Source organism: Cydia fagiglandana, chromosome 8 (genome assembly GCF_963556715.1).
Source record: "Cydia fagiglandana chromosome 8, ilCydFagi1.1, whole genome shotgun sequence".
NCBI classification, from domain to species: domain Eukaryota; kingdom Metazoa; phylum Arthropoda; class Insecta; order Lepidoptera; family Tortricidae; genus Cydia; species Cydia fagiglandana.
The window spans coordinates 19,325,904-19,470,082 of NC_085939.1; the positions used below are offsets into that span (position 1 = coordinate 19,325,904).

The 144,179-nt window shown below is 40.2% G+C and overlaps 3 protein-coding genes across 5 annotated transcripts in view; 1 reads left to right on the forward strand and 2 right to left on the reverse strand.

Moving 5' to 3' along the window:
- Positions 1-225: 225 nt before the first annotated feature.
- Positions 226-88,291, forward strand: LOC134666753 (neprilysin-4-like). 3 transcript variants are annotated; one of them, XM_063524025.1, is made up of 19 exons: positions 226-427; positions 29,409-29,461; positions 70,073-70,215; positions 74,455-74,584; positions 75,202-75,317; positions 76,275-76,477; positions 78,792-78,968; positions 79,774-79,881; positions 80,625-80,769; positions 81,907-82,121; positions 82,385-82,436; positions 82,596-82,720; positions 83,080-83,183; positions 83,768-83,826; positions 84,153-84,201; positions 84,314-84,381; positions 85,012-85,145; positions 85,907-86,077; positions 86,592-88,291. In XM_063524025.1, exons 1-19 carry the CDS (start codon positions 416-418, stop codon positions 86,766-86,768), a joined length of 2,241 nt encoding a protein of 746 aa, XP_063380095.1. In that variant the 5' UTR covers positions 226-415; the 3' UTR covers positions 86,769-88,291. The 3 variants fall into 3 exon arrangements, with proteins under 3 accessions (XP_063380095.1, XP_063380093.1, XP_063380096.1); XM_063524023.1 differs by lacking the exon at positions 82,596-82,720 and having other exon boundaries at positions 230-427; positions 82,385-82,561; XM_063524026.1 differs by lacking the exons at positions 226-427; positions 29,409-29,461; positions 70,073-70,215; positions 82,596-82,720 and adding an exon at positions 70,247-70,363 and having other exon boundaries at positions 82,385-82,561.
- Positions 88,292-89,239: 948 nt separating this feature from the next.
- On the reverse strand, positions 89,240-94,229 carry LOC134666816 (probable U3 small nucleolar RNA-associated protein 11). The gene is made up of 4 exons (XM_063524115.1): positions 93,921-94,229; positions 91,528-91,653; positions 89,948-90,139; positions 89,240-89,464 (listed from the first exon to the last, which is right to left on the reverse strand). The coding sequence occupies exons 1-4, from the start codon at positions 94,149-94,151 to the stop codon at positions 89,255-89,257; spliced, it is 759 nt and encodes a 252-aa protein (XP_063380185.1). The 5' UTR covers positions 94,152-94,229; the 3' UTR covers positions 89,240-89,254.
- Positions 94,230-99,081: 4,852 nt separating this feature from the next.
- Positions 99,082-144,179, reverse strand: part of LOC134666834 (fat-like cadherin-related tumor suppressor homolog) — a 69,864-nt gene continuing 24,766 nt past the window's right edge. Inside the window, exons 13-52 of the mRNA XM_063524152.1 lie at positions 144,006-144,179; positions 142,867-143,105; positions 141,562-141,754; positions 140,778-140,997; positions 140,141-140,461; positions 139,396-139,612; positions 138,781-139,088; positions 138,220-138,313; positions 137,600-137,781; positions 136,317-136,484; positions 132,879-133,083; positions 131,679-131,702; positions 128,640-128,794; positions 128,441-128,522; positions 127,989-128,235; positions 122,271-122,628; positions 121,760-121,906; positions 120,650-120,953; positions 120,082-120,323; positions 119,291-119,525; positions 118,744-118,967; positions 117,039-117,339; positions 116,312-116,490; positions 114,732-114,953; positions 113,649-113,874; positions 111,828-113,278; positions 111,379-111,632; positions 110,841-110,932; positions 109,386-109,564; positions 104,637-104,771; positions 104,184-104,306; positions 103,650-103,909; positions 103,222-103,450; positions 102,556-102,709; positions 102,025-102,363; positions 101,543-101,674; positions 100,998-101,155; positions 100,418-100,607; positions 99,654-99,797; positions 99,082-99,245 (exon numbers count right to left, since the gene is read on the reverse strand). The exon at positions 144,006-144,179 is cut by the window's right edge and continues 86 nt beyond it. Coding sequence (XP_063380222.1) covers positions 99,124-99,245; positions 99,654-99,797; positions 100,418-100,607; positions 100,998-101,155; positions 101,543-101,674; positions 102,025-102,363; positions 102,556-102,709; positions 103,222-103,450; positions 103,650-103,909; positions 104,184-104,306; positions 104,637-104,771; positions 109,386-109,564; positions 110,841-110,932; positions 111,379-111,632; positions 111,828-113,278; positions 113,649-113,874; positions 114,732-114,953; positions 116,312-116,490; positions 117,039-117,339; positions 118,744-118,967; positions 119,291-119,525; positions 120,082-120,323; positions 120,650-120,953; positions 121,760-121,906; positions 122,271-122,628; positions 127,989-128,235; positions 128,441-128,522; positions 128,640-128,794; positions 131,679-131,702; positions 132,879-133,083; positions 136,317-136,484; positions 137,600-137,781; positions 138,220-138,313; positions 138,781-139,088; positions 139,396-139,612; positions 140,141-140,461; positions 140,778-140,997; positions 141,562-141,754; positions 142,867-143,105; positions 144,006-144,179 — 9,229 coding nt within the window. The 3' untranslated portion in view covers positions 99,082-99,123. The remainder of the gene's footprint in view (positions 99,246-99,653; positions 99,798-100,417; positions 100,608-100,997; positions 101,156-101,542; positions 101,675-102,024; positions 102,364-102,555; positions 102,710-103,221; positions 103,451-103,649; positions 103,910-104,183; positions 104,307-104,636; positions 104,772-109,385; positions 109,565-110,840; positions 110,933-111,378; positions 111,633-111,827; positions 113,279-113,648; positions 113,875-114,731; positions 114,954-116,311; positions 116,491-117,038; positions 117,340-118,743; positions 118,968-119,290; positions 119,526-120,081; positions 120,324-120,649; positions 120,954-121,759; positions 121,907-122,270; positions 122,629-127,988; positions 128,236-128,440; positions 128,523-128,639; positions 128,795-131,678; positions 131,703-132,878; positions 133,084-136,316; positions 136,485-137,599; positions 137,782-138,219; positions 138,314-138,780; positions 139,089-139,395; positions 139,613-140,140; positions 140,462-140,777; positions 140,998-141,561; positions 141,755-142,866; positions 143,106-144,005) is intronic.

Consider the following 144,179-nt stretch of genomic DNA (forward strand, 5'->3'; position numbering starts at 1 on the left):
ACAAGTTTTATTTTAAAACCCGCATCGTAATCGTTTTGACAGTTCGAATAGAATAGTCAAATACCGTATGAAAGAGATTTTTTTTTAACGATGGACCCATGAGTGTTGGCGAAATCTACAACGCAGAACTTTCAAAACAACAACGGCTATTTCAGCAGCCGGCGAGTCATAGTTGATTTGTTTGGCCGAAGGTGAAGGTGCAGGCAGGTCGATGTACGCAGTTGGCGGGAAGCAAAACTCGCGAGCGCCGCTGTCAAACGCCATTGCACCCGCCGCCGCAGCCGTACGCATGCGCGGCAATTTCGCGCGCGATCTTCACTTACGATATTTTTTAAAAGTTTTTTTTGTTTTTTTTTTCTTTTAGTTTGCAAAGTGAATTAGAGTTTTGTGCGTGTGTAGAATATTGTTTTAAAAAATGAAATACAAGGTACGTGGGATTTATAGTTGGTCAAGCAAATCTTGTCAGTAAAAAAAGGCGCGAAATTCAAATATTCTATGGGACAATATCCTTTCGCGCCTACATTTTTTAAATTTGCCGCCTTTTTCTACTCACAAGATCTGCTTGATATATGAAATTAAAATTAATTAAGTTATTTAGTTTTATTATAAAAATTCTGGGCGCTAAGTTATAATTAATTAAATTCACGTGAAAATTCGACTGATTCGATTCGATTTTATTTCGACTTTTACATTATTTTTAATTGAAAAAAGAAACACCATTCAAGCTTTATTGCTACATACCTACCTATTTCAAATCCTAAAAAAATTACACAAGAAAAAAATTACAAAAATATGATGTGGTAATTGTTTTCCAATACAGATTGAGCCCTATAAAGGGTCGATTGACTAAACAATTAAGAAAATACTGAAAGACGGTAGTCTTTAAATTAGGTAAATCAATTGTAGCACTGAAAAAAAAATTTATAGATACCTTGAACTGTTTATTCTCTTTCTCCAAACATCGCCGATCATGCGATTTACAATATTGCCGCATTTGGTTGATCGATTCAATTCGTCGCTTAATTAGCCAGCAATAAACTAAAATCGGCATTTGTTGCAAGGTCTTAAGCCTTGTCGGAAGCATGATACGACAATGATTCTCATCAACCAACTGTGACCGCTGTTTTTACTAAATATTAAGACCTCTAGCCTCTTTAAACGAGGATGCAGCTACGAATTCCATTGTATTTTAATATCAGATATGTTGTTGCCTATGAACAACGAGTATATCGGCTCGTTTAGCCAGCTATAATTGGACCTCGAGATCTTTGATATACTCTGGCAAGCCAGCTTTGTCACACAGACAGACAGACATGACGAATCCATAAGGGTTCCGTTTTTTTGCTATTTGGCTACGGAACCCTAAAAATCATGCTTGCCAAAAAAAATACTGAACACCAAAAAAATAAGGCCTAAAAATACAAAAGTACCACTGTCTTAATTACGACTGCCCTTCAAATTGTATTCAAATACCAAATATATTGAATGATCACCAAAAATCATTAATGATCACCAAATCTTGAAGACCAAACTAATGCGATATTTTCACCTAAATAAACCACTACGATTACCAAAAAATGTATACATATTACCAAATAAAGTAAACTGATGCCAAAATTACTAGCCCCTCCCGGTCAACCCCCCCGTACCCCGCATCGCAAACCTACCAAACCTAACCTACTTTTCTAGTAGCATTTCGTTATGCTACTAGAAAAGTAAGTTAAACTGCTATCAGTTAAGTGGGTTAGGTTAGCACTGCGACCCATACAGAAATGAAATGGTACTATAAAAGTAGGTTAGGTTAGGTTTGAACTGCGACCTTTACAGAAACGAAATGCTACTATATAAGTGAGTTAGGTTAGATTAGAACTGCGATCGTCACAGAACCGAAGTGCTACTAGAAAAGTGGGTTAGGTTAGGTTTGAACAGCGACCCTTACAGAAAAGAAATGCTACTGGAAAAGTGGGTTAGGTTAGGTTTTAACTGCGACCCATACAGAAAATAAATGCTACTAGAAAAATAGGTGAGGTTAGGTTTGAACTGCGACCCTCACAGAAAAGAAATGCTATCATAAAAGTGGGTTAGGTGAGGTTTGAATTACGACCCTTACAGAAACCAAATGCTACTAGAAAAATGGGTTAGGTTAGGTTTGAACTGCGACCCTTACAGAAAAGAAATGCTACTGGAAAAGTGGGTTAGGTTAGGTTTGAACTGCGACCCTTACAGAAAAGAAATGCTACTAGAAAAGTGGGTTAGGTTAGGTTTGAACTCGACCCATATAGAAAATTAATGCTACTAGAAAAGTAAGTTAGGTTAGGTTTGAACTGCGACCCTTACAGAAAAGAAATCTGTTAGAAAAGTGGGTTAGGTTAGGTGTGAACTGCGACCCTTACAGAAAGAAATGCTACTAAAAAAAGTGGGTTAGGTTAGGTTTGAACTGCGACCCACACAGGAACGAAATGCTACTAGAAAAGTGGGTTAGGTTTGAACTGCGACCCTTGCTGAAAAGAAATGCTACTAGAAAAGTGGGTTATATTAGGTTTGAACTGCGACCCTTACAGAAACGAAATGCTACTAGAAAAGTGGGTTAGGTTAGATTAGAACTGCGACTGTTACTGAAATAAAATGCTACTAGAAAAAGGTGACGAAGTCGACTAATTAAATTAATAGTATTATATTAAATATTTGCACATTTTTAATAAAATTGTGGTTACAATTTTGGTGGTCAATTACTATTTTTGGGTTTACAATGGTTATTTTGGTTTGGAGTAATTTGCTTTAAAAATTTGGTTATAATTTTACATTAAAATGGAGTTCTAATTTTGGTGGTCATTTACTATTTTTGGGTTTACAATGATTATTTTTGTTCCATTTTTTTTAATAGGATAGCAAGATGTAAAAATTTGGTTATCATTTCACATTAAAATGGGGTTTGAAATTTGGTAATCATTTACTATTTTTGGGTTAATAATTATTACTTTGGTGTCATTTCCTTTAAAAGGATAGTAAAATGTAATACAATTGGTAATCATTATTTTAGGGTGGTAAAATATATATTTTTGGTACTTATTAAATTTTACTAAATCTGATGATCAGTTAAATAGCAGCCGTTAAATATCTACACGCCCGCAAACTTAGGTAGATTTATTTTTACTTTAGGTATATAATTCTAAAAGCTAAGTATTCCGATTTTATTTGCCTAAAAATATATAGGTAAACGCAAGTACCTACAAAAACAATATTTTTGACAGGAGACTGTTTATAATGCTACCAGTTTCAACAGGGCTGTAATGATAACAAGTCAAATTCAATCAAGCAGTTATTAAAGAAGGCCATTGTCACTGGCGGTTATTGTTATGTCATATCATAAATAACATATTGTACTCTCCGTTGATGGTTATGTCACTTGAACGAAACATGAAAAACGAATTCAGAATACCTACTACTTAGAGTCTATGCGGAAAGAGTAGATTCGTGGAATGTATGGGGCCCAATACCTGTGGCATACTCCGCGATTTCGTCGAGTCGCTACAAGTACATGCGGCCCACACCAATTTTGGTGTCAGTAGTAGTTACCGCGTATCGCTACGGAACGACGCCTGCTCGTGCTACCGCCACCTTGCGGTCATATCTGTCGTAATAGACGCGTTTTGTTAGAGAGTGAACCTTCTGTACCTAGTAGTAGGTATTGTTTATTCTGTAATACTAGAGGTACCTACCTACCCAATTGCCTTATAGGTCATCCGATAAAAGTTGTCATGATTATTCAGTCTTAAGAGTCGCATGAACCCGCTGAAAAAAAGCCGATGAATATAGGCGTGGGCGAAGTGGGCCCTCGCCCACGCCCTCGCACTTAAGGGGGCCTCGCGGAAGCCAACCCTTTTTATAAACTAGGGAATACAGCTAGGGCTCGCGGTCGGGTCCGGGTTTCGGGTACCCGTTGCCGGGGCCCCGTTCTCGTGCTACACGAAACCGGATTTGTGGCCCGTTCGGAACGGATAATTAGGATCCGTGTAATTAAGATCCGTGTACCCGTGTTACCCGTGTGTCCGGATCCACGGATATTAATTACACACGGGTCCGGCCCGTTCTCTACGTATAGTGACGATGACGATCGATCGCGTTCTTTATAAAAGCAAAGAATCTTATACCTTTAAACGAGCAATTCCATTATATTCAAATACTAAATGTACTATTTAACTTAACAGACTTGTAACCATTGTTACCAATAAACTTTCATTTTCATTTTATCATTTTCATTTTTTCAATTTCTATTTTTCGAGCATTTCGGAAATGGCTCTAACGGTTTCGATGAAATTTGCTGGGCGGGGGGAACAAAACGAAAAAAAAAACAGAACGGCAACAACTAGGTATGACCAAATGAAAACAGCTGAACTAAGATTAGAAACTTTGACCGACTGAGTGGCAAACTAAAATCTTAAAAAATCCATTACTGAAAAAAATCCAATTCTTGTTTGTAAAACAGCACGGCTACCTACTTCTTTAACTTTCCAAACAAAAGGTATGCCGGGTAAAATACCTGTGTCAAAATTGCCACGGCTATTTTATTGCATGTGCCGCCCGCAAACCATTATTATCTTAATCTACACGTGTACATTTCTATGAACTTCGCAGGAAATAAAAATTATCTAAGTAATAAGTGGGAACGTGAGAAAAAACTAGAGTTGGACAAAAAAAAGTCTTCATCGGATTTGATAGCCCACGCAGTCATTTATAGGTCATAATTTCATAGAAATTGTGATTGAAAAAAAATGTAGATTTAACCAAATCAATACGTTCATTTCATAAATTAACGCATTGATTTGGTTAAATCTACATTGCAGTAAGCCTATGATTACAGTTCTTATTTAGGTATTTATTATTTTAAGTGTTAGTTGAGTTTAAGATTATGTTTAGTCCAATTACCTACCTTCATATTAGTAACGTGCAACGTTACATTACAAAGTATAACGTTTAAAATAACTCTTCCACTGCGTGGGCTATCAAATCCGCTGCAGACTATTCTTGGTCTGACTCTAGTATCTTAATATTTATTATAAACCTACATGCTCATTATTTAATCATTTTTACAAGCAGTAACATTTAATATACAATTGGTGTCTCATTTAATATAATCCGACTAAATTACATTTCAGCAACACCTCCATATTTCACAAAATAAAATATCAAGACATTACCCACCAGTAGAATACCACCTCTTAAATATTGTTTATTCGAACCGGCCGGGGGAGTCGGTCCGCCGGCGCCGTGTATTCAATACCCGAACGAAGCCGAAGTCCGCGGCTCCGGAGCCGAGCGTAGATCCGGAGCCGAACGCACTACACGGGAACGGATCTTGACGGGTTCGTGTAATTCGGAGGCTTAGCACCGCCGGGGCTAAGAACACGGATACACGGATTGGCGTGTAGCACGGATATCGGGAGCCATAGAATACACATTGAAAGAAAGGCCTCGCAGATGTGACTTGGTCGCCCACGGCTAGATTAGTTCACACTACGCCACTACAAAAAAATGTTAGTCATCGTATTATGGATGACTTTATTCACGTGATAAAATAACTGTCACTTTTTAACTCCGCGGGAAAGAAAGTGACGAACACCGTTTTATCACGCTGTCACGTAGACAAAAACGACCATTCATATCCATACAGAGCGAGTAAGTAGAAGTTCAACATACAAAAATATTTACCCTAGGGGGCCTAGGGTATTACAATTTCTAGCGACGCGATCCGGGAAATGATTCACAGATTCACTAGATATGAAATAGTAAAGATATGTGACGATCCACGGCAAAAGGTACCATTGCCCCGGCTGAATATTGGAGCGGCGTTAATAATAGCGTAAGCACCAGCCGCCATAAGGTACCTTTTGCCGTGGAACGTCACATATCTTCACTATTTCATATCTAGTGAATCTCTAAATCATTTCCTGAATCGCGCCGTAGTTGATTTGAAATGAAAGTTCATGTCAAATTTCATAATATTATTTCAAATATTTCAGAATGTAATATACATAGTTATACCTCATTATATTACCACTTGTTAAATTTAAAATTTTATGCCAATTTTTAAACAACTCTGAATAAACGATCCTAGGTAATAGGTACTTCCGTGCATTTCGATTCGATTAAATATTTGACAGTTGAACAAAAGACATGTAGTCATGTCACGAGTTACCGCTAAACAAGTCGAACGCTCCAGTTCATCGAACTGACAATGAGGTTTTGGGTGCCAGCCACCGATCCTATCTCCTGATGTCTGATGTTGATCGATGGATATGCATTAATACAATTACATGGGATAAGGAAAAAGCTTGCAGTAAGTACCTAAAATACTTTTAAAGTACAGTCACCTGCCATAATATCTTACTCTTTGAAGACCGCAAAAATATCTGACACGATCTTATTTGTAGAGCGATAAAAGCGTGTCACATATTTCTGCGGCCTTCGAAGAGTGACATATTATTGCAGGTGACTGTACCTACTTATATAAGTACTTTGTTTTATCGAATAAAACAGAAAACACGCAATTGAAGAGCTGTGGGATAAGCACGATAATGCCTGTGTTTCCATAACGAAATTTAATAACGCGAGTAAAATGTTAACTGTAGAACATTACAACTAAAATCCGAATCTTCTTCTTCTTCCTCGCGTTATCCCGGCATTTCGCCACGGCTCATGAGAGCCTGGGGTCCCCTTGACAACTAATCCCATGATTTGACGTAGGCACTAATATTTACGAAAGCGACTGCCATCTGACCTTCCAACCCAACCCAGAGGGTAAACTAGGCCTTATTGGGATTAGTCCGGTTTCCTCACGATATTTTCCTTCACCGAAAAGCGACTAGTAAATATCAATTGATATTTCGTACATAAGTTCCGAAAAACTCATTGGTACGAGCCGGGGTTTGAACCCGCGACCTCCGGATTGCAAGTCGCACGCTCTTACCGCTAGGCCACCAGCGCTTCTCAATCCGACAACTAAAATCCGAATGAACGCTATTAAATATTTATAAGTCAAAATCAATTATCCCTATCTACCAGCCAACTAGGGAATGCAAATCGGTTATTTTCGGTTATTTTTTGTATGGAAATAATCGGTTATTAACCGAAACCGCGGTTATTTCCATACAAAAAATAACCGATTTGCATTCCCTACAGCCAACACGAAGATTTCAAAATTTACTTTGTCACTGTAACTGTAAGTAAGTACATCAAACTACTTTGACTGTACATAAAAAAAAACACTAAAGGGGCCCACTGATTACCAGTCCGCCTGCAGTCTCTGGCCTTATCGGGCGACCTGCCGTCCTAGACCAATAACGTCCACAAACATAACCGATTATTGCCGGCCGGCAATGGTCTGCTGCCACCTCTGCGACTACAGACGAGTCGTCATTTTCCCGCCGTACGGCCGCCTGCCGGCAATAGTCTGATATAATTTTGACAGATCCCTACAAATTGACAGTTCGCCGGACGATGTTAGCCTGTCAGTTAACCGCAGCAGGCCACACATTAACAGTTCTATTTCAGATTTTGGACTGACGGCTATTCGGACTACGGCTCGTCGATTCCGGTCAGCGTCGACAGATATCTGCCGGACAGTCCGTGGCCTGCAGGCCAATTTACACACACATTATCAGATAGCCGGCCGGCGGCCTGTTGGCCGTCATCTGTTGTCAGTCGAGAGCCTTCAGTTTCTTGTTTTTCAACTAGTTTAATTTTTTCCTCAAAATGGACTGTCGACGTCAAAGATAATGTTTACACTTTTGGACCTTATTCCTTTGTAATAAGGCAAAAAATGTAAACCTATATTTTACTACTACAGTGAAACCTGGTTAATTGGTTACTTGGATAAATGGAAAACCTCAATAGTTGCAACCAAAGCTCTGGTTCTGGTCCTTTGGAACCAAAGGTCCTCTATAATTGAAATTTTGAAACTTTTTTAGTTATTTTATTAGTTACATGAAATTTGATTTTGATGTTTTTCTTATGTTTGCCTCCGTCATTAAACAGATTACATAAAGTAGTTACCTACCTCTACCTACCTACCTACTCTATAATTGTAACAGTTCCATTGTTTGGTCCTATTTATTATTTCTACTAGTAAAATAGGATGTACTTTAAATATTTATTTATTTCATTATTTTATACTTTATTGCACAAAACAAGTTAAAGGTACAAAAGGTGGACTTAATGTTTTAAGTTATTCTTTACCAGTCAATTACTGGCCCAACCAGAAACTATTTTACAAGCTTTTATTACCTAACTGACTTTCAAATCTGAGAAGGACGAAGGTTATCAATAGGGAATATTACGCGAAATTCTGCGTAGGGGGCGCCAGACCGTTACAGAAACGAAATACTACCAGAAAAAGGTGACGAAGTGGATTACTATATCTGGTGATGTACGTAATTTTTTTGTTTGATTTCTTGTAAATTATAAAAATCTATTACAAGGTATCAAACAAAACAATCACTCGTAAACCGCCCAAGTGGACCTAATATTATGTAGAAAAGGTTTTAAAGAGTAGAATGAATAAAACAAAAACATAACAGTAAAGTATTTTCATTTCTTTCAATTTGGTATACAAAGATAGCACCTAAATAAGAGCCGGTGTAAGTAAAAGTAGGTTGAATCCACCGCTTGCAGCTACTAACTCCATATCCTTTTTTTGTAATAATAGTCACATAGTAGGAGAATTGCAGGTAGGTAATATCGCCGCGCCACGCTCTGTAACGCCGAACACAGTTTGCTCCAGATATTCTTTTAACTTAAAACGGAATGAATTAATTTTGTCATAATTCGGATCCAACTTGTAGCTGAAGAATTTCAGGCATAGATCTTATCTTTTGTCTAAGCAGGTACTTCGGTTAGGTTAGGTGAGGTATCTCCATACTTGCGCTAGAGTTCCTACCACGTGTCTTTATAGCGTACTTTATAAAATCAAATCGCATAATTTTTGCAGAATGTCAGTCATGAAAAAAATCAGAATTGTGATATTATGTTTTCGATTTTCTTATAAAGGTATTTTTCATAGCTAGTCTTTTCATTGCTAGCTGCCGTGAACGCCAACGATGGTATACCTCCCGGCGTTATCTTGAGAACTATTAAAATTTTAACCAGTGTTTTAGGTAATATTGGGAGGCTAATTTCCCTATTTGAATCTTTGAATGCTTGCTCCTTTTTTACTCGGTTACACTTCCAGCAATCAATAATCATGTCTGTATTGTCGAATATATAAGCCACGCAAATACAATATGTCACATTTAAAATTAATAGAGAAAAAAATAAGGTTTATGTTATAATTCTCTTTACGACATTTATTTTTGACTGACAGTAAACAACAGTTGCGAGGTAACAACATGATAAATAAAGAAAAGTCTTGACAAACTAGATACATGCAACCTTCGCATTGTTGTATTCAGGCCTTAAAATTGTATAAACTTTATACTGACATCTGGTGACGTAGTTTGCACATTCGGAATAATTTTATTTCAATTTGACAGAAGCCCTACCGTATTTAAGAGCCCTTATTCCTTAGAGCGTTCGCCGATTTTACGAAATAACACTCGATAGATGGCGCTGGCGCTTGATACGCGAGCGCCGGCAAAGCTATGCGCGTTTCAACGCAGACGAGAATAATATTGATACTTTTCAATTTAATTTGCAAGTAAATTTATTTTAACGTTATATTGGCACTCTTTTATAAGCATGATAGTAGTGAATAGAGTGTATGTGTTGAGAAAATATATAACCAACGACGAATAAATAATAATGATTGTTTACCTATGACATGGAATTATTGCGACAAGTTCATCCATGAAGTCAAGGAACTATTCAAGTCAGTTCACCAAGGAAGTTGAATAATTAAATGTTTGAAAGATAATATTATACTAAATTATAGTATATATACATACGGTGTTGCTTATTTCGTCGAAATTGAAATTTTCTATGTCTCAACCCCTTAAATTGTTCTCTTTCACTAAAAAACAAATGTGTATTTTTTTCAGAATTTTTAATTATGTTTTATGGGTCGCTACCGAATTTTGAAAATTTGCACCCTCCATACAAGATTTTTTTTTTAGTCTTTTTTCTTGTTTTTTTTTATATGAATCAACGGGTCAGGATCAGGGTGTATTAATGTGCAGTTTAACATAAAATAATACCACTATTTTTTTAAAGCTTATTATGCGTGTTTTAGGCGTTCTAAATATTCATTCAGCAGTGCGCACTCCTAAAATAGGAATAAAAATTAAAATATATTGACTATACCTAGTATTGAATTACATGTAAATAGCTTCCATATACTTTGACTCACTGTCTCACTAATTAAAAACTAAAAATTAAAAAAAAAACATAATGTATGAAGGATTCAAATTTTCTAAATTCGGTAGCGACCCCTAAAACGAAATAAAAAATTCTAATTGTTTTTTAGTGAAAGAGAACAATTTAAGGGGGTGAGACATAGAAAATTTTAATTTCGACGAAATAAGCAACACCCTAATATATACCTGTATGCATATACAGGGTACCCAAATATAAGGTCATTCCCGTTGCCAGGGAGCTTTAGTGATTATACTGAGCAACTTTTAGTATGGGACCTACACCGAAATCGCAAAAAAAAAATTACTGTTTCATAGATTTTGGCTAGTCCATTTTCTATGGGAGGGTACATTTTTTAGCAACCATTTTCTTGCTAGCAACGGAAAAGCACTTATTTTTTGGCCACCCTGTATAAAAACAATAAATTTGAGAGTACTAACAATGTAACAACTCTCTGCCACCCAGATTTTTGATGTAAATTTTTAGGGGGCGGAGGGGGGGGGGGGGGGGGGCGGGGCTCACAACTTGATCTTGATATCTGTATCATTTAAGCCACTAGGCCAAGTTTAGTATCATTTTCGTATAAATCGGGGGTGCCGAATTCATTGTCATTATCATCATCATCATCAGGTGTCACCATTCCGAAGTAAAAACACATAAAATATGAAGAAAAAAAATACTTTTTTAAATTCCTCTTCACACTTAAACTGCTGAACCAATTTAGTTAAACCCACATTATAGACGGGTCTAACGCGGGTATGTGAGTTAATATGTGTTCAAAACGCGAAAGTTTAAAATATTCAATTTAGTTCATATTTGGTAGGTACAGAGATAGTTTGAGTCCCAGGGAATAACATAGCAAACTTTTAATCTCAAAAATTATCCCTTAAGGATGTGAAAAGGGAGGAAGCAAATGAAGCTTTATTTGTAAGTATATAAAATAAAATAATATTAATAATCTACCAACCGCATCTAGATCGATAGTGCTCGTCAAGGCAAATCTATTGAGCCCAAATACGATGAAGTTATAATGAGTAGATTCGGAGTTCTGGTGACCAACTCCTGACTCCATCATGAGAACCTGGGCTTCATCTAGATCGATGGTGCTTGTCGGGGCAAATCTATTGATCCCAAACACGATGGAGTTATGATGAGTAGATTAGGACTTCTGGCGACCAACTCCTAACTCCATCTCATTAATGGAGTCAGGAGTTGGTCACCAGAAGGGGCTCGTGACTCTGGACATCATCTAGATAGATGGTGCTCGTCAGGGCAAATCTAATGAGCCCAAACACCATGGAGTTATAATGAGTAGATGAGGATTTCTGGTGACCAACTCCTGACTCCATCATGAGAACCTGGACTTCATCTAGATCAATGGTGCTCGTCGGGGCAAATCTATTGAGCCCAAACACGATGGACTTATGATGAGTAGATTAGGACTTCTGGTGACCATCTCATCATGGAGTCAGGAGTTGGTCACCAGAAGGGTCTCATGACCCTGGACCTCATCTAAACAGATGATGCTCGTCAGGGCAAATCTAATGAACCCAAACACGATGGAGTGATAATAAGTAGATTAGGAGTTCTGGTGACCAACTCCTGAGTCCATCATGAGAACCTGGACCTCATCTAGATCCGTGGTGTTCGTCAAGGCAAATCCATGGAGCCCAAACACGATGGAGTTAAGATGAGTAGATTAGGAGTTCGGTGGCCAATTCCTGACTCCATCAAGAGAACCTGGACATCATCCAGGTCGTCCGGGTATAATTAAAATGCAAACCCTAACCAGAATTCAAGTAACACTGAAAATCTATCACATAAGCGGGAGTCGGTTGTTAAAATTTAATATGGTGTGAAAAATGTACTCTCCCTTGGATCAAGATTTTCTAATCATAGTATACAACAGTTCTCGGAACTCGCTCAATGTTTACGAAGCAATGAGCGCCTGACGATCGAGCGCAGGTCCGTTCCCTAAGCGCGCTCGGCGGAGAATGAGCGCGCGGCGTCGCTGCAGCGTGATTTATAGGTCTTTTAAAAAAATATATATTTACGGCAAGGTAGGTCCTATAGTTATGATTTTTTTTTAATGAGTAAACATAAAGTTACAGTTTGTTAAAAGATTTTTTTTGTGGCAAAATATAAGTCCAATTAGCGATAAAAAATGTAATGTAACCCTGTTTTCACCAAAAAAATGAAGAAAACTCGGAAGGTATTTTATCATGTTTTTTAAATGAAAGTTCGATTTTCAAGCATGTAAGCCCCTCGTATAACATATGATGAGTTGAATTGTAATCATTCATATACCAAATGATTCTTGTTTACTGCAAAATTGAGAGCCGAAACGACCCTTCTCACAGCAAATTTTGAAAAAGACTTCTAAGAAAACTCATTTATTTTAGGTTCAAAAAGAGAAAATGAAAATTAGAACGTTTGCAGCCCCTAGTTTAAGAAATGATTATTTAAGTACGTTATCAGTTTTTGAATAAATACTAATAGTTACGTCGTAATCTTGAATGAAAAAGGAAGCATTTTGCAAAATACGCTCGTCTGTAGGAGTAAGGACTCTTAAGATTAATAAGGTCTACTGGCCGTAAATTGTGTATGAAATTACAAGCAAATATCAGCCTCAAAGAATTAAGTATTGGATCCGTGATGTTCGAAGACAAAAAGTCGTATGCTTATATTGCTTATTAGGGACTATGAACTCTTAAGTATTAGGAATAAAATAGAATTTACTAATTCTGTAACGTGTGTCGATCGCCGGCCGGCTACCTCATGATGTGTGTTTGACTGGACTCGAGGCCACGGACTGTCCGGCGGATATCTGTCGGCGCTGACTGGAATCGTCAGGCGGCCACACACGATCAGTTCGTGTAAGTCGTCAGGCCGAAAACTGACAGAAAACTGTTAGTGTGTGGCCTTTTGCGGTCAACTGACAGGCTGATATCGTCCGGCGGACTGGTAATCAGTGGGCCCCTTAATGTCCAGTCGAGTTCAGAAATATTTTTACAAGTAAACGTTGCAAAAATATATTGTCAGTGTCTTAGAGGCGTGTAAAATTGTAAATATATTTTTGGAACGTCGGCTTTTAAAGATGGTTTCATGAGCTCGCGACTGCACCCTTGTATGCGCGGCGAGTTTAAAGAGTTGCTTTGCTGAGCAAATTTTCATGGAACGTTCATGAAAATTTGACGTTTGTTTAATCATTACCACAATTTGACATGGCACTCCCTGCAGAGTTAGCTTGCCGCTTGGTTGCACGCTATAGGAATTAAAAAACAGTTCTGTACTGGGGGAAAAAATGAAGTTTTAGTAATAATTATATATGGACGTTTCACTATTTCTGTAAAGTTTATTTATTTCTACAAACAGCTAATAGAAATTGCAAGAACTAATAGAAATTGCAAAAGTAAATTTGTTCCTATTAGTTAACTCTCCTTGTCCCCGGATTAAGTTTATTTTTGTAATACTAAGTGTATTTTTATTGTACTTTTCTCTCAACGTAGGTTTGTTTCTTTTGTCCCAAGCCCTGTAACTGTCAGAGTCCGTTACATCCTTTGGTGTCCCGTTTTATAATACTTTTAATACTTATGCTCCGATTAAGGTCGAGCCGTTAAGACTGACGTGCTTTTCCGACAGTTGGGACATGAACCTATACTAAAATAAAATTCATTGTTCGGATGATACATTAAAACATTAAATCAACGATGTTGAATAACTAGAGAAGTGTGCGTGTGACTAGAGGTGGTAGAGTCTGTTCGGAAAGAGAAGAGTCGTGGAATATATTTCACGACTCTTCTCTCTCCGCACAGGCCGCGTAGCCAAGATGCCGCCAATCGCTCACGCTCCGTAGCGATCGAAACGCAACTGTCACTGTCGCACTAATATGGAAGAGTGATAGAGAGACATAAAGCTTTTCGTTGTCGAAGCGATAGCGATTGTAACCTTGGCTAGGCCGGCAGACTCTATTATGCTGATGTGCGCCAGCGAACCTAACTGCAATGCGCGCAGCTTGACAACGTTGCAAGATGTTAATTATTATGATTATTTTGGTCATTAATCACAACTTTTTTTTTTCATACCGGGAAATTGTGTATTGGGTAATATGTAATATTCAAAGTTGCGGCGGGGTATATTTATTCATGAAGTTTCTATGGCAAACACCACGTGATCACCGATCAAGCGTCATAAAAAATTACATGTAGGCCCGGCCCGGGCCCGGCCCGGTTTAGCGTGAGTCACCCTTTTAGGTCTTTCATCCCAAGTCTCAAATCCAAGGCATTTATGAAGAACTTGCGCGGTCGTTGCTCGAATACAATCAGTTTGGCGTGGGCAGATTAAAAAAAAACGACTAAGTGCGAGGAGGATTCGAGCACGAAGGGTTCCGTACCATTACTCAAAAACCGGCAAAAAAATCATGTTTGTTGTATGCGAGTCCCACTTAAATATTTATTATATTCTATTATTAGTATTTGTTGTTATAGCAGCAACAGAAATGACGGACAGACAAACGGACAGCGGAGTCTTTGCAATAGGTAATAATCGGGTCCCGTTTTTAACCGTTTGGTACCTACGGAACCCTAAAAAAGTAGAGCGATCATCTTATTCAAATATTTTCCGAGCTTATCGCGCCGACAATGACAACTGCAAGTCATGTCATGTGTGTCAAAAGAGACCGTAAGCGATTGTTGTCACCGCGTCTGGACAATTGAATATATATGAGATCGATGTAACTGTACGTTTGTCCATTGTTCATTGTCACGTGACACGATCTTGACGCCAATTCGAAGATTTGAACTTATAGAATTGGTGTCAAGTTGATCTTATTTTGATAACACTCGCTACCGTAATAGTAATAAAACCATTATAGTGTAGCCACAGAATAAGTACAGTCACCTGCAATAATATCTGTCATGATCTTATTCATAAAGTGCCTACAATAAAAGCGCGTCACATATTTTTGCGGCCTTCATTGTGCAACATGTTATTGCTGGTGACTATACCTGATAGTACTACCGTACAGAAAATAAACTTTCTACAAAACCGAAGTTTGACAGCGGTTCAGGGGCGAATAATGCTGTCCCTTTCTAATGTGTGGCATTATCCCTGTCGGCTAATTAGCGTTGTCAAACGTCAACACGACGTCAAGTTGTGCCAACCCTAATAATTGCTCGGATCAATGCTGGGCTATAACCGCCAAAATCGTAGTTCGTCAATTGCGGGCATTTGTCTCCGTCACTCTTATTACGTCTTAATGAGAGTAAAAGAGAAAGATCTCCGCAATTTTCGAATTTCGGTTTTCGCGCTAGACCCCCTGAGCCCAATGGAGCCGAGAATGCCCGAAAGGAACAGTTTCGCCCCCCTCCTGGTATTAGCTTTCCGCTCCGCCTGTGGACAGGCAGCCTAAATGGAGGTTATTGTCCAAAAATATGTATTTTTGCTTTCAACGTCACGTCAGGTGCATACTGACCATTGATTATTTTTTTACTAGTAGTAAAATTTGATAGCTCGCTAAAAAAATGGGAGGTCAAAATCTTCATATTGCCTAGTTTGACAAATAGGTTTGACCTCTGCAGCTAGATTACCAAGCTATAGCGAATTCAGGGGCAAATTATAACATCCGACGAGCTCTGATTAAAAATGTTTAAATTACAGTTAGTCATTATGCATCGGGAGGTACATTCACCTTTTGCAACCAGAATTTTGTAATACTACTACAAGTAATGCGGGTTATGGCGGCCTTTGGCTTAAACACAAAACTTCGAAGTGTAAGATATATTCAGTACAACTCCAACTAATGCAGTACAAACGTATACCGGGTGTGGCCTGTAACATGAGCAAATAATTAAAACATAGATTGTATTTATTATCAGTTACAATTATAAACATTTAAATCAAACAATTGTATGTTAGCCTCAACAATCTGCCCCTGATCTTTTTTCGTTTTTCTATTCCACATCTTTTTTACTTTATTTTTTTCCTAATTTTCAAGGTCCCGCCAATGGGCAACGACCCGCCAGTTTTCGAACCTATACAGCCAACGCTGATATTAAATGTGTTCTCATTGTCAAGTCGTTTAAATAATATTTAAATATTATAAATTGCATACCTATGCATGGAACTATAGAGTGAACATAAACGTGATAACAATTTTGAAACCTTACATAAGGTTCAGTAAATATCAAGGATAAATGGAAACTGGCCACTTCGGGCGAGATTCGAACTTAGCAATAATCGAACGAGCTTTAACGAAGGCACGAATTTCTGCTTTGGGTTTCAGGTAGCAATTCTCAACCGATTCTCGTGAAATATTCATTCGATTGTATAAATTATATTTATTGGATTCGATTAGATAGACTTTTCTGTCGTTTCGTTTTTTGGAAAATATTGAAAATGGTGAAAAGTTGGCAAAGGACATGCGCCGCATATAATAATGACTCAAGTATTTTTTATTTTTGCATTTTTAAGCTTATCGCGAGGTCTGCTGCTCACAATTAAGCCTATTGTGAGCAGCAGACCTCGCGATAAGCCACATTATTGGCGCCACAGTATGTTGCAGCGAGATAGACTACCCATGGACTATCCCTATTTTCCTATGTTAATAAAAGAGGGACTGGTCTATCTCGCCGCGAGATAGTCATATGCTAGCCCGGCTGAGCCACTAGTATGTATAATATTCTGTAGCTCGCCACCGTTGTTCGAAGAAATTTACTATGTTGTACTTATCTAAACGTAATTGAAAGCTTTGGCGGAAATAATATCGTGTAATGATAGCCTCAGGCCCTTAGGGCTCTAGTCTCTACCGCATTATCATATTATACAATACACACTGTAGCATGACTCGACAACTGTCGTTTTTAGGGTTCCGTACCTCAAGGTACTATCACAGAATAATAATAGTACTACCGTACAGAAAGGAAACTTCCAACAAAAACGAAGTTTGACAGCGGTTCAGGGTCGAATCATGCTGTCCCTTTCTAATATATGGCACTATCTCTTTCGGCTATTTAGGGTTGTCAAAAATCAAGTGCTTATCTTATCTGTGGTCGTGCACGCAAAAGGAAGTCAAGTGGTGCCAACCCTAATAATTGCTCGGAGCAATGCTGAGCCGAGCGGAGCCGAGTTCGACCGAAGTCAGGAGTTTCGCACCCCTGGTACAATTTAAATTGGTCGACAAACTAAACGAAAAGAAAAATGGTTTCGAAATGACAGATGACACGAAAAGTCACATGACTATTTCCATAAAGGTACGGTCGAAAGTTTTAATTTATGAAATTATGTCCCATTTTGTACCTTGTCGCAGTGACAATCAATATGGAATTCGCTAAAGACCTCATACTATTCTCACCCTGTATACAAAATGAGTCATAAATAAAAACTTTCGACTGTCCTATTTACGAGTATTTTTCGATTAGCGTTTTCTATTAATGATTGTCATCTTTGCTAAGCCCCCTGATACATCCTATGGTTGCCTCATTTATTAGGGTTGTCACTTTAAACCAAAAGTGGCATACCTAGCACTCCTAGCAGTAAAAGCAATGGGCTCGCCGGTAAAAGCTCGCGTCCTTGCATAACTGATGCGCTCGCACATCCTCCATGATTGCCACATTTCGTAGGGTTGCCGACTCGCCACATTCTTTTACACACTAAAAAGTGTTTTCAAACGTGTAGCCAGAAGCCACTATTTCCGAAGTGATTTTTGTAGTAGAAAAGTCCTCTGAAAGCCAAAGTTTACCAAATGTTTTCATCGTGTGCCAAATTTTCAATTTACTATGAGGTAATTAAGGTAGGTAAATTAATTTCGGGTTAGGTATATAGTCATTTTGTGTAAGAATATCCTATAATATCAGTAATTTATTTATACAATGGTGCCAGCCCTGGGACGCCCAGGATCGCTCAAAGTGGAGAAAGGCATGTGGGAAAGCGGACCCTGGCAAAGGCCGGGATAACGCTAGGTAGAAGAATAAGTGCCAACCCTGAAGGCGCGCCTTGACTCATCCTCGGTCGGTACTAACCCGCTGAGTTTATCGACACGATTATATTGGAATAGCTAAATGTCAACGATATTGAAAGGATATACATAATTCTAATATATATAATGTCTGATTAGACCAAGACAAGTCTGCAACGATTTTGATCGCACACGCAGTTTCAGTGTTATTTATGCGTCATAATTTTATAAAAGTTTGATATTTAAAATAACACTTACACTGCGCGCGCTATCAAAATCGATGCAGACTTGTCTTCGTCTAACTCTAATATTGCGACCAAATGCGAGGACGCGTGCCGAAACCTGAAAATGCATTTAAATTATCTGCTGTCTCATACATTTTGGAGAATCCGCGAATGGCGAATTCAGTATAACCGTAATTCACCCCTCAGAGTATGGTCAGACATAACATTAAACAAAATATAAACCACAGACTACAGTTTTTTGGGGTCCTGACAGTTGAAACCATTAATAATCTGCGGGCTCATAACCTCATTAGCCTTGCGCTCGCGCAGCTAATAGAATGCACAGATAATGGCATATTAGTTGCACAAGAGTTACGTCGGTGACACTCCGCTGCGCCGGAGACTATTGTTAGTTCGACTTCCTAGGAACTGGTGTCGAATTCAATGAACTTTTTTTAATCGGCAGTTTATTACAATGTGTGGGGTGAAAATAGTCTAGATTCTAATAGTTTTATTTTAGACTAATTCTTTTTTAGGGTTCCGTACCCAAAGGGTAAAACGGGACCCTATTACTAAGACTTCGCTGTCCGTCCGTCCGTCCGTCTGTCACCAGGCTGTATCTCACGAACCGTGATAGCTAGACAGTTGAAATTTTCACAGATGATGTATTTCTGTTGCCGCTATAACAACAAATACTAAAAACAGAATAAAATAAAGATTTAAATGGAGCTCCCATACAACAAACGTGATTTTTGACCAAAGTTAAGCAACGTCGGGAGTGGTCAGTACTTGGATGGGTTACCGTTTTTTTTTTCCTTTTTTTTGTCTTTTATTTTTTGCATTATGGTACGGAACCCTACGTGCGCGAGTCCGACTCGCACTTGCCCGGTTTTTTTATAATTCTAAGTTTAACCAAAACTCAAAAATTCAGAATATTTAGCTATTTTCTTTCTTTACCCGTGACCGTGACTGTATATTTGTTTGTGCATGCATAAATGTTACCATTTATGTTTAATAGTAGATCGACCGATTTAGTTTTAGTTTAACTAATATTTATCTTACGATTACGATACGATTCTTCTAATTAGGGTGTGATGTAATTAATGCTTGATTGGCGTAAAGGACAATGTCGCTTACGCTATAGTTATTATCAATATTAGTTTCTTCACCGTTTTTGTATATAATTTCATACGTAAGTGTATAATATTTCAACATACAAGCACTCTAATTTCCCAATGAAAAATACCATTCTTAATGTAGCAAGTTTTTTTTTGAGAACTGCGAAAGAGATGCTCAATTTTATTGTCTCGAACTAGGCCATCCTGCGGTAATCGAGTTCTATGGATGGTCTTGCTCCGCCACAGATAGACCTACGAGTATACCAAAGGTATAAGTAGGTTTCCGTTTCGTGAGCAATCGCAGTCACAATGTTATATTGTTCATAACATTCGTGCTAAAGGTGGGTAAATACTTATCTAAAGACCTAACCGCAAAAATACCGAGGAACTTTGTCGTGACGCAGCCAAGATTCCTAGCGAGATTATAGATTTGTTTACTATGGAAATAACCACGGAAGGGTTATAGGCATTATTTTTAAGATCATGACATGTAGATTTAGATTGTGCACTGTACTTTATAAAACATAATCTACAACTTGCTCATTCATTGCAGACGTCACGATAGACTAAATTATAGTTGTTAGATTTAATCAGATAGAGTATAATTATGTTCAGAGCCTTTAAACTAAGCCGCTGACAGACGGGTCGGCGGAAAAACAGGTGGGTGAATATCTTCCGGGAAAACCGGCGGTTTTTCTAATAGACATTATAAAGTCTTCATACAAATTTAATCTGGCAATAGATATCCTATATCGTGTAGGTAATATCGTCGGGTGACAAGCAAAAGTCACTAAGTACCATCAAAAAATTAAAGTAGCAATGCATTTTTTAACACTTGTAACACGGTTTATTGTCCAATAATTTCAATGGTGTTAGTTAGTGACTTTTGCTTGTCACCCGACGATATACTTAGTTAGTTTTTTATTTATTTGTTATTCTATTATTCTATCATCCTATGTTTTTTTTGTTATTGTATTGTGCCATTTCTGCCACTAACATATATTATTAAGATACTCTGTAACCTGTAACTTACAAACTGTGGATCAACTTGGTTTGAAATAAATGATTTATTTATTTAACGCTGGTTTTCCAAAAGAAATCTCAAATTCAAGTTGAGCGCTATATTGGTTAACCAACGAAAGCGAGCCCTTTAATATGTCGATAAGGATATAGGTAGTATGAAAATAAGGCTTTGTAGTCCGTTGGTTTCATTATGTCCACAGGAAAGTAGCATAACATTCACACTAAAAAAGTTTTTGACCCGGGTATATGTCATACCCGGATCCATAGTGGTTCCTAATTGACTACGAAATCAGTACTAAAAATGGGTTCCAACATATACTTTAAAAAAAAATTGTAAGCGTTTAAATCGTTTAATCGGTTCACTGCACCCGACCGACCGCAGGTGAAACGCCAGTTTTCCAAAAGAAATCTCAAGTTCAAGTTAAGCGCAATATTGGTTAACCAACGAAAGCGAGCCCTTTATGTTAATCCGAACGAAATATAATATTTTGTTATATAACATAATTATTAGATAGTTGCCAAATCAATAGGGAACAGGAGTTACGTCATTCGCTGTTTTTTTGTTAAAAAAGTTGCTTTTGTTATGCAAATATATAATCCAACATAAGTGGCTTTCTATGGGAATATTTTAACAATTGTATGATCAAGCGTAATTTGTAGGCTCGATTGGGACAGTGAATAGAAATCTAATGCATTTTGCAAGTAAGCTATAATATAATCATAAAATAGAGTAAATTCATTCGATTTTCTAGTTTTACTGGAGTTCACAGTCGGAGGCAGTAGAAAAATAAACTTTATGTATAATACGGCTAAAAATAGTTCTAACTGCTCGTACTTACTTATGTCTCCATGGAGATGAAACCATGTTGTTATCCACATAACGCCTTTACGGGAGGTCATAATATACTTAATTATAAATAAATAAATAAAATAAATAAATAAATAAATATTATAGGACATTTTTTCACACAAATTGACTAAGCCCCGCGGTAAGCTCAAGAAGGCTTGTGTTGTAGGTACTCAGACAACGATATATGTAATATATAAATACTTAAATACATAGAAAACAACCATGACTCAGGAACAAATATTTGTATCATCATACAAATAAATGCCCTTACCAGGATTCGAACCCGGGACCATCGGCTTCATAGGCAGGGTCACTACCCACTAGGCCAGACCGGTCGTCAAAATTATACACTACTTTTGCATCTTTAAGACAAAGTAGCTTCTTATGTTTATTGGCTTTTAAACTTAAATTTACTTACCTACCTAATCAGTTACAACGAAAATAAACACACATAATAAAACTCACTATTAACATACTTGAAAAAATATACTACTGAAAATATCGACCTTTGGCTCAAATGGCGCAAGGGACGTTTTTCTATGTCCCTTACGTCGTTTTACTTTTTAACGTAAATCGATATGTTTAGAGAAAAGCACGTGCGGGCAATCGTGTTTCTATTTCCCACGACCGCTTTAGTCTATTGTCTAATGATTCAATGAAGGTAGTTGAGTTTTTTAAGGTGGGTATTTACGCAGTTCGATGCTCACGCAACATACGTATCCTATATCTTGAATGTAGAAATAATTGGTTGTTAATTAAATTAAATTGTCCTTTACTTTAGGCGATGTTCACATAAAAATGCGAATGTTATAAAATAGGTACTTTTAAAAACAGAAGTCGCATTAACACACAGATAAAGTTTTTTTTTCACTGAAATTAAATCAGAAAAGGAATCTCCAAGTTAATTTATAAATTGAATAAAAAAAGCTCAACCTTCGATTTCGAATATCGACTTTTGATCTAAAATAATCTCCCCTACAGTACATAATTCTTTATAGTAGAGTCTGTATAAGCTATCTTTGCACCCATTTGAATTTGAACAGGATAATGTGAGTAAGGGAGTATCATTATGAACGTCAAATTTGAAATTTATTATGACATTTTATCATTGAAAATGCCATTCGAAGCTAGCTTGGTTAAAAATCACCTAATATGAACATTAAAACCTTAAAAGTGATCACTATTACAAACTCATTCACGCCTCATAAACATTCATTCGTCGCCCTGCATTTTCGTTCATGCGTCGTGCGTACATCTATAATTTATTAAATGATTTACAGAATTTATTCACCTATCTTCAACCTTCTATCAAAGCCATAAGATCTACAACAGTCAGATGTGTCGCTAGTCTATAATTTGTGTACATAATGCATCTGAAGACGTGTTATTTGAATCACAGTCATTAGCAAAGCGACACTTCCCAGGGAATGAAGACGTATCTTGAATAATACATTCGCCATGTTTTATGTAGCTCTTAATTGCTGTAATTACGGATGCATCTGCATTTCTGGTTCGTATTTATATCAACATAACTTAAATTGAAGGTACAGTTAAAGTATTTAATTTCCGTACCATATCGATATCGTACCTTATCACAGTGACAATCAATCAGTATGAAAGTCGCTAGACTAAAAGGTTCTGAATTTAAATTCTTCGAATGCACGTAGTGTTGCAGTGATTGTAAGGTTGAGAGTGACTCGAGGGGCCTGCATTTATCCCTCATGAGGAAAGGGGACGAAATCCCGTGACCGCTTCTCCATACAAACGTCCCTTTTACCTCTCTGGATATTAACAGTAATAGATTTTTTTTTTGCAATTTCATTTACAAATAAAACTTGTCGTTTAATTTCTTCAAGGGATTAGCAACGTTTGCAAGGTGGGTGTTTTATCAATCCCTAGCCAGATTTCGCGAGTTGAGTAATTGGGTATTTAATTTATATAGGTCATATTGAGCAACTATATTATGAAACCTCGGGGGTTGCAGGCGGGTGTAATAAAGTAAAGTATGAGTATAAAGATAAAAGAACCTAGTAGATCTAATTGCCGTCACGGATACTATCCGACATTTGCATTTCTGGTTCGTATCCATATTAAGGATGACTCACGTTAGATCGAGCCGTGTCCGGGCCGGAGCTTCCGGCGCATCGTTTTCTATGGCAAGCATCACGTGATTACCTGTCATGTCATGGAAAAGCAAGTGCCGGAAGCTCCGGCGCGGACACGGCCCGGTCTAATAGATGTGAGTCATCCTTTAGACGGTGTGGAGGAAACTGTTGGTGCAGGTTATGTTATCTTATCTTAACGTGGTGCTTGCGAAAGAACGACCACCTTTGTCGATGAAATATACGTGTAGGCATGGCAGCTACAAACAATGGCGCTTTAAATTACCAAAATCTCATATTAATACAAAGTGCATTCACATCTTCTTCTACATCATGACGTCATATTAAATATGTAATACAAAAAAAGAAGCTCCGAAAATAAACCTGAATCCGTGTAACAAAAAAAAAGTGTTTTAAACGGTGTAAGTACCTAATTGGTTTAAGGTGTTATTTACGCCTACTCATACTCAATCACATTTGTGTTTCATATTAAGATAATTGAATAAAAATGCACTAAAAACCACAAAGGCACTTTTGCGACATATCGTTATTGTAAAAGGCAAAAAGTCTGTTGTGCAAATTGGGGCATATTTAGGGTTGTCAATTACAAATTGTTTAATTAATGATTAGTTCTATAATGTTTTTTTAGCAAAAAATGGCGGTAACCGTGACGGAAGCTGTAAACAGTGAGTTGAGAAATGAGCGCACTACCAATTTTTATACCTACCTATAAAAAGTTGGCAGTGTCTCGTGAGCTCGATACACCTATGGATTTGCAGAGGTTCATAGGCTACGCTACGTTATACGTTTACCATAAGACAACAATTACCTATTTTATTTGCCAACGTCAACACCGTCATTGTATAAAGACACCAAGACTATCAAGCTTACATTCATAAATAACATGGTAATTATTAATCTACCTAATGCAGCGGTTCTCAAACTTTTTTGGTGACGGAACCCTTTTGGCAAGCGAAATATTTGACAGAGCCCCAAATTAAAAATTTTCGTCCATCACTGTGGACCAGATATAGTATATCTAATATATCTGATATACCTATAGAAGAAAACTGGTTTTTTTCTTATTATTACAAGTATTTTCGCGGAGCCCCAACAGAGGCTTTGCGGAACCCTAGGGTTCTGCGGAACACACTTTGAGAATGGCTGACCTAATGCATTTTGAGCAATTAGTTTAAGTTTTACTAGCAAGCCTATTTCTATCAAGCACACAGAAAACCAATGATCTTCCCCCGTCCCCGCGACATTACGCCAGTTATCTCCAGCGATCTTCTAATTGCAGATAAAAACTGTAAACAAGTTCATTCTCTCAATTAACGGACTATTATGACGATTCTCATTGTCTATTACTGGCTTGGATGGAGTAATTGTGTTTACCAAGACTTCGATTTGATTTTAGTTTTATGTTTTGTTAGTTCGAGCTATTTTTATTATAAGTACCTACCTACCTAATATATTATATGAAGAATAGTCCTCCACTTATTCAATATTTTCATATATTTGTTATAGTAAAGTTTAAATAAATAACAATACAATTCTAGAATCGTTATAACAATAAGTTTAAGATTTTGATGCCACGATAAGATCACCATTCAATTCAAATTCATTTATTATGAGTAGGTATAGTAAATAAATAAATAAACTAATAACTGTTAGTTGACAACCTTAGCGATAGGTAGCGCCGGTGTAAATGGAACGTTACATAATGGCGGCCGATAATACACGAATAATGCACATTTATTGTTCTCACCGCACAACGCAAACAAACGCACTCTCATCTTAGGCAAGCCTTGTCGATATCGATACAAGACATAAGGAGGCCCATTCTGATTGTAATAAGAGGTTATGAAATTGATCTGGATTTGTTATGATAGTGACGTATCTAGTTGAAGAAATGTCACTTCTGACACTGACAGATCATATCTATAACAAATTCAGATCAAAATCTCATAACCTGGTAATAAGTCGGAATACGCCGCAAGGTGTAACAAGAATAATTGTGATCCGTTTAATGACATAATCAGTATCGTATTTTGATAAATAGAAACAAAACTTGTTTCTGAGGCGGCGATATTGTCCTAATTGTACGAGCTAAGTTTTTTGTGTCACTTCTTTCTTTTGTACATTTGTCGTAATACTCGTAATGGACAAATTTGAATTGTTGATATTTTTATAAAATGTCTTGATATAGGTATGCATTTACATTTTTTATTTATATACCTACAGATAATTGCACTTCTTTAGATACGATCGAGACAAAGGGAATAGAAATTACAAATGTACTAATGTTTAGCTAGTTTATCCTCAGTCCTCACCTGCTGTTACGTGTGTAGTAAAGGCCATATTTTAAAGACAGGTCATACCATAATGATAATGACTATAATGAGGTAAGGGACACATAAATTACGAACTATTGAAATAGATGACAATGCATAACTTACAATAGTGAAATCATATAGAATACTATGTCACTATTTAAAGATAATACTGTTTAGAACCTTACTTACCTAAGGTTTGAAAAGAAATAACTTAAGAACGAAAATGAAATGATATAAGTGCATCAAACATTAATGATAATCATTCATTACTATTTTTATACAAAACTGTCACTAAGTATGGTGTTGTTTTTTCAATAAAATAGTGAAAAATAATGTTACCGTAATTTTTGATCTTATTGTTTATTGGTACGAAACTCATCGAGTCATAAAATCAGCCATTTATACGTACGTACGTACGTACGTATTTATAATTTTTTGTGTAGTGAAATTGAAATGAATTATGAGTCGGACCGAGCTAACTATGCATGGTATTTGCGATTATAAAGTGTGGCAATGACATCACAAATGTAAATTCTCTATGAAAATAAGTTTTTTATAATGGCACTTGCACTGTAGATAGTGCAGACGGACTCTAAACAAGTGCTGAAGAGATTTTCATCACTAATTACTTGGATTAGGCCACCGTGTTGCAAAACTTGCAAATCCGATCGGTGGCGCAAATAGTGTAGAGTAAAAATATTGCACACTTATTTCACTTTCAAATTACCTCTTTACTTGTTTTGTTTTTATGTTTTTACGTAAAGATTTCCTTGTTGTACAAATAGCAATACACCTAACGGTACTTCGGTGGGCCTTATTACAAAAAGCATAAGGTCCACCGATGTACAATTAACAGTGAGGGCGACGGTAGATTAAGACATACTACTTACCTGTAGGTTCATATTACATTGTTTATTTTTGTAAATGAGTTTAAGTAGATTAATAGGTTTTAATTTAGGTGACGACAAATTAATAAAGCCAAACAAAGTAAACAAACTATTGAAACTAATGTACCTACATTATTTAAAAAAATGTGAATCACGTTGTCGGAAAATATTTATAATATTAGGTATTTATTTTTAGTTAGTTATATTTTTTTTAATTTTTATCCATTGTGTAAAATATAAATGATGCGTATTTTTCACCATATGATGTCGCTGTAAATGTTGTATTGACTTGTAAAAGAGCCCTTAAGGCCCTTTGCATTTTTTTTTAATTTTGAGTTTCTTGAGGTCTTTTTAAATTGGTTTCAATACTTGTACTCGACTACTAAGTATATCGGGTGTAACAGAACGAGGGACATTTATGCAAACGGGGAATTTCTCGTTCGTTTCCCGGAACAATTGTTTAGGCTATGTAGTTTATTAATCACGTTAATATTTCTGAAGGGGCCCACTGATTAACAGTCCGCCGGACGGTATCGGCCTGTCAGTTAGAACAAAATTTTGACAGGTCCGAACAACAGGCCAATACCGTCCGGCGAACTTTTGATCAGTGGGCTCCTTAACCGTTTTTGAGATAGTTTTTTAAACATTAGTGCAAAAATCTGTGTTTCAACCTTAGCAAGAAGATCCTATTAATGACATGATATGTGTCAATAACTCTGTAGGGTTGTCACTGATATAAAAATATTTCATTTTTATGATTTTGTTTTACTTTTTAATCCAGATTTACAATTATAATAACTTGATTGTAGATCACTTTAGATAACACTAGATCAGTCCCTAGAAATGTTCCACTCTGTATAAATAATCTACCGTTTTATCTATGCCTCCTCTAACTAACATGGTAAGACGATACCTTATCTCAAGCAAGGATGAGCAAAGTTGATGTTAATTTGCTGTGGCATTAGCTAATTATGACGTCTTTACTTTGCAACTAAGTTGTAAAGGCGAGCAAATTGTTGTAAACACGGGTAAATACAAATAAACAATAAAGTATTAGTATCCGTCTTACAAAGTTGTTATTGTTGTAGTTGTTGTACATTATCTTCATAATATATCTGGGAAACCGAGCAAATTAAGAGGCAAATCTCTTAAATGGGTTCTAACGCAAAATCGTAGTTAAAATTTTCATATTAAAATTCTCAATCGTTAAAACAATTATATTTATATTTGCAAGGGCAAACTAATCCAACTATACTTCTACCTAGCGTTATCCCGGCCTTTGCCAAGCTCCGCTTTCCTACTTGCTTATCTCCACTAAAATAATTATATATTGCATTTTTCTTTTTTTTTATCTAACTATAAGTACCTCGGTATTTATATTACTTTTTTTTAAACGTATTATTCATAATTTTTTCAATCGTAACTTTCATTAACTTTAAACCGTTCTAATTTGTTTGTAATCTAGTATCACAATTAGCGGTCAGTCGGAACTAATGTAGCGCGACGACGCAGCGCAGGCGCCGGTCAAGGACGCCGGAGAGATTCAACTTCGGTTGCAACTTGCACAAAACATCTAAGTCGGCTTAAACTGACATTCTACAGCTTGGCAAAAAAGCGTATAAATTAAAAAGTGGCAACACTGTAGTGTCGTCCCGTTTTCTTTAAATAAATTGGTTTGAAAGTGATGACACTACAGTGTTGCCACTTTTTAATTTATACTCTTTTTTGCCAAGCTGTAATGGTAGCTGCATTACTGTTGCAACATTACTGCTGCAGCGGAAACTCGGGCGTTGTCACTGTTAATTTCCTTAAAAAACCGGACAAGTGCGAGTCGGACTCTCGCCCTCACCCACCGAGGGTTCCGTACTTTTTAGTATTTGTTGTTACAGCGGCTATAGAAATACATCATCTGTGAAAATCTCAACTGTGGCTATCATGGTTCATGAGTCTTAAGTACCAAGGTCCCAGAGTTTTTACCCTTTGGGTACCGAACCCTAAAAATTAGAGCAAGTATGAAATTTTGTATGTAAAAATATTTCTACTCAAAAATCTCAGAATCACGAGCTCTTCCGATCCTATAGTCCGTTTTTTTTAGCATTAGAAAGAACTTCGCAGAAGTAAGCTTGTGGTTCCAAATCCGGCACTTTTAGCGGTAATAATTTGAAGTAAATTATATGTATTGACCATGCTACATTAGATAATTCAATAATTATTAACAAATAACGAGCCTGATAAAAACTGCACGCTTACTTCTGTGGAGTTCTTTCTAATGCTAAAAAAAACGAACTATAATAGGAGAAAAAAGTGTCTCATAATTTCCATAAATTTTTCGTACCTTCCATTACGTTGCCGTCATTAAAAAACTATGAAATATATAATTATATAGTAACGGAAGGTAAATAAAAATCACTTCTTGTCTGCCTCTTGTCTCTTATTAGAATCAAAAGAGCTAGAACTAAATACAAATGAGCTAGTGATAGAAATAACATTTAAAAAATCCAGATTGCAAAAATAGTCTTTACACCTTAAATTAAAATGTCCCAAATCTAATTTAAGTGTTACTGTTTCAGATCAAAGATGTGGACGCGGAGGCTCCGGCGGCGGCCAAACTGGCTGAGAAACTGTAAGTTTACATACTTTTTAGTGGGCTTATGATGGTCGCTCTTATCGTATCTGGTGGGAGACTTCTGAGGATAGGGATACGCGGAGAAATAGGAAGGAGGCCTTAATATTAATTACCTATGTACACTGTAACCAAGGGTGTCAGTAACCAAAATATTTATTGCCACACATCAAAAAAATAGAGGGTAATCTAGGTAGGTAATAGGTTTTTTGAACAGCAGAGCTGATTTTCAGTCCGACCCCTTCCTGAACCACATTTATACAGGGTGGAAGGACACGAAGGTCGTTCCCGGAAGTATTAGGTCGTTTAAGTGATACAGAGCAGATTGGTAATGGTAAGAATCGTTAATTGAGTAAAAAATAAAAATACCAAATCTACTTTTTAACTGTGTATGTATACGGGATATTCTTTAACAGAAATAGATTAATTTTAGAATACCTATGAAACGAAAATTTACAAAGTTAATCTCTAGCATAAGTATTAATTACAGTTTGCAAGATTTTCATACAATTCACTAGTCGCAGCCAAAAAGAAAAAATGTATCAAAGGGTTAAAACAAGAATACTTTGATAACGAAAAGTGCATTAATAGTATTAATACCCTGGTAGGTACCTACCTATTACAGATACTTACTTATAACATTTTTTTTACATTATCTGCAAATCGTAGGTAATTCAAGACCAAAAAAAGTAAGAATATGTTGCCACTTTTTACTAGCGCGTCTTGTATTTATGTAAAAATAAGTAAATAAAAGTACTGTTTTAAATCGTACGAGTAAAATTACTAATAAATAAATTATCTTAGCGTGATTATTTATCAAAAGGAATTTACTATTTTACAAACAAATTATTGCAGTGGCAACATTGTTTTGGTCTTGAATTACGTTTTGCAGTTTAATTTACGTGAGCTATCACGATTATGGGCACCTGATGTTTATGACTTAAGTATGAGTACCTAGGTAGGTAATAAGATAAACGAAGTACAATAAAGATGAGTAGCTAGGTACAACAATAGACTCACAAATGTAACTCATTGGCACTTACCACGACTATGTTCCTAGCGATAAACCCAGATAAACCTAAACTTAGTTTAACACGTTTCTGTTAGGTTCCATTGTTAGAAAATATCTTTATTTACACACATAAATTATAAACTGTGTTCATAAACCGCAAATTACGGACAGCATATAGATAAGCTATTTTGTTAGAACTAATAATTTCTTCACCGTGAAAATGTTATTACTGCATAGAATCTGTGCGGAAAGAGAAAAGACCTGGAATGTATAGAGCTCTAAACATTCCACGACTCTTCACGACTAATTAATTTATTACATCATATGGGTTTGTGCACGCAAAAAACGGCAAAAAACACGTTTGTTAAAGATAAAGATAAAAAATTGTTTATTCAAGTAGGCATATTACAATGCGCTTATGAACGTCAGATAAACCTTTACCGGCTCCAACCGTACACCTCTGCCCCGAGAAGATTTAAATCCCCCCTCAATTGGAGGAGGGTATCCCAATATGGGACCGGCAACAAACTTGGCGGGACACATCTTTTCAAAACATTATAATTAACATGCATTACGAATATCAGTAATTATGTTGTATGGAATCCCCGCTTAAATATTTATTATATTCTGATTTTATTATTTGTTTTTATAGCGGCAACAGAAATACATCATCTGTGTGAATTTCAACTGTCTAGCTATCACGGTTCATGAGACACAGGTGACGGACAGACGGACATACGGACGGACAACGGAGTGTTAGTAATAGGGTCCCGTTTTAACCTTTGGGTACGGAACCCTAAAAAAGAACAACAAGCCAGATTTCACGGTCCCGGCGTTACGCAACAGTGCAAGTGAATCTGCAGAGCGGCCGTATAATGGCCGGGTTATGCTGGCTCCACACTGCGTGAGAATAAATCATTCAGTATATGACCGTTAAAGTCATCATTATCAATTTATCAATCAATCAATCATTATTGACAAATAGGTCTTAGTCAATTTGTGTAATGATGTCCCATAATATTTTTTCATGATAATTCATAATATAAATAAAAAATAATTATGAATATTCATAATAATTAACTTCTTGTCTGTAGACCACGGGTATACTCGTACAGGATGATCAATCCAAATGGGTCAGAAGGGAGAAGTCAGAAACTATGTGAGATAGCGATATCTGTTCTTAGGAACAATGGCTTCGATTTTAGATTTAATAATAATGATATTCAAACTTTTTTTTAACTCTCATGCATAACCGGGAATCGAACCTGGTCGAAGTCTCTGTAAACAATGTTAGGTATAAATTCTGCAAGTTTTTTCGTTGTTATTGTTGATGGTGCGAATCATAAGTCACAAGGAACACATTTTTAATGTTGTGCTTCATTTGTTATACGCATTTTACAAACATTAGTACACAGCACACAGCACATAACACAATAATAATGTGAAAGTTATCTTAATTGCATTGATCACCCTGTATATTATGATTTATTATTATTTATATTTAGATTTCTTTACTGCACGATAAAAACAACACTATACATTTGCAACAATGTCATAATTAAGTACGAGTACCTATATGCCACAGGACTTCTAAGAAGTCTAATAAATGAAATAAAACTATGTAAACTGATGGAACGGAGGGTTCAGTTGCGAAAGTTTTATTTTTTGAGAAACTTTTTGACAATACTAAGTAAAATTTTTTTAAACTAAAAGGACAGGCAATGTAACCCCAGTTTTATGAAGTGGGCCAAGGCGTATTTTGTGACGTGATCTCTGATTTTTATATTTTCTCATGGAGATGAATCAAGAGTAATAATAATAAAACATTTAATTACATTACATTTTGACAAGTTCATTACACATAAATGACTGCAATTTCTGTATGAATAAAAATATTTTATTGTTATACACGTGTATACCTATTTTAATGTCAATGCGTATCATTTAGTACCTATACAGGGTGACTTTCGTGTAACTGGCAGAAGGACACTGATAAGGATAACCAAAGAGGAAAGTGTTCATTTGAAATTCTTTAAACTTCTTCATAATCATTATGTTAGGATAACCATGTGAAGCCTAAAAAAATAGGCTACCTACATTATAACTTGAAAATAATAATTAATAGATTAATTTTATTAATATTACTTTATTAAATAAATAACTAATTCAGCCTATATACGTCCCACTGCTGGGCACAGTCCTCCTCTCATGCGCGAGAGGGCATTATTATTATTATTTAATTTTATTATTTTAAAGAATGTCACTTAATTAAGTGGCTTAGTTTAGAGAAAATGTGTGTAAAGCATTGATTTCGTATTAATTTGAAGTGACCGAACCGACCGACCATTCTAACCGAACTATCAATCGACAAAATACTTACAATATTACCTAATTAACGGGTACAGTTTGGTCCTTTTTTACTCATTTACGTCAAAGCAAAATCATGATTCCACTTACGAGTACGTTGCAAAACTCATAATCATAACCGCTTGAATAATTTTGATAAACCTTTGTCTTATGAAAACAACATTATATGACCTAATTATTGTAGGATCCGCAATGACCCATTATTACGTGTTATTTTTTAATAAGTCGTATACTTAAGTGCGTGTTTTCCGCCATTTAAAGTGATGCTGTTATGATTATATCCCATCAAAAACATAAATGTAAAAAAGGAGAGCCAAGTTCAATACAAAAATTATGCTTGGCTGTGGGGTTCGCCGCAAAAAGAATGGAGATTTAAATGAGTGCCAAGTTCTATGCAAAATCCAAATATGTATTTATAGGAACAAAATAACATTATAAACAAGTATTAAACTCTATTTCTTTGCTTTATTGGATACCTATAACAATTGCTGTTATTTAAAAAAATGCGAGATCTTAAAGCAGGTTAGATTTGACTTGGCCAGTTTTCATTACATCAGTCATTTTATAAAGTTATTCAACATATATATTTTGTAATTCTGATAAAAACTGGCCAAGCCAAATCTAACCTACTTTAAGATCTCACATTTTTTTTAAATAACAGCAATTGTTATAGGTATCCAATAAAGCAAAGAAATAGAGTTTAATACTTGTTTATAATGTTATTTTGCTCCTATAAATACATATTTGGATTTTGCATAGAACTTGGCACTCATTTAAATCTCCATTCTTTTTGCGGCGAACCCCACAGCCAAGCATAATTTTTGTATTGAACTTGGCTCTCCTTTTTTACATTTATGTTTTTGATGGGATATCAATACTTTTTGTAAAGAAAACTAGGCAGGTATTGAGATTAAATGTTTTTTCTTGTGTTTCCGCTGCATGTTTTTTACTTCTGTTCTTTGTATTAATTATGTGGTGCCGCGCGCCGCCAACGACACACCGTTGGCCGGTTGTTTAGCGCGTATTACAGGTTTTTTGTATGGGGACCCCCCCTATTTTTTAACTTTTTTTATTTTTAGATTTTTTCCTACGCTTACACACAATTACCGAGCTGGATTCCAAATTTCATCCTTCTAGGTCATCTGGAAGTAGGTTAGGTTTAGGTACTATATGTCAGTCACAATAAAAAATAAATTTGTATGGGAACCCCCCCTATTTATTAACTTTTTTTTGTTTTTGGATTTTTTCCTACGCTTACACACAATAACCGAGCTGGATTCCAAATTTCATCCTTCTAGGTCATCTGGAAGTAGGTTAGGTTTAGGTACTTATATGTCAGTCACAATAAAAAATGTTTTTTTTTGTATGGGGACCCCCCTATTTTATAACTTTTTTTAATTTTTAGATTTTTTCCTACGCTTTCACACAATAACTGAGCTGGATTCCAAATTTCATCCTTCTAGGTCATCTGGAAGTAGGTTAGGTTTAGGTACTTATATGTCAGTCACAATAAAAAATGTTTTTTTTGTATGGGGACCCCCCCTATTTTATAACTTTTTTTAATTTTTAGATTTTTTCCTACGCTTTCACACAATAACTGAGCTGGATTCCAAATTTCATCCTTCTAGGTCATCTGGAAGTAGGTTAGGTTTAGGTACTATAGGTATGTCAGTCAGTCTTAAAATTTACGACTTTTTGACCTTCATATCTTTATAACCGTTTGAGCTAGCTTCATGAAATTTGGGCTTCTAGATGTCCTTATGGATATAATTAAACACACGTAGTTTTATGTGTTTACGTTAAAGATGTTTTGAGTTATAGAAGGGTCAAAAGTGGCACCAAGTGGTTCGTGTAATATTACACTTGGCGCTGGTTAGCCAGTTCCTTTGCTTGAACTTGGCTTGACACGCTGCCGCGTGTCTAGATCTGTTTACACAACAAGGGCGCCATTCCGCGATGGTTTGTTCACCCATCTTGTGTGATACTTATTTACGGTATTGGCAAATGGCGATAAACGTAACAATCCCCCTTATTCATAAAACTTGGTAACCTCTAGCCGTTGTTTAATCGGCGGGCGATAAGATCAGGCAGATCGTGAAATTCCTAGGCATATCGTGAAAAGTGTAAATCTTTGTCTCGTTCCCTGAGTCGACTATTGAGTCGACTATATGTTTGTTCGCGATAAACTCAAAAACTACTGAACGGATTTTCATGTGGTTTTCACCTATCAATAGAGTGATTTTTGAAAAAGGTTTAGGTGTATAATTTGTTAACCCTTGCGAAGCCGGGGCGGGTCGCTATAGTTGTTTTATAAGGTAACACATATTATGATATTTATGATATCAGTGCTCACCGATTGTTGCAAGACAATGCCCATAAAAACAGTTCACACGACACATTTCCTATGCTGGGTTCCGTGAGAGAAGTGTGTAGGGACGTGCGTAGGTACTAGGGTTGAAGGAAAAACCATTACGGAACTAAAGCCTGTTTATTTTATTGATTAGAAATATTGGTGTTACTGGCTTCTTCCCGCGACTTCGTCTAAGAATTAAGGATGAGTCACGCTAGACCGGGCTAAGGCCGGGCCGGACCTTCCGGCAGTTCGTTTTCTATGGAAAACACTACGTGACCACCGATCACGTAATATTTAAGTAATTTGTAATTTTATTTAGCAGTTCCATTGATCATTTTCAAGATATAAACTACCCTATGTCTACCCGGGACTCAAACTATCTCCATGCCTTTCATTACACGGTATACTATGTGTGACGTGTGTCTGGCCATATTTTTCTGAGGGATGAATATATAGGTCATACTAAACACCTTTTACGTGTTAACCCCAAAAACGTACAAAAAATCTGCCGTGTCATACATTTCGGCGAATCAATTTCTATGGAACAGTCAGATTTTTTTCGCGATTTCAGAGTTGGCTCCATAGTAAATGTTGTTCAATATGACCTACACATTCACCCCTCAGAGTTTAAGCACGAAGTGGTAACAGACAGACAGATTGATCTTAATAAATATTGAGTACTTAGTTATACCTACTGTAGTGTATGCGGTTATGAGAGTGGCTTAAATAGCATACATACGCTGTCTCGTGTGTCCTTGTACTGGCGGGAAAGCCGTGAAAAGGACTTCACTTGTCTGTGGTACGATGGCTGCGGGCTATGCGTTTACTATCAAGGAAGTGGAGTTAATTATTGTGCGAGGGCATTGTCGAGCCAGTGTTGGTGATAGGAGTTATCTAATATCAGGATTAACATACACGACAAGTGGCGACGAGAAAAAAAGGTAAGCTTCATTGCTAAAATCTCAAGGAAATGGATGACCAGTTTCGGCAAAAGAAAACTTAGGTTATAAAGGCATTCCAAAATTAAAATAACATCGTTATATTGCCAAGCCTCATATACAATACACTATTTGTACAATAAATTTGATCGTTTCTACCATTAAATGCCATATATCATTATGTAAGTGGGCTTTTTAATGGAAAAGTTGGGTTTGTTTAACCCGGCTTGTATACAAACAAGTGAGGAACCTTAACAGCGTAAAATAGTAAAAAACAATGTTCATTTTGCATTCTCAATTGAGATTCGTACATTGTTATTAATTTCAATGTTAGCATTGCATTTAATATGTTTTTTTTTTTAGTTTACGTCATTCAACTTTAAAATAATATAGTTGTACTTATTCACTCTTAGGATGCACAGTCATGTGAAATATATACAAAATGGCTGCCGGGTTGTATAAATCCATATTATTTATTTAGTTATTGCAATCTATCATGAGAATATTACATTTGAACTGCTAGTTATATATATATAGCATTATTGCCAATGGTGTGTAGCAGGTGTAATAAAAATCAAAATTAAAATGTTTAGTTCTTATTTTCCAGCGGAGTTCATCTCAAATAATACGCATATTTATTCTACGTTATTTAATGAAGTACAAACTTATCATTAAATTGAATATGGTTGACAAACCTCCATTAAATTGGAAATAGTTTGGTAGTTCAAATGTATACCTCCATTCAATTGGAATTGGTCGGCATAGCCTCCATTAAATTGGGAAATGTCTGGTTGACTACCTCCATTAAATTGGAAATAGTCTGGTAGTTCAAATGTATACCTCCATTCAATTGGAATTGGTCGGCATGGCCTCCATTAAATTGGGAAATGTCTGGTTGACAACCTCCATTAAATTGGAAATAGTCTGGTAGTTCAAATGAATACCTCCATTCAATTGGAATTGGTCGGCATGGCCTCCATTAAATTGGGAAATGTCTGGTTGACAACCTCCATTAAATTGGAAATAGTCTGGTGGTTCAAAGGAACACCTCCATTAAATTGGAACTGGTTGACAACCTTCATTAAATTGAAAACAGTCAGGTGATTAACCTGTTGGTTACGAACTAATTTGGTATTTCAGGTTGCCGTAACTTACGCTACTATGACTCAACAACCATTGCTGACCCTGGAGGGGCTGGACTTGGATGGTGACCGAAGTTCCATCGGCAGCAAATGGGAGAGATGGAAGAGGTCATTATTTATATATATTGATGCCACAGATGTCACATCAGATGTGAAGAAACGAGCCACATTACTGCATTTCGGGGGAACAAGTCTGCAAGATATTTACTACAACTTACCTGGTGCAGAGGTTAAAGCTGCAGCGGGAGTAGATGTTTTCGACACAGCAATAAAAAAACTTGATGAATACTTCGTTCCCAAGACTAACCGGGTTTTTGAACGTCACATGTTCAGACTGATCAAACAAGAAGATAAAGAAAAGTTTGAAAGTTTTTTAGTCCGACTTCGGAAACAAGCTGAGAAATGCAGTTTCGATAAAAAAGATGACCACTTGATTGACCAGATCACTGAAAAATGTAATTCAGCTGAACTACGCAAGAAGATTCTCACAATAGGTGACAGCATTACCTTAGAAAAGATAGTGACTGAGGCGAATACATTAGAAGTAGTCAATGACCAATTAGAAATATATGATAAAAAACAAGGAAGCTCAGATAATAAGCAAGAAAACCAAGAAGTTAATGCCATTTATAATAGAAATAAGAAGGATGGTGCTTACAGAACTAAGAAAGAAGAAACACACGGAAAAAGTAATACAATACTTTGTGGACGTTGCGGGAAGAAGAACCATCAAACCGATTGCAAAGAGTGTCCTGCATTGGTTAAAACTTGTTTTGGTTGTGGCAAGAGGGGACATTTCCGTCAATATTGCAGAACAAGTGGCATGAAAAGGAAATTGGATAATCACTCAAGTAAAAACATAAAGGGAAACAAAAAAGCAAGAGTTGAAGTTGATTATGTTTTTAATATTGACAACGATGCCATAATTGAATGCACCTTGGGTGGAATCAAGACTGATTTGCTGGTTGATTCTGGTTGCAGGCCCAACCTTATTACAGGAGAAACTTGGGAAACCTTGAAAAGTTTAGGAGCTATAGCAACCAACCAAACATCCAACCCCACCAGATCTCTTATGGCATATGGCAGTCACACTCCACTCAATGTTAAAGGATCATTTGAAACTATAATAAAGGCAAATGGTCGCGAAGAAAATGCAACAGTTTATGTTATTGAGGGAGGCACGCAAGACTTGTTAGGCAGAGAAACGGCAACACGTCTGGGCGTCTTGAAAATTTGTGTAGATGTGAATAAAATTGATGAAGATGTCAATTCAAAACCGTTTCCCAAGCTCAAGGATGTACTGGTAGAAATCCCTATTGACCAAAGTGTACAACCAGTATCACAGCCATACCGGAGAATACCATTACCTATAGAACAAAAAGTTGAGAACAAGATCCAAGACTTACTTGCTCGAGACATCATTGAAGAAGTTAATGGACCTTCACGATGGGTGTCTCCAATGGTGCCCATTATGAAAGAAAATGGAGATTTGCGGCTGTGTGTGGATATGCGACGTGCCAATACCGCTATTTTAAGGGAAAATCATCCTTTGCCATGTATGGATAAACTATTACCGGAAATTGGAAAAGCTAAATATTTTAGTAAGCTTGATATCAAGGACGCTTTCCACCAGTTGGAATTACACCCGGATTGTAGACACATAACCACCTTTATAACAGCTAAAGGGCTCTACCAATATAAAAGGCTCATGTTTGGAATTTCTTGCGCTCCAGAGATATTTCAAAAAGTTTTGGAAAAGCTTTTAGTTAAATGTGACGGAGTGTTAAACTTCATAGATGACATATTAGTTTTTGGAGACAATGAAGAACAACATGACATGCGACTGGCAATGGTGTTGAAAGTGCTTAAGGAAAATGACATACTACTCAATGAACAGAAGTGCATATACAAGGTAAGGAAGGTCCATTTCTTGGGACACGAACTATCACCAAGTGGAGTGAAACCATTACCAAAGTATATGGAGAGCATTTCTAACTTCAGGCTTCCGGCAACAATAGAAGAACTACAGAGTTTTTTAGGACTTGTGAATTATGTAAACAAGTGGTTGCCTAATTTAGCCACCAGAACGGAACCTTTAAAAGAATTGTTAAGGAAAAAACTGGGAAAAAAGGCTGACATCAAACCATATTGGACTAGTGAACAAGACAGGGCATTTACAGAGCTGAAAGAGGCACTAAGCAAAATACAGTCGCTAGGATATTACGATATTAATGACAAAACCCAAGTTATTGCTGATGCGAGCCCTGTTGGCCTTGGAGCTATTCTAATACAAACTGATTCAAATGGCCCGCGAATAATCGCGTATGGAAACCGGACACTAACAGACTGCGAAAGAAAATACAGTCAAACGGAGAAAGAGGCTCTTGCACTAGTTTGGTCTGTTGAACATTTTAATATATTTCTATTCGGCAAGAAGTTTGATCTCATTACAGATCACAAGCCATTGGAAATATTGTTTGGACTAAAATCAAAGCCTTGTGCACGCATTGAACGTTGGGTGCTGAGACTCCAATCATATGATTATAACGTAATCTACAGGCCAGGAAAGGTGAATATCGCGGATCCGTTATCTCGCCTATGCAAATTGATAGATGCACAATCTAGAGGAGGAGACGAACATATACATCAAATTGTCGAGCAAGCAAGACCACATGCGATTTCAATGTCTGCCATTATTGAAGCTTCGGTGAATGATGAAGAAGTAAGAGGCGTTAAAAAGGGAGTATATGAAAAAGAATGGAATGAGTCTGTCAAAGGTTATAAAATATTTGAGAATGAGCTATGTTTCTACGGTGATATTTTACTTCGAGGAAACCGAATTGTGATACCTCAGAAATTGAGGAAAGGAGTACTGGACGCTGCGCACGAAGGCCACCCTGGGATTGTTGCAATGAAGGGTAGGCTCAGGTCAAAGGTGTGGTGGCCAAGAATCGACAAGGATGCAGAAAATTTGGTTAAATCCTGCAAGAGTTGCACCCTTGTAGGACTACCAAATCCTCCAACACCCCTGAAGAGACGCGAACTTCCTTTAGCTCCGTGGGTTGATGTCGCGATGGATCTTTTAGGACCATTACCTAACAATGACTACCTGCTAGTGGTAGTAGATTATTACAGCCGCTATAAAGAAGTTAAAATCAGCAAGATAGTAACCAGTTGTCAAATTATAAAGCTGCTCAAAGAAATTTTTAGCAGGCTAGGTTACCCTGTCTCAATAACTGTAGACAACGGCCGGCAGTTTGTGAGCGAAGAGTTTCGATCGTTTTGCGAAGAATGCAATATCATCGTTCACAACACAGTACCGTATTGGCCCCAGATGAACGGAGAGGTCGAAAGACAGAATCGTGACATAATGAAACGCCTCAAGATCAGTCATTTGGAGAAAAAGGACATTAAAGAAAGTTTGATGGAGTACTTATTAATGTATAACAGTACGCCCCATTCATCCACAGACAAGTCACCATCAGAATTGTTCTTTAGAAGGCAGAATAGAGATAAAATTCCATCTATTGATAGATTTGAAAACACTACTGTTGACCTGGGTGTACGAGAGCGTGATAAGATACAGAAAGAAAAAGGGAAAGAATATGCAGACAAAAGAAGAGGTGCTACTGAGTCTAGTCTAACTGAAGGAGATAAAGTATATGTCAAGAATATGGACAAAGGACATAAACTCAGCTCAAACTACAATCCAACACCTCATACGGTACAAAGTGCTACCAGAGGCGACATCTCAGTGAAAAATGATATAACTGGGCAAGTACTGAGGAGAAATGTAGTTCACCTGAAAAGAGTAGAAGGACAGTGGGAAGCTGTGCAGAGGAAAGACCAGGAAGAAGGAACTGGTGGGGAACAAGGTGATAGTAATAATGAGCTGTGATTTACTGTGCCGTTATTCGTTTATTATTATTACTTATTTGTTAGTTTGTGTTGTTAATTACATTCATACTTTATAAAAAATATAATACTTGTTTAAAGTCTTGTAAAAGTAAAATAATATGCAGTGTTAATGGTTAACCTGGAGACTGATTCTAGTATTGTAGAATATATTGATTGGTCACAATATGTTTGTTGTTATTTATCTAATTTAACTTCAAGGGAGGGATGTAGTGTATGCGGTTATGAGAGTGGCTTAAATAGCATACATACGCTGTCTCGTGTGTCCTTGTACTGGCGGGAAAGCCGTGAAAAGGACTTCACTTGTCTGTGGTACGATGGCTGCGGGCTATGCGTTTACTATCAAGGAAGTGGAGTTAATTATTGTGCGAGGGCATTGTCGAGCCAGTGTTGGTGATAGGAGTTATCTAATATCAGGATTAACATACACGACACCTACCTAATGTGTATTCTGAGCTCCTACAATGAAATGTAAATAAAAGTATTACAAAAGCCATGAACTATCCTTTGTTAAAGTTTACCGTAAAGTAAATAACGGATTTAGCACGGGCGAGACAATGTTTGTTACAATTCACTTACAAATACAACACGTCTGAAACTAGTTTGAACGTTTTATTAGATGCAGGTAACGGTTGGACTTGATGAGTAGTAGTTATTGTTTAAATACAGAGAAAGAGGTCGTGTATACCATTCCTAAAGAGATAATTTAGAGCTAAAAGAAAAACACCAAAATTCACGAAGGTCAATGCGAGGAAACATTTTTGGTTGGTAAGACCGTCAAATAACTTTCGTACATTTGTATACGTACTTTGCTCAGACACAGTCAGAAAGGATCGAAAAGCTTCGCTCTTCCTGCTCTACCGACCTATAAAGCCGACCACTGACTAACAGGCCGCCGGACGATATCGGCCTGTCAGTTAGAACAAAAATTTGACAGCTCCGAACAACTGACCGGCCGATATCGTCCGGCGGACTGTTAGTCAGTGGTCGGCTTAAGTCGAGTGTACAAACACAAGAGTTAGAAGTGTCGTAAGAGCTTGTAGACGGTCTAACCTAACAGACGGTTTTCTCCACATTGACCTTGCCGAACTATAGTCGAAAACCCCCCAACTATAGTCTAAAATCTCCCAACTATGGTCCAAAACTACTACTAATCTTCGTGTGAAGATTGTTTGAAAGTAGCACATTTAAAACAAAGTACCTATTTTCACAAAAGTAAATAAAACTCAGGCAACATTAAAAAGAAGTCAGGCACTTAATTAAGTACTAGGTACTCATACACATTCATAGCTGTCAACAAGGCGTAAAAAAGTATAAGTTACAAGTGCAAAAAAATCAATTTTATGCACGCCCAACTATGTTTTGTACCCATAACACATCATAAACACTTTTATTAGTGCAATTATGTCTGTTATGTGCAATTGTACATGCAACGTGATATAATAGTGAGCTAACATATTATACTTATTGCACTCTGAAAATAGAGTACGTAACTCAATCAGTTCCGGATCGTTAGACAGTTTAGCAACACGAGATAAAAACGATGAAACATCGGACGTACAATGCATATATGTACCTACATCGTGGTAAGTGGATCGTACTAGTTAAGTTTTTTTAGGCAAAGAAAGAAGTGTTAAAAACGAGACAGAGGTACTTACCTACTCGTATGTGTAATTCCGTACCACACGTGTGCGATACATTAGGTAATTCTAAACTCTATCACATTTATTCGATCTTTATTCAGCTTTTTGCTGTCATAATTAGGGTTACCATAAGTCAGGATTTCCCGTGACTTTTCAGGATTTTTGGTCCTTTATTTTATTTTACTTTATTAGGTACACTAAACAGACATCGTACAATATCATGGGTAATACATTTGCACATTATGGCTTAAATCTAGCACGAGATCCAAAACAAGTGTACACAGCATGTTTTACAATTGAGCGGAAATATTACAAACTAATTAACACCATATTATAGCTACAGTGAAAAATATCAGAGAAGAAATAACTATCTAAACATTACAATATAACGAATAACGAACTTTACATTAAATTATAAAGACTATTAAACATCACAAATGAAACAAACCTAGAGGATTAAGGCAGATGTCATCAGTTAAGTGGGAGAAGAGGAGAAGAGGACGCCAGCCAAGCACTTCCTAAACCTAGCGATGTGAGGGTCAAAAATATCAATATTTTTATGACAAAATATCAATATTTTTGACCCTCACATCGCTAGCTCACCTTTGTCGGGATCGTGGGGGACTAATTGGCGTCAGGGGTTTTAGAAACCTCAACTAACCACTATAATTATGCTATCTACAAGTTTGGAGTTGGGAAGAGAAAAGGAAAGGTCGTGCTCTAATAGATACAACAGCTAGGGTTACCAGATGACAAGAATTTTCCTGACATGTCAGGAATTTTGGCCTTTTGTCAGGACTGGGGACGGAACACGAAAATGTCAGAATTTTTTTGAATAGATAGACTTTTACGTTAGTACCTTTTTATTTACTTAAATTAATTCAAAAACATTGTAAAAAAATAATAAATGAGATCCACTCAACTTATCAATAATTTCATAATTATTAATGAACAAATCTTTACTTAAGCATACATACATAGATGTTTTAGAAATCGAAATCATGTCTAATATTTTCATTTGCAAAGATGTATTGTTAAGTATATTATATTAATCGGACTAAACGTAACTACTAACTCACCAAACTAATACAATTTGCACTTTTAGAGCCGCGTACCGATATGAATGTCAGGAAAAAATATTCGGAAATCAGAAATATTGTCAGGAAATTCTAAATTTGTATCTGGTAACCCTAGTTGACAACAGCATACATATGACGGCGATGGTAAGGGCGATTTTTTTTTGGCAAAAACGAGTGCTTAACAACGTCAAAAATTAAAATTTAGTGCTTTAAAAAATGGGTTTTCACGGTAACATACCGGGTGTAGTAACACAAGCAAAAAATTAAACTGTAGGCTGTACTCCTCAAATTGAACAACATTTGTTCAGCGACTTGTTACCAAAATTATTTTAGGGGGGGGGGGGGCTATACTAGAATTTTAAGGCGAGAAAGAAAATACAACCACTGTAATTACAACGTTTATTCTCTTATAACAAAAAGACAAGGAAAGTTATTACTAGGGCCTTAAGGGCCTTGCAAACACTGCAGTTATCTTAGACTAGCTCTTAATTTTATCTAATTTGAGACTACACTAGGGACGAGAGAGCGAATGTGGGTTAGCGGCTAAAATATTATGGTTGAACACTTTTACTCGAAAATTTACAATTTAACTAGAATATTGTTGGGCGCCGTAGAGGTAAATTAAAGATTGGAAGGAGCTGACCTGATCCGCAGGGTTTAGGGTACCAACAACACCGCCACGTCGTCACCCTCTCGGTACAGGCCAAGGCAGCACCCGCCGATCACCGGTCAACGCGGTTCACCGAGCACACACGTAGGTAGAACCCGCGCCAGGCGGATTTACAGGTAAAATTGTAGACCCTGGAAAGGTTTTCAAATAATAAGACAAGAGTACACAACGCTTAGTAACGCTGGAACCTAAATAACTTTGCAACAAAATGGAGTCCAGACATACATAATTTCGAATTTGGAACGGCACGCGTCAGGCCAAGGTTAACATTTGACCAGCGCGGCGGAAGGTTAACTCTTTAAAAAAAAACAACTTATAACTTACTCGCTGTGGAAAAATGGCCCGCAAAAGGTGCTTTGCACATATGTCGACACAAGCGAGGTCTATAAAACACGGCCACAAAGGCCCTTAAATTTGGGGCTGCATGTGCCCCACTTTTTCGCCTGGGCTGAAAATAAAAATCACCACACTATTAAACTGAATCTTACGCACAAAACTCGTCGCAAAAATCACTAAAATACTCACTCAAAAGGGAGATTTCTCCCGATTGGTTTAGAAATCGCCTGAAAGGCTTGTTATTTTCGGAACAACTCCAACGAAAAATGTCCGACCTTCATTTCTGGCAGGATATGACAGACCTAATGACAGAGTTGCCACAGCCCGAACTGGATTCGTGCGATCCTAGGTGATTTTGAAAAGAAAACATTACCTTTCTTCTTTACTTTATTTGGACTAATATTAAATAGAAAGAAAAAACAATATTTGAAGACAATTTTAATTTACAAACCCCTTTCGATTAAAAAAAAACCAAAGATGTAGGAAGACACCGAAATTATTTTTAATCTAGCAACCCGGACCATGTTGTTATCGACTGAGCTCGCTAGATCGCGGTAAGGGTATCAAACGAAGACGGGTCACAAACTAAACAGTATTGAAAAAATGCAGAGTTAAAATTTTATTGTTACAGTGCTCCCCTACCCGAAGAAAATTTTGACTACGGCAAAATTTTGAGCTGGCCCCCAGCTCGCAAAACCACCCTCTTATTTTCTAGACGAAGTCCCATAAAAAAAATCGACGCCAAAGGCATAAAGGAAAGCAACGACCACCCCATTCGAACCCACGCATTAAACTATAATAAAAAAATAAGCACAGCCGAGCTGTGCACAAGTTACCACCTACAAACTATAATATTACTGTACTGTAATATACACTATGATACCCTAACGAAACTAACGCTAATAAGCGAAGCTGCAAAGCTCCCTACCTACGCACTGCATCGCTGTATATCTTGGCGGCGCAGCGAGCGACCTGGGTCGCGGGCTGCACGTCCAAGTTATATGGCGGAATGTGCGTAAGGTAACAGATTATTCAATAATCTGTGGTAATGACTGAGTACAGTCAATTACCCAAGTGAGTCAAGGACAGTGTCCGATAGCTCGGCTAAAGAGCCACTGAGCTACCAGTCGACACTCTTCACAGGAACACTGGCCCTGCAGTGCGAAATCAGGGATTTCGCCCTGCACTGCCAACGCTCACTGTGGATAGACGGCTTATAGCCAATGAAATTGATCACGGATCAAACCTTTTAAGATTCCGGGCATGCCAGGACCCTAAATTCTTACCCGTATAAAAATCTTCCAACTCGTATACTAAATTCGAGAGTTTACGAACTATGCGGCACTTCACGTATTTAGGAGCAAGCTTAGCCATAAAGAATTTACTGGCGTCACTCAAAGGAAAAGTCTTTTTCATAACAACCTCGCCCTCACTAAACTCAACCGACTGTCGGCCCTTATTATAATAACGCGCCCCTCTATCATGAGCTTTTATTAATGATAACTTAACCCTATCGAAAACTTCCTTTAAGCCGCCTAAAGATTCCGCGTACCGATCTGGAGAGTCAATTGATAGGTCTAGTTTCGAAGTCTGACAATCTCCATAGACTTTACCGCAAGCAACAGCCTCCCTGCCATGAACCAGAAAGAATGGAGAATAACGAACCGTTTCGCTGGTGGTGGAATTCATGGCGAACTGTACCTTCGGCAAGGCTACGTCCCAAGCTCGATGATCGTTCTGGACCATGATAGAGACGGACGTCATCAGGGTCTTATGATAGCGTTCTACGGTGTTAACCTGAGGGCAATAACGCGGGGTATAATGAATTTGGGGAATGAAGTATTTCTGAAACAAAGCTTTAAGCTCACTACCAGTGAATTGCGTAGCATTATCCGCAATCACTGTGCGCGGCACGCCGTGCTTAAGAAACACCTCATCCTCTAGTCGCTGAGCGATAGTCTTCCCTACGGCTCGCCTAAGTGGGAAAAACAACACGTACTTAGAAAAGCAACATAATACTGACAGAATATAAGTATAACCTGCCCTGGAACGTGGTAGTGGGCCCACTAAATCGATACTGAGCGTGTCGAAAGGACGCGAACAGTTCTTAGGGTGTCCCATGATACCTATAGGGGGTTGCTGTGAATTTTTATACGCAGCGCAAACCTCACATCCACGAATAAAATTAGCTACATCCTGGTACATTGAAGGCCAGTAATAATGTAACGATAATCTTTTATAAGTTTTAAAAACTCCTAAATGGGAAAGCTCCTCGTTATGACAAGTTTTAATTAATTCCTGTCGTTGACTCGATGGTATCACGACCTTCCAATCAAATTCCCCTGAAAGCTTGAATTTACTTTTACAGTAACGCATAAGTTTATTATTTTGAATCGCGTAATTCGGACACGAGCCTGGGGATACCCGGCAACGTTCAAAAAGCTTATCATACCACTCACAAGTATGAATTTCCAACACGGGTACACTACGAGATAAAGCGTCCGGAACTACATGTTCTTTACCTTTACGATGTACGATTTCGAAGTCATAAGGGGATAACCTACAACCCCAACGTGCTAACCGGCCCGTCGGATTGGTTAAATTAAAAAACCACTTTAAACTGGAGTGATCGGTAATTACCTTAAATCGTGGGCCACCCTCTAAGTATGGCCGAAAATGCTCGATACTGAAAACAACGGCAAGTGCCTCGCGCTCGGTCGCGGAATAATTGCGTACGGCGCGGTTTAACGAGCGGCTCGCGTACGCTATCGGATGCTCCAGCCCGTCCTGCATTACTTGGGTCAAAGTTCCGGCCACGCCATACCCGGACGCATCACAATGTAGAAGGAACGGCTTCGAGAAATCTGGGCACGATAATATCGGTGCCGAAACTAAAGCCGACTTAAGTTTTTTAAAGGACTCCTGAGCTTCCCTCGACCACGCAAAAGGAGGAGCATTCTTCCGAGTACTAGTCAAAGCATTTAAGGGGGCTGCGAGGTCACTGAAATTTTTAATAAATCTACGGTAATAAGATGCAGTACTTACAAACATTTTAACTTCCTTACGGTTGGTAGGAACGGGGTAATCTACAATAGCTTGAATTTTGGAAGGATCGGTATGCAGACCACGCTCGTCTACTACATAACCAAGGTATTTAAGTTCCTTTCGAAAGAACTGTGACTTCGCAAAATTAATAGTTAAGTTAGCGGCCGACAAACGGTCTAATACCCTATTTAATAACGCAATATGTTCTTCAAACGTCTGACTAACTATTATTATATCATCTAAGTACACAAAAAGCCTGTCATTAAATTCGGGTCCAAACAACTTATCCATTAGACGCTGCTGGGTACCAGGTGCTCCGGTCAACCCGAAACACATGACCTTAAATTGAAACAAGCCACGTTTAGGCACCGTAAAGGCCGTTCGTTCGCGCGACGCCTCATCTAACGGAATCTGCCAAAACGCGCTTTTTAGGTCAATCGAGGACAGGAATTTCGCGTCCCTCAACTGGTCCAGAATACGTGATATATACGGTAACGGATATGCATCGCGTTTACTAACCGAATTCAATTTGCGACTATCCAAGCAAAAACGTAGCTCCCCATTAGACTTAGCTGTAAAAAGGGTAGGATTATTCCAGGCACTAGTACTAGGTTCAACTACGTCCTGCTCTAGCATCTCATCTAATTGACGGTTAAGCTCTACCAGACGGTGTGGCGAGATCGGATAATAACGTTGTTTAATCGGAGGACTATCACCGGTATCTATGGTATGGGTGAGCAAGTGCGTACGCCCCAAACCTTTCTTCTCAAACGAAATGTCCTTGAAATTACAAATAATCCCGTCCGCTATGGCACGTTGATCGGGTGTCAACTCTTGTAAGGAGCACAGGTGTTTTTCGGGCATGACCTCATTCACGGTAGTGTCCGGTTCCTGGTTCCCATACTGACTAAACAATTCCGGTGCGATATTGAACGCCTTAAAAAAATTAACACCGAAGATCATACGTGTACCCACGTCCGGTATTACATAAAATTTAATTTCGCGTGTTAAATTTTTAGCTTTAACAACCAAGTACATACACCCGATTATTCTCGAACGAGTTTTATTAGCCGCTATAATATGAGTATTATTCGTGGCAGAAACCAACTGAGCTCCCAATGACAAAAAGTCCCTATGCGAGTTCGAACCTATAATACTGATCCCTGCCCCAGTATCCAAAAGACCACGAAAAGAACGACCTAAAATTCCCACCGACATGTGAGGTCGCTCGTCTTTATTCAAAATGAACCGACTCCGAACCACCGAAACGGGAAGAGACATTAAAGTACTAACTATAAGTGGGTAATCAGGACAGTCTGGATTAACCCCAATGTCCCCCATAATATCTTCACCAAAATCGACCAAATTACATGAGTTCCCACGCTCCAAATCGTAGGGACTCGACATTCGGCGGTCCGGAATAATTAGTTTTTTGAAACACCAGGCACAGCACCTGCATCTGGCGAAGTAGAAGTAGAAGCTCTAGGAAAACAATTGGGACAATCTGGGTAAGACACTCCCGCCCTACCACATTTGAAACAAACTACCCGTTTAGACTTACACTCCCTCAGACTGTGCGTATCTACACGACAACGAACACAGAACGGCTTCTCCTGCGGATTGGCTGCCTCAACTTTAGGACGCGAAGAGGTTTTACAACTCAAGTCTGCGGCCAAGGTAGACGATGAAGGTCTGGGAGGCTCCACAAAAGCATTAGCCCGCTGCCAGCTGTCCTCAAGCACGCGACACACCCTCTTCAAATCCTTTAAGGTAGTAACCGACTGAATGGCCAAAGGTACCGTATACTCCGGGCGAACATTAATGGAAACTATGTCAAATTTCTCCTGATCCGACAATTCCGTATTCAAACGACTGAAATAATTCTGCATAATGCTAATGTATGTAGAAATGTTCTCATTAGAACCCTGAGTACGATTTCTAATTTCTTTCAATAAGCGCCTGTCATAATCGAATGGCAAAAATTCATCTATTAAGACAGCCTTCAATTGGTCCCAAGTGGACACCTCAGTGCGTATACCGCGATACCACATTAGCGCGTCCCCATCAAATAATTCTACGGCTGAAGCTAAAAGCCTGGCTTCCGTAATACGACGCGAAGCTGCCAACTCCTCAACCCGCTGTAAAAAGGCCTTAACACACGTCCGACCATTAAATTTAAGATTTAAAGAACTAACTGTTTGATATTTATTAAAGCACGAGGTAGCAGGAGCTGTCGATGAAGTTTCAGGTTGGGCAGGGCTCCCCGAACCTTCCATCGCATCATCGAACCCAGCATTGGAACGAGTCGACACAAACACCGATAGCATATTATCTAACTTTGAAAGGATTCGCATGAGTCGATCCGTTAACCCCGAGTGCAAGGTGACATCAGCGGACTCCTCCGGGTTAATCCGTGTTAAACGATGATACAAGTGATGCCCTAAAGCCTGTACCCGGTTAAGAGACTTTAAAGTTATTGGAGTCTTGGCGGCCGTGGTCAAGTTTTCCAATTCAGTTAATTTATTTTGAATTATAGCAAGCTCCGGCGAAATGTGCCCAACATACTCTTCGATATCATCTGATGGTAAGTCCCTCGCTAACTCCCTAATTTGCTCCCTCAATCCCTTTACATCATCTGCCGGAGTGGCATCTCGCACCTTCACTTCATACTCTAGTTCATCTTTATGCAGTAAATTAAAGTTAATGGGGCGGTCCTCCATTTTAAAAAATTTAAACTTATTGTACAATTACAATTAATTTAACACAAAAGATTTTTTTTTATGTTGACGCTAATAACCCTATGACAATACCCCTATTCGGGACACAGTAATGCATGCAAAAACAATGTAAATAAAGATTTGAAACAATAAAATTGACCTTGTGTGCTCGGCCCAATACACTTCTACTAAATAAAATTATTAACCTTACTATTGTACACAATAGTACCCAAAAAATAAACCTAAGAGGTAAGTTATTTATTTTTAATATATCTGGAATTTAAATACCAGCAAGAATGTATATTTAAAGTTTAGACTATTAATATTAACTCTTATCACTAACACTATTCAATTAGTATAATAAGTATTCAATTGACACATGTGCTGTTATCACTAAAGGTTATGACAGTAAGTAGAATTAATGCTACAACAAGTAGGTACACTAAGAAAAAAAATGTTCAACCATAAATTCCTTTAGCTAACTTCTATGTGACTAAAGGTAGCTCGCTAAGAACGCCCCACGTTGGGCGCCACTGTTACCAAAATTATTTTAGGGGGGGGGGCTATACTAGAATTTTAAGGCGAGAAAGAAAATACAACCACTGTAATTACAACGTTTATTCTCTTATAACAAAAAGACAAGGAAAGTTATTACTAGGGCCTTAAGGGCCTTGCAAACACTGCAGTTATCTTAGACTAGCTCTTAATTTTATCTAATTTGAGACTACACTAGGGACGAGAGAGCGAATGTGGGTTAGCGGCTAAAATATTATGGTTGAACACTTTTACTCGAAAATTTACAATTTAACTAGAATATTGTTGGGCGCCGTAGAGGTAAATTAAAGATTGGAAGGAGCTGACCTGATCCGCAGGGTTTAGGGTACCAACAACACCGCCACGTCGTCACCCTCTCGGTACAGGCCAAGGCAGCACCCGCCGATCACCGGTCAACGCGGTTCACCGAGCACACACGTAGGTAGAACCCGCGCCAGGCGGATTTACAGGTAAAATTGTAGACCCTGGAAAGGTTTTCAAATAATAAGACAAGAGTACACAACGCTTAGTAACGCTGGAACCTAAATAACTTTGCAACAAAATGGAGTCCAGACATACATAATTTCGAATTTGGAACGGCACGCGTCAGGTCAAGGTTAACATTTACCAGCGCGGCGGAAGGTTAACTCTTTAAAAAAAAACAACTTATAACTTACTCGCTGTGGAAAAATGGCCCGCAAAAGGTGCTTTGCACATATGTCGACACAAGCGAGGTCTATAAAACACGGCCACAAAGGCCCTTAAATTTGGGGCTGCATGTGCCCCACTTTTTCGCCTGGGCTGAAAATAAAAATCACCACACTATTAAACTGAATCTTACGCACAAAACTCGTCGCAAAAATCACTAAAATACTCACTCAAAAGGGAGATTTCTCCCGATTGGTTTAGAAATCGCCTGAAAGGCTTGTTATTTTCGGAACAACTCCAACGAAAAATGTCCGACCTTCATTTCTGGCAGGATATGACAGACCTAATGACAGAGTTGCCACAGCCCGAACTGGATTCGTGCGATCCTAGGTGATTTTGAAAAGAAAACATTACCTTTCTTCTTTACTTTATTTGGACTAATATTAAATAGAAAGAAAAAACAATATTTGAAGACAATTTTAATTTACAAACCCCTTTCGATTAAAAAAAAACCAAAGATGTAGGAAGACACCGAAATTATTTTTAATCTAGCAACCCGGACCATGTTGTTATCGACTGAGCTCGCTAGATCGCGGTAAGGGTATCAAACGAAGACGGGTCACAAACTAAACAGTATTGAAAAAATGCAGAGTTAAAATTTTATTGTTACAGACTTTAAAAAACTTGTGTTGTGCTTTTTAGGATTCGTATGTAGAATAAAGTTTAAAGTACACGAGTACTTACGCAATGTATTGCGAATTTTGTTATGTTTATCAATGACACTATGACAGCGTACATATTTAATTTGAATGAAAAGTGCGAAATATAAAGTCTTAATTTTTTTAAGTCGCTGAACAAATGTTGGTCAATTTGAAGAGTACATCTACAGTTTAATTTTTTGCTCGTGTTACAGGCCACACCCGGTATACATAATCAATGACTCACTGGATGGGTTTGAGGTCAATGAACTGCGCAATAAATGCATAAGTATTGAACAAAAAACTAGACGAAACTAGTAAACATATTCATTAATTTATATATAGACGACCGTTCTTAAGGAAGGTCAAGAAATGTTTGTTTAATACATTACAAAAAACTGTCATCGTTAACTTAAAAATAAAATATATTTTTGTTTTGCGAAACTATCTCGTTTTAGATGCTACACACGTCCGAGGCTTTGCTTGTTTTTTAGAAAAAAAGAAATACCTTAGGAAAACTTTGAATATTAAGTAAACCTGTCATTGTAGGTAGTACGTGTGTAAGGGTTCCGTAGATTTATTATTTAGGTATTTTTACATGATTTTTGATAGAGGTTTTTAAGGGTCGGCAATACGCTTTGTGAGAGTTGCAAGCGTTCGTTGGCTATGTTTTCATCTTACCATTAGGCGAACTGTGTGCTTTTTTGGCCACCGTCGAGGCATATAAAATACATATGTATGTTAGTCTGTAAGGTATTATTTGTAATATGGGCCTTGTTGCCTGAATTAAATATCTAAATAAAATAAATAAATAAAATAAATAAATATTCTGCTAGATAAGTATTCTAACGGTGAGTTAAAGTGGGAACTTGCAACAGTCGTCCCTCAAAGTACACTTCACTCTGTCAAAACAGTCACAATTTCAGGCACCAATAGTTTTTATGCTACAATGATTGACCATTATTTTAAAACAAAATAACTCTAGCATGCGAAAAGCGACATTCCAGTCAGATATAAATATCGTTATAAACTAAAAGTTGATTGAAGAATAGTTATTTATTACTGGCTTGATTTACCACCCGCCAGGCGAAAAGTTCAGCTTCCTGGACCGCGGGAGATACTTAGGCCGACTTGCACCATTCCACTAACCAGGGGTAAAGCGGTTAAACCTGGAGTTACCATGGTTACCAGTACAATTTGGCACTGGGTTAACAGTTTAACCGCTTAACCCTGGGTTAGTGGAATGGTGCAAGTCGGCCTTATAAAGAGTAGAGGGGAAATAGTGCGAATGCTCGAATCGTGCTACAGAACCCTAAACAACTTCAAACGGAGTATTTGGCGTGCCTTTTTTACGGCTCCATAACTTCGTGCAAGGGACGATGGGACTTCAAAAAGAAATTAACCGAGGTTGACCCGCGGCCGTTCAACCTGGTCACTGGTCAGTGAGTGACTCATGGCACGATGTGAACGTGTACACATATCTCTGTACTGCTTATATGAAAAAAATCGGGACTAAAATAAAACCTACAAATCAAAAAGGTCGTACAAAATGAGTAGAAGAGTTTCTTTAATACATTTAATTGTTTACCGAGTTTCGTCAAGGATGGATCATGCTAGACCGGATCGGGCCCGGGCCGAGGCGTCGGGTGTGGCTGTTCGGTGATCACGCGGTGTTTTCCAAAAAAAAAAGGAAGCGCCGGCTAGCGTGAGGTTTTTTGTGGTTGATACGAATTTTTGGCCAAACTGAAACAAAGACCTCCGCTAACGCTCGGTCAATTACATCGGTAGTAACAGTATAGTTACTTAGCACCACATTCACGATGAGTAAACCTAGCATTTCTCCTTCATAATAAACCCGACGTACTTAAACCAGACATTCCATTCACCATTCTTTTAGTAATTTCCTATTTCCTGGCGCGTGACAATCTACCGGGAGATGCGGTATAGTGTGCATATCATATTATTATTATATTGTTTTTCCGTGTTTTGGTTTTATGCTAATAAAAGTTAGCACTTTGAAGACATCTCTATTTACTAATAGGTAAGTACCTCCTCCATACGACGATAGAGTTCCGTTTCTTATGACTCAATTTGAAGTGACAATAGTTATTTCCACCACACCAGCTCGTAAAGGCTCAATTTATTCTTCAAAAACTGATTATAAAGTTGCATTTATCCACAATAGTTGCGATGCAAATATTGAGCTGTCTCTTTCATTTGGCTGGAAGAATTAACTTTTAAATTATGATTTTGAATGATACTCGTAAATATTTAAAAGAGTTACAGTATGGAGTATTTCATTTTCGCGTTAGTGGTTTTGTGTTTCACTCGGTGGTAAAGTTTGGTTAGGTTAATTTTGGAATGTTTCGCTTGCTCAGGTAGGTACAGTCGCCATCAGATGTATCCGACCGGCCAAGGTGCTCACAAATATCTGAACACGTAGGTACTCTAACGCCTTGACAATAGAGGCGTGCTCAGATATTTGAGAGCACCTTGGCCGCTCCGATATTTGTTGGCGACTGTACAAGTAGGTAGGTAGATCAAGATTCGCTATTTATATCCAGCTTAAAATAGTATACCTATCTATTTTTAGACGTAAATTATCAGATTAAGTTTTTATACTCGTACCAATTGCATCTTGCGAACATGTTTCATCACTTAAATAATGATTACTTACATATTTAGGTACGGGTTACAACTCAATTTATCAATAAGGAAGGTACTTGATTTACATTAGTGACATGGGTTTGACAGCATGGGTAGCGCAGTAGGAGTAGGAGTACCTATGCTAGTTAAATTATTACGCATTTATAAAAATAATATACTAAATAAATTTCTAGGTAAAGTAAACGTACTGGTGCTCGACGCGGTCCAAGTATATCTTGAAATTTAACTCATTGTCTATAGAGGTGACAGCAGGCCCCAATTTCACATCGGTGACAGGTGCGACGAATTGTAAAAGTAAAATCACTGTTGCTGACGTCACAGGCATCCATGGGCTACGATTACCACTTACCATCGGGCGGGCCGTATTCCTGTTTGCCACCATCATTGTATTATTTTAAAAAACTTTATTATATCGGAAAAAACAGATATTTCTCCTGCGAAGTTTCTGACTATTGTCAAAGATTTAGAAGAATTGTAGGTCATTCTTGACAGGTAATGAGTTATATGTCGGAATTTCGTGACAATTGTCATAAACTTAGCAAGAGAAATATCTGTTTTATTCCGATATCATAAAGTTTTTTTTAATAATACAATGATGGTGGCAAACAGGAATACGGCCCGCCCGATGGTAAGCGGTAACCGTAGCCCATGGATGCCTGTGACGTCAGCAACAGTGATTTTACAATTCGTCGCACCTGTCACGTTGGTGAAACAAGGGCCGGGTGTCATCTATTGGGCATTAGCATGTCGAGCACTATAGTACGTTAACCTTACCGAGTCTTTGTTACTCAACCAATCAGAAAGCATCATAATCAGATGTGCAAGTTGCGGTAAAAAGAGACGGTAACTTCGGTTGTGATATGTGGGGCAGCCGGGTGGAAAACGTCCGTCTGGGCGTCCCAGATACCAATGGAGTGAAGCCCTAAAAGACCTGTCCGCCCTCGGAATACCCAACTGGCGTAAAGTGGCGCAGAATAGGGCAGAGGCAATCACGCGTATTCGGGATACGAGATAATCACAAGATCTAGAGACGATATAGAGATCAACTAGATTTACATTAGATATCGACTAGATGTGACTTGGATATCTAAGTCATAACTTGTCGAAATCGTTCAAGAGGACCTCCAGAATCGCGGAAACGTCAAATTTGACATATCTATCTTACAAATATCTTTAAATTATCCATATCGTAACTTGTTGAGGTCTAGTAGAGATCTAATTCAAATCCCGAATCGAGCCGCAAGTTCCTTTTTGGGTCAGAGATAAGTGACGCTAGAATAACCCGGGTCCGGGCCGAGCCAAGCGACACCTCATTTTCTATGACAGGTGACCGGTGATAACGTGATGCTTTCTATAGAAAACGAAGACTCCGCCCGGACCAGGGCCGTTCTAACGTGAATCATTCGATTGTATGGCGGCGGCTAGCTTAGTGTGACTCTTTATTAGTAAAAAACCTCAAGAAACAAAGCCTTGGCACCAATCATTAATTACCATCTTCACAAAGCCCTTAAAGAAAGCTCCGATGAATAATCGCATAATCGATTCGTCACAACACACAATTTGCGTTCTTTGTCAAGATGTCCTTTCCCGTACTTCCTTCATGAATATCTTATGGGTGGTCGTGGATTTTGGTGAAATATGTGCATAAAACAATTTTATGATGCGTAATATGCTTCCTTATGAGTTGCCGTGTTGGTGAGATGGATGGGCCATTGATTTTTTGCCACAAGCTATAAGTAAACACCTTTATAATGGAATGGATGTGGCATGTGACACCAATAAAAAGACGTATACCGGGTGTGGCCTGTAATATGAGCAAAAAATTAAACTGTAGGTTGTACTCCTTATACTGACCAACATTTGTTCAGCGACTTTTAAAAATAACTTGTGCTGGTTTGATTTTTAATACACTTTAAAGTTTATTCTAAGACGCAATGTATTGCGAAATTCGTTATGTTTAAGGCGTGACAAGCAACGTCAAATCACAATGATATGGCGTGGATATGGCGTCCATTGAAGATATTGTATTTTGCATGAAAAATAGGGAGTCTAAATACTTCATAATTTTTTAAAATTGTTGAACATAAGTGTCACCGTTTGAGGAGTACAATCTATGTTTTAATTATTTGCTCATGTTACAGGCCACACCCGATACAAACCATAAATTCAGTAAAATGAATAGGTATCATAATTCTTTAAACACTGACAACATTTTACAATAAACATTAAACAATAGTCATGAGTCATGAAGCCGCTAAAATTTGACGTTTCATTCATTTGTCTGATTTAAAAGAAATGGCATGACGCTTTGACTGTTCATGACTGAAGAAAAAAAAGCATAGTTTGAATACTTTGAATGTGTTGATTAAGCTGAAACCCTATTAGCTGGATCAGCTGAATCTAATCCTTTACATCAAACGTCAGCCAGTCTTAACAAAAATGAATAAAACAGTAGTACCTAGCGTACTAACCTAATTTATAAGTATATATAGAGTAATGTAGCAAAAGTTAAATGGGAATTTTATGTTTAAGCTTTGCGTAACTAGACATAACCAATGCCATAAAAGGGCAAGTACATATATAATTATTATTCCATAATCTTTGATTCATGGTCTCACCGCTAATTAGCTTATACGCATTCTTCGACGCATCACTATCGGAATACAAAAGGTCGTATGCCACCATGAAACTCTATAGAGATACGTCGTTTTGTTTCGAAACGGGAGTCCAAGGGTGGGTATTATGTACATTTCCTTGTTGTAGATGTAGACAATGCGTAGGGTCATTGTCACAATTTTGTTCACAATGCTCGACGAACGCATCGCTGTGTCATCGAATTAATATTTTTGGTTATGTTTAATGAAGATCGCTCAAGAGCGCGACAAATGGAGGATTCTGCGAGCCCTATGTCCCTAATGAGGGATAACAGAAATACATCATCATCATCATCATCATGTTTAATAATAGTGTCGCTTAAACTTCAAGCAAACTCTGGTAAATCCATGCGACCCTCTCAGCCATACGTCGGACTCCAGCGGGCATTTTCGTGGCATGTCAGAATGATAGGTAAGGTTCGCAAATCAATCAATTCACTTTCGAGTATTTGTACTTAGTATTTGGTACCTAGTATTTATAATGTGAAATTCCAAATATCATAGCAACTAACTGCGTTATTTATAAACGTACTTGGACTACACATAAGTCAAAATGGCGAAAAAGTTCGTTTGGCGTTATCCGTCACTCAGACAATTGCAGCTGTGAGAAAGGAACAAAACAAATGAGTTAAGTTAGGTGTTTATTTATCCTTATATTTTAAATAAAAATAAGATTGAATAGTCTGATAATGATAACGGGTAACTAATTTAATTAACTATGTTACAAATACTAGGTACATTATAATACTCGTAAGTTAAGATTTTTTTGTAAACCTTACCTTGCCCTCAAACTGCCCCCTATAGTCCGACGTTTGCTCTCAGCAAATAACTAACCTACCTTTTCTTAATGTTAAATCGCATAATCTGACACATAGATTTACCCGAGTTTGATTTGATTAATTTAAAAGCCGTTAAAATATTTTTACACAATTTTTAATCGTGGCTGAATGCCGGATGGGTCTGTGTCTTCGATTTCTTATGCACTTACAGGGTCGTATCAAAACCAGTTCAAACCCGTAACAAAATATTAAATCTGAATTGTGCTCCGGGCTTCGAACCTAGATCCGCTAGTTCCAAGTCCATATCCGACACCGGATATCCCCGCTATAATCGCGCGCACGTCTTTCAACCACTGTATTTGTAACTTCATGACCACCCATATACCTTAAGTCGACGCAATAAAGTTCATAAAGCATTAAAAATAACTTCGTAATACACCCCGAATAGGGTACACTTTTTTTTTTAATTCATGACCACCCATAGACCTTATGCCAACGTAACAGAGTTTATAAAACGTCAAAATGACTGGTCGTAATAGTCCCCTAATAGGGTTGTCACTTTCGCCGGTAATCGATAGTTATATTGCATCACACGTATTGTATTAACAGTTAAGTAATTGGTTTATTATAAACAATACGTGAGAGTATTGTGCTATCGGATTTGTGGTACAGTCTCCATCAGATATGTATATCGGAGTGGCCCCTCTGTTGCCGCTATAACAACAAATACTTAGTTAAAACAGAATAAATAATTATTAAGTTGGGCTCCCATACAATATACATGATTTTTTTGCTATTTTTTGCCGTACCGAACCCTTCGTGCGAGAGTCCGACTCGCACTTGGCCGATTTTTTTAAGATTGTTTTTTTGTGACAGAGTGGATTGTCAATAGTTTAGACACAAATACGTTCGAATTTTAAAAAGGCTTATTGAGATGTCACTCACTAACGAGGCTCTTGGAAAGTGTGGCGAATATACATTGTATGAACTGTCGTGCGTCGTGCACCATACAATAAAATGCCCATACACACTTGTCATAGATCACTTACACGCTAGATGAAGTACTAGGTATAACCAAAATCAAAAGTAGTGAATCAGACTACGCGTCAAAACTTGTTTCAAAACTCAAAAGTATTTAGAGATAGGTACTTCTCTAATATAACTTAACTGTTCTTCATATAGAGCTACTCGTATATCTCTATATGAAGAACAGTTAGAATGTGATAGAACGGGAGTTGTAGAGATATAGGTATATATACGATGGCCAAAAAATAACTGCATTCCTGTTGCCAGGGAGGTTTTGGGATTATACTGCCCATACAACCATTTCCAGTCGCCGTTACGACGCGGTGTAGACACATCTTGTGTCGACACCGTCTGTTTCGGTCACAATTCCAGTCGCAGAGTCGTCGCCGTGTCGACACAGTTACCAGAAATGGGGAAGGGTCGACACATGACACAAAGTGACATAAAGTGTGGTCGCCGTGTGCACACATTGTTTCGGGTTTGCGACTACTTTATGCCAAAATCATTCGTTCATTCGTTCATTTTGTTCCTGTCAAATGGAAACTGTCAGATGGAAAAATAGTTAAATAAAAATAAGTGACATTAATACGCCATCTCTAAAACGGATTACAAGACGTAATTATATATTGTTTGCATTTATATTACAATAGGACTTAAATTATTATGGGGAATTAAACTGCTCGAGTGATTTGATAAACTAAGTGTAATATAATCAACGCGCCACCACATTGTTTTAGTTTAGCCGGAAATGAAATTGTTTACTTCTCAGTGCTTGTGTTCATAAATATATTATTTGATGCATTTTTAGTACTTCGATGCGTATACTATACTTAAATAACAGAAATAACGCTTTACATACTACGAAACTTGTTAATTATGATGTATAAATATGGTTTAAGGCTGAGAAATATTGCAGTCACAAAGTAGTCGCAAATGTTTCGACTTTGTGTCGACTCTGTGTAGACACATGACACGCGCTGTCAAAAGTAATAACAAAGTTACTGGATTTGCAAAATGGCTCCTTGTGTTCATTTGTTTTCAGATATTCTCAAAGTGTAAAAATGACGTGGTCAGAGATGGGACTTAATAGATTAACTGTTTATTTGACTAATTAATGGAATAAAAAAAGTTAATCCTCAAATTTTAATCACGATTAGTTTAGTCGACCTAACATAGATTGAAATTGAATTAATCTGAACATTAATCGAATAAATTATCGATTAAATCTCGGTTGGAAGTTGACAGGGGGCCATTTTTGTACGTAAAAATAATAGAAATGTCTTGCATGCCAAACACTTTGTCATAAAAGTCGAGATGGGTGTCGTTTTATAGGTTTTGGGGGGCGCAGATTTCGAAAACGATAACCATTTTCGATTCCAAAATGGCGGCCATGCACTATGTCATAAAAGTCGTCATGGATGTCGTTTTATGGGTTTTAGGGGGCCCCGATTTAGAAAATGATGACCATTTTGAAATCCAAAATGGCGGCCATGCACTATGTCATAAAAGTCGTCAGAGGTGTCGTTTTATAGGTTTTAGGAGGCGCAGATTTCAAAAATGATGACCATTTTGGATTCCAAGATGGCGGCCATGCACTATGTCATAAAAGTCGTCATGGGTGTCGTTTTATAGGTTTTAGGGGGCCCCGATTTAGAAAATGATGACCATTTTGAAATCCAAAATGGCGGCCATGCACTATGTAATAAAAGTCTCCATGGGTGTCGTTTTATAGGTTTTGGGGGGCGCAGATTTAGAAAATGATGACCATTTTGGATTCCAAAATGGTGGCCATGCACTATGCCATAAAAGTCGTCATGGATGTCGTTTTATGGGTTTTAGGGGGCCCCGATTTAGAAAATGATGACCATTTTGAAATCCAAAATGGCGGCCATGCACTATGTCATAAAAGTCGTCAGAGGTGTCGTTTTATAGGTTTTAGGGGGCCCCGATTTAGAAAATGATGACCATTTTGAAATCCAAAATGGCGGCCATGCACTATGTAATAAAAGTCGTCATGGGTGTCGTTTTATAGGTTTTGGGGGGCGCAGATTTAGAAAATGATGACCATTTTGGATTCCAAAATGGTGGCCATGCACTATGTCATAAAAGTCGTCATGGATGTCGTTTTATGGGTTTTAGGGGGCCCCGATTTAGAAAATGATGACCATTTTGAAATCCAAAATGGCGGCCATGCACTATGTCATAAAAGTCGTCAGAGGTGTCGTTTTATAGGTTTTAGGAGGTGCAGATTTCAAAAATGATGACCATTTTGGATTCCAAGATGGCGGCCATGCACTATGTCATAAAAGTCGTCATGGGTGTCGTTTTATAGGTTTTAGGGGGCCCCGATTTAGAAAATGATGACCATTTTGAAATCCAAAATGGCGGCCATGCACTATGTAATAAAAGTCGTCATGAGTGTCGTTTTATAGGTTTTGGGGGGCGCAGATTTAGAAAATGATGACCATTTTGGATTCCAAAATGGTGGCCATGCACTATGTCATAAAAGTCGTCATGGGTGTCGTTTTATAGGTTTTAAGGGGCGCAGATTTCGAAAACGATGACCAATTTGGATTCCAAGATGGCGGCCATGCACTATGTCATAAAAGTCGTCATGGATGTCGTTTTATAGGTTTTAGGGGGCCCCGATTTAGAAAATGATGACCATTTTGAAATCCAAAATGGCGGCCATGCAGTATGTCATTAAAGTCGTCATGGCTGTCGTTTTATAGGTTTTAGGGAGCGCAGATTTCGAAAATAATAACTATTTTGGAATCCAAGATGGCGGCCATGCACTATGTTAAAAGTCGACATGGATGTCGTTTTGTTGGTCATGGTCATCATTTTCGAAATCTGCTCTTCCTAACACCTATAAATCAACATCTATGACGGCTTATATGACAAAGTGCACGACAGACATCTTGGAATCCAAAATGGTCATCATTTTCGAATTCTGCACTCCCTAAAACCTATAAAACGATATCCATGACGACTTTTATGACAAAGTGCACGGCACACATCTTGGATTCCAAACTGGTCATCATTTTCGAAATCGGCACTTCCTAAAACCTATAAAACGATATTCATGACGACTTTTATGACAAAATACGTAGCGGCCATCTTGGATTATAAAATGATCATCGTTTTCGAATTCTGCACTCCCTAAAACCTATAAATCGACATCCGTGACGACGCAAGTTATCTTTATTTTCAGATCTAACAAATTGCTACAGAATACAAAGGACAAAAAAAGAAGCGAGGAGGTAATGAAACAAGCAAAAATACAGATGATTCCTCGACGCAATAGGATGCTTCTTAAATTGTGTCCAGATTTTTTTGTCATAAAAGTTTTTATTTTTCACGTATTACTCTCACAAGTTCCGTGACATTTCGACCTTGTAATTTTTTAAATAAATGTTTTTGTTTATCTGTGAGGATCTCACTAGAATAATATAATCAAGGTATGTTTATATTTGATGATTAAAATAGTAACGCAAAAAAAAAAAATATTTGTGTCTTGTATTCCTGCCGAAGACTTTTATTTTTCCTTTTCCTTCTACACAAGTTTGGTCAAGTAATAAGAATTTAGGGCTCTCAATTTTATTTTGACTTCTACAACAGTAAAGCTACGAGGCCATGTTTGGTATCGTTTTCGTATAAATTCGCAGTACCAAATTTAGTTATGGTATCACATTGACACCATTCCAAAGTAAAAACATATAAACTTACTTTCTTTTAAACTCCTCTTCACGCTTAAACTGCTGAACAGTTTTAATTTAAATTTGGTACACATATATTTTGAGTCCCGAGACAGGACATAATAAGTTATCTCAAAAATCATCCTTCAAAGGTGTGAAATGAGGTGTAGGGAGGAATTTAGAATTGACTTCTTGAAGTTAATACTGTTTAAGTTTAGGTTTGAAGTCATGTTTTTTTTATCATTTTTAACTAAATCAAAGATGTAGACCATCCCAAATTTAATATAAATCGGTTCAGCGGTTATTGATTTCCCGTACAAATTTCCACGCCACTTTTCACACCTTCAAAATATGATTTTGGTTATAAGATCTATCCTATGTCCTGTTCCGGGACGCAAACTATTTCTATACCAAATTTCAACGAAATCGGTTCGGCGGTTAAGCGTCAAGAGGAGTTTAAAAAAAACCGACCAAGTGCGAGTAGGACTCGCGTATTAAGGGTTCCGTACATTAAGTCCGACTCGCGCTTGACTGCACATTTCTAATAGGTTTTCCTGTCATCTATAGGTAAAGAACTATTTTGTGTATTCAGACAGACAGACATACAGACGCACGAGTGATCCTATAAAGATTCCGTTTTTTGCTTTTGAGGTACGGAACCCTAAAAAGATTTTTTTAATTTTGTGGAATGGTTTCAATGTGATACCTTAAATGGATTCAGCAACCCAGATTTATACGAAAACGATACCATACACGGCCTAGCACCTTCACTGATGTAGATATATCAAGATAAAATTGAGAGCCCTAAATAAACTTTCAAGAGCGGATATCTCAAAAACTATTCAACATATTGAAAAAGTTGACTGAATAAACTTGTAACAAATTAAATTAACTTTCATTTTGTATAAGTGGCCATGTCGCTAAGATGCATAGTTTCCGAGATATAATCGAAAAACCGGAAAATGGGACATTCAAAGCCCCCTCTCTTCCCCCCGCTCAAGGGCTACGGCCGGGGACTTTTGATATGTTCACCTCCTAACTTGTCCAAACCAAGTTACAGAGTCAAAAGTTGTGTTCCGAGCATTTCCCTCTACAACTTTTTTGAGCATTCGTTGGCTGACCTAAGTAGCTTATTGCATTTCTTTAAAAACTTTTCTGTAAAAGGTTGACGGGTGTTGGGTGTTTATATGGTTTTGGTCGATTATTATCATTTGCATCGCCCATGATGACTTACTAGAATTACTTACGAGCACACGAGACACTAATAGTAGTTTGACAAACCTTGGTTTTCAAGAGGTATTTTATATTGACATTTGCTGTCACAAATTTGCTGTCAGATTTAGTCGCAAACCGCACGCAAAGTGCACACAAATGTGTCGACACCTTGTTACGGAAAAGTGTACACACGGCGACGACACTTTGTTTCGAAACAATTCTAGACACATTGTGTGGACTCTGTTACGACACATCTGACATTTAGTTACCACTTTGATGATTCTGCGACTGGAATGGTTATATGGGTGAGCAACTTGTACTACGTGACCAACCTCAAAATCGCGAAAAAAATTTGCCCGCCCATAGAAAATGGATCAATCTAAATATATGAATCAGTCAACATTTTTTTTTTTCGCGTGCAGACGCTAGTGCGGAGTATAAGCGAGATAATCTATGTTATACATACAGTACCGCGTGAGAGTTCGGCGGTCGGCTGATTGGTATGTTGTCAACGCAATAATGGAAACGAAACGACATTAGCAGAACAGTGAAATTGCGGTTTGTACCTATGCAAAATGCAAGCGGATTTCAACAATTACTATTATTACTACGGTATAGGTAGTTAATACATTTTAAACCTAAATACCTTAATAAGGTTGTGATATCGTTTTCATATACACAGTGGCTAAAAAATAATTGCATTCCCGTTGCCAGGCAGATTTTGGGATTATACTGAGCAACTTTTACTATTAGACCAACCCCGAAATCGCGAAAACAAATTTACCCTCCCATAGAAAATGGACCAGCCAAAATTTACGAAACAGCTAAATTTTATTTAGCTATCCTGTATAAAAACAGTTGGAGCACAGTTACCCAATGAATGTACAGTCAGAAAAAGTATTAGCTTAGCACTCTGCATACATATTTGTATACAGTTGCTAAGCTAATCGTTTCGCTAACTGTAGGTACTATATATAAATACCTCAAGTACCTCATACTACGCTCACGATACAATGTCAGTACCTACCTATACATAGTTAGGAAGTTATATAATGCGCCTACTATCCATAAAGATAAAGCCTAGGCAACATGGTTTCTCTTGGGACATTGACCGTAGTGCTGTTTCCGGTAACTGGATGTAGCCCAGTACGTACAGTCACCAGCAATAATATGTTACTCTTTGAAGGCCGCAAAAATATGTGACACGCTCTTATGGCTCTACAAATAAGATCGTGTCAGATGTTTTTGAAGCCTTCATTGTGTAACATATTATTGCAGGTGACTGTACAGTACAGTACAGTACAGATGCGGCGCAAAAAAAGTATTTTTTATTGTAACTACATACTTACCTACATATATAATACTTAGGTACAGGTGACACAAAAATACGTTGACAAAAATTTTGACTGCAGCGTATTGTTGATAATTTTAACAAATGTTTGCATTTGAGTGTTAAATCTAAATTAGACTAATATTTTGAAGAAAGTTTGAAATGATTCAAGTTTTAATGACATTTAGTAAAAAATATTGAATTTGTATAATATTCTTGAAATTCAATATCACCGTATAATTTACGCTATCCTGTAGGTGTAGGTATAAGCACGGATTCTACCTGGAATTTGGTTAAAAGATAATCAAATCGGTATTTTTAAACTACGTATTATTTTGTGTTAAGTCTGGCTAAAGAAAAACCGGGCAAGTGCGAGTCGGACTCGCGCACGAAGGGTTCCGTACCATAATGCAAAAAAAAAAACAAAAAAAAGCAAAAAAAAAACGGTCACCCATCCAAGTACTGACCACTCCCGACGTTGCTTAACTTTGGTCAAAAATCACGTTTGTTGTATGGGAGCCCCATTTAAATCTTTATTTTATTCTGTTTTTAGTATTTGTTGTTATAGCGGCAACAGAAATACATCATCTGTGAAAATTTCAACTGTCTAGCATCACGGTTCGTGAGATACAGCCTGGTGACAGACGGACGGACGGACGGACGGACGGACGGACAGCGAAGTCTTAGTAATAGGGTCCCGGTCCCGTTTTACCCTTTGGGTACGGAACCCTAAAAACGAAAGAGAATATATAGGTATTTGGTAAAACCACTAATTCCGTAGATATATATAATGATACACGCATTGATTTGCTAGAAAGAAACAGTAATACGGTCATGGTCCATTTTTTAAGCGACCTAAAAACAAAAATATATATATACTCGAAAAACGCTTTTTAAAAATCAGTAACTATTACTTATGAAAGCAAAAATAATGTAAATAATCGTGCACGATTCATAATTGTTACATATTTGCCGTGACTTATTTATGACGTTCCACGGCAAAAGGTACCTTATGGCGGCTGGCGCTTAGGTCGACTAGCACCGCAATAATATTGGAGTGGCGTTAATAATAGCGTAACCGCCATAAGGTACCTTTACCCGAGGGCCTCACATTTATTAAAAGTGTTTTTGAATAAAAAGACACGTAGGTAAAGATTGTTTACCGTTTTTCTAATGCTAAAAAAACGAACTATAGTTTTTTTTTAATTTGCCATACTAGCGGCCTAGCGGCCCATGAAATGACTGGACTAATAGTGCAAAATAATAACATGCGGCTATAGATAACCTAGTGCAGTTTCACTTCCACATCTAGTTTAGATTACTATGGACTACTATAATGTAAAAGGAGACCTAGACCCCTATTCGACAAGCGACGTTTGACGTATCGTGTTGATCTCCCGTTGATGTGGGAAAAATCATAAGTTCTCGAATACGTACAATGTCAAAATTTGACATTAACAATCCACAGTTAGGGTGACAAGCAAACCAAACCGAACCACCCTTAGTTTAGAGTTGAGTTTTGGTTGTACCAAATGATATTATCCACCGTTGATGGAATCAACACTTGTTATGCAATAAAATCAACTGTTGATTTGACGTGGATGCGAAATCTGGCAGTTGTACGTGTCGAATTTGGCCCCTAGAGACGGTATGGTAAGGTTTATTTGATTTAGATCTATCTATACGTTAGTACTACGTACAAGTATTGAGAAATTTCACATGTAGACAACAAACGAAGGAAATATAGGACAGTTTAGGGTTGTCAAAATTCAAGTCATTATCTTATCTGTGGTCGTGCACGCACAGGGACGTCAAGTTGTGTCAACCCTAATAATTACTCGGAGCAATGCCGAGCCGAACGGAACCGAGTTTGCCCGAAGTCAGGAGTGTCTTCCCACTGACGTAAATACACCGGTTTTCCCGATCGTTTTTGATCCACGCACACGATGATTTATCCTCAAATATCGGGAAAGCGGGATATTCTGGCAACACCGGCCGTTTGTCACTCTCCCATGAACTCGGACGTGTGCTGCATGCGCGCGCGCACCGTTACTCACGTGCGCGAGCGCCAACACGACACAGCGCAGGTCGCCGCAGCGGCTCCGTTTTGAACAATGCTTTATACACTTTATTATATTAAGAGGAAAGGGGACAAAGAAGACAAAGTTTCTTCATACAAGGACAGGTATCGGCAGATAAAGAATAGGGTTGGCCGGTCGAAGTATTAAGCAGATGGCGCCAGCATAGCTTGCCCTCTCAATCCCTAGAAATGTGTAATTTTTTTTTTTAATTTTTTTGCCCTGGATAGGTACCACCTCTTTAAGCCAAATCTCATAAAAAAGGAGCAAGCTATGATGGCGCTATCTGTGCAAACCTTTGACAGTTGCCAACCTCATTGAAAGTACATTTATGCCCAAATATCCGGAAATCCTGGCAATGCAACATGCTAAAAGTTCGTGGTTTTGAATATTTGAAAACAATACCTACGTTTTAACACAAATAAACCTAAAAAAAATAGTTACAGGCCGGCAACGCACTTGCAACCCGTCTAGTGTAGCAAGTGTCCATGGGCGGCGGTAATTGCTTACCATCAGGCGGTACGTCTGCTTGTTTGCCTCCTATACTATACCTTTCATAAAATAAAGTTTTTCACAAAGTACGCTAAAATAACTGATCAAAATTCAAATATTCGCGAATCGCTTTAAATGTGGTCCCTCTGTAGTACTGTATTCTGTGCTAACGATATAGATAACAATCACTTTCTGCCGTTAGCGGTCGCTGGTCGTACCGAATACGATCGCGAAGCTTATTCTGATTGTAACAAGTTATGAATTTTGATCTGTATTTGTGGATATCTGTCATTGACTGACACGTCAAAAGTGACATATTTGTTTGAAGAAATGTCACTTTTGAAACTGATGGATAAATTTAGATAATTTTCGTGCCTATCAAATTCATAACCTGTTATTGCAATCAAAATGCACCTGCATACATGGGAATTCTATTGAGTCGCTGTTTTCGGAAAAATGAGTCGCTCGATGACTGTCGGAGATTCGCGAGTGAAGATATGCGTTAGCGCACGATAATTTGCGAAAATTCTACGAACGTTTGCGGTCAAAGTAAGCATAAAGGATAAAATTAGGTAGGTACAAACAACCAAGGTACAAACATATTGAATTAGGTACCTTTGAAATGAAGAGTCACACAAAACACTCACATGAACCGAGCCGCCGCCATACAATCGAATGATTCACGTTAGAACGGCCCGGGTCAGGCCGCCTAGCCAAGGTTACAATCGCTATCGCTTCGACAACGAAAAGCATTATGTATCTCTATCACTCTTCCCCATTGGTGTGACAGTGACAGTTGCGTTTCGATCGCTACGGAACGTTAGCGATTGGCATCTTGGCTACGCGGCCAGGGCAGTCTTCGTTTTCTATAGAAAGCATCACGTGATCACCGGTCACAGAAAATGAAGTTCTAGCGTGAGTCATCCATATCCTCCAGCCGCCCATACGTCAAACCTTGCCAAGCAAAATGAAATTTTATTTTGTCAATACAAAGTTCAAATTAGAATGGAACAGGAGACCTTTTTATAGGTCTCTGGGCGGCTAGAGGTTAAAACTCTTATTTTACAACGGTTCGACATTCTGATAACATGAACATTTGACAGTTATTAAAATGGCTAACTCAGATCTAGGTTATTTTATATTTTACTATAGGAAAGTCTGTTAAATACCTACCGATATATTTTTCCATTGAAATATACATATATCGACGCTTATCATGAATAGTGACACAAAACAAAATGAAATGCCATTCGACTTTAAATCTTACCAGTAAAAGATAGAATATTAAATGCAATAGCATTTCATTTTTAGTTGTACCACTGTCCATGATAAGCAAATTACGTTATACCTTTAAACGAGCAATTCTTGTATATATATAAGTACCTGCCTATATTTATGTACATATTTATATATTTAGGGGATGTTAGAAATACGGCTCTAACGATCTCAATGAAATTTGCTATATGTGGTTTTTCGGGAGCGAAAAATCGATTATCTCTGGGAAAACGCGCATTTTTCAGTTATTATATGTTTTCCCCCAGATATTTTTTTTTACTTGGAATATCTTTGTTTCAGAGAACGAACAGTACGGTGCTCATCGGTCTTAATCGGAGCCCTAGGAGTATCCCTGATCGCCCTCGCAGTGTACACCGCTCTGTTGGTGCTTACGGAGCACTGGAGCCCTAGGCCGTGTGTCAGCGAGGAATGTGTCGGGACCGGTAAGTACCGAACTAGAATAACTGTAAGGACCCTAATCGGAGCCCTAGGAGTATCCCTGATCGCCCTCGCAGATGTACACCGCTGTGTTAGTGCTTACGGAGCACTGGAGCCCTAGGCCGTGTGTCAGCGAGGAATGTGTCGGGACCGGTAAGTACCGAACTAGAATAACTGTAGGGACCTTAATCGGAGCCCTAGGAGTATCCCTGATCACCCAGCAGTTTACACGGCTGTGTTAGTGCTTACGGAGCGCTGGAGCCCTAGACGTTGTGTGGCATTACTGGAGCTCTAGACCAAGGTCAAGGGCCAGTCCAAGGGCTGAATTGAAATCGATGTTAATTTCATTAAAGTTAAATACTTAGTAGGGAATTAGGGACAGGAAAGAATAAGTACCTACTAGGGAATGCAAATCGGTTATTTTTTGTATGGAAATAACCGCGGTTTCGGTTAATAACCGATTATTTCCATACAAAAAATAACCGAAAATAACCGATTTGCATTCCCTAGTACCTACCTAAATAAGCTGAGTTAACGCAACAACACGGCATTTTTTCAGAAAAAGGTCCCTTCTGTGGACAAAAGAATGAAAGTCAACGCACATATTTATAGCCCGTTTGTCTGATTGAGTCTCAAGTACTGAAAAAATATTAGCGTAATATAAAAATATAACGTAAATATTAGCTTTTAATCCTCTTAGCTTTGCGATGTCCACAGGAAAGTTACTAGTTTACCATACAATAAAATGTGTATGAACCACAGGTCATATCATCACACAACGCATCTGAATAATTAAAAATACTGCCCGCATAAAACAGATAAATTATCACAAGAATAACAAATTAAATATCCATTAAAATACCCCGCCAGCATATAAGTGACAGTTCCACAATTAATTCTGACGTAATAATATTTATTCATGCGTTTTTTTCATACCTGCGCATCGATTTCCTTTAATTTGAATAAATGATTCCTTTTAAAGCAAAATGATGAGATAAATGCATATACTTGTGTCATCACCAACATAGTTTAATACTGAGGCATGGCATTCAACCATCGCAGTTTGAACTAGTTTATAATTATTTTAATTCTCATATTAAGTCCACACGCATAGAGAAACTGCGCCATTTTCGCGGGAAAATGATACAATTACATCAATTAAAAATGAATTTTAATATAGTAAGGTCGGAATTTAATGTAAATATAATAGATATAATGCCACGTGGTTGAATATATTATATGTAGAGGATGAATCAAAATTGTGACGCCGTTCTTATTATGTAAATGAAAGCATGTAACACTTAGGTCTCTAAGTATCTAAGTAGGTAGTAATATCTACTGTATGCATAAGTAATATTTTTTTAAATACTACCTACGTAATTAAATAGGTAGATTAGTAGAAAATAAAATGCATTCACAAAAAGATCACACACAAAGGAAAGGTAATCTCAATAACTATAAATTTAAAACACTTTTATTGTAATTTTACAGTAGAAAACTTTTAGTTGAGTATCGATAGTAATAATAGAAGTAGGTAAATAGTAATCAAGACAACAATAATCTACTGTTATAACATTTTACCAAAAAAAAATTACTTTAATTAATAGGGACCACAATTCGCTGCGAGAGGTACCTATGTACAGAGTTGGGCAAAATGTAATCGACTGACGATTAACGATTAAAATTAACCGACTTAATCGCGAGCAACGATTAAAAGTGACGATTAATTAATTTTAGTCGAAAAGCTCCGACTAATATTGCCACGATTAAATTAATCGTCGACTAATTACCGGCGATTAATTTTTTTAATCGATTAATTAGTTCGATTAATTTTCTCTCGATTAATTTTAGCAATAAATATGGTCTTTTTAACCGACTTTAAAAAAAGAACGAGGTGCCTAATTCGTCTGAAACATTTATAAATAATATAAGTAACAGACGAATTTTTATGTATGTTCACTTGGAGACTATTAATTTCGACCGTCTTCGAATTTTGTTTTTGTTTGAAAAGGGATGTTTTAGAGTTCGTCCCATTTTGTTATCAATAAAATACTGAAATCGCTATAGGCATACCTAAAGCAAAATTATATTTTTTTTAAACAAACACGTGCATTTGCTCTCGAAAGGTACTTACTATTGTGCGAATTATATAGACCGGCTGACGAAGATATAATAATGGCATTTTAAGCTCTGTAGGCAATTTTTTTTGTTAAAGGTTGTTCTTATCTCGGGTTATGTTGACAGTTCTTAAGGTCGTATAACAATGGCAAATTATGGATAAACGGATTGTTATCTACATATTTTGCAATTTCTAGTCCTGTGTAAACAATAAAACAAACCGACAAAGAGTACGTATGCTTAGTATTTTATGTCACTGTATTATATGCCACGTGTTATTAGTTTCTCAACTTACCCAGGTGTTTAACCCTTAAATGCATGATTTTGTCTTTTTGCCGGAAATTAATATATGTATCACATAATTGTTTCCTGATTCTAGGAAAAATGGTAAAAAAAATATAGCATCGATTTTTACTGCGAAATCGGTGTTGGAAGTTGCAAAGGCTAAATCATATTTTATGTAAATATATAATTACATACTAGTAAGAGATATAGGAAAAATCTTACTGCCATCAGAAAGGTATACTATCTGTGATATTCCTATGATAAATTCTTGAAATATAAAATTATTACAAACCCCGAAAAATGTGCCCAAAATCACGTACTAAAAATCATCAACTTCCGGGTTTTTCCAAGGTTTTTGACATTTCGTCTGATAGCACTCATTTTCACAAAATTTAAATCCGTGTCGCAAAAGGTTTGGAGTGTAAGTGTAGCGTTCGATGTAAGTAGTAAGTAATTACTGCATTGACAAGTTGAAACCTTATACTGATAAGAGGTAAGTAATGTGTTTGCTCTTTCATACACATACGTCGTTCTCTTTCTAATTTTTATACCTGCGCTACAAGCCCTAAACCCTTACCTATAGTTCGTTTTTTTAGCATTAGAAATCAGGTAAACAATCTTGATGTGTCTTTTAATTGAAAAACACATTTTAAAAATAAGTTACGGCAAATATGAAACAATTATGAATCTAATACGATCATCTATATTCTTCTGCTTTCGTAAGTAATAGTTACTGATTTTTAAAAAGCGTTTTTCAATTAAAAGACATGTCAAGATCGCTTACCTTCTTGCAAGTTCTTTCTAACCATTCTATCTTTCTAAGCATTAGAATCTAATGCTAAAAAAACGAACTATAGAGATGCCGCGCTAAGTTATCCGCATTATTATAGTAACCAATGTAACCATCTTATATTATTGAAGCACATTTATAACACTGGAATGGTTTTTAATGTGTACGCAAGAAGTTTTGATTTTTAGTTACATACAAAAATGACCACCTGTCTACTTTCAATCGAGAGTTAATCGAGAAATTTAATCGATTAATATTAAGATTAATTCAATTTCAATCGTATGTTAGGTCGACTAAATTAATCGCGATTAAATTAATCGCCGATTAATTTTGACGATTAACTTTTTTAATCGATTGATTAGTCGATTAAAAAGTTAATCGATTAATGCCCATCTCTGCCTATGTAGTAGGTATAACATTCCTCAGTAACAATTAAATACATCGCAATTTAACAGAGGCACATAGCATTGAACCCCGCACTATTGTAGACGCCAAAGGATCGTTCCGGTGAGGCCATAAATCTTTAGGTCGGCCTCGCCCCTTTCACTACCTGCTTGTAGGGATGCGTGTCGCAACCTTCGCAGATTATCGATGGTGGTATTTATAACAATAATTGGTTATGTTAGTTTTGAACTAATTGTATTAAAAATATGCTAAATAACTAATAACTAATATAAATATAATATAATTTATAACTTTGTAATAAATACCATAAAAAGAAGTAATATAACAAATATCAAAGAAATAAAATCTTAAACAATACACTTAATTTACATAGTTTTCGTCGTCGGAGCTGTCGGTGTCACTGTCAACTTGTAAATTTATTACCAGACGGTTCTAAAATATTAATGAAGCCCTCGGTACTATAATAAATGCAGATGTATAATACTGTTTCATCGAGCGAGTGCAATTCATCGATAAGCAATATCGACTTTAGCCGCATCCTTATTGACAGCTCGGTTTATTACCCTATCGGAACGATCGTTTGTCGTCTATTATAGGCACGGCCTGTATCCCGGGGGTCAAAATTCATCGTTACCTCTGTCCCCAGCATCCCGCGTGATCGCAGCCCTCAACAAAGACGCGGACCCCTGCACGGACTTCTACGAGTTCGCATGCGGAGGCTGGATCAAGCAGAACCCTGTGCCGGAATGGGCGACGTCCTGGGACCAGCTTGCGAGGTAGGCTCATTAAATCTAGCACCAAACTTTTTGATCCGCATGATGAGGGGATCCATGAAGAATTGTGGGACTCCTTAAATCTTTTAGGTATAGGTACCTAAAAGGTTAAGCTATAGGGATATTTGTAATTTCATCAACAAATCAAGCTAGTGCATTCAAAAAAGTGCCATTTGGTGAAGTGGAACTGCTGATGAAAGCCAGAACTGACCTCTTCACGACGCGTGTCATACATCCAAGCCAAATAGTTACAATACTGGTCAATAATGCCGCCAAGCAACCAATGATCAGCTTTCTTTCTTTCATATCGGGTTGGCATTCGGTTCGATAGTGTAAAGCTTTTAAGATTTGGCTTGTACAGTCGCCAATAGATATATCAGAGCGGCCAAGGCGCTCACAAATATCTGAGGACGCCTCTATTGTCAAGGCGAGCTTGTTCAGATATTTTGAGCACCTAGGTCGCTCCGATATATCTGATGGTGACTGTACCTACTTCAAACAGGTATCAGAACTTGCTAGCGCGTGCCGCATATAAAAAGGATAATATTTTAGAGGTATTTTATCCTTTTTGAAGTCGATTTCGCTTTCTTTTATGGTGTTCATAAAGCTTTGGTTTGCAGATTACGAGAGCGACTAGTGGCAGATCTGCGAGATCTACTGGAAATGGAAGACGATCCTAGTTTACCACAGAGCGTCCTTAAAGCCAAGACGTTATACAAAACTTGCATTAAACTTGGTGAGCGCTAAGATATATTTGTCGTAACTCTGACTCGCGCTAGGAGGACGGTCGGGTCCAGGCCGATCTAACGTGAGTTCTTTAAATTAATCGTTTCTAATATGATTAACAAACATTATAGGTATGAAGTAGGTACCTACTTAAAAAAAGGGCCTCGCGCTCTGGAGGAATACCGGGTGTGGCCTGTAATATGAGCAAAAAATTAAACTGTAGGCTGTACTCCTCATACTGACCAACATTTGTTCAGCGACTTTTAAAAATAACTTGTGGTTTGATTTTTAATACACTTTAAAGTTTATTCTAAGACGCAATGTATTGCGAATTCTGTTATGTTTAAGGCGTGACAAGCAACGTCAATCACAATGATATGGCGTGGCGATGGCGTCCATTGAAGATAATATTTATTTTCTATGAAAAATAAGGAGTCTAAGTACCTACTTCATAATTTTTAAAAGTTGTTGAACAAAAGTGTCACCGTTTGAGGAGTACAATCTATGTTTTAATTATTTGTTCATGTTACAGGCCACACCCGGTATAACTCCACTGGAGCTGGGGGGCTGCTGCCAATTTGAAACAATTCATATTCCGTACAACCCCCCAAAGCCAAAAAAAGCTCCCAAAATGAACTTGAATACACTTATTCGTTCAGGTGTGATTATTGTTTCAATAATGCAGTTCTAAGGCTAAATAATTTAACATAAGGTAAAATGGGGGTAAGACTAATAGTAACATTCCATTTCTAACCGCAGCTGCACTACCGGTACTGAACGCGTCGCTGTCATTGTCAATTTCCATAGTAAAATGAACAGTAATGCAGCTGTCGTTGGAAATGGACTGTCATCTTAACACTGAGAAAACACTTGTTGTAGGGAATCCTTTAAAGTTCAACTTCCGTTGAAGGCCCCAATTATACAGGCGGGCACCGGGCAGGTACTAATGTAACATTTCCATTCCCAGATAAACTAGAAACGGAAGGAATCAAACCAATCCAGAAGATTCTAGAAGAGTTAACCCTCCCGTCGCGTCCGCCGAGCGAAGCCTCCGCTAATTTCAGCTGGGAGTCAGTGGCGGGGCAGGGGAGAAGAGAATTAGGTCTGAGTGTATTGCTGAGCGTGCAGGTGGCTGAGGATGTCCGGAATACCAGCAGGAACCGAGTCGTGGTGAGTCAAACTCTCTTCTTCTCAGTCGTGCACTTTTGTCAGAGTGGTCGTGGCTGTATTGAATGACGCACCTGGCTGGTCTTCATTTCCGGTTATGATAGTGGACTTCAAACTTTCTCTTGCGATGTCTCTCCATTTCTGACGGTTGATAACGTTGCGAGTGACTCGACTACGGATGACTTCGTCATTATTTTTAAAAGGTCGGTCCATCGCGTAGGAGATCTTCCTCTGGATCTTTTCCCTTCGATCTGGCCCTGTACTACCAGCCTTTCCAATAATTCCACATTTCTGGGTACATGGCCGAAGAACTTGATAATTCGTAATTGCACAGTCGACGAAAGCCCTTCTCTTATCTTAAGTTCTGTTAAAATTCGTAACATGCGTCTCCAGCACCACATCTCAAGTGCGTCAATTTTGCGGCGGTCAAGCTAAGTCACTATAATTGAAAAGGAACTCTTTGATTAAAGTAACGTTGTTAACAGAACCATCAGATACTTAGCGACGATATACAGTGTGGAAAGATAAGTCGGGCCCTGGAGGGAAACTACCTCAAATCCTTAAGCTGGCTCATTTTACTTAAAGGAGACATTCCCTTATTTTTAAAAAGAAACAAAACTGCATTCAAAGATTTTCTAAAACTCGCTTGCCTCGCCCGGGACTCGAACCGACCAAAAATTCCAAAAGTTTTTAACTCGCAATTTTATTGTACTAGTCGATACAGTTAATGTTAATGATAACGTTTCTCCAAGAAACATTAGGTCACACAAAACACTCGTCTGTCATACAAAATATCCATAAAATCTAATATTTAGTACTCAAGATTTTTTTAGACAAGCAAAATTTAAGAAAAAAAGAAAAAATCTTTGAATGCAGTTTTGTTTCTTTTTAAAAATAAAGGAATGTCTCCTTTAAGTAAAATGAGCCAGCTTAAGGATTTAAGGTAGTTTCCCTCCAGGGCCCGACTTATCTTTCCACCCTGTATAATATACAGATAGACGAAGCTTTTAGTACATTATTGACTTCAATTATAGAATTAAACATACCTAAGTAGTTTGTTGTGAAATTGGCATGACGGAGTACTCTCCGTATAGGTAGGTACCCGACACGAAGTATCTTCTGATAAAGATCACTATCAAGATAAGTTCAGATATTTAAAACCCGTTTTGAAGTTACCTATAGCATGTCTTGTTATATAATATCTTAAAATAAGAACAACGATGATATTTGATTTTTTATCCTAAGTAGGTAGGTATATTTTACATTAATTGGAATGAAATTTCGAATGTGAATGAAATTGTGGCTAAGGCTAAAGTTTTTTTACTGTGAGTTTGTGGAATAATCCACTTTTAATGAATCCTACCGACGATAACTCAATTGTTTATATGTATATCTCAACATATTATTTCATCCGCAGTGGCAACTGTATTAAAAAATATATTTTTTAATACAGTTGCTCAAAAAGTGCTACTTTACGTAGCTGTTTAGCGTGCGGAAAGTTGGTTATCTCGAACTAGTGCTTTTTACTTTTCCAATTTTTTTAAATTTATACTTGTTCCAATTCACGACTACTTATTGATGAGTGTTAATATTAGTTTCCTTTAAACGTCGTAATCAGCATAAAAACCTACCGTTAATGTAAGAATACGAAAAATATTACATATTTCATATTTAATTACTTACCTCTTCATCATTATAACACGTTTATTTTTTAATATTCAATATTGAAAATTCCGTTCTTAATAAGTTGACTGAATGGAACGGAATAGCTGCCAAACGCCCATAGATATAATATACTTAAAGACGACGTCTAACCGAGCTGTCACTGTTACCACTTTTGTTTAGTGTACGATTAACAATGTTTTTCTTATTTTTTCGCAACTGTATTAAAAAACGTCGTTCGATACACGTGCGGAAATGTCATTCTTCACTCGTCCCGAGTCTTGCCACTCGCCTGCGGCTCGTGGCAAGATATCTCGGTACTCGTGAAGTAATGACATACCTTCCGCACTAGCATCGAAATGTACTATTATTTGCAGAATAATAATATATTTCCGATCGGCGAGTTCTATAAGGATAATCGGGTGCTGGGAAAACACAGACTTAGATTTTTTTTCCTTTATGGAAGCTTTCCCTATATAACTTATACCTATCTTAATCGAGGACATAATTTTCAAGAGCCCAAAAATTGTTTTTCCATGCACCTTAGGTTAGGTTTGTTTAAGTAGTAAACATCACTTAATTTGCCATGCAAATTGACAGATGACAGTCAGGGCCGCAGCCGTAACTAACTATTTTATTTCTTATGAATTTTCAGGTCGAGCAAGTATCTCCAGGCTTCAGCGAGCGTTATCTCCTAGCCCCTAAGCAGTTCGCACACGAGTTGGAACAATACCACACTTACATCAAGGATATGATCTCCATAGCTGACCCGCCTACCAACGCGACGGACTTTGCTGACGACATCGTGGCTTTCAGCAAGAGTTTAGCCAAGGTTAGTGTTCCTGAGCAGTTCGGCCGAGAGTCAGAGCAGTATGTACCGCACTTACATCAAGGATATGATATCCGTAGCTGACCTGCCTACCAATGCGACGGACTTCGCTGACGACATCGTGGCTTTCAGCAAGAGTTTAGCCAAGGTTAGTGTTCCTGAGCAGTTCGGCCGAGAGTCAGAGCAGTACCGCACCAAGGATATGATATCCGTAGCTGACCCGCCTACCAACGCGACGGACTTCGCTGACGACATCGTGGCTTTCAGCAAGACTTTAGCCAAGGTTAGTGTTCCTGAGCAGTTCGGCCGAGAGTCAGAGCAATATATACCGCACTTACATCAAGGATATGATATCCGTAGCTGACCTGCATACCAATGCGACGGACTTCGCTGACGACATCGTGGCTTTCAGCAAGAGTTTAGCCAAGGTTAGTGTTCCTGAGCAGTTCGGCCGAGAGTCAGAGCAGTACCGCACTTACATCAAGGATATGATATCCGTAGCTGACCCGCCTACCAACGCGACGGACTTCGCTGACGACATCGTGGCTTTTAGCAAGAGTTTAGCTAAGGTATTTGCCTGGTATTTGTACACGTACTTATTTAGCTCGGAAACAATCGGAAAGCAATAGCTTCGCTCTTTCTGTTTTACCGGCCTTCCGTTAGTTGAGTATTTATGCATCAAACGCAAGAGTTAGAAGCGACGGAAGAGAGGAACCTTTAGATGGTCTTATATGGATCCGATATTGACCTCAATGTTGTCTAGAACCATCCATAGAAGATTGACTCTGAATGACTATTGTAATTTCAGATTATGACCCCAGTAGAGGTCCGTAGGAGCGGCACACACTTGTTCCACGAGGTCAGCGTGAAGCAGCTCGTCCAGGGGTCCTCGGGCGGCCCGGCGCAGTGGAAGGATGTAGGTTCTTCAGTATTATGTCTTAGAATACTAATATATACCAAATTAAAACAAAATGTTTGTCATATTCCATCTTAATTTCATAATTCGCTTGCCCTTTTTCCATCACTTGGGGTCGGCCCAGCATGTGTTTTTCCTCCATATCTCATCAATCTCATCATTCACCTGCTTTGGGGTCATCCATTAATTACATCACACGTTCAGGGGGAGGGAGGGGGTCAAGAAAATGTGACATATTGTGACATGGGGGAGGGGGGAGACACAAACTATGTGACGTCACTTTAACTTCATCAGTAATCGAAAATTTATTTAAATTACTTATTTTATTCGCTGTACATTTCAATAACAAGTTTTTAAAACAACAAGTTTTAATATCGTCAAAAATATTTTGATAAAATATTAATAATACCTAGGTAAGTACTTAATTCGATTTGGCGATTTCGTAGAAAAAATGTGACGTCACACTAGGGGGGAGGGGTTTGCCCAAATGTGACCAAGTGTGACAAGGAGGGGGGGAGGGGTCAAAAAACCTAGAAATTTGTGTGACGTAATTAATGGATGACCCCTTTCTTTTCAAATCATCTCTCACACAGTCAATCCACCTTTTCCTTTCCTCTTACATCTCCATATTCATTCCTAATAGGTACCTTTCGCGACTGAGATAGGACTGAGATTAGTTTGGATTCTTAGTTCTGGACTGCATTAAAGCCGCTGTTGACTAGAATACCAATCTCTGTTTCCAGCACGATTGGGAGAAGTACCTAGAGCTGGTCTTCTCCAACACAAGCGTGGTGTTAGACCAGGACGCGGACCGGGTCATCGTCATGGACCTGCCGTACCTGCAGAAACTGGCCGTGCTGCTGACGGAGACCAAACCTGTTGTCATTGGTAAGTATTTTATATCATTTGGTCGGCAAGTAGGCAAACTTTTTACGCATGCGTAAGCAATTGCAGAAATACTTGTTGCCGACACTTTATAAACCTACTTATTAGGGTAACATTCCATTTCTGACCGCAGCTGCACTACTAGTACGAACGCGTCGGTTAAATGAATGGTAGTGCTGCTGTCGTTGGAAATGGACTGTCACGTCACCTACTCCGCAATCTCTTCGCGCTGTCAAGACGACCGGGTAGGTTGAGGACTGAATGAACAGGTTAAAATGAATTATGAAAATTTCATATTCAATCAAGTTTCACGAAACTCGTTGGTGTGAGCCGGAGTTTGCACCTAATAGGACCCCCAGTTTGGAAGCTGCTCGACGTACCGGTAGGCCATCAGCCTACGAATATGACCTAATTTGTTTTAAAATAATTGCACAATGCAAATGAAATTACCCAATCTACTGTGATCAAATCATATTTGTATAGACATTTGTCAATAGTGCATTGTGTTGAATGCTTTAACATGATAATCTCGTCATGCACTGTTTGTCGATGCCTACCTCAATTCAGGAGCGGTGCTGACCTGAAAGGTCATTTGACTAATGTGAATTGATGTTACAGCTGTAGGTATTTATTTACCACCTTACCACCTACAATGATTTTAATGTTTTCATGGCAATTCATTTTAAAATTTATAAAGCTATATTTTTAATTATAATTTTAACTAAACTGAAGAGGCTTGAAATAAAACCTATCTGACAGACTGTTGTCTAAAAAAAAATGGTACCTATATTTTTTTCATAACACCAGCTAACCTGCAGAAATCTGTAGGTACAATATACTGATGAATTTAAAGCTAAGTTACCAAACATCATGCCAAATATCGGCTTCTTAGCTTTATCCCTAGAAGTGGCCACGACCCTAAGCCGACCACTGACTGACAGGCCGCCGGACTACAAAAATTTGACAGTTCCGAACAACATATCGTCCGGCGGACTGTTAGGCTGTGGTCGGCTTAAATAATGAGGTAACCGATGCAAGGAGAAACTTTACCAGAAGTGTAAAAAAATAGAGTCCCGTACACTTTTCTAGCCGAGTTTCTAGCTAGTTAATGGGGGCCATTAAAAAATGTAATAATTTCAGAACGTTTCCTCTGGTGGAGCGTCTTCTCCACCGTGGCCCCGATGACCCTCAGCGCCTTCCGTGACCTTGGTTTCGCGTTCAGCAAAGCTGTGTTCGGGCTGCAGCAGAGAACACCCAGGTGGAAGAGCTGTACGGCTAATGTCAACGCTAACTTTGGAGTGGCGTTGAGCTATTTGTACGTGAAGAGGCATTTTGACCAGACTTCTAGACAAAAGGTAAGGACTACATTTTAGTAACCAAGGTCCTGAACCTTTATTTGCAAGAAGAAACCTTCAAAATAATAGAAACGTCCCAAATTTGAGAGATCTATACGAATATGACTTTGGAATAAGGACTGTTTGGCTTCAAGTGTAACCTACGCAGATCCTTTGATTGCGTATAATCAGCGGTATACTCATAATAGGGTATTTCCTCTAAACAACTTCCCAGGGGAATTTTCTTTTACGATTATTAATAATAGTTATGCGATGTGTTCCAGGCCATAGAGATGGTAGAAGACGTACGCTCCGCGTTCGCCGCGGCCGTGAAGGAACTGGATTGGATGGACACCACCACCAGATTGAAGACTCTGAACAAGCTCAGTGCCATAAGGAACTTCGTAGGCTTCCCTGCCTGGTTACTCACAGAGGAGCAGCTAGACAAACATTACAAGCATGTAAGTACCAAGAACAGACCCTCAGCCAACTAGAAGCTGGACTGGATGGACTCCACCACCAGACTGAAGACTCTAAACAAGACCAGTGCCATAAGGAACTTCGTAGGCTTCCCTGCCTGCTTACTCACAGGCGAGCAGCTAGTCAAACATTACAAACATGTGAGTACCAAGAACTGTTATTTAAGCCACTTAATAGACGATCGACTCGTATTTTAATGGGCGACCGCATACAAGATGCACAGCCCGTAGATGATTGAGAAGAACGTTTTGGATCGTAGGGAATTTATCGAAGCGAGAACTGAATTAAATAGAACAAAGTGTTGGTGATGGCGCAGGTGAAACTAATCCCTCTGATAGTTCGGTTTAAGAACATCGAAATGCCGGGACGGGACCCTAGCCAGCCGTGTGTTCCAAGAAAACTTTATTTCTCTTCGCTCGCTCGTGTGATTAAAACAACCGCCGCGTATTATTTTTTTAATTTGTGTAATAAGTAATTAAACTGTGAATATATTTTTCAGGCCGAAGTGGTACCAGACAACCTGTTTGAGACCTACTTGAAACTGACGAGGGCTGCCGTCAAAAAATCCTTGGAATCACTGCGAGAAACGCCCGACAGAAACAGGTATACATCACGTTATGTAGGCTCCAGTTAGCCAAAAGAGTAGAGTAGGTGTGTTTGCCCCGCCATTGCTACATTGAAAATAGTTTTGCCATAAGAGAAAGAAAATGGTGTTCCTGTTCAAGCAAACGGGTGGTTTTAACTGGATTCACACATTCGCGTTCGCCTAATAGCCTCCACCACCACTCACATGAATGTGTACCTAATTCTGGAGTTAAAAATATCGTAAGTGCTCCTTCCAAGGGAGTAGACGGGCGGGGTGATAGGGGGCAGCTGCTCTGAGAGTTCAAATTTTACTCCTCTACCCTCCTCTATGCCTCCGGCGGTACCAACTTTGTTAAGACTCTCTTTAGAGTCATAATTAACACACCCTTAACAGAGAGACGGTTTAACTCTGCGGTAGCAAAACTACACTCGTTAAAAACTAGTGCCTACGTCAAATCGTGGGATTGGATTAGTTGTCAAGCGGACCCCAGGCACGCATGAGCTGTGACAAAATACCGGGATAACGCAAGGAAGAAGGAGGAGGTAGCAAAACTCTACTCGTTCGAATTTATTTCGCAAAAAGTAACAAATTGTTTTTGCAGATGGGTCGCTACAGCCACGACAGTCAACGCTTTCTACTCGGCCACTCTCAACTCAGTCAGTAAGTGACCTTGAAGCTTTTACCTACCGACTTAAGTAAGTAAACAGAACGAAATGATGACTTATGAAATAAAGAAAAAACACTGCCGGCCTAGGCAAGGTGACAATCGCTATCGCTAACGACAGCAAAACGCTTTATGTCTATCTACCACTCTTCCATATTAGCGCGATAGTGGCCGATGCGTATTGATCGCTATGCTACAATCATATTATTTAACTGAAAAGCTGACTTTGATATACTAACGCAAACGTTTGTTAAAATTAATAATATGCACGGTGAAAGGTTTTCAAGGTACACATTTATTATACATTTTATTTTCGTTTCAGCGTTCCCTGCTGGAATATTACAGCCGCCTTTCTATGGCAATGGAATCGAGTAAGTAAAACGGACATTATTATACCATTCCTTCCCTCCAGATCATCCATTATACATACCTTGATGTGAAAGAAGTAGGTATCCCTTAGTTAAAATGTATAATTATTTTTAGGGCTATCAACTACGGATCGATCGGTGCAATTATGGGCCACGAAGTGACACACGGCTTTGATGATCAAGGTATGGGTCCAACATAAATTGTGTCATAATAAGGGATCTACATATATATAGTACATAATTATTTTCCTTCGTATTTTAACGGAAACGTACGAACGTGTCTTGCTATTTCAGTCAGTCTCTGTACAAATAGTACTGACATTGACTGAACTAGCATGAAAAATACGAACGTTTCCGAGAAAATACGATGGAAAACAATTATGCACTACGTCTGTAACTATAAAGTAGGCCGTCCTATCCGGCAACAATTGTTACACGTGCCAAAAAAGTGGACACCATCGTCAAATGTTCTATCCGCATTTGGATCTTGTAGATTGCAGTTTTTCATAATTTTCTATATTTTCGGTTAAAGCTACGAAAAAAAATGCTAATGAACTAAGGTAAGGTGGGGTAAGACTATCACTTGTATTAGATCCTCATACGTTTGTCTTGTCCCGAGCAAAATAAACTATGTTAGTCTTACCCCACCTTATGTATTTCTTATTAAATTATTTATCAGTACCTTTTTGAATAAAGTAGCACTTTTAGTTTAAAAATGATGCGCAGTTTTCGCACGATGCCTATGTTATTCTACAATACAACACATTAGAACTATCTTTGTTGTCGGTGTACTAATGACGGTTGACATTGCAGGCCGACGTTACGACGAAATGGGCAACCTGAAGCAGTGGTGGTCTGCGGCAACCCTGGAGCACTACCACGGACGAGTGTCCTGCATCATTGACCAGTACAGCAAGTATCATCTGCCGCAGCTGCCTAACTATACGGTAATTATATTCTCTAGGGTCTGCCCAAATACCTATATCATTATATAGAGGAATGGCCTCTACTTTTTATCCCATGGTACTTTATTACTATTTTAATTCTATGTCTGCATGCTTACATGTTCTCTTGTTTATATTTCTCTACTTTATGTAAATTTAAGTAACTTTAAGTTTATTTTAGTTGTTTATATGTATACTCTCTTTGATATGTACATGCGTGAGCTGTGGTCACCTATAAGTGGCTAAGCATCTGTTAATGTTAAATGTCCTTGTTCCTATGTAATTATGTAGATGTATTATCCGTTGGTGATCCTTAAATAAATAAAATAAAATATCATCGGGTGACAAGCAAAAGTCACTAAGTACCACCACAATGTAGCCATAGTGAACCATATTAGTACTAAAAGAAGGTCGATTTTTGTTAAATACATATTTATTTAGTAATTACTAACTTTTGCTTGTCACCTGACGATATAGACGCGGAATGGGCAAAATCCGATGGAAAAAACCTTCATGTCTGCGCAATAAGAGCGAAAAAGACCTCATTCGACTCGGCTCGCATCAGCCGACGCCTTTTCAGACCCTTAGTCGTTTCATTCTTCATCATCATTTTACCTTACTGACAAGCGTAAGCGTGATAAAATAATATCCTTCACTTTCAATCACGCTCTGTTAAAAAGTGGCAGATATTTCGTCACATGGATAAAGCCATCCATAACAGGCCTGGTGTACACAATATTTTCAATAATTTCATATAATTTCAGGTGCACGGCTTCAACACGCAAGGCGAGAACATCGCCGACAACGGCGGGCTCCGCGCCGCGCTCCATGCCTACCAGCTCTTCACTAAACGGGAACCAGCGGCAAGAAGGGATACTTTGCCAGGACTACCGCAATATAAGCCTGAACAGCTCTTCTTCTTAGGGTTTGCACAGGTAGGGACTGTCCTTCAAGGTCTACACTGATATTAAATGTTTACCAACAGGGGACCCGGGTATGTCCTTGAACTACGTCCAGGACCCGGGTATGTCCTTAAACCACGTCCAAGACCACCGGTGGACGGGCAGCAGCGTCCCTCAAATTCGGTGTACTCGACTGCGATCGCCAACTCGCCTGCCAAGTGTGGCGATTATGGCATTCAACCCCCAAAAAAGGGGGAGGCCTATGTTCAGCAGTGGACGTCTTATGGCTGAGATGATGAAGAGGGAACCAGCACGAAGGCACCTTACCTGGTCTGCCGTAGTATAAACCTGACCAGCTGCTCTTCTTAGCACCACTTGCACCATCCCACTAACCCGGGGTTAACCGGGTAAACCTCAAGTTACCATGGTTAGTAGTACAATTTGATTTTGGGTTAACGGTTTAACCGGTATACTCCAGGTTAGTGGCATTTACATTACTTTTTTCTTTTTTTAAGTTAACTTATATTAATAAAGCCATTTTTTACAGATTTGGTGCGGTAACTCCACAATAGGCGCCCTAAAATCTAAAATGGTGGAAGGAGTGCACAGCCCCAACAAAATTCGAGTGATAGGGACTTTAAGCAACTCTAAAGAATTCGCGGAGGCGTGGCAGTGTCCGCTAGGGTCGCCTATGAACCCGGAACATAAGTGTGTGTTGTGGTGAAACTGTGATGTGGTGCCAAACGGGACCCACTGGGCGTGGTTTAGTGAAATAGATCCAGTGCTCTACGCTTATGCATTAAGGGCCAGTTGCACCAACCACATTTGACAGACTGATCAACGTCAGCCGGCGCGCCCCGGCACATTACTATGAAGTATTCCAAACATAAAAATTTAGCGAACTCTTTAACGATACGAACAGTTTGGTGCAACCGACCCTAAATCTGCGTTGCGGATTTCCAAAAAGTTGGAAAAGTTCTCGGAAATGGAAAATTTCGATGCCTATAGAAAAATACAAGAATTCACAAACTTTCCCAAGGCACAATGATGATATGATACATAAAATATTTATCATAACTATTACTTACGCTGCTAACAATGATAATTCAGAAATCCCTTGTCTAAATATGGCAAAAGGGCCGCAACTACTTTATGAACTGTATCCATTTACTAAACTTTCGTCTATTATTCGTAAGTTACCGGGAAGTTACCGCCTTAAAATAAGACGCGTATACCTATTTATGTAGGTTGAAGTCATTTGTACTTATTTTAGGTTATTTTAGTTTTATTATGAGAGTTGGCAGTTGCCTATCTAATCTTGGCCGAAGTACGTCAGTTTGTTACTCAAGAATTTGATGCGCAGCGTATGTTACTAAACATTAGCACTTAAGAGTGAGGTTTTTAGACAAAAAACATTATTTTTTTGTCGTGAATAAGATCCTTTATGATTCAAAGGTTCGGTTTCGGCCAAAATACTGCCGAACCTTTCGTTCGCGCCAAAACTGTATTTTTGGAGTCGTGTCCGACCGGAATTTCCGTTTCGCCGTGGACATCATGATTCTGCTACGGCCGAAACTAGAGCAAACCCGAACCTATCGTTTCGGTTTCGGCAAAAAATCCGGATCCGTTCGGACACTATCTATAATCTTTATACTATTTCAATTTCCATTTTTTTACTCTGCGTATCGGCCAAGACAGGACAAGACTATACAGGGTGTTACTGACCATGGGGCTTTAAATCCAGGGCTCGATTCTACTCGCTAAACTGAGCTAAACTACTTTTATTGTGGCACCAACCCCGAAATCCTGAAAAAAATGTTTACTTTTTCATACATTTTGGCTGATCAGATATCGACGTTTTCTATGGAAAAGCCAAAAAAATTCCCCGATTTTAGGGTTGGTCCCATAGTAAAAGTTGCTCAATTTAGCGAGTAAAATCAAGCCCTGGAATTAAGGCCCCATGGTCAGACACATACTGTATGTGGAGTATCCTGAACGAATGTATTGATTTAATGTAGAAATCTAGAAATTATAGAACATATGAATGTGATAATGTTTTATAAGAATAGTTTTAAGATTTAGATTGGCACGAATACTAAGGCTGGAAATATTTTAAAAATGAGATTATACCTACATTGGATGTATTCGATATAGTAGGGAAAATGTTTATGGAGATAATTTGTTAAAAAAATATTATGTTGTGTGTAAGAGATTTTATAAAAATGTGACTATAATATTCGTTGCAGCTACTAGTTCAAAAAAAAATTACTACCAAATAGTCTAGATCTTTTTGAACTCGACTTAACCCTTTGACAATTTGAACGTCACGCCTAGGTATCGTGCGCGGCACGTGATTGTGAACCTTGAACCGAATGCACGAAAGTTGATATTGGGCTGCACACGCGCGCGTCAGTTGACGTCTTTAGAGATCAAAGGGTTAAGGATATTTGCTCGCTGTAATGAATTCGAATCAAAAGACATTTAATTTGACATGGATATAATATAATATATTGGTCAAATAGGCCTTAGCCAAATTCAGTATTATTAAAGAAGTTTAGTGAAAAGGGTCCAAACTATACAGTGTGGGTCCTTTTTACTAAACTACCGTAAATCGACCCAACTATCGTCCAAAATATCCAAACTATGGTCAAACTATTTGAATGATTACTTCATAAGTTCATAGTTATGCAACATACGTTCATAAATGACAGAAACACCCAGAAAATAGGTACCAAAAATAATAGTAACAGGCGTGGTTCACTTCGCGATGTCGTCACGTCGCTGCAAGCACAAGCGGCCCACACCAATTTTGGTGTCTAGCAGTAGTAGTTGCCGCGTCGCTACGGACTTGCGACACTTAGCGGTTATATCTGTCGTAATATAGACGCTTTTTATTAGAGTGAACCTTCTGTCCCTAGTACTATTATTTATTTTGTGTCGGTACTTAATTAAGAGTTGAACTTGTGGACTATAGTTGGGTTGTACAGTCACCATCAGATATATCGGAGCGGCCAAGGTGGTCACAATATCTGAACACGCGCTCTAACGCCTTGACAATAGAGGCGTGTTCAGATATTTGTGAGCGCGTTGGCCGCTCCGATATATCTGATGGCGACTGTACGGTACTTATATTATTTATAATAAACAAATACCATGCATTTGACAATTACTATTTATTAAAAAATAAAGACAATGTTCGTACATACAGTTTTATTTTTTCCTCACATACGTAAACTCGTAAACCGGGGCTCTCTGCTTGGACCCCTTCTTGACCCGCTTGGGCTTGACCTTGCCGGCCCCTTGCACGTGTTTCTTGATTTCCATTTTCTGCTGGATTACTGTCAGCTCTTTCTCTCTGTCTATTCTTTTAGACAGTTCTTTGTATACTTTTTCTTTGCTTTTCTTTAGTTTCGCAATTGCCTGAAAAAAAAATTACCTCTTGATATGCAATGACCGCCGAATTAATCAAATTGATTTTTATATACTTTGTATCTTTAGGCATTTAAATAAAAATAAACAAAATCTACCCTCAGATGGCTCCTTAAACTAGGGTAGATGAAAACATTACATGATCAAATAATGTAGGTCAAAGTCAGGTCGTTTAGTGATTGATGCAGGTGGTTTTGTATTTGGTTGGTTAACCAATAAATGTTAGAACTACCCGAAAATTTACAAATTGTTTGTTTACATTTATTTAAATACCTAAAGATACAGACTATAGTAAATCTTTGAGGAATAAATGGAATTTAAGCTGTTGTGAGACATACTAACATTAAATAATTCTACGGTTAAGGTTTTTTATTTTAATTTTTTTTAAATGAGTTCTTTAAACCGTAAAATTGTTTAATCTTTGAGGAATTTTAACAAAAAATTCTAAATTGTTATGAGTATACCATGACATACCTCCTCATCCACATCAGGCAGTTGTATTTTATCCAAGTCCGCGAGCCGTGGCCGGTTGGTCTTACGACCCAGCAGCGCGGGGTGTGTATCCAGCCGCTTGGCCAAGTCGAAGTCTTTCTCCTCATCCGACTCTACGAAGAATGTGTGCGTGTTGTTTGTGGCCTCGGCTATGTCGGTCATGTGCAGCTCTGACTGAAAGTGCAAAGATTTTAACATTTAACCCCTTAGACCCACTTGCACCATCCCAGTAACCCGGCGTTATGCGGTTAAACCGTTAACTCAGTGTCAAATTGTACTGGTAACCATGGTAACTCCTAGTTTGACCAGTTAACCCGGGGTTAGTGGAATGGTGCAAGTGGACCTTAGGGCCACCCCACTTCTAGCGTCTTTCGAGCGTCGGCGTCTACAACTCTATGGCCGCTGCTCGACGCAACGTCGACGCAACTGCGCAGCGACGTCATTTTCCATAGCGCTGACCAGACGCCGACGCTCGAGGGATGCTAGATGTGGGGTGGCCCGTAGGGCCCCCCCACATCTGGCGTCTTTCGAGCGTCGGCGTCTACAACTCTATGGCCGCTGCTCGACGCAACGTCGACGCAATTGCGCAGCGACGTTATTTTCCATAGCGCTGACCAGACGCCGACGCTCGAGGGACGCTAGATGTGGGGTGGCCCTTATTCATAAAACTTTACGGGATTTATTTAAATTATGTTTTATCCCTTTCTTACAAATACATAACTCAAAATGACAGATAAGGACAAACGATTATTAGCTTATTGACGTTTGTAGTGGGTTTATGAATATGGGGGTAAGTAAACATCAACAAAAAATATGTGGACAGACATTTTTTAGGTTTCACTGCAATCAAGCAATTTTAAAATTTGTCATTAATTTTAGTTTAACAAGGGCAAATCGCCTAGCGTGATGCGGAGGGATGAAAGTCATGTGACGAGAAAGGTATTACGAATGAATGTGGAGGGAAGTAAGGGGAGAGGAAAACCGAGGAAAAGGTGGATGGACTGTGTGAGAGATGATATGAAACGAATGCAAGTGAATGATGAAATGACGGGCGACAGAGAGGTGTGGAAGAGAAAGACATGCTGCGCCGACCCCAAGTGAATGGGACAAGGGCAAGAGAATGATGATACTAGTGAAGTTACTAATAAGAATAAGTGCAATAATAACATTAATAAGCTGGTCCAAAAACCACACTTTAAGTCAATTAACACATGGCACTGGCAAATGACAAAGGCTAATGGCTGTCATAATTGCAAAAATCGGCCAAGTAAGAGACGGACTCGCGCATGAAGGGTTCTATACCATTACGCAAAAATATCGTTTGTTGTATGGGAGCCCCACTTAAATATTTATTTTATTCTGTTTTTAGAACTTGTTGTTATAGCGGCACATAATCTGTGAAAATTTCAAATGCCTAGCTATCACGGTTCATGAGACAGCCTGGTGACAGTGGTGACAGACAAATATGGAACACTCAGTGGACAAGTCCGACTCTCACTTGTCGGGTTTTTTTATAGACGGTTTTCTCCACATTGACTTTAGACATTTTTTAAGAAGCTAACCTGCAAGCGGGCAATCCTGCGGCTCTCCATGACACGTTTCATGTTGATGTACTTGACATCTTGACTCTGCATCAGTTTCTCCTGCTCGGCCGAGTTTTCCTCTTCCTTTACCAACTCATGGTGCTCCTACAAAACATTATGTTCTTTACTACACCGTGTTTATATTGAATTCCGTTAACTTTGGGGTATGGTTAAGTATGTTTAAGAGAACTAAATGGCATAGTTAATTTTAAAAAAAACTTTGGCTTTTTTTTTAAATTAAGTTTAAAAAGTAATTAAATGTAGCATGTAGCGTTGTTGTAAGACAAGTCAAGACAATTAACTCAACCAAACAATTGAAATTTGTGACATATCAATGTCATTTCGAACATCGATCGACCGAGATTGTATACTGGAGTCAGTTATGTAACGGGCATGTGATGCGGAGGGATGAAAGTCATGTGACGAGAAAGGTATTACGAATGAATGTGGAGGGAAGTACGAGGAAAGGAAAACCGAGGAAAAGGTGGATGGACTGTGTGAGAGATGATATGAAACGAATGCAAGTGAATGATGAAATGACGGGCGACAGAGAGGTGTGGAAGAGAAAGACATGATGCGCCGACCCCAAGTGAATGGGACAAGGGCAGGAGAATGATGATGAGTTATGTAACGCTGCCATACATGACCCAAAAATTTTTTATTAAGCTATGAGCTTCATCACATCTGATATTTGAGTAATTCTAAGCATTTCTAGCCTGGGAGGCAAAAAGAAGCGTGCGTCTAGTTGGGGAGGGTGGGGTCATCTTTAAAAAAAATCTATTCTGATCCTGGTGGCTACTAGGGCAAGTTTGGTATCATTTTCGTATAAACCAAAGACGTAGAATGCATTACTGATATTTGTTTTTTTCAGTTTCATAGTAATTTTACAAGAAAAACGTAAAAAGGTGAAAATTTTGGTTGAAGATTTTTGCTACCTGGTGCCGAAACTACAAAAGATAGAAAGTTGAAATTTGCACACTAGATTACATTTATAAAGTGTACAAGAGATAAGAAGCGATTTTGAGAAATTCAACCCCTAAGGGGGTTAAAATAGGGATGAAAGTTTGTATGGGGTTCAAGTTTTATTTTAAACTAGGAATTTGAAACTTCGTAAAACGATATATTATTAAAATACAAGAAAACTAATTTCAGCGTTTCTGAAACTTCATCCCCTAAGGTGGTGAAAAGAAGGTTGAAAGTTTGTATGGATATCAAAAAAAATTTCGAACGCGGGACTTGAATCTTTGTATTTGAGGATATTATTAAAAGACAGGAAAAGTAATTTCAGCGTTTTGTAAAATTCATCCCCTATCAGGGTTAAAAAGGGGTTGAAAGTTTGAATCCATTACAAATCCGAGTAGACGCACATTTCTTATTGCTTCCCAGGCTTGAAATGCTTAGAATTACTCAAGGAACATATGTGATGAAGCTCATAGCTTAATAAAAAATTTTTGGGTCAACTTTATAACTGCTTCCGCTAGTACTTAAGTTTAGTAGCAAATGTATGAACTCATTCTAAACATTAATCAATATGTAAACCGGCCCTAAGGCAAGTGTACACGCTTGTAGAGGCCTTATAGGAAAAAAATAAAATATTGATTATCTCCGAAATGGAGTTAATTAGAATATCGGTGTCTTTGAGAAGGTTACTTGACTTAAGCTCAGGAATGCACCCTTGAAATTAACGGAAAACAAAAAAAACACGGTGTATATGTATGCAACATAACACAAGCTGTTTGTTGATAAAACATGTACCTAAAATAATTACTTATAAATGTAATATTGCCCTAAGTTGTAATTGCTTGGTAAGGTGCCCAAATGCTGGCCGCATTCGGCGCCTAGTGCGGCAAAATGGCACCTTTGGGGTAACAGAGATTTTGATATCAATGCTGAGCCAATGAGAGGAGTATAGGCCAGCCCTCTGGTCACCCAAAGACTTTAACTTTGTTAACACCTTAAGGGGGCCCACTAATTAACAGTCCGCCAGACGGTATCAACATGTCAGTTAGAACTAAATTTTGACAGTTGCGAACAACTGACAGGCCGATACCGTCCAGCGGACTGCTAATCAGTGGGCCCCTTTAAAGAGACGACGTGCGCTAGGTCACCACGGCCGCAGAGTTTCAACTACAAACGCCCCAAATATGTAGATATAATTGTTATTAATATAAACAGGCTTGTAAATTCTTTTGTATAAGGTATGGCAATCAATGTAACACTCATATTCATTTACATTATTGACTATTATTTAGGTCGTATTAGAATGTTTTAATTTAACTGTACTAAGAAACAGCAGCAATAACTCCATAGAATACAAAAATATCACGTAAATAACCTCTTGAAACTTGTCACAATTTCAAACGCATACATACCCCATTTTTGACCCTAGAGTTGATCATATGAAAGTAGAACTCATCAGGATTCTTATCCAGAGTCCTTTTTCGCAACAATTTAAGCGTTTTGCCCTTGTCATGATAATCTTTAGCTCGCTTCTTGTAGTCAGTTTTCTTCTCGAGTAAACCTAGGTGCTTCCTAGCCTCCGGCTGATGGCGCTCCCTGTGGGTCTTCTGGTGGGCCTTAGCGGCCTTTTTCCAAGATGACATGTTAATTGGTGTATTATTTTTCAATGCAAATCCAAATTATGAAAAATAAACACCACGATACACGTGAGTAGCGTGGAGTTGACAGTTCAACTGTCAATGTCAAACGCAACGCCAAAACGTCACTGTCAGTCTCTCCCTCTACATGCCCTCTACGGTCCGAATTGTACAAAAATAATAGCAAAACTCGCTCGGCTGCGAAGTTTTGCACACGGTGCATAAGCATTATACGCAAGATATATTGATGGTCAAGCAAATCTTGTCAGTAGAAAAAGGCGCGAAATTCAAATTTTCTATGAGACAATATCCCTTCGCACCTACATTTTTCAAATTTGCCGCCTTTTTCTACTGACTAGATCTGCTTGACCAACTATAACTTGTAAAAAGCGCCCTTATTTGGGCTGAAATGAAATATGCTTAACTCGATGTATAATCTATAATGTATAATCCTTTACACTATGTTTTATAGAATGCATATAACTTAAGGTCTTATTATATCCCTCCTGTCGCGGGGACTAGCGATTGAAGCCGTCGTCGGTATGACGTCGAGCCCGAAGACTCTTGCAAGGATCTTTTTCCGTCTCAAGAAATATCAGAATATCGTTAGCAACATTTGAAATGCAAGAATACCATACCTAGGGGCTGTCCATAAATTACGTCATCGATTTTTGACCCCCCCTCCCCTAAAATCATCCAAAAATCATGCTTCAAATGACCCCGTTTCCTCCTACGTCATGCTACCATCATCTGATGTCCAGACTCCCCCCCCCCCCTAATTTGAAATGTAATTTATGAATAGCCCCCTACTGTACGAATTGCCAAAAATACATATTATAATACATAATATACTTAGTGGTTATATTATATATTCTTTGGGTTATATTCTCTTTGTGCATACCTTAGCAACACTTTTTTTTTTATGAAATAGGAGGCAAACGAGCAGACGGATCACCTGGTGGTAAGCGATTACCGCCGCCCATGGACACCCGCAACACCAGAAGAGTTGCAAGCGCGTTGCCGGCCTTTAAGATGGCAGTACGCTCTTTTCTTGAAGGTTTGAAGGTCGTATCGGTCCGGAAATACCGCAGGCGACAGTTCATTCCACAGTTTGGCTGTGCGAGGCAGGAAGTTTCTGGAGAAACGCACAGTTGAGGACTGCCAACCATCCAAGTGATGAAGATGGTAATGTTGTCGCGTAGGGCGATGGCGAAAAGAAGCGGCAGGGATTAATCCGAACAATTCCTCGGAGCACTCCCCGTTATACATGCGATAGAAAATGCAAAGCGATGCCACATCTCTACGCAGCGCCAAGGAGTCAAGCCGTTCCGAAAGCCGCTGGCAGTCGACAATTCGAGCCGCTCTTCGTTGGATGCGGTCCAGAGGGAGAAGCTGGTATTGGGGTGCCCCTGCCCACAGATGAGAGCAGTATTCCATGTGTGGGCGAACCTGCGCCTTATAAAGCTGTAGGCGCTGCGCCGGTGTGAAATACCGTCTCGATCTGTTGAGCACACCGAGCTTCTTGGAGGCTAATTTAGCCTTACCCTCTAGATGACCGCGGAACTGGACTTCACTCGAAATGTCGACACCAAGGATTCCGATACTGGCTGCGGCACTCAGGGGAGTGCTCTCAAAACGAGGTGACGCGACAAACTCTAACTTTTTTGCGGTAAACGCGCAAACCTGTGTCTTGCTAGAGTACACTTACGCAACTGCAATGCTACAAAGGCATTTTGCTTATTTTTGCTACATTAGGTAGGTAGTGCTCCTAGTTTAGAACACCTTAGTATGTTTTTAGGTAGGTATCTATAATATAACTAATTTCTTTAAAAAAACAAGGTCAATTGTTCATTCAGTTTATTAGTCGTGTCAAAACTTATTCAACGAAATACATTAAATAATAAATAGTCGAGTTGTACAGTGTTGTACGCGTTGGGGCTTTACCCCTTAGGGAGCGGTGACCCCACAGAGGGGCGTTGCCCCACTTGTTCCTTCATACATATAAAAATAGATTCCTTAAGTTAAATTCGCTAGCCTAGAAGGAGAATGTTCAATAAATGCATAGTTTAGAGTTATGATATGAAACTATACTGAGAGCACCATTTCAATATCGCTATCACGTAAATAGCGAGCCATCGATAAGTCTTATATCGTGCGCAACTTTATGTTTTCTTATAAAATTCAACATACGTTACAGACAAGGAGTCGTACTTATTTCTGTCGCTCTAAAAATCGTATTACTCTCCCACTTTAGAGTTTGGAATATCTTTTTTCATCCTTTTAATTTTAATTAATATAATAGTCAGACCGAGATAAGTCCGTAAAGATTTTGACAGCACACGCGGGCCAAGTGTTATTATAAACGTCAAACTTCTATGAAATTATGACCTATAGATGGTCAAGCAAATCTTGTCAGTAGAAAAAGGCGCGAAATTCAAATTTTCTATGGGACGATATCCTTTCGCGCCTACATTTTTCAAATTTGCCGCCTTTTTCTACTGACAAGATCTGCTTGACCCAGTATATAAATAACACTTGCACTGCGCGTGCTATCAAAATCGTTGCAGACTTATCTTGGTCTCACTATAACCCCTTTCGAGTCTAATATCAGTGATTTCACGGAACGCAAGAGTTCCTTTTTCCCCAGTAGCACCTATTTCTCCGGATCTTAGAAGTACGAGAGAAAAATCAAAGTGCGAAAACAGTACAAATTAGGGCACGATTTTCTTCCAGCGGGATGGAAAAGCTCATAATTAAATAAACTAAAAATTAACTTTAATTCCAAGTTCTAAAAAAGAGGGGATACGATTTTTTACGACACATAATTATATTTACAGTTAATTACAGCGTGCACACACACGCACTCACACATGTACATCACACACACACGCTCCGTGTACCTACATAATACATATCTTACAATAATATACTTAAATATGTTTAATTGTTTATACACTCAGGAACGGTCGTAAATGTTTCAACCTAACATTCAACGGAAGTCTATTTGATTCTAAAATGTATAGTTTATCGTAATACAAAACGGTTCCGTAAAAATATTTAAAACGGTAATAAGTCTTATGCTAGCTTAGAATAAGGTGCTTTCTGCACTGACACAATAGATAAACAATGTACAGACGAATTTTAACCTTTTGATCTTTTGTGTGTTAGGAATACAATAGTAATAGTCTAAACTTAAGTTAGTACAACAGATAATAAGCTGCCATTAAATTAATAGGTACATTAATTACTATTCTAGATTTAAGTTGCTATAAAAAATAATAAATATCACTCCCAGTCTTAAAAAGTTAAAAGGAATACATATTTTAGCTGCCCTAAAAAAAAAACAATGACATTACTGTAGGCAGGCGTCCGGCAATCCGGCACCTGAAATTCCCCCCCATAGTTGGAACTGCCGGATTATAGTATTTGTATGGGGAATAAAATCTTCATACAGAAAATAAAACAACATATCAAATGCAACCTCTCTGTAATCCGGCGTTCGGCTTATAAACTGCCGGATAGTATAGGTCTCCTGAGTCACTATTTGCAGAATTACAGGGCGCACCGGATTACCGAGAGCCTATTGTATTTCAAAGTTAAGCTGCCGTGGCAAATACTTAAGTTCCAAGGTCAGTTGTAGTGGGTCTTAAACTAAAATCATTACGACTATATCGTGTAGGTTTATTATGTAGTCAGTGCAAAAATACACGTATACGCCCGAAGGGCATAATGCCTTTTTACACCTTTCTGAACTTAGTAAGTTATTGTAAATGAGGAGTTTTTTATTATATTGTGTCTTTATTGTAACTAGCTATGATAGTTATTCATTACTATTCCCAACAAAAAATATTGTTATAAAATTATGCTTAGTATTAAATTGTGTAAACAAAATATGGCACTAATTCTGAGTCAACATAGAATAGTTATTTCACATTCTTATTACGCGGGTCGACTTAACGAGCCGCCTCGTGAGGAGATTGCCGCGCGAAGCACCTCGGTCTGTAAAATGCCTCGCGAGACATCTCGGCCGCTTTAGTTTTCGCGCAGCTATTTCCTTGCGAGGCTGATCGCTTTGTGTAAACTCGATTGTGGCAATATCTTTGTGAGAATAATAACGGTGAAACGCTTGAATATGGCTCTTATATGTAGTCCTGCAGTCCTACGACTAAGTTCAGGCAGGTGTAATAAGGCGATAACCCGTTGACGCTACGCACAGCATCATATTACACAGTCTTCCTACACAATGTGAGACTGTACGCAGCAAAAGTTCACCGGAGACCAAAATCTAATGCCGATATTCATAACCTTACAAGCCTTAACGCATCTGGCAATTTGACAGTCTTTATAAGTATAAGAGCGTTTCGATATTGTCTGACCCGATATCGGATATCGGAGACTAGTAAAATATGTTTTATTCTGTATTTATTTATTCATTTCAGAAATTGTTATTGTTATTTCAGAAATCTGCATGGCAAAAAAATCTTAACTCAGAAAGAGCGAACTTCATGCCACAGGTCACTCTCTAACATCTGTCTTTCCCATAGACCCCACCCGACATCTGATATTGGATATACACTTCCGATGATTATAGACATGTTGGACCCCCGTCAGCTGTCGGACCGATACGCACACAAACAAAAATGTTTTTGTGCGTAAATATGTGTGACATAATATTTTTTGCAGGGTGCCGCTGAAGCAGGGACGGCGCTCCCCAGTACACCTCGCGGCCCGACTACGAGGATGTAGGATCCTACATCCGATATCAGATTGGACAATGTGAAAACGCTCTTTAAAGACATACAAACAAAACGAGCCGCCTCGCGAGGATATTGCCGCAACATTGCGTAAATGCCTCGCACGGGGCATAGTGAGCGCGCCGAGCTGCCTCGCGCCGCATGCCTTGTTCTGTCCCGCTTGTAAGGTGAATAAAGGCGTGTGTACACTAGTCAGTCAGCGGCTAGAGGCCGCGCGGCCGGCGTCACACGTCGGTGTGCCGCGCGGGCGGGGGTGGGGGGGCCTCGTCGTCGCTCTCCTCGATCTCGCACAGGTGCGCCGACATGTCCGAGCACGAGCCGCCGCCGAGCAGCGAGTGACGCTCCTCTGCAACAAACATGTCAATTATTATAAAAACAAAAAGCCCGACTGCTTAAAATTAATGAATCAGACTTTTTATGTATACTTGTGGATATTACATGTGACGTTCCACGGCAAAAGGTACCTTATGACGGCGGGCGCTTACGTCGCATAGCGCCGCAATAATATTGGAGCGGCGTTAATAATAGCGTAACCGCTAACCGCCACGCCATAAGGTCAGTGCCGTCCGTGGAGCGGCATGACATATATACTCATATATATTTTAAAAATGTTCTTTTTATTTTTACTAGCTTATTTCATTTGTTACCTATATTGCGTGACAGCAACTACAAAATGACACTCATTTGTCACCACGAGGGGGGAAAGGGGATGATGGCATCTCTGTTGTGGTAAATATGAAGTGGGTAAACTTACCGAGCATGGTAATGAGACTAGCGGCGTCCGGATCTCGACGCACTCTCGTTTCACGCCGAGGGGAGACCGGGGAGGGTTGTGCCTCCGTTGTATCGTCTGCGCAAGGAGGTAGATACGTGTCTGGATGGAGTAAATATGACGACGCTGTGAAATTAAATAAAAAAACTAAATAAAAACATGCAAAAGAAAAATGGATTTGTATCTTAGGGCTGTCTAATTTCTTCGTCCAAAGTGCATTGCGTTTCATTCTGTCACTAAGCAACATGTGAGACGCAATACACATTGGATGAAGAAATTGGATAGGTAGAATACCATTATCAAACTGCACAACGGGACTTAACCGCGTATTTAAGTTTTAAGATTAACTTAAAACTTAAATACGCGATTAAGTCCCGTTGTGCAGTTTGATAATGTTTAATAATCGTGAAAGTTTAAATCAGGTAGAATACCATCCTACGATACGCGGGGAAAATAACTAATAAGCGGAAGAATGGTAACAATGCGGTAACTTACTTGTGATTATAATTTCGCATAAGCGTCTCTTCATCTTGTTGTATTTAGAATAAGATAGATATATTTTTCACGGTTCGCGGTAGATTCTCAATTGCCGAGTCAGGCAGCGAGGGGGGCGACCGAGAATCAGATAGAGAGAGATGGAGACATTTACCATCAGTAAACTCGTGCGGGTCGCGGGCGCCGGGGGTTGAAGGCAACGAGGAGAGCGACCGAGAATCAGATAGTTAGAGAGAGATAGAGACACTTACCATCAGTAAACTGGTGGGGGTCGTGGTCCATGTCCAGGTCGTCCGGCGCGGAGTCCGTGTCGAAGGGCGCGGGCGGCGGGGGGTGCGCGGCGGGGGCGGGGGGGCGCGCGCGCCGCGCGGGGGGGGAGGGCAGCGACGGCAGCGAGGGGGGGCTCGGCTCGGACGAGTCCGGCCGCTCCGACCCGGCCACCTGGGGGTTACAAAATTGAACAAGTTAATAAAGAAACAAGAAGTGAAGTTAATGAAGAAGCAGAAATAAAGATACTTGAGATTTTTCTTCCACAATCTGCGGGCACAGAAGCACCGTGACTCGCCCACGAGACAGACTACATTTTTTCAACTTTATTAATTAGAGAGGGACGGGTGGTCTCTACTTCGCGGGCGAGATAATGTCGCGGCGCCCCTGTCCTAAACCTCCTGCACTGTAAACCTGAACACTACCTACAAATTCTCAGTAATGTGGTGACAACAAATTCATAATTTTACTCGACTTTATAAGAGAATGCCATTTACGTTTGGACTACTTAACACTTTACTTAAAATATTCACGTTCAATTGTTCCTAACATTACAACACCCACCTCAGAGATGCCGGGCAAGCCCTGCCCGCCGCACCAGTCGGAGCAGTCCCAGTGGTACCCGCCGACTAGCGCGCCGGCGCCGTCGCCGGTCAACGCCGGCAGGCGGCGCACGCTGACGGGGGAAGTAGCGCGGAGGCGGTTCTTGCAGCCTTTTAGATCTGTGAACGAAATGAGGAAGGTAAACATTTAGACAGTGTTTGTTAAAAAGAGACAAAATTAAATGGTGGTTCAAATTCAAAATGTTTTATTTGCAAACATAGGTAGTACATACAGTGATGGTAATCTTACAATAGTGGTGTCGCTATATTTGACCAACAGGCATGCAAAAAACACATATACATATGTAGAAAAAAAGCAAAGCAAAGTTTGCAAAGTTTAATGAATTAAATAATTGTAAGTAATATAGTCTGAGTTAAGAACTCAATTTTGACAGCTATCAATTGACCGTTTAACTGACCTCAGTGTCATATATAAAGGTCAATTCATAACTGTCAAAATTGACTTCTTTCTTATCGGCCTGGGACTATATGTATATAGTTATTTACCGTTATAAATCTTATTGTCGACGAAGGAGTGTAAATGCATCTGCTCCGACCACGGCTTGCGTTCTGCCGGCTCGACGTTGAGGTTCCTCCTTATGTCCGGCGGCAAGCCTTCCAGCTCATCGCCTGCTGATCCTGTGCAATAAACTTTTTTGTACTTAAATACAATTTTAAATTTTTAAATTTTTTGGCCGATTGTTTTGAGAACTTTGGCTATTAAAATGGTTTTGTTTAATAAGTATCTCTCCTTTGTTACGCTTTAGTTTATTTAATTCTAAACATTTTCGCCTTAATTTAGCTGACTAAAATTTAATTAGGTGACAGAGAGGCTTGCATAACTCTTGAGCCATCAACCGCTGTCAGTATTAAGCAATTGTAGTAAATCTACGGACCACGTCAGTATTATATAACAGAGGTCCATGGTAACTTAAGTTCATATCCCTCTTATATCTGCCCTTTTCAAAGTAGTAATAGTAAACACTCACCGTAAGACCGCAGCGTATCCAAGTTATTCAGCGTAGCAGTAGCACTAGCGCAAGACGCCGGCCGCGCCGCCGCCAAATTAGACATTTTGGTCCTCGGCGGCGCTTTAGCGCTATTCAGCGGCGCGCTCTCCGCGCTACGATGACTCGTCCTTCTCCTTAGCAACGCTAGTGGTAGTAGCGCTAGTAGTAGTAACAGTAGTAGCGCGGCGGCGGCGGCGGCGAGCGGCCATTTTGACTCGACGGCCCAGCGCCACGCGTCGCGTAAGGAGCGGGTGTTGGTCGCGCCGATGCCGCCCGCCATTACGGCGTCGGAGTAGAGAGGGTTGCCGCAGTTCATGCCTGTGGAAAGATCATAGATTAGAATACGTTTTATTGAATGTTAGGGCCGATACGACGATGGCGGGATGACTTGGACGCATTCTACTACAAATAGCGGGAAAATGCCGATGACAGGGTCGAGTGGAGAAACTGAGGGGAGGCCTTTGCCCAGCAGTGGGACCTTAAAGTAGGCTAATAAAAAAATGAGCATACCAGTCTTATCCGGGGGGCACAGACATCTGAACGAGCCTGGTTCGTTAAGGCACGTGGCCCCGTTAAGGCACGGCTCGCCCGCGCACTCGTCCGCGTCATACTCGCAGCGGGGACCGTAGTAGCCCAGGCAGCGGCAAGATGGACCCCATTCGCCCTGGAACATATAACAAATTACTTCTGCTGCTGATTGCTACTAAGGATATATGCGAATTATACGTGGCCATACTGTCATCCATGCTACCATCAAATATCATTTATTATCAGGCAACTAAGGCTCCTAGATACATATCTTACAAACTAACATACATACAATAGTAAAATCTTACAAGCTAAAAATTATTTCGGCGTCACGGCGGCGGCGATATATGAGATGACTTATTTTTTCTAAGTGGCCAGTCTAGGAATTTTCAGTATGACCTAAGTATAAGCTGAAATAAAGCCGGTCAAACAACTTTGTCAGTAAAAAAAGGCGCGATATACAAAATTTATTATGAGATGATTACCTATCGCACCTACATTTTAAAATATGACGCTTTTTTCTACTGACGGATATGGCTTGACAGACTATATATAAAATACCAAAGCTAAACAGTTATTTCACCAATGACATAACTATCAGGAACTTGTAGGTACTTGTACTTACTTGCAGTAGAATTTCAACAATACCTCTTCACACGCCCCTCCATGCTGGCACACGGGCGCCCCCTCCGCGCCGCACCACCTCCCCAGCTCGCACCGCGCCCCTCTCAGCCCCGCGCCGCACGCGCACACGAAGGGCCGCGCCGCGCCCGCCGGCGCCGCGCTGCACACCCCCCCGTGCAGGCAGGGCTGCGCCGCGCAAGGGTCCCCGTCCACTTCGCAACGCCGCCCTAAGAAGCGCGCGTGGCACGTACACCTATGAGAAAAAACACATGTTATTTTTAACCGTAGAAGAATTTGAATGTATTACGTCCCGCCTTTGCGACTCGGGCACCCAGAACACGCCGTAAACGGGGCTAGCGGAGCGCAAGTAGAAGCAAGTCGCCCGCACCCGCCTGACTAATTGTACTCAAGAATTCTAGATGTAGCAATACGAATTAACTTTTCAAACGTACCTATATCCTTCTTCGCCTTCCGCCCCCTCTTCCAACAGATTAGCTAACTCATGGCACGTCCCGCCATTGAGACACGGGTAGCCAGAGCAGGCCGTCGGCGGCGCTAGCGGGGCGCAGGCGGAGGCGAGCCGCGCCCGCACCCGCCTGACGAGTTGGACTCGCGGCCCCGCGGCCTCCTCGGCGCCGGCGCCCTCTTCTAGAGGGACCAGCGTGCCTCCGAGAGTGACGTCGGTGATGCAGCCGACGAAGCCGCGGGTCACCTGAATGAGAGGGTTAATGTACAGGTTCATTCACGAAAGCAGAATGAACGAAACTACGAACTAAACGAATAATTATTATTTATAATACGAGCGCGAAAAATAGGATTACGTATTAGCACGTGTATCGTACAACGCCCTATAATTTTTCGACGTAGTCACGTAATGTGCTTATTATAGTACCTGGTGTCATAATGTAGCACCAGATTTAATGTTAAATCTTTATATCTGCTTTTAAACGTTGCTTAAAAAACGGTGTCAACTAATAATGCCTTACCTGTTCAGGTGCTAGCGCGTGCGCATGACGAGCCAAAGCCGCTCCGAGTAGAAGCCGATCTGCGCGTGCGTCGAGCAACGCGGCGGGGGGAGGCGCGGCGCCGCGGACTGCGCGGCGGTCCACCTGACACAACAACAAAAAAGTAAATAACGTGAATTGGTATACAGATACTAAAAAAATATTAATTAAATTGTCCAGGCCCCTGTTATGACAATTTTTACGAAAACATCAGTCATCTTGGATTAAAAATTGTCATAATTTTCAAAACACGTACCCGCGAGAATCTAGAAAACGATATCCATAACGACTTTCACGTAAAAAAGTATATATCAACTAAGTGATTTCTTAAAATGGAGAACTAACAGCTAATGCATACTATGTTAATAATGTCTTAAATAGTGATACAGAGCCAATTAGAGGATCTCACATATAGCATATTAGTAGGTTAGTTACCGTGAGCCTGGCGCCAGCTCCCCGCCGCTCAAGCCTCAGTTCGTGCCACTCCCCGTCCGCTACAGGTACTGCTGAGCGCACAGACACGGGCCCGGAGCCGAGCTCCATACGGAACTGCACGAAGCCTTCCACGACCTGCGAACGTACAACATTATTAGGAACTTTTACCAGATCAAAGGTAGGCTTTAAAATAAACATTGTCAGTGGTCAACAACAAGTTTTGTAGGTATATGAAAAGAATGAGAAAAGGAGTACATTTTAGCTGGCTTCTAGTGGTTAGTAGGTGAATATATTGTCGCGTTCTTGAAGCGTTCTAACCTACTAGATGTCCCGCTAGGGATGGGAAATTATAAATGAGTAGGCAGAAGAACGGTACAAAATAATTATTTATTACTACAACCAGCTCAGATGGTAAAAATGGGTAAATGTCGTGGTTCGGGCTAATACTCTATAACGATCGGATTCCGCTAGTCGTTTGCAGCCGAAGTACTCCCCTGACGGTGCCGAGGTGGTAGGCGCTGGTGTTTCTGTCCGGCGCTGAGTTCAGCGCAGCTTCGAACTGCGTGGCGCTGAGTCGGGGAAAGGGCCAGAAGCACGCCAGTAGCAAAACGGCAAGCGGGCGGCAAGCAGGAAACCAACAAGTCACTCTGGACTTTGGACCCTGGAACGCGCCATCAGACAATGCGTTAGAAACGGTCCATAAGCCTTTTGTGAACACCAACGGCAAGCGGGAAAGCACTATGGTAGTTGTGTTGCCGTGGAAGTTCACAATTCAGATACGGAGATTACAAAAAGGCGAAGTAATTTAACGAAAGAAAGAAATTTAAATGCAATTATATTTTTAATACAAAATGGAGGGTCGGTTAACATTTGGCCATGATGACTATGAACAAAACTATAGTGATGAAGTTATAAATCTTTAGTTAAATGGCAATTACTAAGAAATGGTTGTGATTAAAATGATATGCAAGTTAAAATTCCAAAGCAATAAAATAGCACTACAACATTCTAAGCAAGTAGCATATAAAATGTATCCACTTACCCAATTCGGGGTACACTTAAAAACATAATTAAACACCACAGTGATTTTATAATGGTTGAGGAACACGTAGGGACGAAGTTAAAATTCGATTACGGTTTCTATATTTGATCCGTAGCAGAGATCGATAATTAAGCGACGCGCGTTCCACTCAACTGCAATGGTAAAATGAACGAGCCAACGCCGTGCGCGATGACACAGCGCACCGATCAGTGCATTCGTTCATGCACTCGCGAATGTGAACATTATTGTGAGTGAATGTTATAACTATGGCGCGACATATTTAAATTAACCAGCGTGATGATGATTTTATAATCTAAATTACCTAGTTCTAAGACAGTATTTTTGTATATTTTAGTGTGTACATTAGTTTAGTATTGTAAATATATTTTAATTAGGTAAGTAGTAGTTCTTAAGGTCTATTTTTATTAAACATGTAACGTATTACGTTACATATACCCCCCTCTCCATCGAAAGGGTTTTATTCTAAAAGAAAATCCGATTGGATTGCCATTAGCATTTCACTTTCATTCGATCATCTCTCATAATTTCCTTTCTGACTTTATCTCAAACATAAAAGCAAATGCAACTATTAAAGTTGACAACGCGTCCTTTCATACAAAAAGGCATTTGTGATATATGGCACACATGACTTATACTAATAACAAGGTCTTAACTACAGGGCTTGCGTTTACCTAAGGTTGCTGGCCAGCTTGATATCTTTGATATGCCAGACCCCTAGGTTTTTTCCATTCATGTCCTCTAAGACATACACAAGAGGAGACCTCTTTTCGACTATACGACACTTAATAAATTTAGGCGCAAATTTTTTGCTGAAGTATTTGTCTTTATCGCTTAAAATGTACGTGCGTTTTAAGACTATGTCCCCAACATTAAAATCAGCAGGTTTCCGTCGTAAATTATACTGGGCAGTGTTTTTTACATGTGCCTGCCACAGAGAAGCTTGCACATCATTAAACACAGAAGCCAGACAACCACGGTTTTCTACATAAAAATCGCGAGGTAAAAACAATATCTCGTCACCCAGATCGCTATCTGTATAGTGAGATCCACACAAGACAAGTTCACGTCCATACACAATAAATGATGGTGTATAACCATGAATTGATTCGTTCGCAGAATTATTTATGGCGAACTTTATTTTGGGAATAAAAGTGTCCCATGTCCGGTGGTCGTTTTGAACGAACGTAGATAAACACGTGACTATTGTTTTATTGTAACGTTCTACGAGATTAATTTGCGGAGTGTATCTTGGCGTAAAGTACACATTTGGAACGTTATAACGTTTAAAAAGAGCATCTGTTGCCGAGTTAGTGAACTGGCTACCATTATCGAGGAAAATAGTTTGGGGAACGCCATGGACCAAAAATATGTTTTCCTCTAAAATCTTAACTACTGCATCGCTAGTCGCACGACGTAGAGGAAATATCTCGCAATATTTAGAGAAACAGCAAGTAATGACTAGAATGTAGCTGTTTTGTTTGCGTGTTACGGGTAGCGGGCCAATAAAATCTACAGAAATCATTTGGAAAGGACGTGAACACTGTTTCGGACGTCCCATTTCTCCCAAAGTCGTATGATTTTGAGATTTGTACGACAAACAAACAGAACACGAGCCCACGAACTTGACGAGATCTTGGTGCATGCCGGGCCAGAAATAATTTAGTGCTAACCGTCGATAAGTTTTGAAGATGCCAAGATGTCCAGCTGTTGGTTCCGAATGGTTTTCCTCTATAATTTGTTCGCGAAATTCGCTTGGCACTACCTCTTTCCAATCAAATTCAGAAGTAAGTTGATCAAATTTAGATTTACATAGCCGAAACAAAGAATTATTCTTAATTTGGAAATTTGGGTAGTTACTAGGAGAATTAAGGCAACCGTTGTAAATTCGTTTATACCAATCATCACTCGTGTTAGTTATGGAATTGGTTAAAGAAATAGCATTGACTGGGACAGCACGAGAAAGAGCGTCAGGTATAACGTCATCGACTCCGCGGCGATGCTTCATCACACACGCGACACTGGCCCCACGTTGGGCGCCAGTGTCGCGTTCTTGAAGCGTTCTAACCTACTAGATGTCCCGCTAGGGATGGGAAATTATAAATGAGTAGGCAGAAGAACGGTACAAAATAATTATTTATTACTACAACCAGCTCAGATGGTAAAAATGGGTAAATGTCGTGGTTCGGGCTAATACTCTATAACGATCGGATTCCGCTAGTCGTTTGCAGCCGAAGTACTCCCCTGACGGTGCCGAGGTGGTAGGCGCTGGTGTTTCTGTCCGGCGCTGAGTTCAGCGCAGCTTCGAACTGCGTGGCGCTGAGTCGGGGAAAGGGCCAGAAGCACGCCAGTAGCAAAACGGCAAGCGGGCGGCAAGCCGGAAACCAACAAGTCACTCTGGACTTTGGACCCTGGAACGCGCCATCAGACAATGCGTTAGAAACGGTCCATAAGCCTTTTGTGAACACCAACGGCAAGCGGGAAAGCACTATGGTAGTTGTGTTGCCGTGGAAGTTCACAATTCAGATACGGAGATTACAAAAAGGCGAAGTAATTTAACGAAAGAAAGAAATTTAAATGCAATTATATTTTTAATACAAAATGGAGGGTCGGTTAACATTTGGCCATGATGACTATGAACAAAACTATAGTGATGAAGTTATAAATCTTTAGTTAAATGGCAATTACTAAGAAATGGTTGTGATTAAAATGATATGCAAGTTAAAATTCCAAAGCAATAAAATAGCACTACAACATTCTAAGCAAGTAGCATATAAAATGTATCCACTTACCCAATTCGGGGTACACTTAAAAACATAATTAAACACCACAGTGATTTTATAATGGTTGAGGAACACGTAGGGACGAAGTTAAAATTCGATTACGGTTTCTATATTTGATCCGTAGCAGAGATCGATAATTAAGCGACGCGCGTTCCACTCAACTGCAATGGTAAAATGAACGAGCCAACGCCGTGCGCGATGACACAGCGCACCGATCAGTGCATTCGTTCATGCACTCGCGAATGTGAACATTATTGTGAGTGAATGTTATAACTATGGCGCGACATATTTAAATTAACCAGCGTGATGATGATTTTATAATCTAAATTACCTAGTTCTAAGACAGTATTTTTGTATATTTTAGTGTGTACATTAGTTTAGTATTGTAAATATATTTTAATTAGGTAAGTAGTAGTTCTTAAGGTCTATTTTTATTAAACATGTAACGTATTACGTTACATATCCCTATTTCATAGTCACAGTGCGACATAAAACAGTATAAAATAAATGAGGACGCCAGTTTCGACGTAACTGTCACATTTTTGAGCTAAAATTCTTATAAACATGGCTACAATTTAGTATGGAAATTTTGTAGTACCATTTTATTTAATTTCTACTATTTTATGTCGCACTATAGTTAAGGTTTTTAAAAATTCTGACATATCAGGGTATGGCAATGGGAAGTCCACCTTCCAGCCAGCTATAGCAGCTTGCCGGCGGCGCGTCGCAGCGAAAACACAGCGTTAGCAGCCGAGGTGCTCAAAAATATCTGAACACGCACTCTGACGCCTTGACAATAGAGGCGTGTTCAGATATCTGTGAGCACCTTGGCCGCTCCGATATATCTGATGGCCACTGTAACAGTGGCCGTACCTACTTCACCCACCGTAGAATCTTAGAACCTACCTCAAGTATAGCGTAGTCAACCTTCCCGGCCAGCCAGAGCAGCGTGCCGGCCGCGCGTCTAGTGCGGAAACGCAGCGTTAACGCTAACTCGTCTTCTGGTACACGCTCGCCCGCTACCGCACCGCGCTCGACGCGCAGCCACGCGTAGCCGTCGCCCGCTAGTTGAAGGACTCGAGGGCCTGTAGAAATGATAAGTCTGTATTAAACCCACTTGCACCATTCTACTAACCCGGGTTTAACCGGTTAAATATGGAGTTACCATAGTTACCAGTACAATTTTACACTGGGTTAACGGTTTAACCGCTTAACCCCGGGTTAGTGGGATGGTGCAAGTGGCCCTTAGAAAACTATCACTCATAAATGAATGTTACATCATTGATGTAGAAAGAAAGCGTAGCACATAGAATATCGTACCACACATAGTAGTCTTAAAAACTGAATTCTTTTTATGATATAAAAAGTTTTTGAAGTGAAAACTTCTTTAGCGGCGCTGTGCACTTTTTGTGATGGGGAAAAAATGTTAAACTCGCGACAGGTCACGTGACCGACGGATTCGACAGATTGAATATTCGTTAGACGGACACGTGAGCTGGTCGAAAAACTGTTACAATGTCATTGAGTTTTCACTTCTGCCGGCACTCCCAGAGTGCAACCCGTTGTTTTTTTTATGATATAGGAGGCAAACGAGCAGACGAATCGCAAGCAAGCAATTACGCCCATGGACACCTGCAACAGTACAAGGGTTGCAAGTGCGTTGCCGGAATTTAAGATGGGAGTACGCTCTATTATTGAAGGTTTGAAGATCGTGAAGGAAGTTCTTGGGGAAACGCACAGTTGAAAACTGCCAACCATCTATAGTGGTAAAGATGGAAACGTTGTCGTGTAAAGCGATGGCGGACAACAGTACAGTAAGTAAATATGAACAGTAAATACAGTATGTAAACTTACTAAAACCATTTACTCAAGCCCGTTAATGAATGGGTCACACTGAGCAAATTTTACTATGGCACCAACGAAAAAAAATTGACTCTCCCTGAGAAAATTTCAATGCCAGACCAGCAACATATATGAAACAACCAAAGTTTTTTTCGCGTTTTAAGGGTACGTGCCATAGTAAAAGTTGCTCAGTATGACCTACACATGCGGGTCGCTTCCAACCGGCACGTATGGAGGGGGAGACCTATGTTCAGCAGTGGACGTCTTATGGCTGAGATGATGATGATGATGAAGTTTACATACTGTATAACACTTACCAGCGGCCGCACACTCTACCCCGCTGCACTCGGCGTCAGATGGGCTCACACACAATTATCAACCCTATGTCTCTAGTCAGTAGGTTCATTATTGCACTTACCAGCGGCCGCACACTCCACCCCGCTGCACTCGGCGTCAGATGGGCTCACACACAATTATCAACCCTATGTCTCTAGTCAGTAGGTTCATTATTGCACTTACCAGCGGCCGCACATTCCACCCCGCTGCACTCGGCTTCGTGCTCGCATCGCGGCCCCGCCCAGCCCGGCTCACAGGCACAAGACCCGCGTAACCTATAAAACGAAATAATCTAGCTAAGAAACATTTCTTAACGCGACTAAGTATTCATCCACAGGTTAAGACATATAAGTGATTAATTTCTGAGTAAATTTAACTTGTAAATTCAAATTTTTACTCGTCTATTTAACACTAAAATTAAAACTTCACAAATAAAACAATAAAAGAATATGTTTCCTTGTTACTCTATTTTGACACTCGTGTCTGTACTGAAATAACCATTATACCACAATTTAGTCAACTATAATATCCATGTAACGTAAAAAAAAATACGACTTACCTCAAAGGCGGTGCTACTAAAGCGAAGACATCACTCATAACCGCTCTCGACCGTTCTGCTCTTAGCTCTACACGCTCCGCGCACGCCCCGTGCACGCATCCGCCGCACGCCGCTCGCACGAGCTCTTCTACCACCAGTCGTGCTCCAACAAATACAACTAACCTCAAAGGTGGTGCCACTAAAGCGAAGACATCGCTCATAACCGCCCGCGACCGCTCCGCTCTCAGCTCTACCCGCTCCGCGCACGCCCCGTGCACGCATCCGCCGCACGCCGCCCGCACCAGCTCTTCTACGACCAGTCGCGCACGCTCTTCTAAGCGCTCGAGGTGCGCGTGCAAGCGACGGCGGAGCGCGTCCGCGGCTAGCCACCCGCCGTTCGCGCGGACGGCTAGAGCCACGTCGAGGTCGCGGGCCACCTGGGTAATAAAAACAATGTGGCTACGGTACTTTGGCTTCAAATGAAAACAACAGAAAGCATGTCAGTGACTTCTATGAAATCATGACGTGTTATTTAAACACTTGCACTGCGTGGGCTAACAAAATCGCTGCAGACTTTTCTTAATGTAACTCTACCTAATATATTATTTAAGGTGAAATGTGTGCGTACTAACCTGCCGTCTCGCTCTCGTCCCTTCCTCCCAATCCTCCGTCTCGCCTTCAGGCTGCGCGCCCAACAGCACCACGTCCCCCGGCTCACAGTCCGCCGCCTCACGCACGGCACGTATAAACCCCTTCCTGTGACTCAACACAAAGTCCTCCGCACTAACGGCTCGGAAACGCACTACCACCGCTTGAGCTAGTAACGCATCTGATACTAGAAGTACCGTTACTCGAACTGTAGCATGTGATATGAATTTTCCATCAGCAACTGTCACGTTAAGCTTGTATTCGCCTACGTCTAAACGCGGTGCCGCTCGAAGCGTACCATCTGTTGCATCAATCTCGAAAAGACCAAGCGGAGGCTTTGGAGCTGCTATAGCGTATGTTAGAGTATCGTAAGCGTCTCTGTCTGAGGCTACTACTCGACCAAGTACACCGCCAGGGAATTCGTCTAAGTATGAATTCACTTGGATTTCCAAAGGTGTTACTACAGGCGGGTATTGAGATTCTTCTATAACTCGTACGTGTATCCAAGCGTCACTATACAAAGGCGGTGCGCCATTATCAAATACACGGACTTGTAACGCGTAGCGTTCTTTAATGCGATGGTTGAAGCGTGCAGCGGTTCGTAAAGTACCATCCTGTTCTAATCTAAACGCGCCCGCTTCGTTGCCCGCTTGAAAATCAAATGTATACGGCATTGCGTTAGGTGCCGCATCCGCATCTGTCACTCCTAGTTTCAACAATGCATGTCCTAATGGTCTATCTTCTTGGACCACTACAGAGTAGTTAGCTCGTTCGAATAGAGGCGGGTTATCGTTAGCGTCTAACACTTCAACTGCAACTCGTACGGAAGCTTCAAGCGCTGGTAATCCTCGATCCCTAGCGCGAACTTCAAGTGAATAAGTCGAAACAGTTTCTCGATCTAAAGGCGCAGCCACAGATATATAACCGGTGTCTTCGTCAATACTAAATCGCCCATCGCGGTCACCCCTTGCGATAGTATAAGTGACTCTTCCATTAGCTCCATCATCGGCGTCATCGGCTATAAGCTGTAATATCCTTGTATTTATAGCCGCGTCTTCTCGAACGCGAGCGTTGTAAGACGCTTGAGCGAATACAGGGGCGTTATCATTAGCGTCTATAACGGAGATATTCAAGGTTGCAAGATCGCCTAGCGGCGGAGAGCCGCCGTCTAGAGCCTGTATCGTTAGTAAATAAGCTCGTCGTCGTTCGTAGTCGAGCGGTCGTGCTATGCTGACCGCTCCCGATGCACGATCTATAGTGAAATCCTCGCGATCGTCGCCAGCTACTAGGGAGTATGAGACTTCAGCGTTGACTCCGGTGTCCCGCGAGGTGGCGCGCACGCGGAGGATTTCAGTGCCGGGGGCGTCGAGTTCGGGTGCGGCGGCGCGGTACTCGCGGAACTCGAATTCTGGCGGGTTGTCGTTGACGTCGGCGACTGGGGAGACATTAATCGTGTGAGAATTCAAATCGTTATCAAATATGTATGTGTAACTACGGGGCACGGGCAACTTCATACCCCCAGTATAATATTATCCATACTTTCTTGTCCATAATACTTAGCAAACCTTTTTTCCCTTTCTAACAAACACAAATGTTATAATGACAGAAAAAGACGAACAAGAGCTTGTTAGACATGTATAATTAAAATTTAATGTAACTTAGTCCACAATTAAAAGATTGAAGATACATACTATGACCTACACAAAGCGTGACCTTGATCATAGCACGGTTTCGCTACGTCGCATTTTCAAATAAACACACTGATTCTATGTGTACCGTTGGCTCACTGTTAACCTTATATGTACCTGTCAGTCGCAAAGCAGCCGTGGAAGACTTCGGCGGGGTTCCCCCATCAGTAGCCCTCAGTAACACTCGATGCGACGCGGCAGCTTCTCTGTCAAGCGGCGCTCGTAGCGTAAGGACGCCGCTGTCCGGTGAGAGAGAGAACACGCCGCCGTCGCCGCCCTCTTCCTCCACGAATGAGTAGGTGATGAGCCGGTTGGAGCCTAGATCAGGGTCTGTGGCGTGAACCTGTAAACAAATAAGGGTTAGAACTATCAGGGAGGATAACGAAATCTTAAACTTTCTTTTCATCACACTTGCTCGTAACATATTATTACACGTATTTAAGCGACACGGTCCGTAAATACTAAATTTCGACCTAGGGCTGTAATGTATTTTTTCATCACACTTGCTAGGTGATGCGGTCCGTAAATCCTAAATTTCGGCCTAGGGCCCTAGGCTGTAATATATCCCGCAATTTAGGCAGAAGTTTTATCTTTTCCTTTTTTTCCACTTTGTCAGGAAAAACTTTGTGAAGAAAAACATTGTGTCCCACGGGCAGTACAGTAATTGTTTTGTACAGTAATTGTGTACATGTTTTTTTTTAATCAATGTAAATAATTTATTTGTGTGTCGTTGGCGTAATACGTGTCGCTATTCAATTTTAGATTAAGTCAGGTCCCCACCGAAAACCAGCGCCACGGTCTGCCGCGGCATCATGCTGAGTGGGGATCCTATTTTAGCGTCCTAATCTGTTTTATGTCTGCATACTTTTTTTTTTTCATGTACTATGTTGTGACGTTAAAATAAATGTATTTCTTCTTCTTCTTCTAATTACAAACTCGTGTTGGGTTGAACGGACCTCGCCTTGGGCTTCGGGCTTCAATTTACACTCCTTTGTAAATTCAGAAATTATGTTTACCGCCCTACACAGTGTACTATTTTAATCTGTCATCGAAACTGCTCACAAAATTGCAGAATTGGTTGAGAATTATGATGATTGGTGGTTGATGGATGCGGTAGGTTCACTAGCCACTGCTAGTCTGTTGTTACGAAGAAATCTCAAGGGATTTAGAAATTAAAGCGTATAAATTCTGCAGTTTTACCTTGGCAACCAGAGTACCCAACTCTGCATCCTCAGGCAGAGTAACAGAATACAGCTCCGCAGAGAACCTCGGAGCATTGTCGTTCACATCTGTCAGAGTAACAAGCAACTCCGACGCGCACCGCCACGCCGCACGCGCTCGGTCTTGCGCGTGCATGGCGAGCGCGTACGATGAGCGCGTTTCGCGGTCGAGTGCGCGCGCTACGCGTACTTCGCCTGTTTCCTGTGGATGAAGAAGATTGGTTAAATTTTGTACCTAATATCATAGATAGATCAATGGAAGACATGAGTGAATTATTTCAAAGACTCGAATTAGAAAGTGGCAACGTAGGTCTCGCTGTGAACAGAGCGAAAACCAAAGTGATGGTGGTGGATCGAGCCGGAAAGTTAGCAAATGTCACCTGCAACATTCCTGGCATTGATATAGTCGACCGCTATATTTACCTGGGTTCCCAAATCTGCAATGATGGCAAATGTGTGTCCGTGATAAGAAGGCGAATCGGGATGGCAAAGGATGCTATGACCCGTTTAAATAACTTTTGGAAGAAAAGGGGAATTGGTATCAAAACCAAGATCAGATTGATACGAGCACTAGTATTCCCTATCTTCCTGTATGGAGTGGAAACGTGGACTATCCTGGCCAGAGAGAGAAAAAGGTTTGATGCATTTGAGATGTGGTGCTGGAGACGAATGTTGCGAATACCTTGGACGGCGAGACGTACTAATGCATCAATCCTAACCCAGCTCCGAGTGAAAACTCGTCTATCCACCATATGCCAACAGCGTATACTACGAGTATCATATTTCGGACACACAGTGCGCAGAGGTGACGAAAGTTTGGAAAAACTGATAGTGATTGGACACACCGAAGGCAGGAGATCACGCGGTCGTTCACCAATAAGATGGACCGATCAAGTTAAAGACTCGTCATCCTCTGCTTTCTACACGGTCGTCAGAGACGCGTTGGACAGAAACCGGTGGAGACAGATCATCCGCTCCAGATGCAACCCTGATACTGACCACGATCCTCAGACATGAGGGACCGACCAAAGAGAGAGCTCATAGATATAACTCCGTATAAAATAAATAAAGTCTAATAAAACGTGCCTCCAAAAATCAAGAAAAATTGCGCTCGATAAGATAGCATACCTTTGGCCTATGCTCGTGTACGCACATATCAGTGAAAGAACAAGGATTAAAGTCAAATAGCGTTCTAAAAGTTTTAATCCTGTGTCGAAAGATAGCAGTAAATTTACAGTGATTACTAAATTTACTTAGACAATACGCCTCTATACTAAATTTTCTTTGCTAATATGTGGCATCATCTATAAAAAGGGATCTCATTGTCGATGGCGCTTATTACGCCGCACAGCGAGGCGGGGCATTGTATTTATATGAGAGCCTTTTTATAGATAACGTCACATTGTAAAAAAACGCGTCCACGTTGGTCGTTTCTAGAACGGTGACGCGCGTTCCGACCGCCGCGTTTTCAGACAAACGTAGACAGTAACTTATATTACACTTATGGTGGAAACAACAGAAATCAGCAACAGAAACAACAGTGGTGGAAGTACAACCTACCTTGTCAATGGTAAAGTCCTCATTAGCCTCGCCTTCGAGGAAGTATCTCAGTGCGTCGTGCGGCGGTAGATCTGCATCGGTCGTTTCCAGCGCGGCGATGCGCGTTCCGACCGCCGCGTTTTCTGGCAGGGATGCGCGGTAGCGGTGCCGCACGCAGTAGGGCGGGTTGTCGTTCACATCTGGTGAGGTGACAACATTTTTATGCATTATTTAACAATGTCTTTCCTACCCACAGATGTACGGCATGTTTTCAAAGTCCATCAGAACAAAATATGGATCATAATAAATAACTATAAGAGGCCAACTCCAAAAACGAAAAAAGGGGTATTAATTGATTTAAAAGTAAAAAAAAGGTGCCAAAACCCATGCCTCGCAATGTGAGAAGGATTTAATTATTTTTTAGTACATTTTATGACATAATTACTAATTTTCACCGGTTTACTGGCGACCAGGAGTTTATTGAAATAAAATAATATACCGTCAACCGGGGTGAATAGGGATAGCTGGGGTTAATAGGGACAAAACTTAATGTGATTTACTCACTATTTCTTTAAAAATATCCAAACAAATTGTATCATACAAAATCTACAATTATTTTCAGTCGTATGATACAATTAGCGATGGGTATTTTTTAAGAAATTGTCAAGTAAATTAGATTTAAAATTTTGTCGCTATTCACCCCAGCCATCCCTATTCACCCCGTTTGACGGTACGTATAAATACACACCAGTAACAGTTACTTGAACAGTCGCTCGCGCATCAAACTTCCCATCGGTCGCTATAACACTCAGCTCATAGCTCTCCTCCAACTCTCTATCCAGCGGCCTCGCGACCAGCAACTCTCCCGACGGCCTCAGCTGGAACCTCGCCCTCGGATCCCCGGAGGCCACAAGGAAGGCGAGCGGGGAAGTGGTGGCGTCGGCGTCGGTGATGGTTAGCTTGGCGACTACGGTGCCGGCCGGAGCGTCCTCGGGCACGGACGCGGAGTATGTGGCCGGCTCGAAGCGGGGCGGACAGTCGTTGTAGTCCTGGAAACAAGTTGAAGATATGGGGCCCTTCTCAAAAGCTTGTAACTTAAATTACAAGTGGAAGTCCCTTTCTAACAAGAGCTGTCGAAAAGTGACATTGACAGCCTTTGTTAGAAAGGGACTTCCACTTGTATTACACAAGCTTTTGATAAACAGGGCATTGGTCGCTCGCCTGATACTGGAGTCAGTTATGTAACGCTGCCATACATGACCCAAAAATTTTTTATTAAGCTATGAGCTTCATCACATCTGATATTTGAGTAATTCTAAGCATTTCTAGCCTGAAGTGGGGGGGAGGGTGGGGTACAAAGACGGCCGCCATCCGTCATCTTTAAAAAAAATCTACTCTGATCCTGGTGGGTACTAGGGCAACTTTGGTATCATTTTCGTATAAACCAAAGACGTAGAATTCATTGCTGATATTTGTTTTTTCAATTTCATAGTAATTTTACAAGAAAAACGTAAAAAGGTGAAAAATTTGGTTGGAGATTTTTGCTACGCGGAGCCGAAACTACAAAAGATAGAAAGTTGAAATTTGCACACTAGATTACATTTATAAAGTGTACAAGAGATAAGAAGCGATTTTGAGAAATTCAACCCCTAAGGGGGTTAAAAAGTGGATGAAAGTTTGTATGGGGTTCAAGTTTTATTTTAAGCTAGGAATTTGAAACTTCGTAAAACGATATATTATTAAAATACAAGAAAACTAATTTCAGCGTTTTTGAAAATTCATCCCCTAAGGTGGTGAAAAAGGAGTTGAAAGTTTGTATGGATATCAAAAAAATTTTCGAACGCGGGACTTGAATCTTTGTATTTGGGGATATTATTAAAAGACAGGAAAAGTAATTTCAGCGTTTTGTAAAATTCATCCCCTAACAGGGTTAAAAAGGGGTTGAAAGTTTGAATCCATTACAAATCCGAGTAGACACACATTTCTTATTGCCTCCCAGGCTTGAAATGCTTAGAATTACTCAAGGAACATATGTGATGAAGCTCATAGCTTAATAAAAATTTTTTGGGTCAACTTTATAACTGCTTCCGCTATGATGGTAAGCGATTACCTTGCCCGCACCACCAGAGGCGTTGTTGTAACTGTGTTGCCAGGTTTTGAAATGGGAATAATTATGTACTGTGTGTACATCTACAGTGAATAGATTTGAACCATTTCGCAAAAATGGCAAAAAAAATAACATATTCGTTGTATCCCACTTAAATATTTATTATATTTTGTTTTTGGTATTTGTTGTTATAGTGGCAAAAGAAATCCATCATCTGTGAAAATTTCAACTGTCTAACTATCACGGTTCATTAGTTACAGCCTCGTGACAGACAGACGGACAGCGGAGTCTTAGTTCTGTTTTTACCCTTTGGGTACGGAACCCTAAAAGAAGATTCCAAATGTACCTGTAATCGTACGACGAGTGTGCCACGACTAGATCGTTTCTGAGGAGCTTGATCGCTCGCTATTAGCGGCACTCGTAACTCCGCTTTCGTTTCTCGGTCCAGAGAGGCGCGGGTCGTCACCCAGCCGGTGCGAGCGTCTACGGCGAATAGGGCTGAGTCGCCGCCTTCGCCGAGTGAGAATTGGACCTCGCCATTAGAGCCGGCATCTGGGTCTGTCGCCATTACTGTGGAGAGAAACATTCATTAGAAAAGTTTTTTTCAAATATTTAATTTTTTACTACATCTTATCTATACCTACTTTTCTTTCAACAGGCAATCATCAAATACAAAAGTGTTAATCAATTGTGTCGAAAGATGGCAGTAAATGTACTGACTACATAATTTACTTTGACAATGAATATTACTCTTTTTCAAATTCTCTTTGATATTAGCTACTAAACTTACATAGAATATCTCTGCTTTTAGAAAATATCTCTACCTTCCAAGTTGACATAATACTAAATAACCTAAAGACCAAGATAGCTATGGAATTTCATAAAGAACTCACATCTGACGACCGTCGAATGAGGAGGCGTGTTTTCAGCCAAATGAACGACGTAGGGCTGCGAGTGGAATGTAGGCGCGTGTTCATTCACATCCAATACATGTAAAGTAGTCAGTAGTAGAGTGGCCGGGGCTGGAGACCCTGGGCCTTCGCAGAGGATCCCGATGGGGAGCTCGCGTGCTGACTCGCGGTCCAAGGGCGCCGAGAGAACGAGGCGGCCTTGCTCGTCCAGGGCGAACTGGGGAATGAAAATATTGTGTCAATAATATTAAGAATCAGTCAGTTTCACCTTCAGGATTGGGTGAGTCTCTACCTACTAATTGTAGCCACCCAGTCAAGAAATTAGCTGGGGCCTTACCATGTCTTTATTGCGATCCTGTTTAGGACGTAAACTGAATCGCTAAAGGACGGAGCTACTCGTATATAAGTTATATGGGAAAAGGGCAAGAGAATGATGATGATGAGGTCCGTCCTTAAGCGATTCAGTTTAGGTCCTAAACAGAATCGCAATAAGGACATCATTGTAAGGCCCCTGATTCCATAGTTTAAAAAAAAGGAAATTTACAGTCATTATTGCTACTTATCTGCCAAACTACATAGCAGTTTGTAGGCTGTAGTCGATATTCTCGGTATCGGCTCAGTCAAATCAGTCCTCAAGCTGCATCGACCCTAAGAAACAGGTCTGAAGGTGGGGGCTGAACCTTTGGAGCCCGTTCCCCAGGTCCAAGGACGTAGGAAGACGCTAGAGGGTATAGTCTGTCTAAGAGAAGACAAGGCCAAGAAGAAAGAGTTACCTGATCTTTTCCATAGTTAACCGGCGCCAACCGATATCTTGGGATAGGCTCAGTCGGATCGGCCCTTAACTCCGCCAGCAACGTTCCTGGAGCTGCGTCTTCCCTTAGGAACAGGGCCGGCGGCGGCGGCTGGACCCTTGGGGCCCGTTCTCCGGGGCCGAGCACGTAGACGGCGACGCCGGCGGACCCGGCGCGGTTGCCGCCGTCGCGGGCCCGGGCCCAGACTACTACTGAGCGGGATGCTGTAACAGAGAAATTTTAATTTAGTTGTTAGAATACATGGGAATATTTCGTGCATAAATCAATAAATAATATTGAGTTGAAAGGCATTTGGTTTCCACTTAAAAGAAGATCAGATCCGCATTATAAAATGCAACACAATGTAGAACAACATATAGTCCATTTAAGTCAAGTCTGCAGTGACAAAGAGTGGCCACAGCACCATTAAGTTCTAGGTGGTCCAAATTCTTATGAAAATATGAAGTTTTGGTGGCGTTACCACTTAGCTTAGACAAACTCTATTTTACTGACACATATTTGCGATTCAATTATTTGAAGCAATTTTTACCAAAACCAGAAGCGTTCTTCGCAAAAGCCAACGCCCCAGTAACCGCGTCGATCTCAAACAGTCCTGCCGCATCCGAATTCAACTCCCCATCATACAGCTCATATCGTATCCTCGCATGTTCTCCAATATCCGCGTCATGCGCGGTTAAAGTCAGGAACGGCTTGTGTGGTTGGAGGTTGTAAGGGGCGGAGGCGCGGTACTCTCGGAGGGGGAACTCTGGGGCGTGGTCGTTGGCGTCGAGGACGCGGACGCGAACTGTGGTGTGGCGGATGCGGCCGCCACCGTCACGCGCTGCCACTGGTACCTGGGGAATTAAGAGAGATTTAGAAGGTAGTCCTGGCAAGCCCAGTTTGTCAGTAAGTAAAAAGGCGTGAAATTAAAATTTTCCATGGGAGGACTCTAGGACTTCCCGCGTACGTTTTTAAAATTTCCTCCCACTCAGCTTTGGCCTCGCGATCTAAAGCCACTCGCGTAGTCAAGGCGCCGGTGGTAGCGTCCAGTGAGAACGTTTCTCGGAGCAACGCCGAGCCGATGGAGTATTAAGTCACCGTGCCGTACTCGTCGCTGTCAAGCCTACTCTTATCAAGTTCAGTGTGTAGTTACCTCCCACTCAGCTTTAGCCTCGCGATCTAAAGCCACTCGCGTGGTCAACGCGCCGGTGGCAGCGTCCAGTGAGAACGTTTCTCGGAGTAACGCAGAGTCGATGGAGTAGGTCACCGTGCCGCACTCACCGCCGTCTAGCATGCTCTTATCAAGTTCAGTGTGTAGTTACCTCCCACTCAGCTTTAGCCTCGCGATCTAAAGCCACTCGCGTGGTCAACGCGCCGGTGGCAGCGTCCAGTGAGAACGTTTCTCGGAGTAACGCAGAGTCGATGGAGTAGGTCACCGTGCCGCACTCACCGCCGTCTAGCATGCTCTTATCAAGTTCAGTGTGTAGTTACCTCCCACTCAGCTTTAGCCTCGCGATCTAAAGCCACTCGCGTGGTCAACGCGCCGGTGGCAGCGTCCAGTGAGAACGTTTCTCGGAGTAACGCAGAGTCGATGGAGTAGGTCACCGTGCCGCACTCACCGCCGTCTAGCATGCTCTTATCAAGTTCAGTGTGTAGTTACCTCCCACTCAGCTTTAGCCTCGCGATCTAAAGCCACTCGCGTGGTCAACGCGCCGGTGGCAGCGTCCAGTGAGAACGTTTCTCGGAGTAACGCAGAGTCGATGGAGTAAGTCACCGTGCCGTACTCGCCGCCATCTTCGTCATCGGCCTGGATGAAAACAAATATTGTTTAATCTTAGGATCACTCAGGGAGTCTAATGAGAACATAGTGTTCCACACAAACTGGATGTTCCTTATATGCCGCTGGAGATTTCGTTCTCTTAGGCCCGAAAAATGATCTTAAATGATGTCACGATGTTATTTCCATCTGTTTCTACAGTGATTCTATGGAAAGTAGCTGATTCCAGCTCTTGTACTAGCAAAACGTAAGCGTAAACGTAGCTTCCAGTGTCATGATAGTTCATATTTCGTGCCTCAACGAAATACCCTTATCTTTCAATGGTACTTCAAGTTTGTATGTACAGAATGGGTACTAAAAATACTGTGTAAATATCGTTTAAAATTAAACTAACCTTCACAGTAGTCAACAAAACAGGCGGTGGTAGATTCTCCATAACCCTCGCCTCATACACTAGATGAGGGAATCTCGGCGCGTGTCTATTAGCGGGCACCACTGTAAGTTTCACCCTCGCAAACGCCGCGTGAGCTCCATCGGAGACTGAAACATTTAGCGATCTCGAGGAGTCTTTCGGCCATCCTCTAGGTGCGGTTAGGGTGACCAGGCCGGTGGTGTCGTCGACGGACAGTAAGGAGGTGGGCGGCGCGTCGACGGTGGCGTAGCGCAGGCGCGCGGCGTCGCCGGCGTCGGGGTCCCAGGCCGCCACGCGCGCCAGCACCGTGCCGCGGGCGGCCTCCTCGCTTACTAGGGCGCTGGGAACAAAATTATGATGATTACACGCTGTAATATGGTTCATTTTAATAAGTACCTTACTAAAGTTATACCTAAAGCAAAGCGAACTAAAGGTAAACCTAAGGTAAAGCAATTTAATTTCATTTCATTCACCTACAGAGTGGATTTTTAAATGGGGTATCAGTACCCCAGGCCGCCCAGGCGCATCATTGATATCCTTCATATAAAATCTTAAATCTGCCACCATCCTTCGCTGTGACTAGTAGACGATATTCAGCGCTGGTTTAATCTAATCTGGCTTCTAGTTACAAGGTTGTTTTGTGCTAAAAGCAACACTGTTTACTGACCAATGGTGGAGCATATGCCTCAGTTAGTTTGGTATCTAGCATCCTAAACCCTGTGTTATGCTTGGTGTCCCAAGTAACACAACGTAGCTGAATATTGTTTGAATAATAGAGCATGCCGTACTTAATGCTGAATAAGGTAGCTGTATAACAGCTGAATAAGCGTTATACAGACGTTATACAGAAGGTTTGGGCGCAAAGTGGGCAGTGCCCACGCCGCTTATTTCTGAATAACAGTAATGTAATAGCTATATAAGTGTATGCCCACACATTGAATCGCTGAATAACACTTGTATAGAGGCTGTCAAAAGCTTATATACCGCTTTTAAACCAAAGTTATCCAGCTTTGTACACAATGAATCAGTTATTCACACGTTATGAAGCTTTTGGTTCCAAAGTGCATTTTTACAGAAAATATATTCAGATATTTGTGTTAAATCAATGATTTGTCCTCCATTTTAATTTGTGAACTCGTGTCAAAGTGTAGTTTCTGCAGTGAAAACTTACAAAATAAGGAGGACATCACCCATATATTTATTTGATGTTTACATAACTTCAATTTCATTGCGCATGCGACTTTACTGTTAATATATATATGCATTTTATTTAAAATTTTAAAGCGCCGCGTAAATAATGCACCGTTTCAACAGTAAATATAGAAAATTTACTACTCCATATTTAAATTTGTAATTTTTCTGCAGTGTTTAGATGTTTTAGTGATAGAAAATGTACTTTAACAAGTTATGCTACGATAAAACTAGTTTTATAAATGAATAAAATGGGTTTTTCAGTTCATTTTCAATTCCTATATAATTGTAGAGGTTAGAAAGTGAGCAACCGTAATGGCGTCCGACTGTGCTGAATATAAGCTGCTGCCACAGCTATTATTGTGCTAATTTCTGAATAAGCATTTACATTATTCGCGTTACTAAGCAACATGTTAGATAATAATGGTCTTAACACAACAAGTTTTGAATAAATAACATCAGTATAATAGTAATTGTTTTCTCAATCTTAAAGCCTATTAGGGTTCTATACACAAATAGTAAAAACCACATAGATCCTCACTACTTTGATGATAAAACATTATAGGTATGTAACACGGGCAATATTCAATCCTACTTCCCACTAATATTATAAACGCGATATAATATATAAGTTATATGATAAATCTGGGGGCACGGCAGTTTACACAGTTATTTTTTCCGTTATCAGTTCCGACAAATATGTAGTTGGTAAAGGTAACGCAAAGATGTACGACGTGAGTACGAAGATGTATATAGTATGAGTGGTATGGTTACGAGTATGGTATGAATATGAATATGGTATAGGTGCGAAGGTGAGGGTTTATCATTCATTCATTCATATTAGTAGCGGGTATCACGGGTATGAGTACAATAAGTATAGTTTGATATGGGCAGTATTGTTTAGGTATGAGTACGAGTACAGTGTGGGATGGATATGAGTAGACCCACTTGAAAACTAAAAACAGTCTGTTCAAAATCGACAGGAGAATCGATTTCGCTATGAGGGTAATTATTTTATTTTTCTCATACCCAGTCCAGTCTACAACTTTTTAATGCAACAATATGAATACCTAGCATTTGACACATTGTTTGCCCACTAACAACAACCTTAAATGGCCATTGGTAAACTTTATCTCGTTGCAGTAAGGTATGAAAATGGTCAGTTAACAGTGTTTACGATGGTAACTAGCAATTGTTTTACGTCATTAAAAGTAGAGATGCAACGGATAGTTGTTTGGCCGGATTCCGGATATCCGGCCTGGACACTGGCCGAATACCCGGTATCCGGCCGCCGGATATTCGGCCGGCGGAACTATACCTACATTTCGGTTTTTCAGGTGCGCATTCTGCAGGTTTGACCTGTTTCCTAGTAAACGTTCGCGCGGACTCATTTCTAGGTTCGAAATGAGTGCGCGTGCAAGTCAGTGGAATGATTAAATTGTTTTAAAATAATAAACAAGTACGATTATGACCGTGTCTGTTTCTTAAATCCAATTTGTTTACTCCGAAATCATGCAATGTTACTATCCGGTATCCGGCCGAATAGAAGGTCACTATCCGGCCGGATAGTAAGATAGTGGCCGGATAGTAACCGGATATCCGGTGCATCTCTAATTAAAAGGACTATGCATCTTGTGTAAAATAACCAATCGAAGAGAATTGTTAAGAAAACTAAACCTCGATTTTTTAAATAATGGTTGGATTAAAGAATATGCGTATTTATTCCTGATGCGTTCAAAATAAAATAAAAACACGCTCAAGTTCAAAGCAATCAGACTCAAGTAGCACTGTTGACCGTGTATAAAGCTACGGAACCCTCTCCACTGCGCACTTGTTGATACTAAGCAGTAGTTTGAATAGCGCTTCTCATTGCGTTCATTTTGCAGCTTTTAGCAAGAAAATATAGTATATGTGTACTAAAATCGCTATAACTTAAGTATAAGTGTTGTTTTAGTATTTATTATTCAGACGTTATGTCAATAAAAGCCATAATTAACCCATATATGCAGCTACTGAATAACAAATAATATGTGGATTTTATTACAGCTTCCAGTAATAGCGTCCACCTTTATTCAAAAACTAGCGTTAAAACAGAAACTGCAACCGCTTTTATACAGTTGAAAGTCTTCACCGACGCTTCTTTTCAGCATTTAGTAGCCACTATCACATTTTTCTTAATATTGTCTGCTTAAAATCATACAACACAGAATATATACAGCTAATTGCTGCTAATGCTGCTATTATGCAGCTTTTAGTAACCACAAATGCTTTAAGCTGAATAATGTCTAAGTAACTGTGTAAGAAATAAGTATTATTCAGCTTTAATATGCAAAACCGATACTATGCAAAATTTATTCAGCATTTATTGGTATAAAGGCCCCACTAGGCCCACATATTGTCTTATTCCGAATTTAGTAATTTCCACCGCATATACACAAAATTTATGCAATCTTAATTTGAATAAGATGATAATTTTACTCTATTATCCTGCTTGTGTGTTACTTGGGGTTTCTCTACTTTTCTAGTTTTGAACTAAAATGACAGTGGGTTTGGGGAAGTTGGGTGGTAAAAAGTAAGTACCTGACTGAGTCAAGAGAGGACAACGAGAGACGAGTTACCTGACTACAGGTCGTTCGAGTCTCGGCGGCGCGTCGTTTACATCCTTGACTCGCAGTCTCAAATGCGCTGTATCCGCCAACGCCGGTCTGCCTCCATCCTTCGCTGTCACTAGTAGACGATGCTCAGCGCTAGTTTCAGCGTCCAATGGGGCAGCTAGTACTAAAGTGCCGCTAGTGGCGTCGAGAGAGAAGAGAGCGAGAGACGAGTTACCTGACTACAGGTCGTTCGAGTCTCGGCGGCGCGTCGTTTACATCCTTGACTCGCAGTCTCAAATGTGCTGTATCCGCCAACGCCGGTCTGCCTCCATCCTTCGCTGTCACTAGTAGACGATGCTCAGCGCTAGTTTCAGCGTCCAATGGGGCAGCTAGTACTAAAGCGCCGGTGGTGGCGTCGAGAGAGAAGAGAGCAAGAGAGGAGTTACCTGACTACTGGTCGTTCTAGTCTCGGCGGCGCGTCATTTACATCCTTGACTCGCAGTCTCAAATGCGCTGTATCCGCCAACGCTGGTCTGCCTCCATCCTTCGCTGTCACTAGTAGAAGATGCTCAGCGGTAGTTTCAGCGTCCAATGGGGCAGCTAGTACTAAAGTGCCGCTAGTGGCGTCGAGAGAGAAGAGAGCGAGAGACGAGTTACCTGACTACAGGTCGTTCGAGTCTCGGCGGCGCGTCGTTTACATCCTTGACTCGCAGTCTCAAATGTGCTGTATCCGCCAACGCCGGTCTGCCTCCATCCTTCGCTGTCACTAGTAGACGATGCTCAGCGGTAGTTTCAGCGTCCAATGGGGCAGCTAGTACTAAAGCGCCGGTGGTGGCGTCGAGAGAGAAGAGAGCAAGAGAGGAGTTACCTGACTACTGGTCGTTCTAGTCTCGGCGGCGCGTCATTTACATCCTTGACTCGCAGTCTCAAATGCGCTGTATCCGCCAACGCTGGTCTGCCTCCATCCTTCGCTGTCACTAGTAGAAGATGCTCAGCGGTAGTTTCAGCGTCCAATGGGGCAGCTAGTACTAAAGTGCCGCTAGTGGCGTCGAGAGAGAAGAGAGCGAGAGACGAGTTACCTGACTACAGGTCGTTCGAGTCTCGGCGGCGCGTCGTTTACATCCTTGACTCGCAGTCTCAAATGTGCTGTATCCGCCAACGCTGGTCTGCCTCCATCCTTCGCTGTCACTAGTAGACGATGCTCAGCGCTAGTTTCAGCGTCCAATGGGGCAGCTAGTACTAAAGCGCCGGTGGTGGCGTCGAGAGAGAAGAGAGCAAGAGAGGAGTTACCGGACTACTGGTCGTTCTAGTCTCGGCGGCGCGTCATTTACATCCTTGACTCGCAGTCTCAAATGCGCTGTATCCGCCAACGCTGGTCTGCCTCCATCCTTCGCTGTCACTAGTAAAAGATGCTCAGCGGTAGTTTCAGCGTCTAATGGGGCAGCTAGTACTAAAGCGCCGCTAGTGGCGTCGAGAGAGAAGAGAGGAGTTACCTGACTACTGGTCGTTCTAGTCTCGGCGGCGCATCGTTTACATCCTTGACTCGCAGTCTCAAATGCGCTGTATCCGCCAACGCCGGTCTGCCTCCATCCTTCGCTGTCACTAGTAGACGGTGCTCAGCGCTAGTTTCAGCGTCCAATGGGGCAGCTAGTACTAAAGCGCCGCTAGTGGCGTCGAGAGAGAAGAGAGCGAGAGACGAGTTACCTGACTACTGGTCGTTCTAGTCTCGGCGGCGCGTCGTTTACATCCTTGACTCGCAGTCTCAAATGCGCTGTATCCGCCAACGCCGGTCTGCCTCCATCCTTCGCTGTCACTAGTAGACGATGCTCAGCGGTAGTTTCAGCGTCTAATGGGGCAGCTAGTACTAAAGCGCCGGTGGTGGCGTCGAGAGAGAAGAGAGCGAGAGACGAGTTACCTGACTACAGGTCGTTCGAGTCTCGGCGGCGCGTCGTTTACATCCTTGACTCGCAGTCTCAAATGCGCTGTATCCGCCAACGCCGGTCTGCCTCCATCCTTCGCTGTCACTAGTAGACGATGCTCAGCGCTTGTTTCAGCGTCTAATGGGGCAGCTAGTACTAAAGCGCCGGTGGTGGCGTCGAGAGAGAAGAGAGCGAGAGACGAGTTCTCGCCGGAGAGCGAATAGGTTATCTCGCCGTTTACACCTGCAAATAGAATACATAATGTTAAATTAAATGATAGGCAAGCTAATGCTTTCGTACTAGCATATTAGTGCAAGCGAGATGTATATAAAGTCATTTACGTAGACGTGAGCGAATATGTCAACTGGTGGTAGTCGTTCCGTACACAATCAACGAATGGCGGCCATTTTAATCTATGAACTAATAATATAATTATAAGATGGTTCACCGGTGTCATTATCTCTGGCGTGGAAGGTAATGATGGTAGTCCCAACGGCAGCTGCCTCGCTAACTTCCACATCATACAAGTCCTGAAATAGAAATTATATCAATATGTAAATGTCGTCAGTCTTCTTCCAATATTAGTAATATAGTACTAAGTTTGTGGTTGGCGAGGCTATAATATTGTCCCCGAGAAAACCATATACCTGCGATAATTCCGGCGGGCAATCATTGACATCTATAATGTGTAATGTCACTAAAGCGTCCGCTGATGCGCCCGTCACGCCATCTGTGGCCCGGACCACTAGCTCCAGCTCCCGGGTTTGCTCGTAGTCCAGTGGTAGAGCCGGGACCAGAGCACCTGTGTAAGAAATGTCGAATTCGTTTACTGTGGGTATGAAAAAGGTGGGATGGAAAATATAGATGTGCAAGTTGGGGAAAATTTCCAAAACTTTTGAAAAGTTCTCTTTTGGTTCCATATGTATAAAAAATATGAAAACCTGTGTGAAAAAAAATCAGGTTTGGAAATTTTCCTTCAGCACATCAATAAATGTCATCAACCGTTCCGCTAAACCTTAATCTGCGCGCCGTTTATTAAATAAATTAAATGCATATCGTAAACGTTTCCACTTTAAGGCTGCGTTTCCACCAGAGATATGTGTGGAATTGCAAATGCGTAGCGACGGATGTGTTTGTTAAGAAGCAATATTGTCCATTAGAGCTGCGCTGAGCGAGGATAGGTTAATGAAGTGATTCTTTTGGTTCTTAACAAACACATAGAGATGTGTTTGATAAGAACCAGCGAGCGCGCTACCCATGCGCGTACATCTCTGGAGAAAACGCAGCCTCATCCGCATTTGTTCAAGCATTAGCATGTAATTATCTACATAAGTATGTATTATATTAAGTATATATAGGTGAACCAGGATCTATTGAGGGTGCGCCATGTTACGGAAATTTGTTGGTACTAATTTCTAGCAATGGCAACAATTTTAATAATAGACAACATCTATCCTCTATGATAGTTGTCAATATTGACAATGTAAACATTGCTTTCTCTAGTTTCGTGTGAATTATTATTAGACTCCAATAATCATGCCGAAAGTTTCAGATTTTACAAAGAAAAAAGTTGTAAATAGTGTATATAGTTATTTATTGGAAAAAAAAACGTGCGGGAGAGAAATTTCTTCCATTAGAAAACATAACGAAATTAGCATCTGAATTGACGGGTAAGTTTCAAACTTATGGACAAATGTCACTATAGTCAGGTCGTCACGATTTGGTTGATGTCTTGTAATAATTTGATTTGTGTATTAGGTGTATCGCATGCATCGGTATCACGGATTGCTAGCGAAGGGCGTAAGGGCGGAATTAAACGACCAAACCTAAAAAAATAAAACAAAAAAAGAAAATACATTTGGATGATTTTGATTTATGTGTCATACGTTGTAAAATTCACGAATTTTATAGCGTGAAAAAAGAAATACCAACAATAAAAAAATTGTGGACTGTTATAAAAGAAGACATAAATTTCCCAGGGGTAAAATGACTGAAGAATATTTAGATCCCGATTTCAACTATGCTGAATAGAACATATTTGGTACGTTAAATAATTTTATTTGTAAAATGATCTATATAAATTCTTACTTATAACTCTTGCGTTACTTATTGACTTTACGCTATTCATTTTATCTAAATCGAGCCAGCCATTTAAGCGCAAAAGCCGAAGAAATATCCAAACATCAAACTTCGCACTTATTAAAGTTGTTGGAATAAAACAAAAATCATCTGCCAATTTCCATTGTCCCCACTATACAAATTGTTGCTATATAAAATTCAAAACGAGCGCCCTCTTGACAATACTCCCAAAGTTCTGGTTTACCTATACCCATGGTCGCTTAGCTGACATAGTACAAGCTTTGCTTAGTTTGGGGCTAGGTTGATCTGTGTAAGATGTCTCCTTATTTTTTTTTGTTTAGCGGAGCGGCGAATGATAAGCTACTTGTAACACTCTTAACTAAACAAAAGTAAACCTTATGTCTTCGAAGGTTTCAATTGTCAGTTAACAGTGCCGACGATGGAACAATGATAAGCGCAACCGGCATAGGCAATGCGTGAGTCGAGGTATAGAATATTGCTGAAAATGCCAAGAATGAAGTACTTAGGTGTAGGAAAACAAGGAGACAAAACAACATTAAACTTGTTTAACACCGAGTAAAGAAATTATTATGTTCGTTTTTTTAGCATTAGAAAAAGACTAAGCGATCTTGACGTGTCTTTTAATTGAAAAACACTTTATTCAAATCAGTAACTATTACTTTTGAAAGCAAAACAATTTATATAATCGTATATGATTCATAATTGTTACATATTTGCCGTGACTTATTTTTTTAAAGTGTTTTTCAATAAAAAGACACGTCAAGATTGTTTACCTTTATTCCAAATGTCGACTGCATTTTGTTGGCCCATGAGCTGATTCAAGCTACGCTGGGCTTTGTACGCTACATTTGGTGGCCCATGAGGGGATAAAGCCTTTGTCATCTACATTATTTGTTGGTCGAAGAGCATATTCAAGCTACGCTGGGCTTTGTACGCTACATTTTTGGTGGCCCATGAGGGGAATCGGTCTACATGAGGCGATGCAGCCTATGGAGAAAGGATTGCAGGCGTCATATTTGTGGCCCATGCTAGAATAGACTGAGGAAGGCTATTTCTCTCCATTTCTTGTGACCATGGAAAGGGAGCTTTCGCAACTGCCTTTGCAGTTGACATTTTGGTGTCCTACTTGGGGTTAAGCCTTTGTAATCTACAGTTTTTGTTGGCCCAAGAGCATATTCAAGCTACGCTGGGCTTTGTACGCTATACTAATACTAAAAAAACAAACTATAGAAGAGGTTTAAGTATAAGAAACAATTATGCCTCGAATTTGACAGTTGAAATAGATGTCGCTATACGGCCAAGGTGGCGACAAGGACGTAATGTACGTACATTACGCGACTTTCAAACTTAGAGGCACGAATTTTTCTTAGACTTTACACCTATTCTATTTCTTCGATATTGAATGAGGCTGAAAGGTGAGAGATGACATGTGTGTAACTAACACCAAAAACGACATTTAACATGCGGACTGTTAGTTGAGGCGTGAGAAGCATGACATATCCCATGATCCTGTGAGGACTAGATTACAGATGTGATAAAAATTGGATGACAATGGCGGGGGTGGGAAGGGTGGGAATAGTACTCACATGGGTTATTGCCTCTGTCGGGTGCTGTGGGACAAAACCAACGGTTAGTGGCGCTCTACTGCCTTGTTACGAATCTATGCACCTTATTTATTTGGGCATAAAATCTAAAATCTGTTAGTAAAATGGTTGGTTGTGCGGTCTGAACGACGAGCGTCCAGCGGAGCGGGCAACGAGGCGACAAGCGGCTATCAGGCCGCTCGCATACGTTTGCATATGTTTGAACTTTGACATGACGCCACTCTCCCCGTCCCGCTGCATGCGTTTGAGCGTAAAGCTCTGTTTTCCTAGGATAGCAGTGCCGTCATATAGCGGCCGAATCCATACAAAATAATACGGCTAAATATGGATGAGTAGTATTTTGAGTCAGCCGCTATATGACGGCACCGCTAACCTAGAAAACCATGGCTTAAAATCAGTTGTTTCACTAAACGTCCACCATTTAATTTACCATTTCGGTGCATAGATACGCAAAGTACGCCGCCCTGTTTTCTCCCCGATTCCCAATATCTATTTCACATGCGAGTTTTAATATAAATAGGTATTATTTATTGAATCTAATTGAACCCTTTAAATAACTGCTCTGTTTGTCATGCAATTGTCAAAAAAAAACACCCGTTTTTACCGTGTTAAGGTATGTTCAATGTTAACTTAAGTTAATATGAGAGTAGCGACTGACTCATTAAGAACCTGTTTAGTCGCTCAATACATGCATTCCGTGTTCTTTTCAAATCTTATTAACTTAATCGCCTTTATAAAAAAAACTTTGGCGACATTTGAAGGACGTCCGGTGGAGCCTTTTCAGACGTAGTAATAAAGCCAAGCCAAGGGTAGGCGAAAACTATTTAAGATATACCTGGGTATAACCTCATACCCGGGTCGAAGTGTATTTCAAAGAGAGGAGCTACCGAAGAATCCAAAAGCGAGTCAACGAGCGAATATATCAGCGCGTAGCACTCTTGGTAGTCTTCTGGGCTTATTAAGACCTGTTCAGGTTTGATGAGGTTTAATAAGGCCTAAGTCGACATACCTGTGCCGAAGTATTTCAAACGGCGATGCTCCAGAAGCGTCTTTAGGGCGTCGTAGCGGGGAGCGAGCGATGAGAAGGCCCGCTAGCGGGACGCCAAGTGGGGCGTCCTCGAACTCGGACGTAGCACAGTAATACGTTCTACTTTGTGAGGCTTTAGACATTAAAGTACCTACCTGTGTCGAAGTGTATTTCAAACAGCGGTGCTCCAGAAGTATCTGTAGGCGGATCGACGAGCGAGTATATGAGCGGGCGCTGGAGCGGCGAGCGAGCGACGAGCGGGCCCGCCAGCGGCGCGCCGGGCGCGGCGTCCTCGCGCGCCTCCCGCACGTAGTGGGCGGAGTCCCAGCGCGGCGCCGCGCCGCCCGCCCACACGCGCACCTGAGGGCACGACCATACGTGTTACAATAATATCACGAGCCATTATGTGGTGTGAATGTGGCATATTGTAAAGATGTGGGAGCAAAGTGATCTTTGATGCGAATTTTGGATTTCTCGTTTCTACTTACAAATTTTCTAAAAAACAGATGTCTGGTGGTTGGCGCTGCTATCACGATTGTCAAGTGGACTCGCTCGGAGCGTTTTTCGGTAGCCGGGTTAGCAGTATAGGCAGAAAGACTACCGCTTTAGCTTATCTAAGCTAAACTTTACAATTATACACACTATAGCTCCTTGTAAATACACTGAAAACTAAAGGAAACCTTTATCTTCAGAAATAAATGATTTCAGAATAAAAGCAAGAAGATTATATACTCAAATAACAGGAGAGTGCGTCTAGCATCTGATTCAGAGTGACTTGGCCAGTTCTACGGTCTACAATGCACGATTACCGTAAGTGTGGCTTTAGTCCCAAAAAAGCGTGCCTCCGTCGGAAGCAGCTATGGTCTTGAACGGAAGCATGGTCCAGGGCACAAAACAAAGAAGTAATAGAAGTGAAACGTATGTCTATAGCGTGTGGCAAGATTATGGTTAGCTGCATACACTTTCAGCACAGACTATTGTCAGTCGCGTGACAGTTCAGTATGGCGCTTTTGACATGTCAGATGTGAAAAACATTCCAGTAAAAATTAGAAATAATTACGAATATGCCGTGCTGCTCCATTTTGGAGTGTAAAAACACTAGCCGGACAAAAAATATTAGATATGGAGGCATTTCATATCATCGGTAAGTATTATTTCATGTAATATTGCAATATTTTTTACATTTTCGGTTTCCGCAAGGATTTTTGGATTGTTTAGTACAAAAATCAGATTTATGTAAATGAGATAAGGTTGATATCTACTTAGCGTAAAAGTCATGTACGGGTGCGCTATTCGCCCATAGTGCGAGGACCATATCAAAAAAGTTATCGATGTCGATGTTCGTATAAATATACACAGTTCGGTTTGTTTATGTTCATACATGTTCTTATAGTTCGTTTTTTTTAGCATTAGAAATAAGGTAAACAATCTTGATGTGTCTATTAATTGAAAAACACATTTTAAAAATAAGTTACGGCAAATATGTAACAATTATGAAACTACGATCATTTATATTCTTCTGCTTTCATAAGTAATACTATTTGATTTTTAAAAAGCGTTTTTCAATTAAAAGACATGTCAAGATCGCTTACCTTCTTGCAAGTTCTTTCTAATGCTAAAAAAAACGAACTATAATAATTTATTTTTGTTTTGCCTCTGGATGATCATATCGAAAAAGTCGTCGCTTATGCACATTTTATATTATGTACAAAATATGTTCTTACTTATTTATTCCTATTCAATGGATTATTTGATTTTAAGTTTTTCTTATAGTATAGTATCCATACATATTTGTCAATTTTCTCTATTAAATACGAGTAGGTAAGGTGTCAGTTTTAAGCTGTCACATAATTTTACTGCCGGGTATTTGCTGGCCAGGCTAAAGCCCGCTCCACAAGCTTGCACAACTCTTGAAGCGTTCTTCACATTGGATGCGAGCACGCACCATGCTCCGGTAAAAACGTGCATCGTGCTATCTCGCTCGTACATCAGAGCGGCATTTCTATCCGCATTATTGTGATAAGTTGATAACCGTCTAAGTGCAAAAAATATTGTTAATATTTCCATTGTTTATAATAAGCGTTTTTTAATAATTTTGCATACGAGCTTATATCGGAGATTCATATTGATGTTTGACATAACATTATTGCTTTGTTTTGTATTAAAATAATAACGTGCAAGTTAATAAGTATTGTGAACACTTATTAACTACACTTACACTTACTTGCGTATTTTTTACGCACGCATCTAGAGAGAATATTAATTGCAGATAAAAAATACGCATCTCGCGTATTTTTCACGCACGCACACACGCATCGCGGTGGGAGGATAAGAAATTTGAGTTAATAAAAAAAAACTATAAGTACACAACGGGTAAGCACTAATTGGCTAGCAGGTTATTATTTCGCGTCATTACAAAGCAATATTGTTCTGGGATGTGCTAAAGAGTAACAGTTTTTATTATATACTTACTCGATTACAGTTAAATGCGTAGTTGGTGGCGTGATTACTTTCAATACGAGATTTTTTTTTATTAAAAAGTAAGTAGGTAAGTACCCAATCGTCGAAATTTAAAGTAATACATATGTATAAAAAAACTGAATAGTTTACGTGTACATTGATCATTAATAAGGGTTTATCGATATCACACCGAATCATGCACATCCCTATCGCATGTGTCAACCTCATAGTCGAATATTTTATCCTATCGCATTCACTCTTGGAAAAGCCATGCAAGTGTAAAAGGGATAGAGCATAAATGACAATTTGTCAATGATTTGTGTATTTTTACAAAAAATAAAAATCGTAGTGCTTTTTTGACATAATTTTCTTGACTATAAAGTTCAAATTACTGTGATGGGCAAGGGCTCATAATTCCTTTCGAAATAAGAAAGTATGGCCAATTTTTGTGACAGTGTTTTGGCGACATAGGTTCTCATACTAATCCAGGCACATGCCGTTTCCCGTCAGAGCGCGGCGCGCTCATTCTTTCTTCCGTGGTCCAGGGTCTAACCTAGGTCTATTAAAACGTTTTTTTACCGTAAGCGTGGCTTCAGTCCCGCAAGGTGGTGAGCCCCCGTCGAAGGCGGCTATAACCAGCTCATAGACTGAAGCGTGAGCGTCTGTTTCAGAGTGACTTGGCCAGTTCTACGGTCTACAATGTATGGTTACCGTAAGTGTGGCTTCAGCCCGCAAGGTGGTGAGCCCCCGTCGAAGGCAGCTATGACCAGCTCATAGACAAAAACATATACGTCTAAGGTCTGTTTCAGAGTGACTTGGCCAGTTCTACGGTCTACAATGTATGGTTACCGTAAGTGTGGCTTCAGCCCCGCAAGGTGGTGAGCCCCCGTCGAAGGCAGCTATGACCAGCTCATAGACAGAAGCATGTGCGTCGAGGGTCTGTTTCAGAGTGACTTGGCCAGTTCTACTACGGTCTACAATGTATGGTTACCGTAAGCGTGGCTTCAGTCCCGCAAGGCGGTGAGCCCCCGTCGAAGGCAGCTATGACCAGCTCATAGACAAAAACATATGCGTCTAAGGTCTGTTTCAGAGTGACTTGGCCAGTTCTACTACGGTCTACAATGTATGGTTACCGTAAGTGTGGCTTCAGTCCCGCAAGGTGGTGAGCCCCCGTCGAAGGCAGCTATAACCAGCTCATAGACTGAAGCGTGAGCGTCCAGGGTCTGTTTCAGAGTTACTTGGCCAGTTTTACGGTCTACGCGGAAGAGTTCGCCGTGACCGCGTTTCATCTCGTATCGGACCTGTAAATAATATGCTATTTAATATACTGGATAATTATTTCTTGACTTAAAATTATATCAGAAATACCTATTTAAGAAATTTGAGTTATATTGAGCCAAAATTTCGGATAAGAAAACGTACCTCTGGTTGAGCCTACATCATCAAATATATGTACCTTGACTAAAATTACCACATTATCGATAGCCGATTCAACACGGGATGTTGTCGGTTACGTCACGTTCACGGCTCGGACGTCCGTGCCTCCAATCAGAGGGCCTACCGCGAACCACGTTCGACATGTTGCCTCTCTGTCGCACTTGTAAATTCGTACGTAAGTGTGACAGGGAGGCAACAGTGGTTTGCGGTCTCGACAGCCTTGCCGTTCTCAACATCTCGTTCACGGACCGGCAGCTCAGTGTGTTGTAGTGAGACGGAGATAGCAGCTAGAGTAAGACAGAGATAGAAGAGTACCTCGCCGTTGTCGTTGGCGTCTCTATCGTCAGCGTGGACGGTGAACACGGGCGCTTGCGGCTCGGCGCCGGCCGGCACGGCGGCGGCGTACGGACGGCCGACGAACACGGGACAGTTGTAGTGAGACGGAGATAGCAGCTAGAGTAAGACAGAGACAGTAGAGTACCTCGCCGTTGTCATTGGCATCTCTGTCATCAGCGCGGACGGTGAACACGGGCGCTTGCGGCTCGGCGCCGGCCGGCACGGCGGCGGCGTACGGACGGCCGACGAACACGGGACAGTTGTAGTGAGACGGAGATAGCAGCTAGAGTAAGACAGAGACAGTAGAGTACCTCGCCGTTGTCATTGGCATCTCTGTCATCAGCGCGGACGGTGAACACGGGCGCTTGCGGCTCGGCGCCGGCCGGCACGGCGGCGGCGTACGGGCGGCCGACGAACACGGGGCAGTTGTAGTGAGACGGAGATAGCAGCTAGAGTAAGACAGAGATAGTACAGTACCTCGCCGTTGTCGTTGGCGTCTCTATCATCAGCGCGGACGGTGAACACGGGGGCTTGCGGCTCGGCGCCGGCCGGCACAGCGGCGGCGTACGGACGGCCGACGAACATGGGGCAGTTGTGGTGAGACGGAGATAGCAGCTAGAGTAAGACAGAGATAGTACAGTACCTCGCCGTTGTCGTTGGCGTCTCTATCATCAGCGCGGACGGTGAACACGGGCGCTTGCGGCTCGGCGCCGGCCGGCACGGCGGCGGCGTACGGACGGCCGACGAACACGGGACAGTTATCATTCACGTCCGTCACGGATACGGCGAGACGGGCTAGGGCTATCCGGGCGTCTGCGCCGGTACCTACAAATACAATAAAATATTTACATAATTTTATTGAGTACAGAAACACCTAAAAATTAATTTAAACATTTATGGGGCACATTTATGAAAGAGCTAGCACATGAATACGAGAAATTTGTGCCATTCAAATACTTAAAATCGTCAGGTGACAAGCAAAAGTCACTAATTACTAAAAAAAATAAACAAAAATCGACCTTCTTTTAGTACTAATATGGTTCACTATGGCTATGAACTTGTGGTGGTACTTAGTGACTTTTGCTTGTCACCCGACGAAATGTAATAACAGTGCCATCTCATATACTCGTATTATGTTATCAAGTGAACTTTATGCTTAGAAGTATATTCAATTTACTTAGTATCAATGTTGCTGACGTGTTATTGACATATTGGATTAAATATTAGATTCCTATTTTATCCTTAACGCTTCATGTTACATACCACTTCGAGCTTGTATGAGAAGAACGTAAGAGTCGCGTTCTTCTCGATCGAGCGCCAGCCCTGTGCTGCGTACGGCTCCCGATGTTATGCCGATCTAGAATAAAATGCAATTTAAAATTCTAATTCCTAAAACTTAGCAAACCTGTATTAAATATTGTTTCTTCTCTTTCTATATAATAAGCTAAGTGTCAAAATTACAAACTATTATATACAATACAAATACTCTTTATTGCACACCTCATTACAGAAAACAATACAAATAATATAGGAAGAGGTCTATTGGGAGGACTATTGTTAGCTGACTGGACTTACAGTCCATCTTATGACGGCTCATATTATACAGCAAGATAGGGCCTTAATATGTAGTTGCTTAGTGGTTACAAAAAACTCACCTCGGCCGGATTCAGTATAGAGAGCACAACGTGTTCATTCAGTGCCGCTCCGAGCACGGACAGTACCGCCACCGTCACCGGCCGTGTACTATTCTCAAATATTTAACTCGCGAATTTGAACCTTACTGTAAGGAGATAGTGTCAAATGTAGGTTATACATAAAACTCACCTCAAAGCCTTCAACCGGGTTCAGTATAGAGAACTCAACGTGCTCATTCAGTGCCGCACCGAGCACGGACAGTACCGCCACCGTCGCCGGTCGCGTACTGTTCTCCGCTACAGCCCCATAATACTCCGGCTGAGCAAATGCCAGCCCGGCTGGTTCTGCCGGATGCGCGCGTACGGTTAGCCGTGCCGTGCCGGACCAGCGGCCGTCCGACGCACGGACGCGGAGACGGGCGAGGTCCGGTAGTAAGTCCGGTTGGGATACGGTTACTAAACCGGTTGGGGAGACGGTGAACGCGCCGGCTGCGTCGCCTGTTAATAAAACAAATAATGAGATATACAAATAGGTTAGTAATGTAGGAGGATATTCTTAAACACAACTTCGTCAATCACGAAAAAAAATTTGGCTGTTTTATACATTTTGGCTGGTCCATTTTCTATGGGAGAGTAAATATTTTTTTCTCGATTTCAGGGTTGGTCCCATAGTAAAAGTTTCTCAGTATAATCCCACAATCTCCCTGGCAACGGGAATGCACTTATTTTTTGGCCACCCTGCATAAGGAGCCAGGTCGTAAAACTTGAACACAAGAAAAGATCACCAAGCTGAAGCAAATAATACCTTCAATAATATCATATTTCAGCGTCCCATTCGCCGGAAGATCCGCATCCGTGGCCTTCAGCGCTTGCACCAAAACACCGGCCGCCGTCGGAAGCAATACGGTGGCGTCGTACGACGATCGTTCGAATACCGGAGCGCAGTCGTTAACGTCTTCGACGTCGACGATCACTGTGGCCGTGCTGTCGGACGGCAGGCGTGGTGAGCCCATGTCCATCACCTGATGTCAATTTGGCACGTTAATTTGTCGGCAAAATATGGACTACTTATCGCAATCTTTGTGCTAGGACATTTTTTTATAGATGATATTAAAATTAACTTTAAATTACCATACATTATGTGAGATGTATAACTATTAAAACTATCGCTACATTTTACGTACCGACAGCAAGTAAGCAATAGCGACTGCAATACTGAGCAAAAAATTTCTTCAAGATGCGTGCGTTTAAATGACATTCACTGTTACCTTTTTACTATTAGTATCGTCTGTCCGTTTTTCTAGGATCATGTACGCCATAGTAAATGTACGGCGAACTTGATCTTAGAAATCGGACAGGCTATAATTTATGTAGCTGTGCGTGTACTGTATATATAATTATTAACTCCAGCTTTTCTGCCCTCACCTATCGCAGCTCCTATCTCGATTTTTTTTCATTGCACAACTTTTTTTATTGGAAATTCGACAATAGGTCATTTTTGAATTAATTTAAAAGGATAAGAAATACTGAACATTCAATTTTATATTTACCTTAACAGTAAATTCATGTCTCTTCGCCGTTTCATAATCCAAAGGCGCTCTAATAAGCAGCGCGCCGGTCGTCGGGTGGACAGCGAACAGCGCCGCCGCGGCCGGCTGTAGAATCTCGAACGCCCTCTGCTGGTGCGCCGGAGAGTCCGCGTCGGCGCTCGCGAGCACGAGCGGCGCGTCGGCGTCGGCGCGCGACACCAGCGCGCCGCGTGACGCCGATTCCGACACGCGGCCGTGGTAACGCCGGGAGATGAGGACCGGCGGGAATTCGTTGCGATCTAGTACGTGTACCGCGACGTGAGCTATTGCTGAGCCTCCACCCTGTGTAAAAGAAAACATATTTGGTTCAAGGTATCAGATTTTTTTAAAGCCCTTTTAACGGCGCGACTTGCGACGGCGGCAGCGACAACCATAGGGAGCGAGACACAGCGATCGGACCTTTCGTTCCCACCTGGCTGTCACTGCCGCCGTCGCCGGTAGCGCAATGTCGTGGCCGAGCCGTAAGCCCATGAATACCAGCGTAATTTATGAGCGCTTTGGTACCGAGGATTTAAAGTTGTCAGCCAGAAAACGACCTTACGGCGTTGGCATCCGTAAAACATACCATTGCAAATATTGTAAATATGAAAAAACATACCATTGCGAACACTGTAACAGTAAGGTTGTAGAAGCTTGTCTCTTCGTAATCTAACTCTGCAGCAGTGGCCAATAGCCCAGCGGCCGGGTTTAAGGCGAAACGTCCCTCGCCGCCTTGTAGGGAGTATCGTAGGGCTGCGCCGCGGGCTTCGATGGCGCCGAGGACTACGCCGGGAGGCTCGTTCTCGGCTACTTCGAATACGTATGAGTCTGTTGCCAACCTGAAACGTTAATTAATTCAAAGCCCTGTAATATATATTTGACGTATTTATTTCAGATCCATACATTCATTCTGAAACTCTGTAGATGGTGTACAAAGAGATAAGGAACCACTGAATATTTTACAACTAAAGACTGATAATAAGAAAAACTATTTGTGGCTTTTCAACACAGAAGGGTCATTATTATGTTACAAGTGCAATAAGGTCCTTTTTATCTGAAATTCCAACAAAAATTCTGATAGTAAGATCCATAGCACATGCAGCATACACTTCTCTGCTGGAAAGCCACATTTGAATATCCTGGTCACGGCACCAAATTTTAACATATTTAGTATTTTTCAAATTCGATGGGTACGCTGACAGATGTTATTACAATACAATTTTGCGAGATTAAGGGTCGGATGCACCAAACTCTTCGTATCGTTAAAGAGTTCGCTAAATTTTTATGTACGGAAAGTTTCATAGTAAAGCGTTGGGGCGCGCCGGCTGACGGTGATCAGTCTATCAAATGTGGTTGGTGCAACTGGCTCTAATAATACAATTTTGTGGTATAAGTTAACGTACTGTGGGGGAGCCACGTCGGGTTCGACGACGGTGATGTGCAGCGGCAGCGTGGCGGCGCGCTGGTGCGGCGGCGGGTTGGCGGCGCGCACGCCCAGCGTGTACTCGCGCGGCGCGGGCGGCGCCGGCAGCGCAGCCGACAGGTACACGTCGCCCAGCGCCGCGTCCACGGTGAATAGGCCTGCGTCGCCGCCCGCTGGCAACAATGACAATACAAGCGTTTATAACAATAATCGTGTTATTTCGTAAATAATTGTAACACTTTTTTAACTTTTTTTTGATTATTATCGCATTCCCAGCACTTCCCACAGCTGACCTGAGTAATCCTGTAGTTTCACCTATTCAGATACCTACCACTAAAGTCTGTTTGGAAAGAGAAGAGTCGCGGAATGTATTGGGCCCCATACATTCCACGACTCTTCGCTTTTTGATACTTTTTAAGCAATTTTTAAAGACTTACCTGGTGACTATTCTATACTTGCCGCATCACCCACATCTGTATCTGCAGCCCTGAGAGCCGCTACAAGCGTCTCTATAGCAGCATTCCTCGGCAATCTCGCCTCCGCCAATCGTCTTCTCCATTCCGGGCATGATCATCATTATCATGAACTCGTATTATGACGCGGGAGTACGCGATCCATACCAAACTTATCTCTAACCTGTTAATGGTTTTAATGGACTTACCTAGTGAGTATTCTATCCTCGCCGCATCACCCGCGTCTCTATCCGCCGCCCTTAAAGCTGCCACTAACGTCCCAACAGCAGCATTCCTTGGTAACCTCGCCTCCGCCAGCCTTCTTCTCCATTCCGGGTATATTCATCATCCGGATATTATGACGCGGAAGTACGCGATCCTCGACAAACTTATCTCTAACCTGTTAATGGTTTGAATGGACTTACCTAGTGAGTATTCTATCCTCGCCGCATCACCCGCATCTCTATCTGCAACCCTGAGAGCCGCTACAAGCGTCCCTATAGCAGCATTCCTCAGCAATCTCGCCTCCACCATTCCGGGGCACGTTCATCATCATCATGAACTCGTATTATGATCCTCGATCCTCAACGAACTTATGTCTAACGTGTTAATGGTTTGAAGGAACTTACCTAGTGAGTATTCTATCCTCGCCGCATCACCCGCATCTCTATCCGCCGCCCTTAAAGCTGCCACTAACGTCCCAACAGCAGCATTCCTCGGTAATCTCGCCTCCACCATTCCGGGGCATGTTCATCATCATCATGTACTCGTATTATGATCCTCGATCCTCAACGAACTTATGTCTAACGTGTTAATGGTTTGAATGGACTTACCTAGTGAGTATTCTATCCTCGCCGCATCACCCGCGTCTCTATCCGCCGCCCTTAAAGCTGCCACTAACGTCCCAACAGCAGCATTCCTTGGTAACCTCGCCTCCGCCAGCCTTCTTCTCCATTCTGGTGCGTGTTCATCATCATCATGTACTCGTATAGTGACGCGGGCGAAGGCGCGGGACGCGCGCGGGGCCTGGTCGCGCGCCCAGACGGTCAGCTCGTGAATGTGGGCTGTTTCTCTGTGGATTTTAAAAGGAAATTAGCTCAATTGTTTTAATTGAACTTTGATAATCTAAGGCTGAAGCCAAGGCGACAAAAGCCAATCACAAAAGTAGATTTAATAACTTAAAAAAAAAACAAATCCAGAAACTAGTTTATTCTATATCCTTCCTGGATTGCCAATGAAAAACAATATTATGTATCTGAAATGATGACATTGGCCGAACCTCTAAGTCAAGTGGTTTCTTGTTTATATTCTCATATACCTATATAATAGTGTAAACAACATTATTTGCGGTATTTGACGTCTGTCACTCACAACAGCAATACTACGTAAAATGTCTTGCACATCGAAATCACAAAGGAAAACAACTGCACTGCGAACGTTTACGTTCTACGTCTTTTTTTTTTAATTTTAGGGTTGGCCGGACACCACCGTCATGAATCGGTAGTCGTCTAAGTAAATCGATATGAATTTTTCATTTTTCTTTTAATAAAAATAAGGAAAAGGTGGATAATTAACTGTAAATATGGATATATTTATCGTCACTTAACAGATAACAAATTTGACACAGAAATAACATAAATAAACTTTAAAATAGATCCCCAGTTAGTTTCAATTTTGACAATGGGTGCGACCTACTCGGTCGGTGTATTAAATGCATTTAGCTTGCGGGAAAACCATATAATTCTAGCTTTATTTAAATCTCAAATAAAAATTCATTATACGTCACAATTCGATACCTCAGTCTACGTGCCATCCAATCGTAATCGCTTGCTGTGACAATCGATTTGCGTTAGTTACATCTCTATATACGTCAGTCATAATGTGTCAAATACCGCAAATAATGTTGTTTATACTATAAGGATCAGAAATCAACGCACACAAAACTGACAATACACAAGTAAGATTCTCTCACCTGTCTAATGGTTGAGCCAGTTCCAAAACTCCCGTCAACTCATGTACACGGAACAGCCGCGCTGAAGCCGGCGCGCGCGCAGCATGTAGCCCATATAACAGTCTGTCTCCCTCCCTCTCGTCTTCTCCCTCCCCCGTATGGGCACGTAGAGCAGCTAGCGCCTCCCCTGCACGT

What these genes read in the sequence shown, in the direction of transcription:
- LOC134666753 (XM_063524025.1), top strand. An exon ending in CCAGCAGGAACCGAGTCGTG is followed by an intron (nt 76,478 to 78,791) that starts GTGAGTCAAACT and finishes ATGAATTTTCAG; the next exon opens with GTCGAGCAAGTATCTCCAGG. An exon ending in TCTTCTTAGGGTTTGCACAG is followed by an intron (nt 86,078 to 86,591) that starts GTAGGGACTGTC and finishes CATTTTTTACAG; the next exon opens with ATTTGGTGCGGTAACTCCAC.
- LOC134666816 (XM_063524115.1), bottom strand. Translation starts at nt 94,151, where the DNA reads ATGTCATCTTGGAAAAAGGCCGCTAAGGCCCACCAGAAGACCCACAGG. An exon ending in ACTCTAGGGTCAAAAATGGG is followed by an intron (nt 91,654 to 93,920) that starts GTATGTATGCGT and finishes AATGTTTTGTAG; the next exon opens with GAGCACCATGAGTTGGTAAA. An exon ending in GCAGGATTGCCCGCTTGCAG is followed by an intron (nt 90,140 to 91,527) that starts GTTAGCTTCTTA and finishes TTGCACTTTCAG; the next exon opens with TCAGAGCTGCACATGACCGA.